Source organism: Dermacentor silvarum, chromosome 8 (assembly GCF_013339745.2).
Source record: "Dermacentor silvarum isolate Dsil-2018 chromosome 8, BIME_Dsil_1.4, whole genome shotgun sequence".
In the NCBI taxonomy this organism is placed as follows: domain Eukaryota; kingdom Metazoa; phylum Arthropoda; class Arachnida; order Ixodida; family Ixodidae; genus Dermacentor; species Dermacentor silvarum.
The window spans coordinates 101,113,222-101,253,220 of record NC_051161.1 but is presented as its reverse complement, the minus strand read 5'-3'; the positions used below and the strand labels follow the sequence as shown (position 1 = coordinate 101,253,220).

General features: G+C 46.7%; 3 protein-coding genes and 1 long non-coding RNA gene across 4 annotated transcripts; 2 read left to right on the top strand and 2 right to left on the bottom strand.

Moving 5' to 3' along the window:
• Positions 1–14,944: 14,944 nt before the first annotated feature.
• Positions 14,945–55,885, top strand: LOC119462322 (sodium/iodide cotransporter). Its single transcript, XM_049672932.1, has 8 exons — positions 14,945–15,289; positions 28,045–28,110; positions 30,323–30,374; positions 42,179–42,246; positions 48,593–48,750; positions 52,020–52,160; positions 54,263–54,392; positions 55,826–55,885. The coding sequence occupies exons 1-8, from the start codon at positions 14,948–14,950 to the stop codon at positions 55,883–55,885; spliced, it is 1,017 nt and encodes a 338-aa protein (XP_049528889.1). The 5' UTR covers positions 14,945–14,947.
• A 10,854-nt stretch (positions 55,886–66,739) lies between these two features.
• LOC119461599 (uncharacterized protein K02A2.6-like) lies at positions 66,740–68,218 on the bottom strand. Its single transcript, XM_037722952.2, has one exon. It carries the CDS (start codon positions 68,216–68,218, stop codon positions 66,902–66,904), a length of 1,317 nt encoding a protein of 438 aa, XP_037578880.2. The 3' UTR covers positions 66,740–66,901.
• Positions 68,219–76,650: 8,432 nt separating this feature from the next.
• On the top strand, positions 76,651–78,218 carry LOC119462780 (uncharacterized). Its single transcript, XR_005194201.2, has 3 exons — positions 76,651–76,754; positions 77,755–77,855; positions 77,930–78,218. It is a non-coding gene; the product is annotated as an uncharacterized LOC119462780 (long non-coding RNA).
• A 13,831-nt stretch (positions 78,219–92,049) lies between these two features.
• LOC119462779 (sodium-coupled monocarboxylate transporter 1-like) lies at positions 92,050–137,039 on the bottom strand. Its single transcript, XM_049672931.1, has 10 exons — positions 136,960–137,039; positions 134,762–134,891; positions 130,180–130,268; positions 128,920–129,029; positions 126,111–126,178; positions 101,744–101,830; positions 94,006–94,178; positions 93,284–93,387; positions 92,214–92,314; positions 92,050–92,142 (listed from the first exon to the last, which is right to left on the bottom strand). Exons 1-10 carry the CDS (start codon positions 137,037–137,039, stop codon positions 92,050–92,052), a joined length of 1,035 nt encoding a protein of 344 aa, XP_049528888.1.
• Between the last annotated feature and the right edge of the window lie 2,960 nt (positions 137,040–139,999).

The following is a 139,999-nucleotide window of genomic DNA, read 5'->3' as shown; positions in this document are numbered from 1 at the left end:
ATTGAACTTTTCGGGGTAGACAAGTACAGATTGTTGACAACTACAAAATTCTTGGAGTCTTTAAGCCTGCTGCTAGAAAGCGCGGGTTATTTCTTTAATTGCTGCTCGGAATGCACGGGATCGGCGTTTTCCTTTATCCTGGTCTCGCCGAATGGAACGGCTGTAAGGAGGGTGTAGAGAAACGGCTGGTGGTACGTTGCTGATGGTCCTTGCTTGACGAGCGATGCGCAATTGGGTAATTGATTGTCAGCGGCGGATGCCTGTCACGGTGACGGCGCCACGATGAGGCAGGTGCGCCGCTCATGACACTGCTCGATTATATCCGGCACGAGGAGGGGCGATTAGAGCCAGCAGTTCGTGACGTGTCTACGAGCCTCGCCGGTTGCAGCACACGGTTCTGAAATTCTTTGGCTGACACGCTTTCAAGTGGTGTCAAACGGGACGAATGCGATTATGGTTAACCAGATGTACGTGCGAGCAGGCTGGCTCTCAGCAAACACGGGGGACGCATGAGGACGTGATTAGAGCCCATTGGTGCACAAAACTTACCTCAAGAAGAGTGAATAGCGGTGCTTCGTCACGTACATATCGTGCGGTCGTCCTGACAACAAAAGCTAAGAGGTGCGTGACTGCCGCTGGCTCCTGATGTTCGTGTTCCGGGCGTGTGACCGGCACAGAACGCGTTAACGCCATGCCCATTATTTACCACGCCCACCTTTCCCATTGTAACTGCATTGGCCACCCGTTTCGGTGACCGTTGTCAATTGACCGTCGTGAAAACCTCTGAGCAAGCATTTACTCAACAGGGATACACAAGCCTCAACGTGACCAGGTGTCACGTTGACAGCCTTAATTGACCTATGGCCCACAGCTACTACGCTATCGGTATTTACAAAAGGTGTACTCAGGCACGAGCGGGGAAGGGGTCGCAGGAAGCCTTAGCTTGCAGGTGCTGCCTGTTTATTAGCATTTTTTGTGCCCATTGTGTAGAGCTCTCTGGCTTTGCGCGGGAGTTCGATTGCTATGCCACGGCCGCTGGATTAAAAAAATTTACTCTATCTCCCGCTAAAGGGAACAATGCGTGGATGCGAAGCAGCGGGGAGATAGTTACTTGAGCGGGAGATGGTGTAATTCTATTGAGAGGACGAAGGAGAATGTATAAGAGAAGAGAGAGAACGTGGTGGTTGCCTGTTTATTTATTTAGAGACCGCATGCAATTCCTAGCGTTGGTGCACGCGGCGCTTTGAAGACGACAGCCTTGTGGTCGGTGAAGTGTAGCGTCAAGGGTTGCTGTTCCAGAGTTTTCATTCTGAAGTTTGCGAAGATCAGGTCTATGCACGTTCCCTTTTCGGCTTCGCGTTGCCGCGCTGCCTCGGGATCCACCGCTCGACGTTGACGTTTCGATTCGGCTTCCCGAGCCCGGCGTTCAGGGTCCTCTTGCCGCCGTTCACGTTTCCTGTCGGCTTCGCGAGCCCGAAGTTCGGGATCGCCACGTCGCCGCTCCCGTTTCGCGGCAGCGGCCCGAGCGCTCATCGCGGCGCTGCACAGGAGAGAGAGTGAGGCGCGCGCGCTCCGTCATTTTCATACCGCGGAACTACTGTGGGGACCCCAGCGGAGTATGCAGCTGTCGCACCACCTGTCGCGCGCGCCGCTCCGTAGAGTAGATGATTCCTATAGGAGAGAAAGGGGGGAGCGTAGGAAAGGAAAGAGAGGGGGAAGGGACGCTCATGCGCTGTGGGGGTGTGGGACGCCGCGGGACGGAAGGAGGGATGGTCAAAGCCCCCGCCATAAGCTGCTTCGCATCTAAAAAAAGGTGCGGCCTGCCGCGTGCATCGAAATCGGTGTGATCCGCCGCGGCGCCACACGCCGGGGGCTGTTGTCTGGCATCGGCATAGCAAATGCGTCACGAACGCGCTGGAACGCCGTCGCGTGTGCAGGCCGACGCGTTCCATCCCCGTCAGCTAGCGCCGTTCACCCCAGCCAAGCGGCCGACAATGCAACTACGGCCGTCACGTTCGCTCCCATAGCAGCGCGCCCGACCCGGCAGGCCGCACGGCAGCCTCACTAGGCCGCGCAAGGCTGAAGACACAGCGAAGCTGGCCGATTGTTTCACTTGGCAGTAGCGGCGACAGCTGTGTGCATGGGCCTAACTTTTCGGCATTCTTATCACAGGGCATTTCAAGCAGCCGCACCAACGCCCAAGCGGTCCACTGCTTTTCGGAAGAAATCTAGCGTGTGGGACCAAGAGACGTCATTGTCGGCTGCGCCTGCGCCCTGTGACGAGGCTCAACGTCACGTTCTGCACGCTAGAAAAGGAGCGCCGTGGCTGTCACAGCTTTCACTTGGCAGTAGCGGCGACAGCTGTGTGCACGGGCTTAACTTTTCGGCATTCTTATCACAGGTTAGTGTTTGCATTATATTGCCCATTTATTTGCCTGTTGCATTTCGAGGTTTCGTCGCTACTGCCAAATAGTGAAATTCAAATTGACTTGTATTTGCCTGTTTGTACTGGAAAATGACAAAATATATAGCTAAGCTCAAGGATGAAATGGAGGTAGAGCTACTCAAGCTGAAAGAAGAGATGAAACAAGAAATGAAAACTTTCCACGATTCACTGGAGAGGGATTTGCGAAATTAAATCCCAGACTTAAAAAACGAGCTGAGAAATATGGCACAAAGTCTTGAGTTTGCCTTGAGTTCAATCGAGGAGCAGAAGAAGAAACTGGACGATGTGGTTGCAAGGAACAAGATTCTTGAAAGTGCGAACGCAGTGCTTCGTGCCGAATGCAATGTCTGGAAAGCAGAAGCCGGGATCTCGACACACCGCTTGTTCTCGCAGAACAGTATTCGAGGAAGGCAAACCTAGAAATACAAGCAGTACTAAAACAAGACGATTAATCTGTTCTCGGTATTGTGTCCAAGATTGGCGGTGCTTTAAGTGAGCCGATAACTGAAAGCGATATTGAGGCCTGTCATCGAGTGCCGACTCGAGATGCCGGCAAAAGTAACATCATTGTCCAGTTTAAGTCACGTGCAAAGCGAGACAGCATTCTAAAGAAGGCAAAGAGAGCTCGTCTCACAAATAAAGACGTCGGACTGACCACAGGAAACGCTATCTATGTGAACGAGAATCTTTGCACAGCCTTAAAGAAACTTCTAGCTCTTACCGTGAAGAAGAAATTTGAATACAAGTGGAAATCTGTCTGGTCGTTTAACGGGAAAATTTATGCGAAGCGAGTTGACGATACGCCTGCCGTGCACATTCTGAATGAGCATCACATTGATACGATATTTTCGAGGCCGGCATCCGCAACCGCGCAGGCGCACGTGACGGCGTGAGCTGTACCTTTCAGCATAATCTCACAATGGATAACGGTTGCGTATACCTAAAGTTAGTGTCACCTTCTGCTATTAAATCTAGTTATCCGTCTTGCCAATCGGTTTCACATATTAACGCCCGCTCTGCAGTAAATAAAGAGGATGATATCTCGCTTTATTTAGACCAATTCTCATTTAAACTGGATGTAATTATGTTATCTGAAACCTGGTATACAACTGGTAGCAGCAAGTTGGAGCTAGATGGATACGATAGTTTCTTTCTCAATAGGCCAGAAAAACGTGGAGGAGGTGTTGCGCTTTTTGTGGCTAAACAGGAGAAATGCGTTTTGCTTCATGAGTACTGTGTGTCAACAGAAGACTATGAGTTTGTAACAATACTAAATAATAGTGAAGTATTTGCTGTCGTCTATTGCCCACCAGGTGGAAACTACAGGCGTTTCATTGAATTTTCCGAATGTTTCTAGGATTTTATCTGCAAGAATAACTTTCACCTGACATGCGGTGGCGATTTCAACATCAATATTTTGGAAGATAGCAATGCCTCTAGGGAATCTGATACATTATTGTCGGCGTCTGGTTTCAAAAATTTTATCACCACACCAACTCGCATTACATGTTCCACATTGTCATGTCTCGATCTTCTTGTAACTAACGTCGAAACTAATACTTACACCACTGGTACTACTGTTTCGAACCTGAGCGAACACTATCCTGTTTATGCACTGTACAAATGTGAAAATGGCCTTAGAAATAATGATATAGACATTTTCACTGTTCCGTGTATTTCGGAGAGCGGGCTGGTATATAGCCTTTAAGAGTGAAATAATGGAGCAAGACTGGTCTTCTGCCTTGGAAAAAACAGACGTCGATGAGGCTTACAATGAATTTATTAAAACATTTTTTAAATTATACAAAAAGCATTTTCCTATTAAATAAATAAGACCGCCGAAAAAAGCAAGAAGGCCGTGGATAACGAAAGAACACTTGAAAATGATCAGACGTGAAAATTCCATGTATCATTCATTTTTACAGTCACGTTCTACATTGCATTTAAAAGAATTTAAATTTTTCGAAACCAATTAAATTAAGAACTTAGGCGTGCTAAACGGGCTTATTATGAGCAGCTTTTCTTAACTGCCACAAGGCAGCACCCTAATAAGACATGGAAAATAATCAATGACGTTCTTGGCCGTCGCACGAAAACGAGCGTTCCAACCAGTGTACTTCATGACGGTACTGAATTGAGGGGTGAGGCCCTTGCAAATCACTTTAATCAACACTTCAATAACGCTGCCATTCCTTCTGCCCATTCACTCCTCGCAGCAACTTCTAGAACAAACAATGCTAGTATTATAATCGATAGCACTTACTTTCAGAAAGCCTACCGACGAAAATGAAGTGTGTACCACATTTAATTCCTTAAATAACAGTAAGGCCTTAGACATCAATAACCTACAATTAGGACCCATTAAGTATTGCATAACTTTCATTTCCCCTGTTCTTGCTCACATATTCAATCTAACGCTTCAATCAGGCGTCTTTGCCAAAGCAATGAAGTACACTAAAGTTTCGGCAATTTCGAAAGGCGGTAGTCCTAATGATCCAAACAACTATAGGCCAATTTCGGTGTTGCCTGTGTTTTCTAAGGGCGTCGAGAAAATCATTCACTGTCGTATGGTCAATTTCTTTGATAAATTTGGTGTCATAACTAATGCGCAACATGGATTTAGGAAACACAGGTCAACAGAAACAGCCCTACTGTCAATAAAGGAAAACATAATAAAAAAAACATAGACATGAATATCTATACGCTTGCTTTATTTATAGACTTTAGTAAGGCATTCGACTGCCTCAGCCATAGCATCTTAATAGAAAAACTGGAGTGTTACGGAATACGTGGAATCGGTTTATCTCTATTTAAATCTTATCTAAGTGACAGATTCCAGACTGTGTGCGCCAACGGTCAAATGTCGTCTTTCCTAATGAACAGATTTGGCATACGACAAGGAAGCGTACTAGGACCGCTTTTATTTAACATCTACATCAATAACATTGTAAATATTGATACTAAACCTCAATTCATTATATATGCTGATGACAGCACATGTTGTCTGGAAAGGATGTGCACAACTTAACAGTAGAATGTAATGTACTGCTAGAAAACCTATCAACCTGGTCTGATCAGTTAAACCAAATTAAAATTAATGCGACTAAAACTAAGATAATTATTTTTCGCTCCAAGAACAAGTTACCATCATCACTTTTGAAGGTCACTTCACTTTTGAAGGTCATCAAATACCATTACTTTTGAAGGTCAAAAAATAGAAATAGTTGACAGTCATAAAATTCTTGGCGTTTATTTCTCTTCACACATCTCTTGGGACATGCGCGTCAATTATCTGTGTAAAAAGCTTTCTTCCGTGACAGGGGTTGTGTCACGATGCCGTAGTATACTTTCTATAAGAGCCAAAGTGCAGATTTACAATACATTATTTAACTCACACTTATATTACTGCGCTTTAATATGGTGTACAACCACCAAAACTAACATACATAAAGTTCTTATGTTGCAGAAGAAAATAATTCGCTACGTTGGAAATATAGATTATTAGTCAAGCACCAGAGAAGCGTTCCCTAAGTATAATGTTATTCGAATTGATAACCTATACACTTATCGTTTATTACATAGTGCACGATATTCGTCAGAATTAGTTTGGAGCTACATAAAACAACTAGCCTCTTTAGAGCAACGCCACATTAATGCGAACACAAGAAATCCTGAGATATGGTCCATTCCATACTTCAGAACACTCTATAAGCATCAGTCGTTAATACATAACCTACCATTCACTTTGAACAAATACAAAAATATCGATAATTTCATTATGAAAGAAACCCGCTCATACTTTGTACGCTTGCAATGTATCTAATGTAATTATTATTTTGCCTGTGTGTATGGCTCTGAGTATATAATGTACAACCTGTTTCATTTTCTTTTTTTTAGTAAATGTTAACCTTGTAAATTCAGTCTCATGCTATGTTGTACAGCTGGTGTTTCATTGTTTTGTATAGCTAGTATTGCTAATGTGGTGTTGTTTAAAATGCATTTTCGTCCATGCGGAATTCCAGCGACAGTTGGAATTATGTGAATTATGTACACGTGCGCACACTGTTTGCTGTGCTATTGCCTTGCCTGGTCTTTTGGGTCACGTCAAGCTACGTATGTAGCTTTTAGCCCAAAATGACCATGCAGAAAGTAAACTAGAGAATAAATTTACTTGATTTGATTTAATTGTGTAATAATAAGCAAATAGATGCCTAACATAACCAAGCTCAATTGAGGCGCAGCCAAGGCCTAACTTAACTACTACCAGTTTCAACCTAGCTAAACGAGTATAGGCCTAGCTACAACCAAGTTTAAACCTCGACATAGTTAAGTTCAACCTAGCTACAACCAAGAGACGCAATCAATCCGCCAGCTTCGTTGTGTCTTGAGCTTTGCGCGGCCTAGTGAAAGCTTTCGCCTTTTTTTCTCTTCTCCCTCAAAACAACACACAATAAAACAACACACCCAGGGGGAGAGGGTGACAAATGCATAGCACGTGTACTCCCGCGCAAAGTCACAGCGCCCAACAGAATGGGCACAATAATGTTTGCAGGCAGCACCTGCAAACAAAAGTGGCCGGGTGATTGACCTATGCGTTGGCACCCCGTCTCCCGCTTGTAACCTCGTACACTCTTTCGAAAAACCCGATAGCGTAGTAGCTGCGGGCCATAGGTCAATCAAAGCTGTTAGCGCGACACCTTAGGCTCGCGTACCCCGGTTAACCAAATGCTTGCTTATAGAAGCTTTTCACGACGGTCAATTGGCAACGGTCTCCGAAAAGGGTTGCCAAAAGGGTTACAATGGGAAAGGCGTGCGCGATAAATAATGGGTACTGCGTTCACGCGTTCACTGCCGAAGACACGCCTGACCCGCGTACATCAGGAGGCCGCGGCAGTGGCGAAGCTCTTAGCTTTTGCTGTCAGGACGATCGCACGAGATGTACGTGACGAAGCACCGATGTTCACTCTTCTTAAGGTCAGCTTTATGCACTATTGGGTGCTAATAGCGTCCTCATGCGCCCCAAAGGTTTGCTCAGTGCCAGCCGGCTCTAATCGTCCATCCGCGAGTCGGGTATAATCGGCGGTGTCATGAGTCACGAACATGGCTCATCTCGGCGCCGTCAACGCGACAGGCATCCGCCGCTGACCATCAGTTACACCATTTTGTTTTGGTCATAATGCAAGGATTGGTGACCACATATCACCAACCGTTTCTTTACCCCCACTTTGCCGCCGTTCCATTCGGCGGAACCAGGATGAAGGAACACGCCGATCCCAAGCCTTCCGAGCAGCTATTAAAGAAATAACTCGTGCTTTTCATCAGCAGGCTTACAGCGTATCATATCACATAGTTGATAACAGGCAGAACAAATCAAGACATTGAAAAAACGTGGAGTGACGTGCTACATAACTTTTTTAGCTGGACAAGCTATTCGTGTATAGTAAACAACGAAAAAAAGCCGTGCTCTTTTTCCCTGAAATCAGATATTATGGCACCTAAGGCAATTTTTTGGCGCATGAGCACTCGAGATAGCAGAGACTATGAAAGTACTCGGGTTTTTTTTTTTTGTCGAATAATTTGGACGGGAACCTTCATGCTGAAGACGCTATGTAACTGAAGCAGACGGCTGTGTTCATCTACGCCATCAAGTTTAACGGTAGAATGAAGAAAGAAGGTTTTGTTTACTTGCCTGATTTGTCCTTTCCGATGCTGCTTGGCCGAGATTTTCTTGAGGACACAGGTGCCATGATGATTTTTTTGGACGAGGCTGTCGCCTTCCAAGGGAGTCCCAAACAACCGTTTCACAAAGCCCACCGTCCTTGCAACCGCAAAACCCGGCGATGTAGCAGATCTGCAGCCCACCTGTTCCGAGCCTGTGATGGTGGCCCTGAACAAATCCCACTGCAGTCATCCGAAGTGGAGTCTACTAGGGAGCTTTCTCTAACCCATTTTTAAGATTTTCTCGGAGATACCTAGCAAGACGGACTTTCTCATCATCATATCATCATCATTAGCCTATATTTAGGGCCACTGCAGGACGAAGGCCTCTCCCTGTGATCTCCAATTACCCCTGTCTTGCGCTAGCTAATTACACTTGCGCATGCAAATTTCTTAACTTGATCAGCCCACCTAATTTTCTGCCAGTCCTCGACTGCGTTTCCCTTCTCTTGGTATCCATTCTGTAACTCTAATGGTCCACCGGTTATCCATCCTACGCATTACATGGCCTTCCCAGCTCCATTTTTAGCTGTTAATGTCAACTAGAATGTCGGCTATCCCCGCTTGCTCTCTCATCCACACCGCTCTCTTCGTGTCTCTTAACGTTAGGCCTAAAATTTTTCGTTCCATCGCTCTTTGTGCGGTCCTTAACTTGTTCTCGAGCTCCTTTGTTAACCTCCTAGTTTCTTCCCCATATGTTAGCACCGGTATATTGCAAATGATTGTACACTTTTCTTTTCAACGACAGTGGTAAGCTCCCCGTCAGGATTTGGCAATGCCTGCCGTATGCACTCCAACCCAATTTTATTCTTCTGTAAATTTCTTCCTCATGATCAGGATCCCCTGTGAGTAATTGACCTAGATAAACGTACTCCTTTACAGGCTCTAGAGACTGACTGGCGATCTTGAATTCTAGTTCCCTTGTGAGGCTATTGAACATTACCTTCTGTTTTCTGCATATAATCTTCAACCCCACACTTACACTTTCTCGGTTAAGGTCCTTAATCATTTGTTGTGATTCACCCCCATTGTTGCTGAATAGAAAAATGGCATCTGCAAACCGAAGGTTGCTGAGATATTCGCCGTCGATCCTCACTCCTACGCCTTCCCAGTCAAGAGCTTGAGTACTTCTATGCATGCAGTGAATCACATTTCAGAGATTGTGTCTCCTTTCCTGACCCCGTTCTTGCTAGGTAACTTTCTACTTTTCTTGTGGACAACCAAGGTTGCTGTGCAATCTTTGTAGATATTTGCCAAGATATTTACGTATGCCTCCTGTACTCCTTGATTATGCAATGCCTCTATGACTGCTGGTATCGCTACTGAATCAAATGCTTTTTCATAATCTATGGAAGCCATATAGAGAAGTTGATTGTAGTCCGTAGATTTCTCGATTACCAGATTGATGACATGGATATGATCCACCGTAGAATATCCCTTCCTGAAGGCAGCCTGTTCTCTTGGTTGGCTGAAGTCAAGTGTTGCCCTGTTTCTACTGGAAATTATCTTGGTGAATATTGGTGAAGCAAGCTAATGGGTCTATAATTATTCGATCCTTTAACGTCTCCCTTCTTATGGGTGAGTATAATGCTGGCGGTCTTCCAGCTTTCTTGTACAGTAGAAGTCGTGAGGCATTGCGTATAAAGGGCCGAAGCTTTTCAAGCATGATATCTCATCCATCTTAATTACATCGACTGTTATTCCATCTTCTCCAGCTGCTTTTCCCCTGGTCATGTCTCTCAAGGCCCTTCTAACTTCATCGCTAGTTATAGAAGAGCTCTGCAACCTCTTCATCACTACTTCGAAGGAAAGTAGCTTGGCTGCTCTAGGGTACTGGGACTTTATCATACTTGACGTCAATACCGGCAATGGGCGTCCTTTGGCGGTGTAACGCGTGGCTGCTCAGCGCTCACAAGAGCACTGTTTGACCAAGCGCTGGGCGAGATGATCGTCACCGGATTGATACCACCGTGTAAACGATAGTGAGACATTGCGGTTGATTTCATAAAAAAGAAGGACGACACGGTATGCCTATGCGTTCACTACCGTAAACTCAAGGACGACACGGTAAGGTATCCTTATACGCTACCCGTGGTTTCAAATAAAACGTATGCACTCGGTAACGCCAATTTTTTTGACAACGCTTTATTGCACCCGAGGCTATCTACAAAAAGCGGCTAGACCCCTGTAATGAGTCGGGCGCTGCCCTTGTTTCTTACTCTGGACTCTTTCTTTCGCATGACCTTCTGTCGCTATAATAGCCTGGCTTCATATGAACAGGGAAGGACATGGTGCCCCGGAATGCAGTTTCATTATGCTCTCTGCAATCTAGGTGACGTAGTTGTGTTTACCCGTACGTTTGAAGGGCATCTTTCTCATTTGAACACCGTGTTGCAGTGCATGCATGATGTAGTCCTAGCGATTCATCATGGGAAAATGCAGATTGCGACTAACAAAATCAATCTTCTTCGTTTTGTTTTGGATAACGGCACGCTGAAGCCAAATCCAGATAAGCTGCGTGCGACCACTAAGTACACGCTTTCACACAACACGAAAGGTTTTCAGCTGTTTCACCGTGTGGCTGCTTTTTACGCACACTTCACTCCGCATTGCGCACATATCTACCGGCAGCTGAATCGGCTGCAGCGAAAAGGTAAAAAAACTGGCTATGGAAAAGACAGCAGCAAGAGACTTTTGATGCGCAGCTGAAGGCAATTAGTGATCACGTCTCCATCCAGCTGCCTGACGTTTCGCAAACCTTGTATTTTGCAGGCCGATGTCACTGATTGGAACCTCCGATATGTACAGCTGTTCTGCGCCCAGTCGAATTTACGAGCCACACACTGGCTGGTTCCGGACGCAATTATTCTGTCACCGAGAAAGAGAGCCTGGGCGCACTTTCTGCAATGAAAATGTTTGAAATGTTTTTATTTGACACGCGCTTTGTTATAGAATTTAATCAGCAGCCTTTATCATTAAATAAAGGTGTAGAAATTTCATCTGATAGATTCGCGATATGGGCTCTGAAATTGCAGCACATGGCTAGACCTATTCACTATAAGAAGGGTTATACAAACACCACCATTGCCCCACTTATCGTGCACCGCATTCTTCGAAAGTCGCTAGTACAACCTTAATGAAATCGTGGTGGTGACAACAGTACATAAGAACATGCACTCACCCTCGGACACTCTAATCACTAAAGAAAAACTCGGAGCACATGTGAGCAATGTTTTTTTTTTCGGCAAGGTGTTCTCAAAGTTGGTAGAACGAGGGCCATCATACACAGCAAAGAACGCCGAGACCCACGATGTAAGGCACCACCTCGTGAGCGCTTCGCGCACTCGGCTCGCTGCCCTTATCGCTGTCGGCGCATGCGTGCTGCTTCCGTGTGCTCATTGAAGTCGGAGGCCCCGTGGACCTCTGGTGGTTATTGGTGGTGTGGGGCCGTCTGTGCGGCTTCTCATAGTGTGTGAGTAAAACGTGTTATGTTGTCCGTGCGGTTGATCGGCCCTGCCGGAGGTGAACTACAACAAACCCACCTACGTATTAGCACTGTATGTCGCCCTAAAAATCGTGCACTTGAGCACGAATTTAAATTTTGTAACATAACAAATAAATTGTGATACCATACCTATTATATGACATCGTCGCATGGGTAACCCTGAAGTGCAGAGCTTTTAATACGTTAGCGCGTCCTATTTACCCGCTTCCTTAATTTTCTTGAATTTGGGCTACCCGTTGCTTGGAACAACTGGATATGAGCCATGGGATTCATTGATCTGCTTTAAAATGCCAGATTTTTTTAACGACATCACGATTGAATGAATCCTGATATCCATCTCATCTGGACACCCGCTCACACACTACCAGAAGGTAGCAATGAGGTGGCGCACCGCATGACTCGAGAGCTTACAGACCGAGCCTCCGTTAGTCCCGCTTCAGCGACTACCGACGAGTGGGAGTGGGAAGATCGAATGACTAGATTTCATGAAATTACACAACACCATAGATTGCAGAGGCGCACATTCCTGCCGCCTCACCCAGAATTAAACAAAAAACAGTCTGTCGAATGGCGGCAGTTACAAACCAGATCCTATCCGAGTCCAGCTATCATGCACATAATACACCCAGATTTATACACGACTGACAAGTGCAGACATTGCGACTCTAGAGACACCCTAGAGCATATCCTATGGGAATGTACGGGTATAATCCACGATAACAGTGATGCAATCTCAAACAGCGACAGCCTCCGCGCGTGCTAGGAGTCTGCGTTGCTCAGCTCGGACCTGCAGCACCAACTCTGGGCCGTCCAGCGAGCCGAGGAAACCGCCAAAGGCCAACAACCCTTGGCGGAAGCCTAGGCGGGGTCCGGGCCCACCCCACCAAATCGCAGGGCACTCAATAAAGTTATTTGAATGAATGAATGACGATTCAATGAAAAACTGTGGTTGCATGAATAGTTCTATTTATCGTCTGATCTGTTCTCCTCGTCTTTTCAGCATTTATCCTATACCATGTGCAGAATAAGCAACCAGATAATTATTCTGTTTAACCTCTCTGCCTTTCAACACTTCTATTTATTCTCATCAAAAACGAAGTACCCGTGAGCACACCTCTATTCTACTTATTCAAAAAATAAATTATATATAAAATTTGTACACATGTTGCTGGCTGATTGGTATAAGTCTACTAACGCAAAAACGCACTATGTAACAGCTTCCTTTAATTTTCAAGTTTTAATATATTTGGTGCACATTATGCTTGGGCCTCTGGGTATGTTTCCTTGAATACGTGCTCATTCTTGGCCATGCCTCAAGAAGGGGCTAAACGCATGCCCTGCATGGCGTTAAAGCTGCGAACTGCCCCGTACATAAACATAAACGTTGCGTAAAATTACATATTTCATAGGTTGAAAATAAACACAACTACACGCTTCGCGTGTAGCTGGATATGTGATATTTTTTATAGCTGCTTCACGAAAGTCTCGTTTCGCGTAGATTTCAACATATGTGTTGGGTTGAGACAATGGTTATTGAAGTATACAAACATATATTATAACATTATAATTCATATCGTGAATAACTGACGAGCCAGATCCACCGCAGATACTGGTATGCGGTGGATATAACTATTTGCCATGACGGCTCCAAGCCAGCTATAGCACTGCCCAATATTCATCAACTATATTTACTCATTAGAGATTGGCGTCAACATTTTTCATGCGCATTCCACACATTCCGTACTCTAATAAATGTGTACAAAAACGTTTATTCAGTCAGAAGTAAACCTATATAGCTGTGTCCTTCATACAAGTGGAGCGATATCATCATTTGGACAGTTTGACAGCAGCATTTTTGTGTCGTTGAATGCATAAAGCGACATGTCAATGTTGTACTGTGCGGGAGAGATTGATGTTGAATTACAAATGTGTCAATCAAAACTATGCTTTAGTACGAATCATCAAAAAATCACACATGTCCCTCTTGATGGCGATTTTTAACCTGGCGCTTATAACCTATATTTCTATTTCCAATTACGGCAGAAACATCAGCCACTGCAAAATCGAATAGCTCTACGGTGTTACCTCTTGTACCAGTGAAAGAGCAAGCGATATTTTTTTCCAGCTGTATGCCGAAAGAGCGCAGTAACAAAAAATTAGTACAGCAGTCACTTAATTTTTTCTTCCTTTGCGACAACATTTAATCTTAAAAAGTAGTCAGACGAGCTGTTATTCCTCACTAAGGCGAGATAAAAGGGACAACCGCACCACGACATGACAACGGGAAGTTAGTTCTAACTCGTACGCGAATGCAGCTGATGTGAAAGTTCCGTATTCCACACAGGTAAAGAAAGTTTGGCCCTGTATCTGCGCACCTAACTATATTGAACAGTGTTGTGACGAGTCCGCCTTTTACTACCGCTTCTCAACAAGACGCCTTACAAAGAAAATAGATTTTGTTCACGCTCAGCTGAACTTGCACCAATCTTTCCCGTTTTCTCTTTTGTGGAATGCAGGGGTAATGTTTATAATGTAGCATTCGTAGCGATGTCCTTTGTTCTTGGCTGTGCGAACGTTCTTTTTTTTTGTTCGTTTTCGTGTACTCTTCGTATGTACAGTAGTGGATACACTAACGAGTGCTGCAACTGTACGTTAGCCTGTTGCCGATAGGCTGCGCCCAGAGTTTGTGTTTAGAATAGAAATGCAGGCAGTCGGTGAATTAGTTGATGCCTTATTCCTTCGTTGTTTGTTCTTCTGCTATTTTTATCTTTAGTTTTTTTTTTCATTTCTTAGTCGCTCGGGTTTACTTTTTGATTATTAGCATAGCCGGCGCTCCGGTGGCCAATTTCACCAGAGTCTGATATTTATTAAGCAAACACAGCTGCCTTTCTATTTCTGGTAAAAACTTGTATGCCTTCCGAAGAATGGACCTTATATAAACATTGCACTATTTCATTACATTTTTCTTTGTTAGGCAATTTCGCCAGGCGTACGCTATGGCTGGTTTACCACCGCTACAATACCGTGTAACTCACAGACTTTTAATAAGTTATTTTATTCGTGCTCTGTACGAGACCATAAAGCAAACATTATGACAGATTGCATAACGCCGTTCCTCTAACAAATACCTACATTATCCGTTACAGCACTACAGTACCCAGCTCTCAAAAGTGTTTGTGCTGTCCAGGTGCTACTTGTACTAAATCTAACGTAGAAATTGCGATTGACTTGACAGCTTTCTGCCCAGATTGCATCGCAAGGAGTGAGCCCAGCAACTAATGGTGCGCGTCGTGGAGTACGTCGTCTTCGGCGCCTTCATGGCGTGCAATCTCTCGCTGGGGTTGTACTTTTCCTTTCGGAAGACCAATGCTGGAGTCGGAACACGTGCAACGACAGCGGAAGTGTTTCTCGGCAATCGACTGCTGAAGACAATTCCTCTGGCGGCCTCAGCGGTGGCGTCGCTTTTTTCTTCGACGGGACTCGTGGGATTCCCCGCGCACTACTACGCCTACGGCTGGCATATGGCTTGGGCCTACGTAATGCCCCTGGTGTTTGTCCCTTTGTCCACCCACGTCTTCGTCCCAGTGCTGTACCGTCTTCGATTAACGTCCATATTCGAGGTAAGGTCTCAAAGCGAGTGCTTGTTGCCCTCGGAGTTCATCGTGTATATTTTGTTTATGTTTTTTTCTTCTGCTAAGTAGAGCCGGAGAACGTGTACTAAGTCACTGTTCAGGGGAGCACGTCAGCAACGTGGGTACCAGGAGCTGCGTGTCTCTGGAAACGTTATGTGTAAGAAGATGGATATAATCTTATGGTGTCAGGCGTCAGGACACTTAGCACACGAAAAATAAAGTTCTCTGTGCTTTCTTACGTGACTCGAAAAAATTACCATGAGTTGAAATAGCACCTGTAAAAACATGGGCTTCGTCTTTTGGAGGCTCACCTTATCACTTATGTTACCTAATTACAGGGAAATTGCGCGAATTTTATATATCTCCTTTGATGTTCTATTACCATGCACACATTCGAAACCCGGGCGCTATAAAGAAGCGCCCGGGTTTGCACCTTTGAAGGAAACGAGTGCGCACCTCCGTGCGCACTCGTTTCCTTCAACGCAGGTCTCCAAGGACTTTCTGCTCCACCGCTTCGCGCTGCGGGCGGCGAGCAATGACTCGATAACGCACCGTTCATGATCGGCGTGGAGACCAGACATCTATTAAGAGCTAGTCGGATGGATTGCCTCATGACCAAGCGCTTGGCTCGACGAGAACAGAATACGAAGATGCTGCAGGTTGCCCGGTTGCTACTCAGAGATCCCACCGTGGACAAGCCGAAGCTTTCAGGCATTTTTTACTGTCAATTTACTATGAAGAACGAGCTCTCTAAGCTTAACGATGCAGTCGAAGATCAAACTGCTGATGATGAGTTCGAAGCAGAATACGTAACTTCAGAGTATAATGCTCATACTTTCCGAGATTCGCTGCAAGATCACCGCTTTGGAACGCGAGGACAGTATAACGGAGTCTGCTCCTCAGAATGCAACCCAGACAGTTCGTGACACTATGCCCAGAATTGGCCCAAGGCTTCCGAATCTTGATATACCAACACTTAAAGGCGACATTCACAAAAGAGCAGCTTTCTGGGAGCAGTTCGAGCAGACTATTAATCTCAACATCGCTATGTCGACAATGAGGAAGTTTTTCTATGTACGGCATTATCTTGCGGGAGAAGCGGCAGCTGCAATCGCCGGTTTACCGAGTTCCGAAGCTTGTTACGCAGATGCCGTAGAACTTCTCAAAGAATGTTTTAGCGATCGTAAAAGGATAGTGCGGCCCCACCTGTCAGCGCTTGGACCAGCTACCTGATGTAAAGTCCGCAAGCGACGCACGAGGCCCCAGGCAGCTGTATGATGCCGTGCAACTAATTGTCCGCTGTGTGACTGCACTGAAAGTACCCACTCTCAGGTTCTCTGCAATGCTGATTGATATCCTACAGAAGGCATTGCCATATGAGGTCGTTCTAGCATATACGCAAGGCTTTAAACCTCAGACTTTAAGACAACATGGGTCTGATACGAACGTCTCGGAGCCAGCACTGGCAGCTACATCGGAAGCGCAGTTACAGGAGCTGCTCATGTTCACACTATTGCGTTAGAAAGCCTTGAAACAGTGCAAACCATCGTCACTGCGATCTGTCGATGACCGTGCTGAGAGAACTCGAGGCAGCAGCGCCACTTCTGTACTGTACAGTGCATCATACAGCTGGAGTGAGTGTTTCTTCCGTCGATCTAAGAAGCACAGCATACGCGCCTGCGACGCCAACCTCTCTCTTGTTTCCAAAAAGAGAAGCTAGCTAAGGATAACCACTGTTATAGATGTACTATCGACCAAAAAAAGTTTACGGACCACGGGATCTCGGAAAACGCTAAATATCCGAGCAGCCTTTAAAGCTAGGCAGTAAAACCGTGCATCACAATGTTGTTCGCATATACCAGTAGAGGCTGAAAATGGGAATACCAGTCTGCGTTTTGAGGCTGCGGAGATATTCAGCTTTTTGTCAAATCCCTTGGTCCGTAAACCCTTTTGGTCGATAGTACATGACGAGGTCACCAGTCACGGTCTTGCCACGTCAAATCTACGTGCTCAGCTTGTCACGGAAGACACACCTCGAGCATTTGTGACTCTAACTACAGAAATACTCTGCTGCGGAAACTTCGCGACCAGTGGAGGCTTCAGGTAGCACAGTAGGGATAGTTTCGTCGCAATCAGTAATGCTATGCGACAGAAATTCCACAAATGCTTGCACAAAGACGGACACCGAAGTGTACCTGCAGATTTTCGTGCCATTGTCGTTAAAATAACACGTACAGATACATCAGAGGGATTCTGAATGGATGCAGTCAGACATCATTCATCACGGAAGATCTCGCTGTAAAACTGCAACTGCAGGTACCGGGAGAAACCAGAATTTCATTCAACACGTTTGGCAGCGCATCCCCAAGTTCTTCTGAAATACGAAAGGTTGTCGAGGTACCACTGCGTGGCCAATACTGTCCCAACATCCATATCATTCAAGCAATTGTGATTACAGTTATCTGTCACGATATTACTTCGTCGACAGCTGATAACAACTTCATTCAGAAGCTTCGATGTGATGGCAAATTTCTTGCTGACGAAAAGAAATTTGTATGAAGTGGAGACAGAGAACGGCCTCTAATTGTTGATAGGAGCTGACTATCTTTGGAAAATTATGACGGGAGAAGTTGTAACGAGCAACGAAATTCAAGGAATGGTCGCAATAAACAAGGCATTTGGGTGGACACTGCAAGGGCCCAGTCACCAAAAAGCCTTTCTTGACTGCGACGATATCCTTATGGTATGCGTTCTACGAGTGGGAACCCTAAGTGCGGTCTGCATTCTTCGAGGGAAAAGCCGATTTAGCGGAGCTGGAGTTTGTGACAACTAGACTAGTTTATGCAGCCAAACGCACGGCGGCTCCATCACTTCGCCAATCCACCACGCGCGAACCGCGCATGCTCAGCTGATACCGGGACAGCACGACAATGACGACAATGTCGACGGCGCGAACGTACTTCGAGTGCCTGTGTAATTGACCTGTGATAAAAGGCGATGTCGCGTCGAGGCTGGGTGGATGAATTGCGAAACTAAAACACCTGAATTCAGTGACCTCTATGACGGCGGACTGTCGCCAACAGCAACGAGGCCATGACGCACTGCTGAGATCACCGTGACCGAAAACGAACTTGGTCACGATGACTGCTCCGGCTCCGGCTGCAGGGCTCGCCGCGCCCGAGAAGGCCAGACGCGTCAAGGCAACGATTCGAAAAGAGGCAGGTGAATCAACCACGTTCTGTTTTCCAACCACACAAGATAAACGTTCTCGTGAGTGCGAGCTAGATCGCTACGGAACGACCAGCTGAAGATGCAATAAGACTACTTGCGGTACGTCCTAAGTTCTTCCTGCACTTTGTAAATCCGTATATATGGGAACCGTGCTTATTGCAAAAGATCTGGTGAACTTGCACGAAATGCAAGGCACCCGGCGCTGACTATACGCTACTGTTATTTCGTCTAGCCATCCATATGATTCAACAGATTGGCATATTGGGCCTCACAGCTTTGCATAATGAAAATATTGGAAAAGAACTGTCCTGCTAAGATACAACGCTTGCTTCGTAAGGTAAGAAATCCAGGTTGAACACCCTAAATGTAATCACTATGTGTTTCTTCGCTTTATGTCAGTGCAACCGCCGTAAACGTAGCGTTTGAGCTACGTAGGGAAATTTTGCCTTAGTTCATAAATGAAAGCTGCTTCCAGTTCTCATTATTACATTTTTGTCGTTTGACAATTGTGGAGACGCGGAAACGATTCGTCATGTTCTTTGTGAGTGCCCACAATACAGTGTGCAGAGACAATCGCTATCCGTCGTGCTGAACCAGTTGGATGACCAGCCGTTTTCGGAAGAAACAATTCTGCAACATCGACGCGACTCAACATCGCATCAGAAGGCCGTGCAAGCGCTCCTGCGGTTCCTGAAGTCCACTGGCCTGTGTGAACGTCTGTGACTGGAACGCCTCCTTTGTTACCAATGCCTGTGTTTTTTTTCTGTTTTTTTTTCGCTCTCTCTCTCTCTTTGCACTCTCTCCAACCCCTTTATCCCTCACCCCAGTGTAGGGTAGCAAACCGGAAACTGACTTCTGGTTAACCTCCCTGCCTTTCCTCTCTCGCTTGCTCTCTCTCTCTCTTGTCGTTTGCCGACCTTATAGTGGCTGGGGCAGTACTCATTCAAATATTTGCGTCACCAATGACAAATGTATTTTGATTGTTCGGAGGTATGACCAACAACTATAACTGCGGAAACAAAGTGGCTGCAACCGTTACGATCACAAAATTGTCCCATCACTGCAAATTGCGAAACGAGTGCTTCATCCATCTAGGGTCGCAGGCTTTTCAACTTTGATCGCTTCTCAATCAAATGAGGTTTTCTGTCGTCGATTCTACAAGAAGATACCGAATCGTTCTCGTCGCTGGCATTAGGAACCGTATTTTTTTATTAACAGAGGCGTCAAACTTAGGCTACGTGCGTGTGAGTGTGCGTGTATGCACAAGATCGAATATATGTGTATGAAGAAAATTCGGTAGCGTGCACTGTGTAGGACAATATGAAGCTTCATGGGAACCTAGGGGTATGCTAACTTTGAATATGGAAGCCACAGCTTTTTGTTCTTTCCACGAAATTGGAAGTAAACGTTCATGCAGCAGCGGTGAAATAATGTTTTTTGTTCGACGCGGGTGGACATAATGGCATTCCAGTTTGCCAATTGCTGAGCAGCATGAGGATGTTAAAGTTATCACCATATTTTGAATGCTAGTTCGGAAACTCCGTGATGTTGGAAGAACACTATGCACCCATTGTTAGGGCATACAAAGTGTACACAACACAGTTACAGACGTACGATGCTTCAACTTAAACTCAAATTAGCTATACGTATGTTGTTGGAAAGACCGCCAGTTTACAACAGAATCCACGCTGAGCAGAAAAATCAAACTCCATTGTGAAAGAATGGCTAGTGTCAATAGGAGTCATCGCTACGACACGAGACTGTGTGCGTTATTTTTTGTGTCGTCTAAATGAAAGCAAATTAAGTAATGCTTTGTCGAGCAACGTCGAACAATGCTTAATTTACTGCGCGGGCAATGATCTCAGAGCTGCACGTCTAGCAGAATATTATGGCCTCAATTTATGGCCTTATTTGGCTACATAAAGCCGCCAGCCTGATTTCCCGACCAGCCTAATTTTATTTCTGCAACCAGTGCGATTTCTGAAACAGCGTTTGTCAAATCTTCGCGCAGGTATTCTAAAACAGACAGGTGTTCAAAGTAGTTATGTCCTGTCGTGTAGTATAAGAAAAAAATGTTTTTAGCACTACATATTGTCACGTAGTAGTGACGCTCAAGTAAACAGTCGTAAAACTGTGTATGACGAAACTGAGTCTTTATTGGGCGAACCTGTGCCCACAAAAGCAAGCTACGCTCGAAGCACAACGAAAGCGGCGGATACACTCGACGATCGTCTAAAATCTGATCAGCGGCGAAACGCGTCAGCTTTTATACCTGAGTCATCGAAGGTTCCAGATTAATTCCTGATGCCCGCGGGTCTTGCAGAAAGTTCTAGACAATTCGCGTCGGTCATACAACCAGATAACATAAGCGTCGGTGAAAACAGGCAACGAAAAGAAGCATCGATAACGTTCTAGAAACTTTCGATACAGGCGCCTCCTGCGCCGAGCGATAACGCTTAACAATTGTTAGCCGGTGGAAAGCGGCCACCGGTGAAATATAAACATGTATACGTGTCAATACCCTCCCCTTAAAAAGCATCATCCCGATGCTACAAACACGAAAGCGAAAACAAAACCACGCGTAGAGAAAGGGAGAAAAATAACAAAGGACCTAAGTTCCTCAGCGGGCGTAGAAAGGCTTAAGATGCACCACGTGGATGACTTCAGGTCGTGCGCGGCGCCGCTGTGATTGCAAAATGCCGTCTGGCACGACCTCATAGTCCAGTGCGCCAATACGTCGGATGATCCTATATGGTCCGAAATAGCGACGTAAGAGTTTCTCGCTAAGTCCCCGTCGGCGTATCGGAGTCCGGACCCAAACACGGTCTCCGGGCGGGTACTCGACGTAGCGTCGTCGAAGATTGTACTGTCGGCTGTCGGTTCTCTGCTGGTTCTTGATGCGCAGGCGGGTGAGCTCTCGACGTTCTTCGGCATGCTGCAAATAGGTGGCAACGTCGAGATTTTCTTCATCAGCGACGTCCGGTAGCATGGCGTCAAGCGTCGTTGCCGGGTTCCTTCCGTAGACCAGGTTGAACGGCGCCATGTGCGTCGTTTCTTGCATGGCCGTGTTGTATGCGAAGGTCACGTACGGAAGGATGGCATCCCACGTCTTGTATTCGACGTCGATGTACATTGCCAGCATGTCGGCGATGGTCTTATTTAGGCGCTCGGTGAGGCCATTCGTCTGCGGGTGGTAGGCGGTGGTCCGGCGATGGCTTGTCTGGCTGTAGCGCAGGATTGCTTTAGTTAGTACAGCCGTGAAGGCCGTACCTCTGTCGGTGATGAGGACTTCTGGGGCACCGTGACGCAGGAGGATGTTCTCAACGAAGAATCGGGCTACCTCGGCGGCACTGCCTTTGGGCAAGGCTTTTGTTTCGGCGTATCGGGTGAGGTAGTCCGAAGCTACGACGATCCATTTATTCCCGGACATCGACGTCGGAAAAGGCCCCAGTAAGTCCATCCCGATCTGATGGAACGGTCGGCGAGGTGGTTCGATCGGCTGTAGAAGTCCGGCTGGCCTTGTCGGCGGTGTTTTGCGTCGCTGACAGTCTCTGCATGTCCTTACGTAATGGGCGACGTCGGCAGAGAGGCGAGGCCAGTAGTATTTTTCTTGTATCCTCGCGACCATGCGGGAAAAACCGAGGTGTCCAGCCGTTGGGTCGTCATGGAGAGCTTGCAGAACGTCTAGACGCAATGCTGAGGGTGCCACGAGGAGGTAGTTGGCTGGTAGAGGCGAGAAGTTCTACTTTAGGAGAATCAAAAAAAGATGGCTGACTAATGGAGTAGCACACGAGGAATAAGGATTATAAACAGGGATAAGGTGCCTCAGAAAGGCTGGCCAACGTTTCGATAGGAGGACGAAGATAGGTCCTCCTATCGAAACGTTGGCCAGCCTTTCTGAGGCACCTTATCCCTGTTTATAATCCTTATACTTTAGGAGAATGTCGTTTTGCAAGAAAAACGACGCCAATCCTCGCCTGAACACCTTGGGCACAATGACGGTCTTGCCTTCCAGGTAGTCTACAAGGCTCCTTAGTTCCGGGTCGGCTCACTGTTGTTCGGCGAATTCGTCGGCACTTATGGGTCCCAAGAAAGTGTCGTCATCCTGGTCGTCCTGTGGCGGTGGTTCGACGGTGGCGCGAGACAAGCAGTCGGCGTCAGAGTGCTTTCGCCCGGACTTGTAAACGACGGTGATGTCGAATGCTTGAAGTCTCAGACTCCATCGTGCGAGGCGACCTGAAGGATCCTTCAAGTTAGCTAGCCAACACAAGGCGTGGTGGTCGCTCACAACATTAAAGGGCCTGCCATAGAGGTAGGGTCGAAACTTTGATGTAGCCCAGATGATAGCGAGACACTCCTTTTCTGTTGTGGAATAATTTGCTTCCGCCTTCGATAGCGACCGGCTAGCGTAACTTACAACCCTTTCTAGTCCATCAGTCCTCTGCACAAGCACGGCGCTGAGTCCTACGCTGCTTGCGTCACTGTGGACTTCGGTATCGGCGTTTTCGCCGAAATTCGCAAGTATTGGCGACGATTGCAGGCGTCGCTTCAGTTCTTCAAATGCTTCGACTTGCGGCGTCTCCCACTTGAACTCGACGTCGGCCTTCGTGAGATACGTCAGTGGCTCAGCGATCCGTGAAAAATTCTTGACGAAGCGCCTGTAATAGGCGCACAGTCCAAGAAATCTACGCACTGCCTTCTTGTCAGCGGGCGGAGGAAAGTTGGAGATGGCCGCAGTTTTCTGAGGGTCGGGGCGCACTCCATACTTGTTGATGACGTGTCCCAAAAACAAGAGCTCCTCATATGCGAAGCGGCACTTTTCTGGCTTTAACGTGAGTCCGGAAGTTTTGATTGCCGGAAGAACTGTTTCAAGGCGCCGCAGGTGTTCTTCGAAGCTTGAGGCAAACACGACGACGTCGTCCAATTAGACGAAGCAAGTCTCCCACTGCAAGCCTGCCAGTACTGTATCCATGACGCGTTGGAAAGTCGCAGGTGCCGAGCAAAGACCAAACGGCATGACCTAGAACTCGAACAGTCCGTCTGGTGTTATAAAGGCAGTCTTCTCCCGGTCCCTCTCGTCGACTTCAATTTGCCAGTAGCCGGTTTTGAGGTCCATCGACGAAAAATACTTTGCGTTGTAGAGTCGATCCAAGGCGTGGTCAATCCGTGGGAGGGGGTATACGTGCTTCTTCGTGAACTTGTTGAGGCGACGATAATCGACGCAGAAACGTAGGGTTCCATCCTTCTTCTTCACTAACACCACGGGGGACGCCCACGGACTCTTGGACGGCTGGATGATGTCGTCGCGTAGCATTTCGTCGACTGGTTGCCTTGTGGCCTCGCGTTCGCGCGCCGAAACTCGGTACGGGCTCTGACGGAGTGAGCGGACATTTTCGTCGGTTATGATGCGGTGGTTTGGGACAGGGGTTTGTCAAACTTTTGACGACGACGAGAAGCAGTCCTTGTATTGCAGGAGCAGAGCTTTTATTTGTTCTTTCTTATGCCTGGAAAGGTTCTGATTGACGTCGAAAGTTGGTTCAGGTACTATAGTCGTCGTTGCAGATGCACTGGAATCCGTGAAGGCGAAAACACTGCTGGCTTGTACTATTTCGTCGATGTAGGCGACCGTGGTGCCTTTGTTAATGTGCATGTATTCGGGGCTGAAGTGCGTGAGCATCACCCTTGCTTTCCCTGCACGTAGCTCAGCTATGCCTCTAGCGACGCAAATTTCACGGTCGAGCAGTAAGTGATGATCGCCCTCGATGACGCCCTCCATGTCTGCAGGCACTTCGGTACCGACGGAAATCATTACGCTGAAGCGAGGCGGAACGGTGACTTGTTCTTCAAGCACATTCAAGGCATGGTAACTTATGCTTGTATCTGGTGGTATCGCGTTGTGCGTTGAAAGCGTTATCGACTTGGACCTTAAGTCGATGACTGCACCGTGTTGATTTAGAAAGTCCATGCCTAGGATGACATCCCTGGAGCAGTGCTGCAGGATTACGAAGCTCGCCGGGTAAGTGTGGTTGTTTACCGTGACTCGCGCTGTGCAGATTCCAGTCGGCGTTATTAGGTGGCCTCCCGCTGTCTGGATATCGGGTCCTTGCCAGGCTGTTTTCACCTTCTTTAACTTGGCGGCGAACGGGCCACTGAAGACGGTATAGTCGGCTCCAGTGTCGACGAGAGCGGTGACGTTATGACCATCGATTAGCACGTCTAAGTCGGTAGACCATCGTCTGGCGTTGCGGTTAAGTCGTGGCGTCGGTTCACGGCTGCATCGGCTTGCTCCGCTGCTGCTACGTCGCGTCGGCAGGTATTCTTTCGGCGGCGAAGTGTTGTCGTCAAGGCTCTTGCCAGGCGGCGTGCTGATATCTCGTCGTGATGATTCGCGAATATTCTTCGATGTCGGTGGAGGATCTTCGGCATTGCGTCGTACAGCAACCGCACCTCCATCGGTTGCTGCTTTTAGTTTCCCGGATAGTGGCTCACGGACTGGCCCCTGGCTGGGCGAGTGTATGGTCGGCGCTGCGGTGACAAGTACCGTCATGGTGACGGCGAGCGTGAGGGTCGTCGGGGTTGCCATTGGGCTCCGCCGAGGTAGTCGGCAATGTCGTGCGGTCGTTCACCCCGCACTGGACGCGGCGCGTTGACGGCGAACCCTCGTAGGCCCATCTCGCGGTATTGGCATGGGCGGTAGACATGACCAGCTTCCCCGCAGTGATAGCAGAGCGGGCGGTGGTCGGCGGCGCGCCAAATGTCCGTCTTTCTCGGGTAGCTGCGCTGGATGACGGACGGGCGTGCTGGCGGTGGCGATGGTGGACGTCGGAACTGCGGCGTTACGGGGCCCTGGCGCGAGCGCGGAGGGGGCCTTGACGACGGGCGACGGCGCAGTAAATCAGCGCTTCCGGCTGGGGTTCCGGCGATTTCGGCTGCACATCTGGAACTCCAAATGAGCGTTGAACTTCCTCTTAGACGATGTCAGCGATAGATGCCACTTCAGGCTGCGACTTGGGGAATAACTTCTGCAGTTCCTCGCGAACGATCGCTCTGATGGTCTCGCGCAGGTCGTCGCTGCCAAGTGCTTGAACGTCGATGTTGTTCGCGGCCAGCGTACGGCGGTATATTGCCTTGTCCGCATGTCGAGCGTCTTCTCAATGGTTGTGACCTCGGAAATAAATTCAGCAACAGTCTTGGGCGGGTTGCGTATCAATCCCGCGAAGAGCTCTTGCTTGACACCCCTCATCAAGAAGCGAAGTTTTTTCTCTACTGGCATGTCGGGGTCGGCGTTCTTGAACAGGTGAGTCATCTCCTCCGTGAAAATCGTGATGTTCTCGTGGGGCAGATGTACCCGGGTTTCTAGGAGAACTTCGGCCCTTTCCTTGCGCACAACACTTGTAAAGGTCTGCAGGAAGCCGTGGCGGAACAGGTCCCATGTTGCCAAGGTCGTCTTCCGATTCTCGAATCACGTCCTGGCAGCATCTTCCAATGAGAAGAAGACGTGGCGCAGCTTGTCGTCGCTGTTCCAGTTGTTAAATACAGCGACCCTTTCATACGTCTCCAGCCAGCTTTCCGGATCCTCAAATGTTGATCCGCGGAACGTCGGTGGCTCCCGGGGGTGCTGTAACACGATCGGTGTAGGCGGCACTGAGGCTGTCATGGTTGATGCGGTCGTGGTGGCCGTGCACTTCCTGGTCTTCTCGGGAAGAAGTCCGTACTTCGGGGGTAGGTTTTGTAGCCTGAGGCTAGCTCGATGCTCCGGGACGACGTTGGTACTCTCTTCGGGGTTCGGGCTTGGATCACGACTTTTCGGGGGCGTCCGCTGCATGGACACAAAAGCACCTCCACCAGATGTCACGTAGTAGTGACGCTGAAGTAAACAGTCGTGAAACTGTGTATGACGAAACTGATTCTTTATTGGGCGAACCTGTGCCCACAAAAGCAAGTTACGCTCGAAGCACAACGAAAGCGGCGGACACAGTCGGCGATCGTCGAAAATCTGATAAGCGGCGAAACGCGTCGGCTTCTATACCTGAGTCATCGAAGGTTCCAGATTAATTCCTGATGCCCGCGGTTATTTCAGAAAGTTTTAGACAATTCGCGTCGGTCATACAATCAGATAACATAAGCGTCGGTGAAAACAGGCAACGGAAAGAAGCATCGAGAACGTTCTAGAAACTTCCGATACAGGCGCGTCCTGCACCGAGCGATAACGTTTAACAATTGTTAGCCGGTGGAAAGCGGCCACCGGTGAAAGATAAACATGTATACGTGTCAATATACACATGTTTTTTGTTGGGGATGTTCAGGATGCGTTTCTTGGAACTTATGTTAGTCTTAGCATTACCAATAGGCTGACAAGACTTGCGCAAACACAGTGTCAAATTCAGCACTTGCAGTATGGGTAATACAGAAAAAAATAAAAGGAAGTATTGAAGTATTATAGCCGCTGTCAATCACCTTAAAGATAACAAGAGTACGTGGCATATTAGGTTTTCTCGTATGCAATAGTTTCATGAAGGGAAAGCAGCATTATAATTTTGCAGAATAGCGTCGCATGACAGGAGAAGGCAACTAGTAATAGAAATACTCGATTTAGGTGCACAACACGAAAAAGTTGACAGTCATTTTAGCATACGCTAAAGAAGATAAAGACGAAAGCCTGCGAGCTCACGAGACATTGATTAGATTACCTGATATTCTCATTCGAATTCGTTGTTACTTCCTATTACTTTTCTCCACCAAAAGTCGCAGATCTGAGTGCCTTAATTAACGCTACCTTAACTATGCATTATTAACTTCACCCTAGTTAACACTAAAGATCGTGGGTCTGAGTGCCTTGAGAATTCTATATTATTTACCGTGCAATAATTAATATCGCCTTAACCTTAAAGGTGGTGGCTTCGACTCCCACCAAAAATTCGAGGGCCTGACTCTCACCAAATGTTGTGGGTTCGAGTACCTTAATTCTATCTTAATTAGCTAGGCCTTAATTACCTTCGCCTTAAGTAACACCAAATTTGGTGGGATTTGATTCCCACCAAAGGTCGTGGGTTCGAGTGCTTTAACTCTATCGTAATTAGGGTAGAGTCAATTAAGGCAATTGAACCCATGGCCTTTTTGGTGACACCATGGCGGCACCACGCGGCATGGAGGCAAGGGCTTGACTCCAACCAAAAGTCGTGCATTCCAGTACCTTAACTATATCTTAATTAACTGTAATTTAAATAATTTCGCCCAATGTAACACGAAAGGTCGTGGGTTGGACAACCAAGCGTCGTAGGTTAAGGTGCCCTAATTAACTCTATTTTAATTAGGGTAGAGTGGATTAAGGCACTCGAATCCACGACCTTTGTTGGGGGTACCAACACATGGTGGCACCATGAATCATGAATTTTCGTGCTATTGAAATATGGTGCCACTAAGCCAGACGTCGGATTTTTTTTCGACCCACGAACCATCTTAGGCTTTCTCGTTAATAACTGCATAACATTTCCCTTCTTTCCAACGCACAGTACATTCGTCTGCGCTTCAACGCCACCATTTCTCTGACGGCATGTGCGATCTACATTTTCCTTACGGTAAGAAAACAGGTATTGAAGTTGCATGTGTTTTTAGAGAAAGCCTGTGAAATCTCGCTTTGCTTCGTAAAAAGGCATGAACACAAAGACGCGTGCAAAAAAAAAGAAGAGACACGTCCCCGTCTGTTTGAATACCGCAACATCACTTTTCATTTACAGAACGAATTATAAACGTCTTGGTGAACTGCGGTAGTCGAAAGAATTATAAAAATTCTGGCAACTTGAAAGCACGGCCACTGGCGCGTTTTAAACGATTACTACAAAAGAGTAATGTCAGATTAGCATAACAGATTGAAAGAATGCAGTGGGTACTTTCCAAATATATATAGTAGCTGGAGTTACGACATGTGGGTTAACCGAGATTGTCAAAAGAAACAATATAATTCTCCCTTTATTTGGGGCACATAGCACAGACCGGAAGCGTGGACGTATGACCACAAACTTCTTTTATATTTACACGTTTACTGCATGTAACTAGAAACAGTAAATATTAGTGAAAGCGTGCAGAATGATTTGAGAAGGCATCGCACGTTAACTAATATTAGTGGGTCCGTTGGAACGCCCTAAGTAGAGATGAACCTAAAATAAACTCTGTAATAATAAATAAACGCGAGGAGCTAGGTTTGGGGGAAAGTAATTGCATTAAGAATGCACTGTTCGTCACATTCGCATGATCCCCTTCTCACGGCAAAGCCCTCTAATACGTTTCATCAATGACACCCTTTGCCTTTTTATACTGAGATTTTATCGGATACTTAGTCGAATACGTGGGTTTATTAGCCAGGTGGCTCCAATTTCACGTGTTGCGTGACGCCATCGGCCAAAAAAAATATGTTCAACATCCCCCCCCCCCCCCCCTCGGGGGGGGGGGGGGGGCTTTGAGTGGCGCTGGCTAACACAAACATGGCTAGATCTAGTACCCACAAGTGCCCAAATCAGTCGATAAATTGATGGCCGTCGCTGTACAATGTGTAGTGCATAACACGCGTAATACTAAGTTTGTGGTTTGGTCCCCACTGGCGACAAGTGATTTTTTCGTACACTTTCATTTCTTTTTTTTTCATTATTTTCAGCACTTCGGCAACCACAGATAATTATCCCTATGCTTTCCTTGGTTTCATTGCCTGCTGACTTTATATGACGGTGATTAACACAAATGAACTACCTCTGTTTATTATTTCCAAGTTATTTCCAAGATATTTCACAGGTGTCCTTCTAACAAATATTATTTTCGAATGATGCAACTGAGCAAATCGATTGTTATCAGGCACAACAATGTAGAGGCTAAACACTGAAACGTATACATTCTAGGCAGAAAATTGTGCTAGCATAAACAGAGCATCGCTTAGGCACGGCCATTAGGCTGCCTGTAAGAAGCTTTTTAATGTTTCGATGATATTTTGGGGCATGAAACAAAGGCTTGCTAGAGGCTTTATTACTGCATGGTGGCCAACGCTGTAACGGTAAATAAGCCATCTACGACGTTCTTACTTTCGTAGCAAAAATAGAAAAGTTGGTGTCATATACTTATGCCACATTTGCGTCATGGCAGTATATGTGATCACGTGATCTATCTCTTCATTGCTCTCTTCTTTATGTTGAGTGTGCACCGCGGAGTGGCAACAGATACAACTTGCTTTCTTTGGTTGCTTTCCTTGCAACTGTGATTCTCACGAAGCACCTTGTTTATCTATTTTGATCCCCTGTGGGCATTAATATATGTGTTTCGCCGTTTCTGCGCACATACTTATGGTGAACGCGTTTTGCAAAAAAGGTGATCTGTGGCAAGTAGAAGATATATATCGAACATCAATTAGGTCGCTTTGGAACTTCGGTACTGTACTTTTCATATCTTTGCACTTGACTACCTGCAATAAAATGTCTTCTAAAATGAGTAAGGACCCCGTCTAACTACACTTTGAGCCAAATTTCGCCTTTGCATTCATTTTTTATCTCACCACGAAGAATGAAAAGTAAACAGAAATTTCGTATTTATACTACTCGGTAATTTATTTCACCGGTCTTTAGTTTCCCATGAGATCCAAAAAAGAGAGCCTCATTGCCATCCGATGTACACTGAGGTATGAAATGAACGTATTCGACTGTTCTTTACATCCTGCTTCAAAAATAGTGCGTTATTTGGAATATAATATGTACTATATAAACAACTGAACAGTTTAACAAAAATAAATGCGCATCTTTTTTTTTCCAGCAAAGTGTTGGGGCAATCTCCATCTTTGCCGCGTCGCTCACGCTAGTAACGGGTAAGTCTGTATTACGTATTTTCCAATTCTTCCAAATATATTCGATCATATATGCTTTAGGGTTAATTGTAGGAGTCATGAGGGAGGATAGACAATATTCTAATTGACATTAAGAGGGAAAAAATGGAGCTGAGCAGGCCATGTAATGCGTAGGATGGATAACAGGTGGACCATTAGAGTTGCAGATTGGATACCAATAGAAGGGAAGCGCAGTCGAGGACGGCAGAAAACTAGGTGGGATGATGAAGTTAGTGAAGTTAGGAAATTTGCAGGCGCAAGTTGGAATCAGCTAGCGCGCGGCAGGGGTAACTGGAGATCGCAGGGAGAGGCCCTCGTCCTGCAGTGGACATAAATATAGGCTGATGATGATGCTTTAGGAACAAAACCCAGCCCCATTGATCAGTGTACTCAAAACAAGATATCCGTTTTAGAAGAACAGTTATGAAAACATGTCCAGTTATTATGTGATCTAACAAATGTTCACACATTGACGTCCATGAAACAGTGAAGAAAAGACTTCACTTCGCAATAGTGACAACTTAGCTGTAGCTTCAACAGTACGCTAATCTAACACTCGTCATTGGAATAAATTAGGCAACCTTTATCTTTTGAATTTCTCAGAAATAATTATGCTTCACATAATATGACCGCGATACGTTACGACCTATATTGTAACTGCAGTCGGCGTGCAAGGCGCACATTAAATGCCTGTTTTATGTCCATAGCTTGACTAAGGCCTGTCCAATTGGCTTCCTGTTACCCGTGTCTAGCTCCAGCTGGCATTGTCTTGCGCCTGCAAATATCCTAATCTCATCACACTACCTAGTCTTTTACGTTTTGATGGCTGCACCAAAGTTATGCCTCTATAATTCCCTACTGCGCTTTTGTTCCCTTGGTACCTATTCTGTAACTCTAATAGTCCACCGCTTATCTACCCTTCCTGCCACATGGCTTGCCCAACTCTATATTTTCGGGCTGATTTCAACTAGATAATCGGCTGCCTCCGTTTGCTCTCTAGTTCAGGCCAGTGTCTTCCAGCGTATATCTGAACGTTAAGCCCATCATTCTTTTGTTCTAGCATTTGTCGTGTGGTCACCAACTTCTATTCAAGCTTCTTTGCAGATACACACAGATCTGAGCGTATATCTTCCAGCGTATATGTTAAGGTTAAGTCCATCATTCTTTTGTTCTAGCATTTGTCGTGTGGTCACCACACGACAAATGCTAGAGAAAAGCTTCTTTGCAGATACACACAAATCTGAGCGTCTATCTTCCAGCGTATATGTTAAGGTGAAGTCCATCATTTTAGGGGCGAAGCTCCTTAAGGCGGCAGCCGTTCGTCCCTCGTCGTAGTAGTAGTGTGTAACCAGTCTGAGAAAAATGAGAAAAAAAAATTCCGAAGTTGTGTCCGTAGCACGGAATCGAACCAGGAACCCCTCGCTTCCGAGCGCGCGGCGTTAGCCCACTACGCCACGAAGCACACATAGACACAAGCACCACGATGGCAATAAATACCCAACATTAACGAAAGGCCGCGTTTCTAGCGCGTTTCTAACGCGTTTGTGCTAGCGCGTTACGGCCCGTGTAAGAAGCTGGTGTAAGACGCTGTGGCCTCTCCGCCTTACCTTCAACGCGTTTCGAACGCGCTGCCCAAGGCGGTGGCAAGTCAAGTTCAAGTCGAGGAGCGTTTATGAATACGGGGGGTATACTCTCTCAGCAGTCATGTGATGGCGTCGGAAAACGCGGTGCACGTTCCGGCATGTGTAAATGGCTGCGTAAGACGCTGTGGCCGCTCTAGAGAGTACTGCACGTCTCTAACGCGTTTGTGCTAGCGTCCCCTTAAGCGGGAGATCCGATTATTCCCTCCGGAGCTTCGCCCACTCATCATCATTCACCCCGTGGATATGCTGTGATTTTTTTTTGTTCATCATTCGTTGCGTGGTCAATAAGCTCTATTGAAGCTTTCCTTTGAGGAAAAGATTTTAGTCTTTCCTCAATAACGTCCCCCTCCCCCTTTTCTCTTCTAGATAGCCTTCAATGCTATGCACACTATGTTATTACCGGTAGAAGGCAATGAATGCTGGCTTTTCTTAATGATGATAACGGTATGTTCGCGGATCGTCACGTGTTGCTTGTCGCATGGACTACAAACCACTTTTTCATTCTTCTGCCGACTTCGTTCTCAGGAACTGGGTCTCCTGTGACCAATTAGTCTAAATACCCATTAAGCGCATGGGTACTTAGACAGAATTGGTAAAATTGTACCAATTCTATAGGCTAACTGCCGATGATTAATTATAATTGTCTTGCTATGGTTTAAATTATTACTGTACTCATCAAGATGTAAAAATTCAAACCAACATTTATTTTTATTACACGTATCCCTGCGTAGAGAAGTGCCGCCCTTGGTCTGTAAACGTTTTTTGAAAGTAGCCATTTGCGTTAGCTACTTTACAAAGATAATGACGTGCATCACCTGACTATTCACCTCTGTCGTTGCCGCTACAAAGTGCCTAATTTTTGGTTCCTTTATGTTACCACCTTTTATCTCAATACTTATTATCTTCTCAAGTACTGCGATATATTAAATTCTATCCTGATTAATTTTATTTCGAATGGAATTCAACAGGAATATTTGCTTAGAGAGTTCATGAAAATTTGTTAAGTTAAATATAAAAAAGAAGCAACGAAACACCAAGTGATATTTTGCTATTTTTGGTAGATAAGTACCAAGTGTATATAAAAAAATTTGAAATGTAAAAAATATGCACCTTCCCTTACAAAAATGAGTTTAGACTATCTTAGCCCTGTCTGTAGACTCCTTGTAGACCACTTTGACTTTCTATAGATTCAGTCTTTTGTCAATACAAAATCTACTGATTGTTGACAAATGGTGATAGGGTTTCTATTTTATTTTTCTACTCCCATTCTATAGTCGGCCAATAGAAAAAAGTTGATGAGATGTTTATTTTTGTCTACTTACGCTCTTTAGATTAGATATAGACAAAAGTGAATACAACCTATGCTTATTCTTGTTGATTCTGTGTCTATAGACTGTCTATAGACGAGAGTCAATAGGGTATTCATTATTTTTGTCTACGCCCGGTATATTGATTGTCTATAGACAAAAGTTGATAAGGTTTCTATTTATTTTTGTCTGCTCTCATTCTATAGCCGGTCTATTGAAAAAAGTCGATAAAATGTTTGTCTCTTTTTTGCCTACTTGCGCTCTATAGACTACATATAGCCAAAAGGCAATACAGCTTTTTATTCTTGTTCATTGTTGTCTGTAGACTACAGATTTGGCTTCATGTGTGTTGTGCTTTGGCTCCATGTGCGTGGTGGTTTCCCGCCCGTTCCGTTCGCCATGCAAGTGGACGATGAGGACGCCGGGCCAATTAAGTTTTATGTACCGTCGAGTTTCCGACGAAGAGGACGCCGGGGCTAGTGCAGTGTAGTGTAGTGTAGTTTACATCGTTTACATCCTGAATTCACCAGCATTCTCTGTATGCAGTGTCGTACTTCAGTTTATTAACACAAAGTTATCACAAGGGCAACACAAGAATAACATGAACAATGCACCAGGGTACACCAACGCCCAGGTGCGAGTGCCACTAGCGGACACTTTAGTCAAGGATTAGGGTCACTGCTCATTTTAAAGTGAAGCTTTATATAGCTAGGCGAAACGAAAAAGCGTCTGTCCGTCGCCTGTGTAGAGAAAACTATCATTATCAGTATTGCCTTCAGCTTCGTCGTCTTCTTCCGCAGCTGGTTGGTTCGCGCGCCGCGGGTTGCACTCGTGCCACTGCTTCTGCGTTGGTCGTTGTCTTCTTCTTCCACAGCTGGCTCATCATTCCCGCTCATCATTCAAGCGTAGAATTTTACTTCTCTTTTGTCGTCGTAATGGGGAGGTCGCTTTTACGGGGCTATGAGCCATTGCTGAAAGGGGGATGAGCCATTCATGCTCTTCGGTAACGGACAGATTTAATTTTGAAGTTATATTTATTTCTTAGAATCGCAAGCGGCAATGGCGGGCGAATGCTGCTAACCACGCCGCCGAGGAAACTCGTGACATCGAACGCAAGCGACAACGGCGGACTGCGGGCATAACGTCAGTGCTGTTGTTCACTCCGTCCCAACCGAACGTGTGTGTAGCCTCATTAAGAAACACAAAGACGCAACCAATAATTGGGAAATACTTTAATGAACCGTTGGGATTAATGCAGTCATAAACACCGCGGCCAACGTTTTAGGTTCGCTGGTTAACCATCTGTACGGAATGCCTGTGTGGTGATTTATTGTCTACTCCAAGTTTATAGATTGTCTACAGGCAAAAGCATTCTTTCTGGGATTTGACGTGCCAAAACCAGTTCTGAATATGAGGCACGCCGTATGAAAAGCTCCGGATTAATTTTTACCACCTGAGGTTCTTTAACGTGCACTACAACGCGAGCCAACGGGAGTTTTTGCATTTCGCCTCCATCTAAATGCGGCCGCCGGGGCCATGATTCGATCCCGCGAAGTTTCATTTTCTTTTTGTCTACTCCCATTTGACATGGAAAAAAAGTTGATAAGATATGTATATATCTTATCAACATAGACAAAAGTTGACACAGTCTCTATTTATTCGTGTTTATTCAAAAGTTGATAACGTGTATATTTCTTTTTGTCTATTTCCCGTTTTATAAATTTCCTCTTGTCAAAAGTTGTTAAATTGTCGTTCTTTTGGTCCATATTCTTGGCTCTTTTGGTCCATATATGTCTGTGCGCGGTCTATATGAAAAGGTATTTAAGTTTGCTATTTCTTTAGCCGATTGCAAGTTTAAAGAATGTCTACAGAGAAAAGCAATGAAGGCCCCCATTTCATCTTCTTCATTGAATTACGTGGTACCTAATTATTATTTTACCAGAAAATTAGGTGTTTAAGAGTCTGCTCGCCGAGTTTCATCCATTGTTGTACTAGTTTCTACATGTAACCTCTGGTGCACTCTAACTAGTCTAGAATGCATCCCCTACGGTGATTTTTATAGCGAACAACACGAAGGCGAAATATATACTTCTATGCGATTGAAATTATTTCTAAAGGTTTCTTATATCACCCTCGATGAAGGCTATAGTGTGGGACGTCACCAAAGGTCATGTTAACGCGAGCGAACATGCCGTATACCGATTCTTGTAAGGCGTGAGATGAACTAAAGGAAAGCCGATACTGCAAAAGTCTTATTCATTCAGGTTAACTCGCCGTCTATACATGGTGTTTCATTTAACTCTGGCCAAACTTTAAAAATATGTAATGCGGCAATCTTGCGTGTAGTCGCGGGCTTCTTTGACGCTCGAAAAAAAAAACTTTTATGTCGCACGTATTGAGCAACAGAAAGCAGTATCGGTAGTTTTTCATGGCGCTCTACAATTTTCTCATTGGCACCTTTAGTATAATTATAATAATTGAGAAGTTGTCAAATAATTAAGACACATTATCTAATTAGGCAGAACGAAAAAAATAATCTCATTATCTCCAAGCTACGGCAAACCACATTACCTTGGTTGTGACCCGCTGCGTACCATCTGCATATTTTTAAGGTTTTGCCCAAGTTAACTGAAACATCCTGTAGATTGACTATAGACAAAAGTCGTTCATCTCGGCCCAACCCCTGTACGCTGCAACCAAGCGGAGGTGCCGTCGGATAATACGGAGCTACGTTAGATATAAGCCACTGGGGCTGTATACTGCTGAGATTGTTTTAAAGCCTTTTTATAGACTTGAATATATGCATGGTGTATACTTCCGCTTTTATTGACCACATTATTTGAACTACGTATTCGCTCTCGGCAATCCCAAGACAGTCTTTACAGTTGTCATACCATGACTTTTTGCGGCAGTAAAATACAGAAAGCAGAACGCCGATCCAATCCTGATAATAGATGTTATGAATGCCAGCTTTAGCGAGAAGCGGATTCCAAACAGGCATCAAGCTTACAGCAAAGAAACTCGTAATGCTTGTAGCTGAGAACGCTGAATTTGCGAGCGTGCAATGAACCAATGTCGCGCATGTGATGTGTACCTTATGTGTCGTCTGATTCCCAGATACTTTTTATGTTGTTATATCTAGGCTGCATCACTAACATGGTGTGGTTTTTCGCGGACTGATAGCCTGCGCTATATACTCATCAAAGGTTCTCGTTCACTTCAAATATGTGCCAAATCCTCTGAGCCCACCCAGTCCTTCGTAGGCGCTATGCCTGTCCAGCCGAGCATATGCTTGCGTCATTACAGTATTGATTGCTTTTACATAACACCGGAACAGACAAATGTGCACTAACGTGTGTGCAGGTATCCCATTTGGCGGTACGCTGGAAGCTATGCTAGAAATGCACTGCATTACTCACCGTCGTTGGCCATAAGGCTAGCCCCTCACGTGCTTTCTAGCGGTTTTTACAAACACTGCGTTCATCCAAGTGTGCGCTCCAGCTCCATACAATAGCCCACAGCGCTTGTAATGCAGCGCGCCGTCGCATTTCCTTCCTCCATGAAAAAAAAAAAAACTGAAAAATGGAAGGTAAAAGCATGGTGTAAGACAGTATATATCTTACACCATGGGTAAAAGCAAGCCGTTTCGCGCGCATGGAACGCAGGGAGAGAGAGAGAGAGAAAAACTGTCAGCCTTCCACTGGGGTGGAGATGGAAGACCAGGGTATGTGTACTATGGTGGGAGTTATGCATTTCCAATTGTGACTATTAACATGTGATGTTATAATTGGTTATTTGAACCATTAAAGAATGAGATATTTATGTTGGCACGTATGAAGAAAGTTGGCACGTTCTTCATACACACGTCACCAATGCCGCGCACGTTCTTTGCGAACGCAGGCAAAACGCCGCCGCCGTCCACAACAGTTCTGCGCGTTGCTGGTGCTGCTACATGTCCAAGTTTATACAGCTTCTCAGAATTTTGAGAATGACAGCCCATAAACAAATATCATGAAACAAAACACTGGCAGTGCATGCCTTTTGTGTTAAATATTATCAGACTGTGATTGAGTCGCAAGTTCCCCTTGCGCACGGTCCCATGATACGCATTTGGTACCGCAGCTAAACGTCGCCTCCCCTTCTTCCCTCCCGTCCCCACGGCCTTTCGCGCGACAGAAGAAATCGCGTTTGCTCTCCGCCGTGCGTTCGTTCCCCGTGAAAGCGCGCGTCCCTCACGCGCATTCACTCGCACATACAGCATACGGCAAATGAGAGTTGTTTTATTGCGATAGCAATAATATGAAGACTTCAAGCGTATTTCTGCCGTCGGCGTCGCCGTCGTCGTCGCCGTGAGGTTCCGTATAAAGTCCATGAGCGAAAAAATTGTCGCCGCGCGCCGTATGCGCGTGTGAAAGTGCGCGTGGGACGCGCGCTATCATGGAAAGCGAACGCTGAGCGAACAGCTTCGCTGTCAAAAGAAAGAAAATGGCAAAGGCGTTTGAACTTCTCGGAGCACGCATGCTGTCGCGCCTGCGCATGCGCAGTGGCAGCAACGGCGGCCCGCCATCTGGCCGCATCGATTTGAATTCTCAACGGCTGCACCAGGCAAGCCAACGCTTGTTGCCGCGGTGTCCGGTGTCTGCCTGAACCTTGGTGTCTGTGTATTCGTCTCTTTATGCCATGACACGTCAACTACACTGAACGGTAAGCTTTAGCAAAGATGTTTTCCGTCAACAGCTCATGACTAGGTGAGCGTATTTCATAGCGCGAACCGGCTGCATGTAATGTAGGCGACTCGAGAATATCGTCGATTTGCCGTTTACATGCTTTGAAAACGCGCTCAGGTTCTTGATTCTATTATATGCATTTTTTAACAGCATGCGATCGCTCACGCTTGTTCATTTTACCGTCATAGCTCATGTCCGTAGAAAAAAAATTTGGGCAGCTTTCACTCGGAGTGCCAGGCTGAAGAAACAGCGTAGCTGGTGGCCGACCAAGGTTTACGAAGTTTTGCCAAGTTTTTGCTATGCCGTCTATGCTATGCCAAGATTTTACCGAATTTTTGCTCTTTATTGTAAGGTTATGCTACGATTTTATGGAGTTTTTAGCGATGTATTGCTATGTTATGTTAAAGTATTAACGTAGTTTTGCTACGTAATGCTATGTTAGGTCAGGATTTTTGCAAACCTTGATCTCTCCTGGGTCGTTTAGGGCGGGAAACGCTTCGCGTAACACTTGCAAAGCGACATTGCGATTCTCAAAGTCTCGAATCGATTTCAGGGAAGACAGGTTGACATCAAACCACAGCCGATCGCAGACGCGGCAGCCATTACCAAACTGGACGTTCAAGAACTCTCGTTGAAATCGGCCGTTCACGCCACCCTTGGACTTGTAGGCTTGACGCTGGAAGTTACGCCTGACACGGTAGCCGGGATCACTTTCTCAGCGCTTGCGATCACTCAAACAGGAGCGTTCCCTGCAAAGGGCAAAGTACTTGCGATCTTCCTGTATTCGCTGTCGCTTTGACGAAGATTCACCAGCACGGTATTCCGGGATCGATCGCAGCCGTTGCATTCGTTCACAAGCAGTGGTGTGATGGGCTTCCCGTCTAGCATCTTCTTTCTCGGGAAGTTACGTACTTTTTGGGCCAACCCATGTTTTTAGGCGGTGCAAACGATGCGCTCGGGGTAGAGACACTAGGCAATGTGCCACCGTCGCGGAGTCACGAAGCTTTATACGAAGGCCGCGAACGAAGCGGCGCGCATTGACGTCATGGCTTTTATTTTTCTCCGCCTACAAAGATGTGGAAGCTTGGCAATGTACCGGATGCGGCGGTGCGGCGTGGCGCTAACGGGCGCAGACATGCCAGGTGGTTGCTAGGCGACGCACAGTGACGTTAGAGCTAGGCGCAGCGCGGCACGGCTAGGAGAAGCGATGCGGAAGTTAGAGCGGTGACGTCACGACACCTGTGCGAAGCTCTGCGAAGCCAGGTGCAGCTGTGCCAAGTGTTTGCTAGGCAACGCAGTGACGTTATAGCTCGGCGGAGTTTCTGCGAACGATTTATAGCTGAACCTCGAGCCTAAACAGCTACGCTGTTAAAAAGGAAATACACCATGTTTAACCTAGATACAGAGCAGCCACTAAGCGCGGGTTGTGTGTGTTAAGCTGCCTACTGTTGGTAGGTCTCGTTTCGTGGCGCTCGATCGCCGGCCATAAACGCTGCGCTGCCTGTGTAATGAAATTCTCGTGACGCGCCGTACGTATATACTTCGAAATAGTGCTAGCGTGACGAATTTTCTAAAAGAGACGTATAGTAGATTAAATGCTAGGGTACTCGGATGAAAGGCCTTGTTTGTGAGGCATGCATCAGCAGTGTGTGCTGCCGTTTTGGCAAAACAAAAATAGCAGTGTTTATGGGGCTCCTGGCAAACAACATCAATAATTCAACCGCAAAAGCCTTCAGAGCCCGAAACTCGCGATAAGCTAACTATCTCGCAGCTTCGCAACTAAACCGAGAGAATTTGAGAACAATAAATAAGTCTCACGGGCAAGCCTTTACACGTTTCAAGCTGAAGCCAATAGTTCAAACGATAGTTTTAAGATTTATTTTTCCGGGTCTCTTTTATGAACAGTTTAGCAGCAGGAGTGAGCTTCCGGGCTATTTGAAAAGCGTAAAGGGCCTTTCGATACTTCAGCGTTATGGAGATTCCATGCTTTTATTCATTGTTTATCAGCTGGTTGTATAGGCAGCTGCTGACGCAGATTCGCATTTTGATAATCATGCTTATTGGTATGAAGTCCTCGTCAGGCGTAATAAGTGTTCCGTTTTTCATTACTGCTTTATTTAGTGCTGTCATCTCGGACAAACTGTACACTACGTGCGCTGTAAAAAAAGAAAGGAAAGGCCAAATTATCCATTTTGTGGCCTTTGCTTAATGTATCAGTCACATATTATCTAAATAGCTTAGTGGACATTAAACTTGTCCTAAGGTTATCAACGCACCTGAGAGATCGTAAAATGTTTTAGCTGATAAGTCACCTTATCAACACGCCCCATTCATGTGCATTCCGCTGAAAGTGTGGCAAATAATGTATTCATCTCGGAGTGTGAGAAAGTCATTGCAGACTGTTGTAAGCGGAAATAAATTGTAATTTTTCACGTGATAGTTCAAAACTACAGTCCCTATTTTGAGAATGTTCGTTCTGCACGGGCATATTGCATTAACACCGAAAATGTGCACATATCCAGCCGGGTATCTTTGCTTCAGCAATTATTTTGATTAGTCGACTATGTGTCATATGAAGCTGCCATGAAACGAAACCTTCCGTTGCTAGCTGGCACCAGCAACCATTATGGTTGTCTAACTGGTCATCATACTGTAAAATGAAGAAGAAATAAAATGGTACAGATTCGTATTGACATGTAGACTTTAGTCAGAGGTAAACCAAATTAACTAGAAACATAAGTGATGACAGCAAATTATATATAAACTACTATTGAACCATCAAAAAATACCCATTGAATGGTTTTCCTTCACATAATTGCATCTGCTTTAGGTGTGTGTCTTTCTATGTCATTGTCTTTCGTGCTGTGCTCGTTGCAGCAGTCGAGTTAGTCGGATCGCTCCCAAGCGGCCCGGTGATGATTCCATGGCAAGCGGTTCGGAGAAGCGTTCCCAGAATGTGGATTCCCCCGATACGAAACGCCAGAAGAAGAATGAGCGTATGGGCATGCAGCGGTAGTCAGTCGAATGGGCACAGGCTTTCGCCGAACACACTTTGGAATTTACAAAGTGCCCATCAATTTTGTTTTTCTGCTCGATCAGCTTTTCTGGGAGAAGCTGGTCTGGTCATCCACCTAGAAATGTTGCGGGAGCGAAGGCATGCATTGTACCGTACATTTAACGCACTGTACAGTAATGTACAGTGTTGCAGAATATCGCACAGTAATGGATAAGGACATTTGCAGAGGCAGTGTTCCGCTGACTGCTAGTAAAGCTTCCGCGGCAGGTCGGTCTGCAATCAACCGCATCTTTTTGTGTGAGTGAAAACGTAAAAAAGTACTACATACGCTGATAAAAGCAGCCCATGGGGGCTATTACAAAAGTGCACTTGATATTTGTCTAACACAGCCATCATATCTTCAAGCAGTCCCGAGCATGGACCAAGTATCAAACATCGTTAAAGCAGAGCAGACTGCGGATCAGATAATTATGCAACCCGACAGAAGCTTCAAAGTCTTCACTGCTGCTGTCATCGAAACATTGTGTTGCTTAGCTAACCAAACAACAAATGATGCGTTCTTTGATTGCGGAAGAGCTAGAAGCACTAGAGGCTAGTTTCGACGATTCCTTCTGTTGAATTTCTTTTTTTTCCCGACTGCCCAATGTCCCACAAATTGGTAAATATGGTAGATACTTAAATGCAATCACGATTTCGTACGCTGCTCGGCGTTACTCGCGAGAGAATTCCAACGGCAGCGTTTTACAGTGTCTCAAAGAAGTGTCGATCTAACTGGGCGATTTGTTTTGCGGCCCAATCGGGAAGACTCAAGAGAAAGCAGTGAGATCGTTTTACAATATGCAGAGACGGATAAAAATGCGCTCATAGTGCTCTAGTGGGCGTCGTAGAGGAAAAAATAATTGATGGAGAAATGTTGTAATATATAGGCGGATAAACTACAAGGAAGACATATTGCGCAATATTTAATAAAATTTCAACCTTATATAACAGTAATAAATCTGAGATCATATCAAGAAAATAGTACATGCTTTTGCGCAAGGTGGTAAAAGCGCCCATCATCCCATTGTTGGTGTCTGTGATTCCAATTTTACAGTTTTCAAGGTACCGCTTTTTTGGTGCAACATATTTATCGGGCTATCGGGGACGTTTTACACAGTCCTGGTGAGTAGGCCTTTCTTTGTTAGATAACATAAAATGCTCTTGGTTATTTATTTCAAATTAAGTATTTCGCATAATGGTGCAAATAAATAGCAAATTTGCACAGTTTGGAGCATGCGTGAGACGAAAGACACCACAAAAAAAGAAACGGATAATACACATAGTGAGCAGTTCTTTTTTCTAGTTCTGAACTTCGGTACCCTGCCGAACAGCAAATCCTTTTGTAAATAATACATACTGAAACTCATGAGAATAAATTATTTCTCCCATTTAAGTTCCCAACAACTGTCGCACAACCTGGATTCGCCGAATGTACAATAACATGGTGACTATTTCAAATTCCACATATGTTCTCTTGAAAGTCTGAGGCAATGTAATTTCTGTGGAGCTTGAAGAATGGAGTTTGCTTCAAGTATAGAGCCGCAATCATAGGACTTCCTCTGCTTTCCTCTGCTTACTATAGCGCTTATGTAAGCTAAAGTAAAATGTGCTATGCCTTACGGTAATGCGCTATTCATGAGATCATGTTCGCGATTGTGTAAGTTTTCAGAAATACCTGCTCATTGATATAGGTTTAGTCTGAGTATCACTCGAAGTGGGCAAGAAAGTACCTAAGATTGGCAAATGGGCATGTTGGTTACAGTGATTGTGAAAAGCAGCGCAATATAACACGGATGGATTGCAGAAACACAAGGCGAGTGCTAACTCGCAACTGACGCTTTCTGGAAACACGTTAACTAATACACACATGTTCTATTAAATAGGATTACAAACACACGTGTTCTGTACGTGGGTTGACAGCGGTTATTCGTAGGAGTGTTGCCTGGACGTAGCGTCGTCCTCCCTCGTAAGCGAGCGAATGAGCGCAGCGAAGGATAAAAAAGCCAACGCGGAGCGCACTGGGCGATGAAAGACGTCAATAGCAAAAACAGTGCGAGGAGGAAAGTGGAGGAGGAGGGTGCAGCAGAACCATGAGGCGTGAAGGGGAGGAGGAGGGTATGGCGAAAGCAAGAGAAGAAAAGCGTAGTGCTGAGCAAGACAGGCTCTGCGGCGACGATGGCATCGAGATGGAGCCAAAGTAGCACACGTCGCCTGTTCACCGATTATGCCACCGATACCACAAATGAAACCAAGCGCTGCATGAACGGAGGTCTGTCTGCGGCGGCTGCTGTGAATCGCGCCCACGCGTCACCCACGGGCTGGCTCTCGCAATCTCACGATTAGCAAGGCAGTCGTGCCACACTTCGCTCTGTTTGCAACGTGCCTCACGAGACAGATTGTCCTCACCAGTCAATATATCGCGAAATGAGAACACGTATAGGACTACATAAGCTCAAATTTCACATTAGGGAGTATTAGGTGAACTTTTAGGTGAACATTAGGTGAACTTTTACAAGCAAAGCTTGTGTACGCTAGCCTGCGCCGGAAAATGTAACGCTTAAACAAAAAAGCAGCTGCTGTCAGAGCTGCACAGTTGGTCGGAACGTGCTCGTGCCACTGCTCTCGTGTTCGTCGTCGCCGTCTGCTTCCACAGCTGGCTGGGCGGCCGCTCATCATTCTAGCGTAGAACTTAATTTCTCTTCTGTCGTCTAACGGGGAGGCCGCGTTTACGGTGGTATGAGCCATTGCTTAAGGGGGTATGAGCCATTCATTGTCTTACGTAGCGGACCGATTTAATTTTGAAGAAATTTCATGGAAATCCATCCAGAATGAACACGCTTGGGAAAGTGCTCGTCGTGGACCTGCCGATTCAGGCGTGAGGGCTTCCAAGGCCCAGACGAAGCATCAGCCGTGGACCCGGAGTTGCGTAAGCGCGATGTTGAAGCCAAACGTCAGCCGCTGTCCTGCCCTCCAGGAACCCTTCAATAGTGGTGCCCTCCTCGGCTAACGCAAATTCCCCGGTGCTACGGCCAAGTTTAAACGCGAGTTTCTCAACCGGGAACTTCGGAGCCAGCTGTAGTGCGTGTGACCGCTTGAGGTTCGAGCACAATGTGGTACTCGTCAGTGCAATTCGTTCGGAGGAACACCAACGAAACACACAAGCTTCGCTTACCCACATATTATCGACAGGGCAGGGGCTACTGATTTTTTTTTCGTCTGTCCTTTCTCATAACATATTTATACAAGTTCACGTCTTCTCAATGAAGGGTGATTTTCAAGTCAGCGCTCGTCGTTGTGCTTCTGTCTGTCCGTGTTAAACTTGCGCTGATTTTCACAGAAAAGCATCCGCATCTGCATTTAAAAATTTTTGCATAGTTCGCCAATCCACGATAAGTGATCCGGAGTTTCCTGGACAGTCACGGCTCTGTCTAAAAAAATGATTACATGTTCGCATATTTTCGATACGGTATTTACGACATGATTTTAACAAAATTTACATCATGAAATAGCGACGATTACATCTTCAGTAAAGTTATGTCAACACATCGAAAGTATTTCCTTGAGACATTTTTAGGTAAGGCAGCCGTCTCATTATTTGCAAGACTGTTTTTAAAAGCAAGTAATTTGTTTTCACCGCTTCTAGAAGTTTATTCTGCAAGAGTAAATGTTAGGAATATTTCCAGCATGAGACTGTTTGGTTAAAATCTGAACGTTTGCGAATTGTTTTCTTGCGTAATATTAAACCTATGAAGCCAGAATAAACGAAATGAGTGGTTTTCGTTTAAGTCAAATATAAGTACGAATAATTTCACCTCTATATGGCCACCAGCGTTAGAGACAAAATCATTCAAAGCGGAACTTTTGCAAACAATCCGAGTTTTGAAGACGAAAATAAGTTTCTGTATAGTAGCCATGTTAAAATACAGTAAAAATATGTCATTATTTCACAGAAGTGCAAGGGACGATACCACACAGAAAAGAGTAACATTTTTAACGGTGCCATTATTTTTTGAATACGCGTTTCAACAGCAACATCTTTGCTGTACTGGGGTAAACTTAGTGACGTGAGGTGTTAAGAGGAAGCTTTAGCTCCGGCCTAACTCCGATGCCGTCTATTCAAACACATGTAAAATGCACAAACGCTTTTTTGGATGGGGGGGGGGGGGGGGTAACGATTCGGGCAATTTTAAATATATTTTTGCATTAGAGAGTGAAAGCTAAATTCTAGTGACTGTTGGAAGCGAATTTTGATTGGCGGCTTCAATCTCACTACAGGAAGTTTTCAAAAATTGGTAAGTTTGAAAAACATGGAAGCACGAAGTTTTCACATTCGTAGCTCTGCACCACGAAGAGATATCGCAGTTCTGTTGCCTGCATTCAAAGCGTCCAAAGCGGAAACCTTTGGTGTGTCATTATATCTTATTTGAAATTGTTACATTGTTTACATGGATTTCGCAAACGTTTTACTCGCATATTATAGGTTTATTTTGAGGGACTTTCTGGCGGCCGTGTTGGTTCATAGCTTTTAGACGTTTGTATAACTGTGCGAAAAAACGAGGACATACGAAATAAACAGTTGGCAGTCTGCGCTCGTCGTGTCGTGTGTGTTTCTTTCGTGTGTCCTCGTTTTATTGCGCCGTTATAAAAACATCTAAAAATATAGGTTTATTTTGAAGCCATGTATAATACATAAACTTTGTCCGCTTTAGATGTATTATTAGGTCCAGTTTACAGAGTTTCACAGGTGGCACTAATATCACTCTTCAGCACAAAAGCAAAAACAATCAATGATAGTATAATATATGAAACACTTAAATACCTCACCATGGCAACCCAAGAAAAGCATCAAATAAGATTCTAGTGGATACCTGGACATTGTAACATTCCTGGCAACACAGCAGCCGATGAAGCAGCATGACAAGCACACCTCAGAGATGATGCGATTTCGCTCCCAATATCAAAAATGAATTACGTAGCATCATAAGGGCCACATCTTTTAAAATGTGTTGAAATACGTGTTTTGACCAGAATTCGAAGAGCTCTGATTTATACCATATTGATCCGCTTATTGAATTCAAATTTCCGTTGTCATTACACAGAAATATGGAAACCCTTATTCATCGATTACTGACTAGGCACTGCCTACACAAAACATTTCTTACATAGAATTGGCCATGCGGAAACACCCGAATGTGATTGTGCATTTGACGATGAAGATGTATATCACCTCCTTTTAGATTGTCCACATCACGACACACCAAGACGCCGACTTAAATCAACTTTATTGGCATTAGACCACAGACGTTTCAGTTTAAGGAAACTTTTGGGCCCTTGGTCAACAACACCCTTCCAAAAGAGCGCTCTAAAGGCATTAACAACGTTTCTAGAAGACAGTGGCATTGTTGGCCATTATTAACGCTTCTAAAGTTTCTTTTATTTCAATGTAGCTGTATATGTGTTTGTGTATTATGTTATGTTTAGATTCTGTTCTGACTATATGTGATAATGCATGTACACGATGTGTGCACCACCCACTGATTAGAGACTGTATATAAGGTGCCATTATTGTTTATATTCTTGAGACTTTCTTCTGCAGTGCAGTGGAGTGTTTGAACTTCTTCATTGTATGTACCACGTTTTTTTTTTCACTTTGTCGTGTTGCTGTGCAAACGTTGCTTATATGAGAAGGTGATTTTAAACCCTGTATGTTGTAGGTTAGACCCATTCAAGAGCTAAGGAGTAGCCGGCGCCTTATTTGTGCGTCAACATCTCCTCATATCATATCAATAATAAAAAAACTATATTTGAACGCTTTCCTTTAAATGCAACAAACCTCATTAAAATTGTTCCAGTGGTTGGCGAGACAAATGATTTCTTCTTTCCCATATATTTAGATAGGAACCCCAGAGCTAAAGCTGACTCTTAAGGCTGAGGGGAACTAATATGCTTGTAGGACTTACTTGTGCTCTTACTTTAAAATCAGGCGGCAACGTTGTGCAGCTGGGTGTGGAGTGGATTGAAGGGCTACTGTAGATACACAAAATCTATACGAACTACCACACTGGACGACGGAAGTGCGAACTTCTAACATCGTTTCAAAAGGAAGTATCGCACTTTAGTCGCGTAAAGTTCTCTGTGCTCTTTAAGTAACGTTTACTAGACTTAACAATAAAACCCAGACAAGAGCCGTGAAAATACGTGAATGTAGATATGTTTTACTGTATTAAGCTGCACGAATAAATTATTCAATACGTCGCAGTGCGCTACTGCATTCTTTTCTGAAGAGAACTTCAATGAGGAGCATATGTCTAGGCGTTTATGAGGCTGCGAAAGAAATTCACCGACTATTAGGATGCTCCCTAATGCGAAATTTGAGCGCAGCTCTTTACGTGGTTTCATTTCGCATGTCAATATTTTGTATTATGATTATATAGGTACACGGTTTATATTAGTGAGAGAAGGCTGTGAGTATCGCGCTTTGTTTCCATATAGGCGACGCACGCTACTCTAGCGCCATGTCATAGCCGTCATCGCCGTACAACCTGTCTTTCGCGGCACTACGTTTTTCTTATGACGATTTCGTCCCATCAACGACGAGAGCGGCCCTTCGTAACGGGTAAATTGTGCCACAATTGTCAGCGGCGAAAATACCCAAGGAAGCGTCACATCGATCATTACTCGTAGCCGGTCGCCATCGCCCCTTGCAGGACCAGTGATCCCCGTCACACACGCTGGTACCGCTGACTGACGCCAGCAGCTGACGCCGCAGACGAGCGTAGCCCTCCTCACCTCACGCCGCTCTGCCCCCTCCCCTCGGAAGCGCAGATGAGATCACCCATGCGGCTGCAGATGTCGCACCACCGGCAACTCGACGCATGTGCAGGCCGTTTCCCCTCCCCTCCTCCTCCACTTTCCTCCTCGCGCGCTCTTTCATCTCCCGCTGCGCTCGGCGTTCGCTTTCATCTTTCGCAGCGCTCGTTTGCTCGGTTACAGGCACGCCGAGACACGCCGACGCTCACGGCGGGAACGAGCGCCTAAGAGCTGCGCTCTAAAAAGGTGCCTGGAATAAAGTACTCATTGCTGTATGGTAGAATCTAGAATAACAACGGACGAAGCTTACTTTGTCCCGACGAGGAACACATCGACATATATTAGTTACAAATTCAGCCGAAAAACATTGCGCTTCAGGGAAGAAAAACATGACGTCTTTGTCACATTGCTGCAGCTATACTATGCTACGAGACTATTTGACTGTTATTAGGTCAGCTCTCATCATGCAGCGCCAAAACATTTCGGTTTTTATACACCACCTAGAAAGCACGCTACCGCAAGTGATTTGCAAAGTAGTTATGGTGGTTGTACAATGAAATGTGGCGAGGCTCTCTTTTATAGTCTCGAGCGGCGTCCACAAGCGATAACCTCCACCGTACCTACACCAACAAAAGCTGCATGTTTTCTTTTTCCTTAGGGAGGACTTCGAGGCGTGGTGTGGACTGACTGCATGCAATTCATGATTGCACTGCTTGCCCCAGTGGCAATTGTATCGAAGATCTTTATGGATGCTTCTGCCCCTAATTCCACAATTCAACCGCTCACCGGGACAGACGTCGCAAGATATATAAGCAAGTAAGGAAAGCGCCCGCCATAAGGCATTTTATGGTTAAGCCCTATCAAACATGGTGCGTTATAGGGTAGCTGTTCTTAATAGCGCGAAATATTGGACACGTTTGCTCGAAACCGTCTCTAATTATCGGCATCTGCACAGGGCGGATGCCACAACTATATCGCCCCAGGAGTAAAAAAAAACTCGGCGAAGTGCGGTAGAAGCAAAACACTGAAAATTCTTATAGGAGACCTTGACTAGTCTACAGCGACCTTTTGATGCAATGAGAGTGCCATGTATGAATAACTGACTAGCACTGAAGTAACTGGTGCAAACCGCGACTTCTCTACCGACCGTTGTATGGGGCCATGACAAGCACTCCCCCGACACACTTCTAACGCGTTAAACATTGTGTGCTGCTTCTTTCGGCTACAATATAAATCCCAGAATGTGACAAATTGATCACGTGACGTTGCGTCATCACGCAGCAATGGAAACGCTCTCGAACTTGCTAAGTCCAAAAAATAATGCCGATCTCAAGGGCCCGCCCGGAGTGGTTCCCCGAGATCCGTGCCAGATTTCTTCATCGGCTTCGATACGAAACTCATCGCATCGCAGATTTGACGCACAAGGCAACCCAGCTGTAGAAAATTAGCCTGCAGTCCGGAACTAGAGCGTGGCCCTGGCAAGTAAAATCCCAGAACTTAATTTTTAGATCGTATGCACTGGTGTGTAGTCTTTTGAGCCGGTTGCAGCATCACCGTGCGCCTAACTCCAAACCACAAGAAAAGCGACATGACAACGGGGCTGGCTATGCAAATCAGGCGATTCCTTTCATACTGAATTCGTTTGATAGCGCTGCCATGGTGCTACGTGGAAACTCGTAGGTCAACTGTTCCGGAATATTGTCTGCGATGGAATACTGATAAACAAACATTTAGGGGAATATCAAAACCTATTTTTGCAATAAGTTATCTCACCGCCTCACAAAGACCACTGCAGGTTTTGGTCAGATTGACTCGTAAACATGTTCACTAGATAATTAGAGTTAAGCACCTCGTAATATCACAAGATTCCGACCAAGACAGGGGAGAATCCCTGCAAATGTTCAATAAGCTTTTCAATAAACCGTAAAAAGAATAAATCAATTAAGAACCATGCTTTACACTGAAGATTTAGAACCACAGTTCATTTCCGGCGTGAAACAAGCCACATTGATGGGCAAAACAAAAGAGATGAACGAAGTGTATTCGGTCCAGTCAACAATCGTGAAGGCACAGGAGAGACGAAAATAAACGTTTATGAACTTGCGGACGTGCAATACGCGACTGCATTTACCTCGCGCACTGTGAAATCTATGAGCAATCATTTTCTAATATTCTTGTGTGTTTTATCATAAGCAATGACGCGTTTGGAAGATGCTGCAGCATGTATACCTGGCCTCTTAGAAAGGGTAGCACGTAATTGTGCACTCAGATAAAATATGCTTCTTCTAATTAGATGTTTGTGTCTTACCTTACTAATATTTTTCTTGAGATACGAATAAAAGTATAACTTCTTTTGGGCATTGGGCTTCTATTTGCATTTTGGGCAAAGTATAACTTCTTTTGGGCGTAGGTTCAGAGATTATTGCAAAAATGCGGAATTTCTTCACAAATGTTCAAGATAAGTCAGAAGTTTTGTTGAAATATTACTGAGCTAATATAAAGATGATAAATTGTAGCTTTATTATTGAGGCTGTAATGAAGGGTAGCATTAGGGCAAATATAAATAAAGTCAAATAACTTATGCTTCCAGCAATATTAAGCAACATCAGAAATTGGTCCTGACCTTTCACGATTATTTGAGCAGGGATCCAACTTTAACAATATATTTCCATGTAGGAATAAGGGTGCCTGTTGAAATATACAAAAGGTACTGTATTAAAGGCGCAGATTACCTTTCAGCTGAAACCATAATTGCTCAATCCATAATACATTTTGTGCTGTCGTTAACATCCAATATTTAATTACAAATATGTTGTCAAATTCAATTCAAACGGTTGTTTTGTTTCTTTTCAACTGGCATTAATGGTAGTATTGCTTTGATATTATCCTGCGTAACGAGTAATGATGCTTTTTTCCGAATTAACATGTAAGAACAACCTACTTTTTTATTGTTCTTGTGCTTTTTCACTGCACCACACTACACCTAAATTTCTTGTTCTTATAGCTTGATTTCTACTGAAAAACGCAGAACACGTCCAAGAACATGCATTCGTGAGCGCCGGGCTCATTTCTCTATACCTAGAATTCGAGGCACCTCAAAAAAAAGTTTAATCCAATCCGAAGCAGACATATTCTCTTTGGCTGTGATTCACAAATACATTTATTCAAACATACTAAGATATACGGCACAATAGATGTATGATATATAGGAATATGAAGAGCTCATTAAGTGACACACGCGACTGGTTTCAAACGTTGTAAATGCATATAAACATAAAATACAATAGATTCCATTCTTGACCTGTGCTGACAGTGAGCTAGTGAAACACTGACCACCATGAAACGATAGGAAGGCATTCTGATATATATATATATATATATATATATATATATATAGCAAAGAATAATTCAGCGATGGAGGTACCAGCTTGTCAGGTGCGCTATCGGTTGATCGAGAACACCCAAATACAAATCAAGGTTGCTGCGTCCTAAATTCAGTTTGGTGCCAGTTAGACCAAATGGTTACAGAAAATGATCAGAGGCACATATGTGTGCAATGAGACATACTCCGCCACCCAAGTTGGTCGAAGCAGCCCGCGATGCGCTACCCAAATTGACCATTTGCTACCAAATAACTCAGGTAGGCGGGAGAACGGTTGGATACATACAAATATACATACATAAATACATAAATATAGACTGATGATGATGATAACCTATATCATCTTCCACCCATCTTTTCAACCAACCGTGAATGAGAGCCAGAGCACCCCCTCCGAAAAGAATCGTTTCGGCGAAAGCATCTCGAACATTGTTGAATAAAATCGTTATAACTTTACCAAGGACTGATCCTCAAACCTCTGTTCACTTATCTCCTACCTTTCTCTGCTAAACGCCGAATGCCTAATGTTGGATACTTATTTTCTGTATTCTCCAATTTAAATGCCTTAAATACGCTGCATTGTAAACCACATCGCTCTCTGATGTAAGGCTCTTTATTATCAGAGTAATAATAAATAAGTAAATGTTATGTCGTGTGCATCTTGACCGGCTACACTAATTTCAAGCCTTTTTCCCGGCAACAGTTACAGCTTTGACCTAACGAGTGACGAAACAATTTGGGCCTGTTCCTTGGGAACCTCGGCTATGGCGATCTACCGGGTATGTCTGGATCAAGTTGTTGCGCAAAGGCTCCTGGCATCTCGGACACTCAAGGACGCTCAAAGGTGCGATGAAGCAACTGTACTTTGCAGAGCTTGCGGTGCTTGCGACAGCCGACAGTTTTAATGAGGTTAAAGAATGTACAACTAGGGTATCGTACTCCTCCAATAGAAAACCTTTAACCTAATTCACAGAAGTCTTGAGATTGATGCTGACGAATATATGATTTAAGTGCATCCCATTTGAGAAGCGACAATATTCCAAATCGAAAATTGCTCAACCTTTGCTGCAGAGATGATCATTGTAGAGCTTAGATGCACGGGCAAAAATGCTGTATCGCTCTGAAATCTGACGAGTGCGAACGGCATCACTCAGAGAGAGAGGCCTAAAGAGACCAACTTTATTGAACAGAATTCTCTTTGTCTGACCGTCGTTACTGCACGTCATGTAGCACTCGAGGTTTGGCAAATGCCCTTGATTCTTGATGGGATCTCTCTCCCCCTATGAGGCATTCGCCTTGCAGCACAGTGGCTGAGCAATAATAATTCGCACAAGTCACCAAGCATGGAAAAACTGTCATCGATAACTAGCGCTCTTTGAGGAAGGCAGACATTACTACATTTGATGAAAAACTAGTGGGAGGGTGTGTGGAATTCAACCCCATGAGACGTGCCTCGACGTTTGGCGAGTCCACCTGCCTAAATTATTCGGTGGTTATATGGGTATCGGGAAGTTGCTACCAGGCTCGAGCTCCGAAGCCTCAGAATGGCGTATGTGGGGATTAGACAGTACGGTTTTGGATGCACAACGTTAGCCATAGAGGAAGCAGGGTCAAGCTAAAAAAAACTCATTTTTAAAAGATGGTGTTGCAGTTTTAGTACATTTAGCTATAAAACAGCGCACCGATGAAGTGATCGTAACACATATTTTCTGTTTCAACGTATTGAAATGATGTAATCTTAATTCATTTATTGCCGCGGGGCTGTGTTTGCACTGAACATCGTTTGATGTAGAAGATAGTTCAGCACAGAAGGATGACGTATCGTTTCAGCGACCTCATATAGAGTTTTGAGACCAGGCCTGGAATGGCAGAGCCATTGTATGACGAGCTAAGTACAGGTACTATCTGTGTAAAAGTAGGCGAAAGCGATGAACGCAGGGAAAATATAATTTTACCTGTTAATCAAGCTGCACTTATGTCCTAATCACAGCGAAGCTAGGCTCACTTCGCAATTAGGACCTTATATTATCCAGTTCTGTCTGGCTTGCAAGGAACAGTGATAACGCAGAGAAACGACAAATTCGAGCAATTCACCTTATATCGTACACCGTACCAATTAAAGGGAAACTACCTAGCGGATTTCCGCTGAACTATTACATCAAACACCGTACCAATTCTCTTTCGATCTGTTTATTATTCGTTATAATACTATGCGCTGGTACTAGTATGCAGGACTCTTCTACAAGGGACAAACAATTGCGAGACGCCTATCCGGTTTCTTTTCGATGCAGTTACACTTCGCACATTTGGCCACTCCCCCCGTTGCGCGCGCGAGCTAGTAGACGCGGCAGCACCAAGACGCCAATCTTCTGGGCTCAACTTTGCACGCTTTCCCTCGCAACTACAGCACACGGCGAGCTGCCGTGATCTTATCGCACATGGACTCTATAAGGAACCTGACGGCGACGAGGACAGCGAAAATTTGCCTGGAGTGTCCATATAATTGAAATTCCAAATAAAATATTCATGGTATGGACTTTCACCAATTGCGAGGTGCAGTCAACCACAAAAGCTGTCGACCACAAAAGGTGCCAAGATGCCCGTCAAGCTGCTGTCACATCTCCGTGTCCTCCTGTTCTATGGTGAAACAAATAAAAGTGAGATGTGTGACAGATTTCGTAAGGCGTGCAGTGATCCAGAGTGGCTGCACAAAGAATGTCGCTTCAGCCAATTTTTCGACAAGGACTTTGTCGAAGTCTTGGATCCAGTGACATTTTTGCTCCACAACTGATGATCCCTTAAGGCTTCCTCCTTCCTGCTGACATCTATCTTATTTGAATATAGCATGGTAGCTGTTCCTAAGCATGTATTACATTCATTTTCATTGGAGCAGCATTAGCCGGAGATAATTGTACGTGTATTAATTTTTACGTCATCCTGTTGCAGGACCGCCCAGACAAGTGCACTGCTTCTGGTGCTGATATATTTCACAGGTCTCTTCCTTGGTGTAGCCCTGACGGTTTGGTTTCGGGGTTGTGATCCTACGCTGCTGGGAGAAATATCCAGTGTAGACCAAGTAAGCAAGGCATTTGGGCGGCTAACTTATCTAATAGGGTAACCAACGGTGGCTTTTGATGTACGTCACACGAAGTGCACCGAAACTAAACCGAGTCGATGCAATAAAAAAGACGAATGTTTAAAAACAAACAAGGTTATTTGTTTTTCAAGCGGATTTGTACGCCACAATATTAAGTCAAGTAGCTCCGCCACGCATAACTGCAGCTATTTGATAGTTCAAGAACATTTAACATTGGAACTACAGCTTTATTTAAAGGTTTATTTTAAAGTAAAGGGGCTTAGGTGGAGCTTTTCCCCGTCCGTGTGGTATAGAGTTCAGTCGTCTCCGTAAGCTTTGTATTCAAGAATGATGTGCTCCAGCGACTCATGGTGCAGCATTATCTCAATAAGAACTTGCATTGGGGCCCTTCCGGATTGGCACAGAAACTGCAAATAAAGAAGTCTTAACAATTTGTACCAGAATGCATAAAGAGCGGAAATTAGACAATGACAGTGCTCTTTCACCGGGGGACAACAATACGCGAATGTTTCAGTGCACCGAAGAAGTTTTTCAATAGTATGTTTCGACATGGTGACAGGTGCTGCGACGCTGCTGCAGCATATATTCAGATAAATTACCTGGATAGACAGAGGACGACAAAAAATGACTCCACAACACCAGTCGCTGGCAGATTTGCCATTGTGCCTCCTCCTAGTTTTGCTTTTCGTCTTAAGTTGCTAGAGAACCATCAGTGTAATGGCCTGAAGTACTGGATATAGGTGCATAGCTCATTTCGTTAGTCAGTGGCACCAGCGATTTCATTTTACTATTGCACAGAAACATTTCATTATGAAGAGTTTCGCAGTGGATTTTGTGTAGTGGTGAAGGCCGGCGTGCGACGGTGTGCTTGGTATCAAATGCAAATGTCATGAACGTGTGTCGGAGCGCGGTGTTTTTTTTTTCAAAAGTAATTACGAATAGCTTTAAAATAGATGTTAATTTTCGAATATCTCATTCATTTCAAAACAACTGATGTGTGGTTTTTGAAACTAGGAATGCTTAATTATTGTTTGGCACGTACAGTTAGACCGGCGCATGGTTGGATGTCAGCTGAAGGTTGTACGGCTGCCGCGGTCGAAGCTGATGCGATGTTGCCCAACGCATCATGCGTGAGATCCGTCTTTAAGAACAGCTAGTCACGACCGCACGTGTGCATCAAAGACAACGAAGACACATAAACGAGTGCTGGCACTCTTCGGAAATGCAGGGGTATGTTCACTGTCTCCTTCCTTAAGCACAGGGATCTGTTTGCTGGATCGCGACCTCGCACGAACGTAGCAGCAGTCAGAGCGCTAGCGCCGAAACAAAAGAACAATTGGATGACTAGACAAACAAGGACGAGCGCTAATCCTTGTTTGTCTGGTCGTTCACTTACATAACTGAACACCCAGTACAACCCAACGGCCCTGCTGCTGTTTCTCGATTTGGACCACCCGCGCCAGAACGAATGAGTTGACGTAGTCAGCATACGACTTCCCTCCATGGTGGTCTCTTTGAACCAACCAGAGGTGACGAGACATAATACGTAAACATAAGAGAGGGCACCATTACGATTTTTCATTTTCATCATTTTATCGCATACAAAAGTTCGGTTCACGCTACGAATGACCAATTTGTTATTGCAAAAGCCTAACCTTAATATCTAGCTTGACCTAATATTTTTATAGCGAAGCTGTAGAAATATTAGGTTCTGGCGGATCGCGTCCACGGACAAAACACCGCGTGGAACAACAAAGTGGGCAGATCCTGATGATAAGCAGAATGGGTCCAAACTCAATGCACATAGCCCTGTGGGCTCGGGCACCTGTAACGTGCACTTGAACTACCCTTTTCACATGTGGGACCCAAAGAGACAAAAACAATGCGCAGGAGCGATGAACGCTGTTCCCCACAGGCTAGTCTATGACGATGCGAGTCGAAACGTCAGTGATAAAACGTAAGAGTTTACCAACCAGTAGCTGTGTCTCATTCTCTCTTGACATAGCCACTTCCGTAGCGACGTCACCAGTTGCCCCTTCGACTCGGTATGTGTAAGACCCATGCCGCTCACTCCGAAGAGGAAGAGCGAGCCTTCGAGGAGCACCGGCGCGCTGAAGGGGGCGAATTGATGCGAAAGAACAAGTCCTTGAACACATTTCACCACACAACACCGGAGTGATCTTAGCACTAGACCTTAAAGGCACTTTCGACAATGTGGCTCACAGTACCATACTTACAAACCTAAGTATTACCAACTGTGGTCGTAATACTTACAACTACGTACGCGCATTTCTAACCAACCGCACGGCCACAGTAGGCATTGGCTCACTCAGAACCCCGACGTTACCTACTCACAACAAAGGAACCCCACAAGGTGCCGTTCTATCACCCACCCTTTTCAACATTGCTATGATGAAGCTACCTGATAAACTCAATGCAATACCAGGAATCAGGCACGCAATATACGCCGATGATATCACTATCTAGACCACCACTGGTTCTGAAGGAGAAAAACAAAACGAACTCCAACAAGCGACTGACGCCGTCCAGCATTATGCAAGAAGCAGCGGTCTCCGATGCTCCCCCGAGAAGTCAGAACTATTAGTCATTCGACAGAATTCCCGTAGAAAACTCATTGAAATACCCCACATTACACTCACACTCGACGGCAAAGAAATACCCACAGTAAATAGCGTCCGCATCCTCGGCCTCCACATACAACAGGACGGCGGAGGCGCCTACACCATACAACGTCTCAAGCATACCACTTTCCAAGTCATGCGAATGATCAGCCGCATCACCACCAAACAACACGGCCTGAAAGAAGACGACGTGACCCAGCTCGTCCAGGCCCTGATAATCAGCCGCATCGCCTACGCTGCCCCGTACCTTCCCCTCACTCCCAAGGAGAAAGATCAAATAGACATACTTCTGCGGAAAGCATACAAGCAAGCGCTCGGCCTACCACCGGGAACAGCTACACTCAAGCTCGAAGCCCTAGGAGTCCATAACACAGTAAGAGAAATCATAGACGCCCACCTCACAAGCCAACGAGAACGCCTAGCCCTCACACCAACAGAGAAGAAGCTCCTAGCGCGCCTAGGCTACCCAACACAGGGCCGAGGCCACGAAAAATCAATCTATCTGGCCCCCAACATCCGGGAGCATATCAAGGTAGCCGCCATCCCCAGAAGCATGCACCCGGAACATCATGCCGGTCGTCGCAAAGCTCGCGCAAAGACTCTTCAAACAAGATACGGTAACCTCCCCAACATACTATACACAGATGCCGCGCAGTACCATCTAAAAGCAGCCATGGCAGTCAGTGTTGTCGACCATAACCTTCAAGAGGTGGTCTCGATGACGGTCCGCACTGCCAACACCCTCGAAGCGGAGGAGACAGCCATCGCCTTAGCCATCGGCTCTAGTCAAACCAAAGAACACGCTACAATTATTACCGACTCTCAAGCAGCTTGTCGTAGCTATGCCAGAGGCAGAATATGTTCCATCGCCGCCCGACTCCTCAAACAAGCCTCTCAATTACCCGACGTTGAAATAGTATGGACTCCAGGACACGAGTCCCTCCGTGGAAATCAGCATGCGCACGCTGTAGCCCGAGCTCATGCCACCCGGGCGCCACAAGAGAGGGATACATCCGCATCTATGGAGCCTGTACCTTTACAATACCACGCCATATTAGAACACCACAGATTGAACAGACGACAATACCCACGCCCGCACAAGACCCTCTCACGCGAAGACGCAGTAGCATCGCGACAATTACAAACCAACACATACCCCCAATTAAGCAGATTACACGCAATACACCCTGCACTGTACTCGTACAAATGCCCCCTTTGTAACGACTACGCTTCCCTATATCACACCACATGGGCATGCCCCAATATACAGGTAGCCCCGGATATACCCAACCCCACACCCGAGCAGTGGGAGGCCGTGCTGACTGGCTCGGACCCTCGTGACCAGCAACAACTGGTGCGGCGGGCCCGGGAGACAGCAAGAGCCGCAGGAGCCCTGGACTGAGGGCACCTCCCAACAAAAGCAGGAAGAAGACTGCTTGTTTTTTTTTCTCTTAATAAAAGTTTTCCTCCTCCTCCTCCTGATGCGAAAGTGATGCGAAGCCGAACGCGCAGTGGCCCAATCTGCTGCGGCTGATGGTGCAAGGTGGTTTGACTCTATTCTCCTACACTCGCTTTTACTCGCACATACAGCATACGGCGCGCAGCGACGCAACGAAGTTATGTGTTGTTTTTTATCAAGCATTTAACATAACTACCAAATTAAAAAATTAAATATAAGTAAACAAAATCAACAGCTTCGCTGGTGTTCTATCTTCACATAGTGCAAAGGCTCTAACCTTTTCTTTAGTGCCTCTTGAATAGAGAAGAAAGCGTGGAACTATACTGCGCAAATTAGCGCCAGATAAACTATATCTGTTGTGAAAATTTTGCTCGGGCTGATTTAGCTACTTATTATTCCATTGATGTTAACTTGCAGATTGTGCCATATTACATAAACACATACCTGATGGATTTTCCTGGATTGTCTGGATTGTTTCTTGCTGGCATCGTGTGCGCTGCAACAAGGTAATGAAACACACGTGTCATGTGTATAATTATATGTAGATTTTGTTTTAGCCACGAATTAGCTTTCATTCTGCCTTTACATGTGGGAAAATTCCAGTATATATGCTATCCTTCTTTTTTGCAGCTGAGAACATCATGCGAGCTTGCATTTCTCGCTTCTTGCAATAACGGCCTTATTATCAATATAACGGCTTATTAATATTGATTCCATTGTTCGCGCTAGTAAAACAATTTTCTTTCTTTGAGCGCAACTTCTTTTCAAAAAAGTACAGAAATCTGAAGGTGCTATAATTCGCACCTACAATACTTCATGAAATCACAGTAGTTTTACAAGAATTTATAGCATTAGCAGTGAGAACAAAATCAGGCATTATATTTTTGGTAATTAAACTCTATGCCAGTCAATGTGTTTCGGAAAATTGAAATAATTGTACTTAAACATTACATCGCTCAGCACTTGCCTCACTGAGACGCATCTTTCGGAATATTCTGAACATATCCCATAGAAAAATGCACATCTACTCACCCCCATAGGCATCTACATACACTTTCTTGTATGTAGTTATACTAATTAGTAGTCTTACAAAGAGTGTTTAGACATGTTCGATGCGTTATTACAATACTTGTTGTTCGATGTCGGTGGCTCAGCTTTTCGAAGCACACGGAACTTGATGGTTTGGGTCTTCACCAATCTCGCAAGTACCACCCATTTTCTGATGGTATATAAATTTCTCAACATTGGCGTGCGTGGTCCAACACTCCCCAAAAATTCAACTGGAACATTTTCATAATCTTTTGCGAACAATAAAGAAACTACTGAGACGAATGTGCCTGCGAATGCGCCTGCAATACTTTTGACAAATATTGCTTAACCTCTTTCGACACCTTCTATTTCGTCACTGATACTTTACGAAACCCATCGGTAATTCATATTTTCAAATGATTCTCCGAGCTTGACTAATGAGCTTTTGGATTATCACGTTCAGATATCACTCAACCACACATTTTCACGTCAGTTACGTCTCTCAAAAACGGGGGCTACAGAGGAAGGGGGGAAATGTTAATTCTGGACATAAAGACAATAAAATCTGTGAACATAATTTCAATACGCCTGGGTTGTTTATCTTTTTCTTCTCATTTCCTAAAGTACAGTGTCCTCGACAGTGAATTCCCAAGCTGCTATTCTGTATGTTGACATCATTGCACGTCGATACGAAAACGCTGAGAACCACGTGCTGTGGATTACACGTGGCACAGGTAAGTGTAACAGTCCTGTTCCCTTCCAATATTTCCACATTAGCATCCTCATCGCCTTGAGTCAATCTGCTATCAAATTCGCCTCATCGCAGCATATTTGACTGACCACCGGCACTTGTTGTAATAAGTGTGGAGCTTTAGAAACCATGGAACCCCTTTTTTGTGGATGAACATACTTGTCTCGGTAGGATAAACTCTGCATACTAATAACCGCTTGAGCTTTGGGACAACAAGTTATCAGAATTGGCTACTTCGTGATCTACAAGGCATCCTGCAAGGCATACAGTCTCCCTCAAAGCAACTTTACGCTTTAAATGTTGCTCTGTCATGCCCTCAGACATTCTCTTTATTTAGAAGCTGCAGCATATTTACCTCTTCACCAATGCTTTTGTTAATGCTGTACATAACATTATCATGCAAAAAGTTTTTGGCACTTTTCCCATTTCCCACCCTCCTCCTCCTATCTTCTTAACAGGAGAATAGGGGTACTCAAAACGCACATTTATTTGGCAACACTGGTCGCGTCCGCCACGTTTTTCACTTTTTTTTTACCGGAACATTCACCGAGACATTTTCGCGACGATGTGTGCTTCCAATTCCTGCTAAGCAACTTATAAAAGATTGCTCATACATTCTCGAATTTTCGACTGAAGCCTGCAAAACAACCGTGTATTGCATTCCAATCACACAGATATGTTACGTTCCCAGGAAAACGCATATTGCGAACCTAAGTATTTACAGGCACTCCCGCTTCAAGTGCGGCGCAGTAACATGAGCAACCCTGCAAATTCGTGGTTAGATGCACTATATCGTCGGCCACAGTTTCCCGGACGTACTTTAGTTTAATCGCTGATTTTTTGTCTATCGGTGAAGAAAACAAACCTACGTTGTTACCGGCGTTGCCACGAACCACTTCCTTCGCATATGGAAGCAATTCAGTAGAACGACATCGCAGAACTTGGGTGAAAGTAGCAGTCATACGTGTAGGTATGTTGTTGACTGAGTAGTTTCATTTTGCGTGCCCTTAACAAGATCAAGTTGACGGTCTGCTGGCAGCCGATAGATGGCATTTGACGTTTTGAATGTCCCTATTGTTTACTCAAGAACGACTACATCTTGGGCAGCTTTACTCGAAATCTTGTTTTACACAAAATTAAACAAGAAAAAGAGCTCTTGTATGCAAAAAAATTGGTTATTTAACCTTGTGCTTAGCTCATTTTAACTTCGGCAGCTCGTATTAATTTTGTGTCAAAACCTTGACGCACTGTGCGTACATCACATTCCATCCGAGGACTTCCTTGAAAAACACACCGACTGCTTGGGGCTCCACTGTCGTGCAATACTTCGGAAACCCCGCTTCTTGTGACGGACTCTTCCATGTCATCCTCATCTTTTGCCTTGACTTTCTCTGTCACATTCACTGTCGAGCTCCAAAACGAATTAATTGTGGGAGTCGTCACTCTGTTCCAACAACACAGAAATTCTGCTGTCTGCCAAGGTCTTCACATCTTCACAGCACCAAGACAAAGAGTGGCCACGCCCAGAAAACCCCGAGTCAAAAAAACGCACTCCCCACAGCGTATTCCCCACTTTCGTGTCTACAAAATCCGAGTGGCGTGATCTGGAAAACAAACATATCAGCCACCTCAGTTTTTTTTTTCCGAGACATGGCAGAAGCTTTTTTGATTGAAGAGAAATGCGTTATCTTTTTATGCTACGGGGTGAGGGACTTGTGCGTTTACAGTAAACTAAATCTAAGTGGCGCCACCTAGAAAAGAAGCAAGTCACCATCGTTCATTATTTTGTCAGAGATATGTTACCACATATTCAGTTTGAATTAATATATCTTTCCTTTGATTTGCCCTCTCGAACACGGCTAGAAATGGGTAAGAGTAGACTGTTAACGCATTCCCAATGGCCGGGTCAACTAAGCTGTGCCGACTACAGACACGCTCCCCAGTTAAGAGGTGGGAGCTTTTCGGTTCCCGATACTTTTCCCCGTACATAGTAGCCTGTGGTCAGCTAAATACGCACTGGAAGAATTTTCCGTGTTTCAGTTAAAGAGGTTTCACTCTCGCTCTGACTTCCCCGCCAATTATTCGAACAAAGGGACATACGTTTCCCGGCAAAAAAACTACTGCAAGAATGCATGACATTGACAAGGCTAGATTGTATATTTTTAAAAAATTACCTCCCTAGTGAACTTTCTGTGTGCGCAATTGAAGTGTGAGAGTAGTTGATTTTTCAAGACTACTTCGAATCTTTTCATTGCCGGCCATATTACGCACGCAACGCTTTTCTTCACTTCCTATTCGTTCGTTCACACGAAGCCCACCCCCGCTTTCTCCGAGATTTGGTGACTCAGCTCATCCGATAATGAAAAAGGTTTAAAACTAGACGAGGGGATAGATCCTTGCGTAATAGAAGTTCCGGCTGATCAACGGTAATTAGTTAAAACCTTTATATAGAAACTATGTAGAAACTATAAAGCTGCGATCATAACAATTTTCCCAATATTATAAAGGAATGCCATGACCACAGCCATGAAAGAGACGTAATTTGTCTGAAGTAAACGTGTTCTCATTATGAAAAGCTTGCTAAATCTTCAGTCAATATGCACACTGTAGCCATACTCATTTCCATCAGATAGCTACATCACAGTCAAGTGCAAATTATTCAATTAAATTTGGGGGTCGTGTTTTCACCTCAGACTGCCTAACTAGCCAAACGTCTAACTTTATTTCAGCTTTAGGTTTGGGAATTGTAATGACCGTCTACAGCATGCTCTGCGGACGTATGGGCTCTGTGACGCGGGTAAGTGCTTCTGCTTGAATTTCTTATAGACTGCGGGATTTGTTTATAAGCATGAAATGCTTTTAGCTCCCGTTGTCGGCGACCTTCAAGAGACCTTGACAGAAAATCCAGAGCACTTATCCGAGCACTCAAGACGAGAATTGGCGCGAGATTGAAACCAGAACCTGAGAGAACATCCAGGCATCGTTGCGAAAGCAAAACGAGATCATCCGTGCAACCAGCCAAACTTAAGGAAATTCGGTTTCTGGCCCCAACCTCTTGTACAGGACAGCATTACATACGCTAGTGACTGCCAAATGAGTTTTTAGCGCTTCTTTTGGTGCTGAAACAGGGCTACCTGTGCCCTTTTCAACGCTAGCTGTCAGTGAGTTCCGCGGCGCGGCTTTTGCGCCGCCTCCTTCGAAAGATGGCGCCACGCTTCGTGACCAGACTGCCGGCGCACCGCGGATGGTTGTTTGGCCAAGACGAGACTTGCAACGAGGTTCAGTTCCAAACAGGTTCATTTCGGCTCAGTAAGCTTTCAGGCCGGCGTCGCGGCACCAATCTCCTTTGCCGGTAGCCATTTCATGATTACAACTACTATAAATGCCCTGCTTATCCAAGAAAGACACGTAGTGAGTGGACGCCATGGAATTTCACCAGCAGGTATATATGTTGAACGGACTCTTCTTTCGTGCTCTTGGTGAGAGCCATCAAACATTCTTCCTAAGAATACAACGTTCGTTCGGAAAAACTCACTTTTCTTTGTGTTTAACTTTGCCTGGCTCAGACGATGGTGAATAAACATTTATTGGGCCCAAAATATATTGGTGGTGCCCGTAGGCACCAGACGGGGTGGTTCCCTAGTTACGGGACCCATATGTTCCCAGCAGCTCCTGGCCCCTGTCCGTCAGTACAGCTGAATCGGTAGGGCGGGGCTGGATAACAAAGTCTCCCATCGCTCAAGGGATTGGGGATTGGGGGTGTTGGCGGGAATGGGAGGAGGGGGGCTCTTGAGTTCTGTGCACTCGACCAAGATGTGCGGCATGGTGCCATTTTCCCTTTTGCAAAAAGGGCAGAGCATATGTTCCGCGGGGTACATGCGGTTCACCAGTACGGGATGCGCAAGCGATCCCGCCTGCGCTCGACGCAGGCTGGTCTGTTGTTGCCTGGTGAGTTTGGGTTGCGGTTCTCGCAGTTTGCACCTTTCCTCTCTGTACATCCGAGTAATGTGCCGAAAGCTGGTAACCGGGTGCGGTAGCTCTTCCGGCTCATGCTCTGCCCGGATTGACATTTCTCGGGAATGGTAGTCGGCGATGGTGTTGCCTGCTACGGCGAGTGAGCCGGGACCCACACTTGCTCTATGGCTCTTCCCGGAGGCTTGCACTTGGATAGAATCGCTCGGGCCGCGGAGGAGATTACCCCCCGGCGGAAGCTTCCGTAGGCTGTCTTTGAGTCGGTGACCACGGTGTCCACGCTCGGCTGTGCAAGTGCGAGGGCCATGGCCGCTTCTTCGGCGACTGCGGGGTCTGTTGTCTTCAGGGACGCACTGACGATCAGCCTGTCTTTTGACGTAACCACCACCGCTGCTCGGTCACTGTGTTTTCAGAGCGAGGCTCAGAGCCGTGAGTACTTCCGTGAGGTTCTTGTCATTAACTTCTTGTGTTCGTGAATAGATTAGTATTTCTTCTATAGACACACTACAAGATCGGCCCAGGAATTTCTCTAACCCTTTACTCATAATTTTCTGCTACGAGCCTCCAGTTTATTTTCGCGGTTTCAGTTTCCGGTTTCTTTTTTCGGTTTCAGTTTTTCCAACCGAAAAGGAGTCTCTTATATTCGATGACTCCCAAGGGCATCACGAAAGCGATGAACTGCTTCGTTTCTTCTGTGAGAGGTACCTGCCAATAACCGTTGCATAGTTCAATTCTTGAAATCTTTGTACATTCACCGGTTTCATTAATGATTTCGTCGACACGGGGCATGGGAAATGAGAAAAGTTCCGTTTGTCGATTTACCAAACAATAGGCAGTAGAAAGACGAAATGTTCCTTTTTCTTTTTGAACTATTGTTATGGGTGACGCGAAACCTGATGTCCATGCTCTGATTATCTGGGCTTACAACTTTTTCTGTAGTTATTCTTTTAGCCATGTCTTCTACTCACGTGTCATGCTGTATCGTTTTCTTCTAACCAGCGTCTGATCTTGAAGAAAAAATTGCACTTTGATGGCAATGGTTGCAGACGGGTATGCCTCAAAGCAAAGAAGTTCGGGATCTAAAGATGGTATATCACTTGATTCCGTAACTGTCTTGAGCGACTGAGGCACAGCGTCCTCAAGCTCAGTTGTCACTTCGTCTTTGGAGGAAATGTTCCAGGAAACCCATCATGTCTGGTCGGAATACCATAAAATAATTCCACTCCTTCCATGGCCAAATCATCAATTTCAATGCTTCTCGCCCGAAACATCACTTTACGCGAGTCCATATCTGCATCATTTTAACAGTTCGACCATGAGTATGAATTTGCACCATAGTACCGACACGAACATATTCGCTCTTACCAAACACCTGTTACCAATGGTAACAGAAGCTCCGGTATCTATCAAAGCTTTGCTTGCTTGCTTGAAAGCCTTTATTGAAAAAAAGAGAGGTGGAGCCCTTAGGGGGCTTCGTTATGGGTGGAGTCCCTATTCTGGGACCCCGTTGGTACCAGCCGCCAGCTTTGATGCTCTGTCCGGTGATTATCAGCTTTGCGTTGAGTATATTCTATGTTATCAAATGTACAGCCACATTTGGTATTGAAAATTATTGTTATTTCCCTTGGCTTACTTCACACTTAGTGATATCCGTTGAAAGGGAGCCAAGGATTGTGTCAGCTGAGGTGTGGCCGACATGTGTTGTGTGTTCACCACTGAACGACGGTTGGCTTGTTCTTGAGTCCTGGTATAGCCATTTCAGCGCATTTCTCCACATAAGAATACTTTATCCAATGCAATATGTCTTCAATCGAATCCGGCGCTCTCACTTGAACTTGCACAACCGATGGTTCGGGAAGATCGGGATATGCACTTTGTAATATTTTCCTCTTTTCAGAGTACGCTAGCAAACTGCGAGGTCGGTGTTTGTAGAAGAATGTCATGTCTCAATGCTCTACTGGGTTAGTGTCAAATGACTTCGTGAAACTTAGACGCAAAGGACCACATAGGGAACCATATAGGGGCCAAGGACATTATAGGACCATATAGGGGAAATTACTTGTACGTCCTAATTGAATTAAAGAAATGATAAATTAATTAAAATGGAAATGGTTGAAAAAACTACTGGCCGCAGGTAGGGAACGAACCCACGTCTTCGCATTACGCGTGCGATGCTCTCACCATTGAGCTACCGCGGCGCCGTTTTCCCATCCACTTCCAGGGGTATTTATGTCTCACAACTAGAACTGACCCTGGGAGTGTTAGCGAGCGCCACCCCTCACAAACCTAGGTGGCGGATGTGGAACATCCTTTCTGCCGCAGGCGCCACGAGTGATAAGTTGATTCATCCATTTTCATTTCAATAATGGAACATTTCTGTAATTCAATTAGGAAGTACAAGTAATTTCCCCTATATTGTCCTTGGTGTCATTGTTTTATGACTTCTTATGATATATATGTATATATATGTAAGCGGGCCGGCAGTCGGGTGACGAACAACGTTTATTGCGGTTGGAACGAAGTACATATAGGAAAGAATTGTGACGTAACAGGTCACGTGATTTTAACAAAATGGCTGTTGACGTCAGAGTGACTCAGCCATGCTACATCTTCCCTTTCTTAGGGAAGCAAATAATTACAATGGTCTTTCTGGTTGGGGGTAGCGGCAAGGCTCCCGGCGTGGCCTTGTGCTTCTACGTAGCTCTTGGGCGGGCTGGGCGTCGTCTAGTCGTTCGGACCCAGCACAAGGATTCTCTTCGGGATGTGAAGGCGCGTCTCGCAGATGTTCACGAGTGCGCCTAATTTCGTGGCCCTCTTCAGTCTTCAGCACCACGGAGCGCGGCGTCTCAGCTGGCCTCAGAAAGACCGCAGGTGCCCAGGTCTTCTCATGGGTATCGTATGCAGTCACTCTCTGGCCAGGAGACAGGGGTGGCAGGTTCCTGGAGTGGCGGTTGTAGTAGATCCTCTGGCGTTGGCGGATTTCCTGGAGACGGTTATGGACGGCTCGGTTGGGCACAATCTCCGGCACCAGGTGGCTTGCGGGTACAGGCAGCAGGGTCCTCGTCTGCCTTCCCATCAGTCTCTGCACAGGGGACTTCAAAACAGCATCGCGTGGAGTATTACGCCATTCAAGCAGAGCCATGTGGAAATCTGGCGTTCTAAGAGAACACTTCTTTAGTAGTTTTTTGGCTTCTTGCACGGCCCTCTCCGTCATACCATTGGACCGTGGATGATATGGGCTTGACGTTACGTGGTTAATGCCGAGCCCATATAAAAAGTCTTTGAATTCTGTGCTGTTGAATGGCGGCCCGTTATCGCTGCACAGCTTAAGCGGTAATCCATGAACCGAAAAAAGTTCGGCGCACCAAGACTTCAGCTGGTTAGCAGTGGTGTGGCGAAATTCCTTTATTTCAAAAAAGAAGGAATAGAAGTCGACAATAATGGCAAACTGTCGGCCCCCGTAAAAGAATAGGTCCATTCCTACAGCTTCCCAGGGCAAGTTTGGAACTTCATGGCTCAAAAGCGGCATCTTTGCGTTTCGTGGCTGATGCTTCTGGCACACTTTGCAGTTTCGGCAAAATTGCTCTATGTCGCTTGCCATGCAGGGCCAGAACATGACGCTTCGTGCCCGTGCCTTCATCTTATCGGCACCGGGGTGTGCGACGTGCAAAAGAGCCAATATTTCTGCTTTTATCGAACTTGGTATGATCACCTTGTTGCTGCGAAATAGAAGACCATCCTGTGCGTGTATCTCCTCCTGATAAGGCCAGTAGGGGCGGATTACTTCTGGAACCTCGTGCTTGTTGTCAGGCCAACTGGTCAGCGCATATTCCCGCAGCTGGGAGAGAACGGTATCGTTGTTTGTTGCTGCGAGAATACTTTTTAGACGCGCTTCTGAGGCTGAAACAAATTCCAGCACATTGACTTGAAACTGATCAGTTTCCTTGCACATGCTCACTTTGCTCGGAAAACGCGATAAAGCATCCGCAAGAAAAAGTTCTTTGCCTGGCTTATACACCAGTTTGATCGGATAGCGCTGCAAGGTCAGCCTCATGCGTTGCAACCGGAGGGGGCACTGATGCAGCGGCTTGCTAAGTATCGGTACCAAAGGCCTGTGGTCGGTCTCTACAATCACTTCTGCCCGACCAAAAACGTAGTCGTGAAACTTCGTGCAACCATGCACTATCGCCAGCATTTCCTTCTCGATTTGTGCATAGTTTTGCTGCGCCTCTGTGAGGGACCGGGATGAAAAAGCGATGGGGCGGCCGTCTTGCATTAGAACTGCGCCGACTCCTAATTGGCTTGCGTCGACCGAGAGAACGAAAGGCTTTTTAGGGTTGAAGAAAGCCAAAACGGGTGCTTTAGTCAAGGATTGGCGCAAGGTGTCAAAACTCTTTTGTTGCGCCTCCGTCCAAACCCATGCAATATCTTTACGCAACAGTGTTCGAAGCGGCGCGGTTACTACCGACATGTTGGGAATGAATCGCTGCACGAAATTCATCGTACCAAGAAATACTTGCAGTTCTTTCTTGTTCGACGGTTCAGGCATTCCAAGTATGTCTTGTACCCTCTCCGGATCCAAGCGTAGGCCTTCTGTAGTGAGGATGTGTCCCAGGTACCGGACCTCCGGCTGCAGAAACGCACTCTTCTTTGGGTTAAGTCGAAGGTTGTGCTGTTGACAACGGGACAACACAAGTTTTAAGCTGTAGTCGTGTTCGTCTTTAGTTCTGCCCCATACTAATACGTCATCCATCACAACCGCCACACAGGACAAGCCTTCTAAAACACGGTGCATTGCTGCTTGGAAAACTTCTGGGGCCGAAGCTATTCCAAACGGCATGCGAAGAAACCGATAGCGACCATACGGAGTGCTCATGGTGCAAAGTTTGGAGCTCGACTCACTAAGTCGAATTTGCCAAAACCCTGAAGCTGCATCAAGCGTGGAAAAGAATTTTGCTCCGGCAAGCCTAGGAGCGACATCCTCTAACGTTGGCATGGGATAGTTTTCACGGAGTATGGCTTGATTGAGCGCCGTTGGATCCAGGCAAATTCGAACTTTGTCTCCTTTAACAACGGTAACCATGTGGCTGGACCATTCTGTAGGCTCAGTTACCTTTGTTATGACGCCTTGATCTTCCATACGCTGAAGTTCCGCTCTAGTCTTGCTTTCCAGGGCCACGGGGATTCTCCGAGCCGGTACGATGACACCCACGGCGCCAGGCTTGAGTTTTATTTCGTACTCGTAGCCCTTGAGCTCACCTAGTCCCGAGAATACTTCTGCAAAAGGTTGTGCGGGCGGGTAAAGTTCATCGACCTCGATGTGCTGTACCCGGCAGATAAATCCAAGGCGTTGGGCCACTGAACCGCTCAGAGTCACTGGTACATTTTGCTCTATGATGTAAAATGTTTCGGGGACCACCCTCTCATTGGCTGAAAGCCGCAGGCGCACTTTTGCTTGGGCGGTTGACTTGTGGCCGAAAAATGCTGTTAGCGCAACCCGGCAAGCTTGCTCTGGTAGATCCGGTAGCTTTGCGACGTCCCTCCTTGAAATGACGCAGCAGTTTGCCCCGTGTCTAATTTGCATGTCATTGGTTGGCCTTCAATTTCTACCGTCGCGCTCCAGTGGTCTGTGTTAACCGCGCTCACCGTTAATGTTTGCAGAAAAAAATCGTCGTCTGCGCATAGTTCCCGTAGTTCTTTCTTCTTATGGGGAAAGCTTCGCGAAGGCGGTGCCGATTTGCATGCTCGGGCGAAGTGGTTAAACCCTCCGCACTTATTGCATCTTCTACCGGTGGCGGGGCATTTTTCGCCGCGGTGTGCGCGATAGCCGCAGCTACCGCAGGCATCGCCTTTCTTTGCGACTACGTTAACTGCATTGTCCTGCTCTGTCTCCGCGGCTTCACTGATTTCACGAAACTGCTGTTTCCCTTGCTCTTGTGTCCGACAAATATCGATAGTCTTCTTGTAGGAAGGGTTTTCCGCAATCAGTTTCTGTTGCAGGCTCTTGTCTCGAATACCCAGAATAATACGGCTGCGCAGCATCCGGTCTTCCATTAGCCCAAATTCGCAGTTTGTGGCTAACATTCGTAGCTCCGTCAGCCACTCATTGAAAGGTTCGCCTTCCCTTTGGTTTCTGGACCCAAATAGAAATTCATGATAGGTCAAGTTCGTTTCCGGCTTGTAGAACTCTTCAAACTTAGCAATTAAGACGTCTACGTTATTTTTGTCCTCTTCTGCCTCAAACGTGAAGGTGCTGTATACCTTCCTTGCCTCTTCGCCAATAATCACTAGCAACGTGGCTGCTTGCACTTCTTTTGCTTGTTTTGTCAACTGGGTAGCAGTGGAAAATAGCGTGAACTCACTCTTCCAAGTTTTCCATCCAAGCCAGGCGTTGCCCGATGTGTCCAGGGGCTTCGGCGGCGGCAAAATCGTTGACGGCAAAAGGGCTGGCGGCGTGGCCATTTCGGCTAGGCACCGCTGCCACCATGTAAGCGGGCCGGCAGTCGGGTGACGAACAACGTTTATTGCGGTTGGAACGAAGTACATATAGGAAAGAATTGTGACGTAACAGGTCACGTGATTTTAACAAAATGGCTGTTGACGTCAGAGTGACTCAGCCATGCTACAATATATATATATATATTCCATGTATCCCGGCTAACGTTAGCCGAAGCGTTAAAAGAAAGAATGATTTAAAAACGCTGTGCCAGACACAGTTATAAAACTTACGATTTTCAGTTGTCAGAGGTCTGACGAGCGAGCACCGTAGATGTTGAATATTTACCGTACACAATGTTCTTTCTTTTACTTTTTTTTTCTTTGGGCGGCTTGGCTAACATAAGTGCGGACGCTATATAGGCACGAAAATGTTACTTATGATGGGGCTTGGCAATGTTTAGCGCGTGTACAACCTTGTTAAATGTAAAGGTGAAAATTGAGAAGGAACCTTGATGTTCACCATTGTCAACATTGTCGAATTCCGTCTGTTCATTTAATTTTTTGCAGGCTTTCTTGATGGTTTACAATGGCATCACAGCGCCATTTGTAGGATTATGTCTGCTGGCTGTTTTGTTCCCATTTGTTCATTCAAAGGTACGTGCTACAGTGGTGACGGTTTCAGTTTTCGATGTGTTTAGCTACTCAAGGAGCCTTCAATAGGGTAATTATAGGCAGGGCAGCGAACAAGCACAGAAAAAAAGAAGGGAGGCGTAAAGTAGGCGGGCGCACACTTCCATAAACAGGGTGTCCCAACTATCATGCACCCAAATTTAAAGAGGGAGAAAAGTTTAGTGATACGAAATGGTGAGAACCAAAAATATGCAAATTCCATGTATCTGGCAGAACTTAGGTGACATTGGTTGCCGTTGCTTGGAGACACTAAGATAATTTGTTGCGTTGCACCTAATTGTATAATCAGTCCTAATTAATTAATCAACTCCTCCGTTATCATAATTAGATGAAAAGTGTCAATGATGAAATTGTAGAGCAACATGAAAAACTCATCATGCAGCTTTCTGTTCAGCACGTGCTACGTAAATGTGTTTTTCCGAGCGTGAAAGAAGCCCGCTAATACACGCAAAGTGCCTCGAGCAGCCAGTCGCGCGGCAATTTTGCGTGTATTCGCAGGCTTCTGTCACGCTCGTATAAACACTATTTGGTTCTTCTGGGAACTTTGAAGCTTTACTTCACTTGGTTCGTCAAGTAACCAGGCGTACTGGCTCGTCACCCATAACAGCCCGCCACGGCTTTCACTACAACTACATTGCACGCCAAGTCACCAACACATAGTATATAATTCAACTGCATTAACAGGTAGTCATGATAAGTCATTATTTATTTGTGTGCCAGCACAGCTAACTCTAACAGCATTGGCATTTGGAAACAAAGACTATTTCGTAATTTCTTGGCATGCATATAGCGTCATATACCAACCACGTGTTGAAACCAGGCTTTTAAAAGAGCGTCAATTATATTCGTTAGAAAACGTACAAATGTGTACCTGCACCAGCGCTCAAAAGAATGGCCTGGCAGCGAAACAGCACCGCTCGCTCTCTGCGTAGCGGACGACACCTCTCTGTCAACAGAGTTGCTACTGCCGCGCCACTAGTTCGTGCAACCACCGCTTATGAGAGGTTTTGCGGCGAAGCTGTGGAACTGAGCTGGTAAACTGAGCTGGTTCTTTAGTAACGTTGGCATCAACAGGCTGTCGTTACAGACGCGTATGTCATTTTTTTTTTCTGTGACAGTCGGCGCTGATACGGCGGCGATAGGAAATGTTCGCTGCATGGAGTGGCAGCAAAGTGCTCGCGTGCGTGACTGTGTGTGAAGGATAGCTAATCTTGAGAGAAGATAAAATTATCTCACTCGCGGATGGTGCAGGCTGTTCTAGACTCCGCTCTGTATTATATGCATAGAATAGTTGTCTTCGTGTGCTGTGCAATCGTGATGTTTTATCTGCAGTTTGACTAGATTTGCTGATGAAAGGCAACTCGTATATTTGGCGTTTAGCTTCAGGCATACATGCAGCCAGTAAGTGCGAAGTCAGGATCTTTTCGTCTGCTGATGCAGAAGACGACGGGCAGCCTGCTCTTATTGGCTATAGTACAGTCAGTTCCGTGCAGCACATGATGTCACAGCCTTTGCCCGGGACTACACTCGTCTACACGAGCCTGCAAGACGTGTAGGTGAAAATTGCCCTTACATGTGTTTTGGAGCAACTTTATATTTTGTGTTAAGGAATTTATGCGGCCCTTCCGCCGAGCCCTGAGTTACCTCCACTGCCTTCCGCCCATGCTTCCGCCTGCTTCTTTTCAATCACCTACTGTCATTGCTGCTGTTGTTGGTACCAAATGTGGTTCTGCCACGTGAGAGTACAGCCAGCACACTAACTTCTCCAAGTCTACCGGAACGTTGACAATCTGGCGGACAATTTCAAGCTGGCCACCGTGCATGAGATGTTTCAGTAGCATGAACACTATTCAGGGCCACACCAGGCACTCGGTGGTCTCGTTGAGGAGCGGCAGCTACGAGGGCCTCTCGGGGAACGAGTCCATTGCTTCAAGAGAGGCACGGGAGCGTGCCCCTGTTAAGGGAACCTTGCACGTGGCGCACAGCTCGGACGAGCTGACGTCCTCCCAAGGGAACGCTCGCTCACGGATCGCCAGAAGCGCAGGCAGCGGCACCCCGACGACGTGCGATTGGAACCAGAGGGGACCGAAGACGCTACAGGCCACACCAAATTTTCGTTCGATAGACTGCTTTTGAAAGTACGCGCATGCGCCACGCAAGTGTCGGTCATCCAATCGGCGCCTCTTGGTCACAGTGGCCTGATCGGCAGCCCTCCGCTTGGCGTGTCGCTGTTCTTAGGCCTCTATCGCTGCCCATTTTGTTGCTCCTCGACCGCGCCAATCTTGTCGGCCCGTCGCTTCACCTCCTGACTCTCCGCCCTCACCGCTTCGGTACACAAGTATGCCAAACCACTTAGTCAAGAGTTCGACGAAAGCTCATCTGGTCAGGTAGCATGTTGGGTTAATGGAAATTACGGTCACTGACCAAGTAAAAAAAAGTTGTTTTGACGTTTCGGAGCCTGTACAGGTTCCTTGTTCACAATGTAGTGGGCGTAGCGTCGTTGTCCAGTTAAATATGCAGTATATGACGTAATTACCGGGCATAAACTTGAGGCATGTTTCCATCTGTCCTGTTAACGGTATCTGGCGTCATCTGTATCAGCAGATTCCAGCAGCAGTCTCGTTGTGGGATTTTTCTCTTTAGCCATGACTGTAGCATTTTCCCAAGCGATAGAGTGCTGACTCTTGTGCACATGCTCCGCCCGTGCGTTGTTCACGTGGCGGTGATTTCGAACATCGCGCTTGTGCTCTATCAGTCGTCGAATGAAGTTTCCGGTTTCCCCAATATAACAGAAGTTGCAGTCTTTGCACGGGATCTTATAGATTACCCCCGGCAACTTTTCGTCTTGTAAGCGGCCCATTCCGTTGACAACTTTGCTGCGGAGCTTGTTAGATGGTACATGCGCAACGCGTAATATTTTGAAAATATCCTTGAAAGCGTTTCGCTGATACCAGGTATGCAGGGAATGCTGGCCCGTTTTTGATAAGCTTGATTCTCGGATGGCTGAGGATTCAGCACCCGTTTCTTGATTCTGCGAACAAAAGCAGCCGAATAGCCATTATTGAACAGTTCTTGGCGTACAGTAAGAAGTTCTCTTTGGAGGTCGTCTTGGCTGGCGCATAAGTGGGTGGCCCGATGAATCAAAGACGACACAACAGAAGTCTTTTGCCCAGTTGGGTGACAGGACGCAAAGTGGAGGTAGCGACCGGCATGGGTCATTTTCCGAGGATCGGATCGCGGAAGGACCACTGTGATTCACTGTGATCCAAACCACTGTGATCTCTGCGGAGCCCTTGATCCCTTACGCTCCTCTTCCGATTGATACTTTCGAAGGCCCATACTTTCGAAGGCCGAAGTGGAGGCCTACGCGCCACATAGCACACCAAGCGCAACCGAACCATGTCTATTTGTAAAGCACGTGCCCACGCCGGCAAGTCAAGCAAGGAGGCACCGAGCCAGTAGCCGCGAGCGAGCGGGCGCATGGGGGCGCGTGCTCATAGGTGGCAAACTCTGCAATCCTTGAGTGGCCTCGGATTTGAATTAGGCTCTTACTAGGCGAAAAAATTATTCGCATTTAAAAGTGGTTGGCGGTCGGGATAAGCAACATACGGTTAGAGCATTGGTGAGAAAAATGGCGTTTATACAACCGGTAGTCGTTACAGTGATAACTAAACTTGCAAACACACTTCTAAACGTGAACATGAAATTCAGTGCTCGTGGTGTCAGTTTTACGTTTCTTTTGTCCAAGATCTTCCTACACTGTTGCCTTAGTTAAGATAAGAGAGTGCGTTGCGAACTAAAGTCCCTATACCTTTGGAAAAGTACCACCATCTTTTTGATCAACGCCGCTTCTCTCTCACCTGTATCTCCGATTGGACGATGATAGCCGCGCGCTTCCACTTCTTTATATTTTTGTCCGCCTCAGATATATGTTGAAATTCACCCTGCGCAGCAGCAGTCGCCGGTGGCGGCGCGCACCCAGCCTGAAAGCTTCAATATGGGCTTCCTAGGGGCGCCACCGTCGACTTGCACTCGCAAGCAAAAAATGCATAAAAAACAAGCGCTTTACGAGAGGAGACGGCGGAGGAAAGAGCAGATGGCGGTACATTTACTATATAGAGAATTTATTGCGAACAGGCGCATGCCGCATCACATCGTCACTTCAAGAATTTGACGATCATTATCAGAGCGCTTTGTACTGAGAAACTTCGCGGGATGATGTTGAACTAGAGTGTAGCCAATAAACGTTATTATACAAGGCATACATCCTTCATAGGAAGGAGGTCAAAATAAGACACATACTTTGAAGTGATCAGCAGCGGGTGTACAAAGTGTGCATCCACCATTGTTACAAGAAGTGTAATGTACGGCTAACAATTCCTTTGACGAAACACTGGCAGTGTGCTGAGGATTTTCTTGGTCTATGTGCCTTTCTGCTAGCTTTCTACGCCAAAACATTGTTTATGCAGGGGGCTGGCGTGGCGACGCTTTTACTGGTCGTCTACCAACTTTGTCACACAGCTACAATCATTCAGAGCGGACGAAGACCTCGCAGAATGGGAGCCTCGCTCGATAGCTGCCCTGGAAATCAAAGTAACATTGCTTCAGCTATGAATGCTACATTCGTCGACACTTACACAATGTAAGTTGGCGGCTCTCACTAACCGTAGTGGTGCTGTGTTTCTCACAAAGACTGTGTTTTTCGAAACGCGTAATAATTCTCTTGGCATTGCACCGGGTGTTCCTTCTTCCGTGCTTAGCCTAATGTATCACTGTGCAGCCACTTGTGGCAAGAGCACATCCCAAGACACAAAAGAGCACATCCCAAGTACACAATGTGTGCAATAAGGATCCTCGCATAACACATACATATGCAAGTAATAATATTGTCTTCTTAATAGCTGGGAATGTTGCATTACAGCGCATTCGCTCGTCGAAAGTTATTGACAATGTCCACTACGTTTCAGATAAGAGTAATACATTTGCGGGATATCTAGTTACCAATACACTGTGCCAGTCAGAGCAAGAAAGAAAAAAGAACGAAAACATCACGAATATGCATCGTTATTGTATTTTGCATATTATTTTGATTTTAACCTTAATCCTGTGTTGGGATAGATAGGCTAAAGCGTTTTGAGATCCAGCTTACAACAATAAAAGTGTTTTCATTGCGTGTAGATGCGTATTCCAGATCAATTTTTTTGCGTACTGACAGGTACCTTGGCTTCAGCATCATTTCATTTTATTTTTTTGCAGCCTAGAAGAGCCATTTGTCCTCTTCAGAATGTCATACCTGTGGACCAGCTTTTTTGCTATATTTGCAACTGTTTTAATTGGTGTTGCAGTGAGTGCTGCCACAGGTAAATAAAGTATCTTAATTGAAAAATTAAATTTCTTTTCACACCTATTGACCACAGTTATCTGCGAATTCATATTACTTGAGGAAACAAACATCGTGTACGTAATAAAAATACTAAAATTTGGTAAATAGTACAGCTTGATGCTGCAGCACTTGCTTACAGAAAAGCTAGTTCCAGCACCGCGAAAAAAAACATGAAATTTAAAAGGGAATCTGCAATTATGGTTTAGTTTATGGTTGACCATTTCATTGTGATTTTAACGAAGTTACCAACCCTAGCTGAAATTGTGCATGAACTTTCAAAGGCGGAAGCATTATTAAACATTGAAGGGCGAAAGATCAGCTCTGCTCATAAAGGAAGTTGTTTATTAAAAAAAAGAGCGACAATACAAGATGGCCCAGCGCTATGCTTTTTTCTTTCCTGCAGATTGCTTTTCTCTCTTGTGTTGCCCCTCCATTTCAGCTCCATTGTTGATCCATGCTTATTTCAGATTACGCGCTTTTATTTTGTGTTAGTAGTAAATAACATCAGATGGCGCAAGCAGCTGTTGAAGAGTGAAGTTACAGGCATTGAAGCCCACTTTACTTAAATTGTAAAATTTATTCTAGTAAATTTAACTATTTCGAGAGACATTTTCGCATGTTCTTGCTTTACATGATTACAAGAATAGCAAGCAAGCAAAATAACTCCGTCCATTTGTGAAGCTTATTTATTTTTACCGTCCTTAAATAGCTACGTATTCCTGTCTAAAGTCGAGTCTCTCCGTAGACAATACAACATTAATAAACCTTGCACAAGTTATCGATGTAATGCATACTTTTACTTCTGTGAGACCTGCTTACAGGTTGCGTATTATTGTGGTACGATTGCATTGTTTGTTAGGAAGCTTGTTTTAGACTTTTGTTACTCCACTGCTCGTTAAAACATTTTGTTACCTTTTACAAAGTTGTTCGAGACGTTGAGCTGGGAACTAATATGTTCAAATTGATTGATAATTTAGGCGAAATGAAGAACACAAAATGGAAAGATCATCTTTGTTGTGACTGGGCTGTCGCACTTTGGAGAAAACTGATCCCTTTTTATCGTGAAGAGAAAGTTCCGGTGCGTATCTTTCCAAGAATTTGCACTATTTATTAAGAAACCTTAATATGACACTTTTTGTTTACATTTTACAGGGCGCGACCGCACCGAATACCAATGGAGAGCAGCACAGCCACAAACTTGAAATTGATACGCTCCTCACATACACAAAAGAGACAAATATTTAGATGCGGCCATACAGCACGATATGTCTGCTGCTAGGTGTTTAGTATTGTAACCGTCTTAAAGAGTCTCAAGTATTTCGTTAATGATACTTATTTCGGTTAGCTTGTCTTCGCCGGACCCTCTGGCTACCTACCACTACTGTGCAACGTCCTCAATATCAAGGGGACAGTCGAACTCTTCACCTTTAAAGAACCGGAGAGCGCCACCACGACAAGCGATTACTCGTACATGAAATCCCATTAAATTAAAGCTTTATTTTTTGTCTGAAAATGTCTCTAATCATTCAAGCTACGTGCATAAATATCCCAAGCGATGGAATATCCAAAATAGAACGTTTTATAGATATTTGTAGATTGCCTTCTGGGACGCATCATTTCACATCAGAGAAAAAAAACTAATCTTTAAGGACTCTGGATCACAGTCTGCGAAGGAGGAGGTGAGCCTCGTTTTGAAACCTCTTCAGATACAGCAGGAACGGATTGTGCAGCAAGAACAACTGGTGACATCGCTAATTAGCTCGCTAAACGCTGAGAAGCCGGTGACTAAATTTGTAGATCCCGATGCATTCGACGGCATGTCTTCAAGCCCAGAAAGCTGGCTTGAATTCTATGAATATGCCGCTAAGAAGAACATGTGGTACTCTGATGAGGACAAGATTACTAACATGCGTTGTTACTTGAGAGGTGTTGCACACAAATGGTACGAGCTGCGCTTTATTGAAGATGACAACTCTCGGAGCCAATCAAAGGAAACATTCTTGACGACTTTCCGAAGCAACCCGGTACAGAGATGGCACTCTGCGCTTAATTTAAAATTCAAGTAGGGCTCCCTCGTCGAGTATTTCCTTGAGAAAGGCTGTCTTTTAAAGCTGGCTGAGCCCGTGCTTCCGTCTGCTGCCTTAATAGCCCGAATAATGCATGGACTGCATGCTGAAGTGCTGAAGCAAATGCAAGTACGCGCACCAAAAACTATAGACGAGCTCCTGGAGAGAGAGAGAGAGAAAGGTAAAGGAAAGACAGGGAGGTTAACCAGAGGTTATCTCCGGTTGGCTACCCTGTACCGGGGGAGGGGTGAAGGGATGCGAAAGGAGAGGGAGAGAAAACTAAGTAAAAATAAAGAATAAAAAAAGGAAGGAAAGACAAGAAAATTTCACACGCACACAAAACAGAACTGTTTCTGCGGGCACTGTCACGCAGTCTGCGAAGAAGTTCTCGTGTTGCTTAGTGTGAACGTTCCATCCTACGTAACCCAGTGCAGAGTCACAATTTGCACCGAGCTCCTGGAGTTCCTTCAGCACATACCATCTACGTCAGAAGAAAAAATAACTGCTAACCCAAGCACTCGCTTCAGACCGACTAACGCGCAAGAACAGAGTTACCTTGCAAGCAGCATAGAGAACTTGGGTTGGCACGCTCCCACAGGTCGAGTTAACAATGTCGACAACGACGCTCAAGAGTTTCCGCCGACAAACAAACTCATAAACAAGGGTGATCAGTCCTACCCAATGACCACGACTGAGACTGTTTATTTAATTTCCTCTAGTCTACTTCACCTTCACGTCAAAGTGGGAAACGGACATATGATGGTATTGGTGGACAGCGGCGCTTCTGTGTCTATAATAAATGCCAAGCTGGTGGATGCAAGTCACCTGCGTAGTGGAAGAGTGCTACGAGTACAAGGTTACGATGGAAAAGTTAAACTGCATAATCAATGGGCCTCTGTAAACATTGAGTTCCAAGGCCGTAAAGTAGAGAGCCATCGCATATCTGCTTTGGATAGCAGAAATTTCTGCTATCTAGACCAGATATCAAGAAACTGAAAACCAACGTATATTGGGATTATGCGGTTTTAGTCGAAGGACTACGAAGGGACGAGACACAGCAGGGTAGACAAGATAACCTACGAGTGGTCAAGTGCGCGGAGGATATTCCAACTACCGACCCTGAACGTGTATGCATAGGAAGCTATCCACAAACGATGAGGTCACACAAGTACCCTTTCGAACTAACTGACAGGACCGTCCTCCGCAAATCACCTTATAACATGTCAAGAGAGCGAAAGATGTGGTTGAAGAAAGAATTGCAGGACGTGCTAGACGCCGAGATAATCCGACCTTCAGTGTCTCCCTTCGCCTCTCCCATAACTATTGCGCCGAAACAAGATGGGACTTTTAGACTGTGCACAGACTACAGGGCTCTCAATCGTCAGACCATACTTATACCATTTCCCATGCCGAAGATTGACACGATTATAGATGAGACAGGTGGTTCCCGACATTTTTGACGTATTGACTTGTGCAAAGGTTTCTGGCAGATCCCGCTAACCGAAGAAACAAAAATGTACACTGCTTTCATCACGCCCTTCCATCTGTACGAGTATAACCGGCTTCGATTCGGCTAGAGGAACTCGCCAGCATGGTTCCAGAAGATCATGAACGAAGTCCTGAGGCCTTTCCTAGGTATATTTTGTAACGTGTACATAGACGACATTATCGTCTTCTCCAAAACAGAGGCTGAGCATCAGGAACACCTGTCTCAGGTATTAAATGCCTTGAGCTTGACACACCTCAAGGTTGATTTTAAGAAAAGTGCATTCTTTCAGAGAAAAGTTGTCTTTCTTGGAAGAGTATTTGATGGGACTACCAAAAGCACGAAACAAGAGTCCGTCGAGAGGATCTCCCAACTGGTAAAGCCATATGGAGCCCACTCATTGCGTGTGTTTTGTGATTAGCAGGACATTTCAGACCTTCCATATAAGACTTGCCATCAAAACTAGATGTCTTACGTGCCTAACACAGAAATAAGTTCCATTTGAGTGGAATTACGAATGTGAGAGAGTCTACCGTGAGCTGGTGCACAAAATATCTGGTGACCCTATTCTACGCATACCAGATTTTACTTTACCCCTTGAACTGAATACCAACGCCTCACACTATGGGACAGGTGCAGTCTTGTATCAGAAATGTCCAGAAGCATCCGGCCGAGAAAGGAGACTCGTAGAAGGTTACTACAGCTACACCCTCAAGCAGTCTGAAGTTAACTACACCCCTAATGAAAAGGAAGCACTTGCAGTACTTAAAGCAATTCAGTACTTCCGTACGTACCTAGAAGGTGCAATGTTCACTTTGTTCAGCGATCACCAGGTCCTCACTCATCTCTTGAACATGACCCAACCTATCGCTAGATGAGCGAACTACTTGCAGCAATTTGAATTCACCATCTCCCACCGACCTGGACCTCTTTCGACTGATGCAAATGCTCTGTCCAGACTGATGATACAGTCCAACAAATATCAATTCGAGGAGATCAATGAAGTGAAATTGTGGGAAGGCACTGAACACTTGATTTTTATTGAAGGTCGGTATAAGTCCCACCAACGCTGGTTCCCAGGGCGCTTTATTTGTACCATGATAGCCCAGAATCTGGAGAACACCACGGATTTTGGCGCACCTACAAAAAGCTAGTTAAGGGATTTACGTGGCCTCACATGAAGGAAGAAGTGAATCAGTACGCTCGTTCATGCCATATTTCTCAAGTCAACAAAGTGAAATATAAGCAGCCTACGGACGCCATGATAATACCTTGTCACTCGAACGTGCCTTTTGAAGTAATACACCTGGATTTTGCCGAACTGAATGCGAAACGAGAGGGAGTCAGAAAAACGAAAGCTTTTCTCCTGGCTATAGATGAATGCACCAGGATGGTCGTGCCCCGGGCAGGAAAAGAAGATGCAAAAAGCCTCATTGCTCTTCTCGAAAGGGATATGTTTAATACTACCATGACTATCGTATGTGACAATGGTCCAGCGTTCAATAGTGAAAAACTAGCAAGATGTGCCCGAGAACACAATATACCGATCAGGTTCTGTGCGCCATACCATCCAGCGGCGAATGGGCTTGCAGAGCATGCTGTACGAAATGTGAAGCAGTGCATCAGGATGTACGGTAGTTTCTCTGGTGGATGGAAATGCTCTTTAGAAGCAGCTGTAAACATCACAATCGCTCCTGCACCAGTGGCTTGGGATGCAGTCCACAGTTCGCTTCTTCAGGACAAACCCCTTTTCTGCAGCCGGACCGTGAGCTAGCACTCCTAGAAAATCTCAAGCTCGTCGAGGAGAGGAAACAAAAATCTCAGAAGGAGAGGTACCGTAAACAAATGAAAACCAATTTTGACAAAAGACATCGCTCAGACATCCCAGACATTCTAGTGAGGAAAGGAAAAATAGATTCCAGTGCCAAATTTTATGGTCCTTACTCTGTGACAAGAACAGCCAATCAGAAAGGAATATTGAACACGGTTTGGTACATCGGTGAACGTGTCTTGGTTGAATGTGCTTCCATTGGAAAGGTTTTCAAGTATTACCCCCGGAGGGGTTAGCAAAAGAAACCTGGAAGAGTGAAGCGGTGTGAGCCTTCGGATAGGAAGCGCAGAAACCTGCGGATTGAAGAAACGGAGGATGAAGTTAAAATAAAATGGAGCTAAGATGGACGCCAGTTCCATAGTAAAGTCTATTGTGTCCTTTTCACCAGGAACGCTACAACTATTAGAGAATTTCAAATCTATCGTGCACCAGCCACGAATCCGCATTCTGAAATATTTGATCACTGTGTGCGCTTGTCTTAGGTGCACGACAGTGTAGGAAGTAGCTGCACCAACGCGCAAAGCCACACTGTTGAAGACGAAGCCGCGGCGTTTTTAGGATAACACTTAGTCCCCAGAAATGTTCTTTATATATTTCGGATCCCTCCGACCACGAGGGTAAACGTTGCAGATTATGCGTCAGAAAATTCACACGGTGCATTCGAATGAAGGCATCATGCGGTCGTGCTATTGAATCGGCTTCGGTCATTTATAGTGCAGGCTCCTGAAGTCTTCTTCGAATGTAGTGCTATTTGCCGAATGCTACTTCTTCTTCAACGATACAGCGGTTGTAGTTGTCGTCGGCGGAAATGAGTGACCCCGTCAGTTCGAATCCAAGAAGCAACCGCGCTCGGATACTCTATTTTTGATGCTGTCTCTGCAAAATTATAGTTAACGTTTTTTTAATGCACTGTTATTTAAACAAAACATTGGCTACCTAAGCGCAGGAAATAGATGTAGTTCCTAGGTTTGCATGGTGCTTTAGTAACAGCGATAATGCAGGAAATAGGACGTAGTTGCACGCGATCAGGAGAAGCAGTCAATCCTTGTCCTCGTCGTGCGTTACTTTTCCTGTGTGCTGAATTTGTGTTGTTACGCAAGCTAACAGTAAATTTCTTGAAATTCAATCATCAGCAGTGCAGTAAGTGCAACATCATGCTTCTTCTTCGTGCGCACGTTAAAGGTATCACCTTTGCAGAAAAATTTACTTGATAGTGTTTTAGTGCCTCTTACAGCATAAATTGGTTACTTATTCCTTGACGTCCTGATATTACCCGCTAGAAATTTACTGTAGTGCACCATCAGATGCGAAATGACATACGTGTGGTTGTTTCGATGCAGCACGACATTTACAGATAGAGTTGGATCTTGTGCATACTAGTACACCCTGTCAGCCTTCCCTTTGATGATACCTTGAGCTGGAAGCAATATTTTTTTACATGCTATTGTACCTAACTAGACATTTGGTTGCCTGTGAAAATATTTTTCGGCGCGGTTGCGCTGACAACACTTGCCTCGCAAAGTGCCTACCTTTAGGCACAGGTTTGCATAGATAATAAAGGCTAAATGCTGAATATGGTAAAGCACTCCTGCGGAAGTCATCAAGACGGAAGGAAACTGAGATAGGAAAAAAATTCACCGGAGATTACGAGACTCCCCAATGAGAAATTTCAGCAAAGCTGTATACGTGCTTTTCATTATATTTGGCTAGCGCGGACAATCGGTATCGTGCTGCACATTGCAAACTGAGCAGACTGTGGCGCGACTGACTCGCAATCTGGAAATTACGAGAGCGACCACTTGGGGCCACCGCGTGGGAGACTGGCGGGTGTGATTCACAGCAGCCGCCACCGACCGACTTCCCAGAATGCGCGCGGTACTCTGGCGCCATCTCGGGGCCATCTTCCCCGCCCTACGCTTTTCTTCTCACGCGTTCGCCGTGCCCTCCTTCACTTTGCTCCTCGCGCCTTTTCGCTCCCGCCGCTTTTTACATTCGGCGCTGCCCTCCACGTTCGCAATCATCTTTCGCTGTTGTGACGAGTGACGACGCCAACGCCGTCGCTCGCCACTGGAACGGGCGCCTACAAGCTGCGCTCTAAAATTGTGTCACATGTAAGAGGTCGCCCGTGGCGAGAAAAGAGGACGAAGAAGTTCGCGGAGCGTTCCGAACGGCGCGAGCGCTCGAGGCACGCGATCCGAGGCGTAATCCGCGAGGCAGAAGCATCGAAGCATTATTATCGACGTGGCTCTTGAGCTGGAAGGTCGCCTCGTCAGCCATGCTCTGACGACGGGAGAGCGGAGGACCCGGCCACGAAGTTGTGAGGCTGGCAAGGCCCAGGTTTAGCTGTAGTCCTCGGAGACGTGCGGACGAAGCTCCTGGGACCGGCCACTGCTGCTCACGGTGGTTCCGGTCTTCTTCTCGAGAATCCCTCTTCCTCGGCCAAGCCCGTTCAACCGATAATCACCGGGGCACCGCGCCGCCACGCAGATCGTCGGAGGGCGAAGAACACTTCATTAAGCAAGTGACACGTCAGCGGCGGCTACCGGAGCTCCAGCCACGCACTCGGCCAGGTCAACGGAACCGCGAGTCGTCGGCGCGTACGGCATCAGCGACGCCCCGAAAGAACCAGTCGTGAGGCCTAACCCGTCGAACTTCTCAGCCAAGTCAGCGCCAGCGTACGGGCTTCTACCAAGCTGGACTTCAAGTTGATGGACCGATCACAAGGCAGCTGCGATTAAGCGAGGGCCGGCGAGAGCAACGACAGAGAGAAACGCTCATCGAGATTGCCGCCGGGAAAGTAAGAGCAACAGCGACGAACTGAGTGAGAGATATTTATTCTTGTCGGGCGATAGCAGTTGGCCAGAGTTGCCAGACTCTCGTGCGAGAAACGCCCAGAACTAACGTAGAGGAAATTAAGGGCATATTTATGGATTCACTATTTATAGGTTGTCCTTTGGTGAACATTTATTTGTTTATTGTGTTTTAATGTAGTGTGTGTTAGTTTGTGAGCCTTATTTTTAGTTTAAGTTTTGAATCTGAGTGTGATTAAAAATATGCTTCCTGTGTTGCCATGCGTCTTCCAATCCCATCTCTATTAACACCCGCACGCGCCCGAGATCAGTGACAAAACACATAACAAATTGACATCCACCGGACTGTACAAAAAAGCTACAAAGCAAACGCATTCGAGTTTATGGGAGAGAAAGCGTCAATTTGAAGAAAAATTTCTCACGTGTGAAGGTTCGTTGGCCCAACAGCAGAATACCGCGATGGGAGTGTGGACTTGGGCTTGGAAATTATATTTATAGACAACGATACTTTTGCTGGCACATCGGACTGATAAACACATAATCACTGCAATTTACAGGTAGCAGAAACTCTAGGTATACCATCCGACGCTACACGCTTGCAGTTCGCTACCACGAGCGTTTCTTTTCACTCGATAGCCCTAGGCGAAGTCCTTCGGTGATTGTCCAATAAATTACTCATGGTACTGTGACGTGGTGGCGACGGCAACGGGCAATGTCTCGCTGTGACGCCGGCACCTCGAATGCCCGCTTGTATTCGGACGGGCGTTTGCGACGCCAAACCGCCCGCTCTTGTCAGCAGACTCGGGCTGAGGGTTTGGCCTGACGATTCAACGGACCACAGAGTCTCACGAATTATCCGCAACTTAAATCTGCGCTCCAGGAACGGGAATTTGGACAGATCATGTAGCCTCAATCTGTGGCTGTACAAACAGGTGGAAGCCGATGGTCGCCCACTCCCACCAGCAGATCCGGCCTGAAGCTCCAGGACACGTGCGCCCCAGCGGACCGATGCCCCCATCCCCCCTTCCCTTCTACGATCGCCCACGTGACCACGTTGCTGCGACGCTCCTCGTCGAGTGCCTCTGGTCGAAATCGAACGGCGACCCTCGCGCTAACTTCATGTGCCGCGACGCAACACAACATACGCAATGTGTCTTCTTTGCTGTCCGTCGCGTCGTGGTAACGTAACCACGGCGTAGGTGTCCCTACTCGTCACACCTGCTCCACCATCCAAAAACGGGACCAACGCCGTCTGAGCTCACTAGGAGGCTCGCATTTGCCATTCTCAGAGTACCAGTGCTTCGAGTTGTCGAATAAATTGTACTGGCTCTGCGATCTGCTAGCCTCCTGGTTAGCTCAGATTGCAGTGTGGTTGTGTTTTCTGGTTGGAATCTAGTACCAGAATGAATATTCCTTCCGACCGCGAAGCTTTATTTCAGAATAATCTGTCTGTGTTTTTTCGTGCTTCTGTCAAAGGGTGGCAATTTTTCTGTTTCATTCTAAATACTTTATACCACAGATCACAAATTTCCCAATGAACACTATTTGTCTGAAGTGTTCTGCTTTTTAACAGCGAAGCTGTTGACGCCAGCCATTATTTGTGGTGCGTGCTAAGAAACTGCCGCGCCGTAGCCATGGCAACCCGAAGGAGGAGGAGGAGACCGCGTGCATCCTCCTTGCCAGCTCCCGGCCTTCCCGACCCCCGCCTGTCTTCTCCCTGCGGCGCGCTGAGCCAGGAGGGAAAAAAAACGCTTAGGCTAACCTTGCACTCGGCCGCGCAGCGCTTGAAACAGCTAAGCTAGGTGATCGTAGCCGAGTATTTTGCGGACGTGCGCGCGAACTTTTCATTTTATTATTGCGATAGCAATTATATGGACACTCAAAAGCAGATTTCTGCCGTCGGCGTCGCCGTCGCTGTCGCCGTCGCCGTGAGGTTCCGTATGACGTCAATGGAGATGAAATCGTCGCCGCGCGCCGCCGAACGCTGTATGTGCGAGTGAAAGGGCGCGAGGGACGCGCGCTTTCACGGGGAGTGAACGCACGGCGGAGAACAAACGCGCGTTCTGCTCTGTGCTCCCTTAATGGCTGCAGAAGCAGGCGTCTCTTTCCTCCTCTACAATCACCATATATGTAGAGCAAACGTGCCTTCTTCCGACGCACGAAAGGCCGTGGGGGGGGAGGGGGAGGGAAGGGAGGCGACGTTTAGCTGCGGCACCAAGTGCCTATTTATATCAGAGGCTCCGGCAACAGTCACCAACGCCGCATGCATTTTGAGCGCACGCGGGCAAAACGCCGACGGCGTCGACAAGAGTTCTGCGTGTTGCCGGTGCTGCTGCATGTCCAAGTTTATACAGCTGATAAAGCTGCTATCATTACTCCGTATAGCTCTCTTCAAATTTGCTATCGCAATTGATGCTTCACCTTTCAGGTGAAACTGCGAAAACTTTTTACTCATGATGATAATAATTTCTTTTCGCACGTCTTGGACTTACGGCCGTCACTGCGCGTTGCCTAGCGCAGCTTGCAACACCGACACCGCGTTCCAGGAGAACCACTCCGTGAATGCATCTCTTCTCTCTCGCTCTCATCGTGCACAAAACCGCTTGACCTCGCAGATGTCTTCCCCTTCTTAACCACAATCTCTCTCTCTCAGCGCACGAGCGTACGAAGGCGCCAGCTGTGGACGAAGACGACGACGCTCGAACGCAATTATATGGTTCGCATAAATGCATGTTCTGCAAGCGTGGCTGTACAGCCTAGTGCTCCCGACGCTCGCTTTGGGATCATGGGTACGCGTCTTCGAATCCCTCCTGGGCAAGAAAGTTTATTTTCTTTATTTCTTGGTAGTGTATTGATACGCACCACAAGTTACGGCTGGTTTAAACAGCTTCGTTGTTAACAAAAAAGGCGAAAGCTTCACTAGGCCGCACAAAGCTCAAGACGCAGCGAAGCTGGCTGATTGATATCGAGCGGCTAGCCTCCAACGCGTTCCCCGTCGGCCAGTAGCAGCGTTCTTGGCACTGTGCCAACCTTAGTTAGCCTGCCTGCGTTTGTGGCAAGCCAGGAACGCTGTCGCTCGTAGGCGCCGGCGCGTCCATGGCTAGTCACGCGAAATGTCGCCAACGCGTTCGGCGTCGGCAAGCGACAGCGTTCTTGGCATGCCACAAACGCAGGCAGGCTAACCAAGGTTGGCACAGCGCCAAGAACGCTGCTGCTTGCCGACGCCGAACGCGTTGGAGGCTAGCCGCTCGATATCAATCGGCCAGCTTCGCTGTGTCTTGAGCTTTGGGCGTCCTAGTGCAAGCTTTCGCCTATTCCCCCCCTTCCATTTATGTCGATAACATGTTTTCTAAATACGAGGGTTGTTCAATGCAGACTGAGAATCATTCTATAAAATTTCCGACTATTATTCATATGAACGCATCCGACCGTTTTTACCAAAACCTGATGACATGTGTAAGCTAGCTGTTCTTTAGTTGCTGATCGGAAAAGTTGCTATCGGCGTTTCCCTTCCTCGCTGAATGAAACGGCTACAAAGAGGGGATAAAAGAACGGTTGGTGGAATGTTGGCTATAGTCCTTGACGAGCGAATGACGAAGGGATAATTGGTTCTCAGCGGCGGGCGACGATCGCTGCGTACATGCACGCCCACTGCCTAGCTGTACTGCAGCTGCGTTAGCGACAACGCGGCGGATGTTATCGGCAAGCAAGCGTTGTGTGAGGGTCATCATCCAACTACCTAGTGGAGCGATTTTGTTTTGCACTTCAGACGATTATGCCTTTTCATAATGTTTGCTATTGCAAAAGCGTTGCTGCAATTCACGTTTTTAGGAGCCTTAATATCAGCCAGCTTAGAAATTTTCATATGCCACATTGAATTGGTAATTATTGAGCGCCTCCAGAATTTTATTGTTTTGAACTTGAACTTTATTTCGTATCTATACAACGTACAGATGACAGGGGCACAGACAAAAAGCCATAAAATCGGCTTGACTAGGTCTGCGTCCCTTATTGGTTTCTTCGGCAACACGGAGCAATGCGTGCATAAGTACAAGACATGAACACATGTATTGGAAAAACAAATATAAATATAAACAGCCTGTGGATGAATGGGACTATTTCTACAAAGTTACTTTTGCACAGCGGCGAAAAATTTACATGAATGTAGAAATTTTAATTGTCATACAAGTTACAAAAAACCGGGAAAGGAGAACAACAAAATGCAGACAACATAAATCACTTTTCATTTAAGGGTAACATTCACAGAAATACAAAACTAAATATTTAAGTAACTGTGCAATCACAGCTTAGATTTCATGTTCATCAGAACAAAGCACAAAGAAAAGCACTAAGCATACACGTGAATAACAGTATGGCTAGCAAGTTTGGGCACCTAATAGAAATGATAATAAGTACGGCGATTAATGAAGAGAGTTAAGTAGAGATGGCAGTGCACGGGCGCAGTATTTGATTTCCGTAGTTAGCTCTTGAGTGCGGAATATGCCAAGTTTCTCTGTGACGTGTACTGAAACTGCTTGAATTTAATGTTAGCCTTGACAAGTGCTCGAGAAAATTAGTGCTACCTTTTCTTTCTGTTAAAAAGCGTTTTAGCAAAATTGTATTGTAGGCCGATTTTATCGGCGTTCTAATTGACAAAAAAAGAGGATTAGTATGTGCATCGAATGAAGAGTTTTAAATTGCACGGATGGCTTTCTTTTGCAATAAATATACAACGTTGACGTTATTGCTAGTCGTATTTCCCCATACGAGGTGACAATAGTTAACACGAGATAAAAAAAAGAGAATTATAAAGTAGGAGCTTCACTCTTAATGGTAAAAGGAAGCGTAATCTTATTAGTATTCCAACAACTCGTGCAACTTTGTCAGCAATAATGTTAACATGATCATTGCACAGCATATTCTCTTGGAAAATGACACGTAAGCTTTTAATCGATATTACTATAAAGAAGTACCTATTCTTAGATGTCCGTTGATGCTCTGCTTTTTGTTTTTTGGCTGAAAAAGCACGCCTTTTGTTTTGGTAGTATTATTAGTTGATGAGTTGAATAAGCTGCCCTTGTTTATTTGGGCTACTGTATCATTAGCAACACGTAGCAATTCTTTCACGTCTTTAGAAGTTATAAATAAACTAGTGTCGTCGGCATAGATAACAAATTGTGCGGCGGTATTGATATTAGTTATGTCATTTATATACAGGTTAAACAATAGTGGTCCTAGTGTGTTTCCTTGAGGAACTTCAGCGAATATAGGCAAATTTTTTTAACAGTGCTTACCTACGACAACGGTAACCTCGACACTCCAAATAAAACGGGAAACAGAGATTAGTCCTTTTATCCACAATCATTCATTCATTTGGGGAGTAACATCGAGTCAATGAACTTTGACTTCCCATGCGGTGTTGTGATCCGGTTCCGGGGTTCGTTGTTCGGAGTCGGGCGTCACTGAGGGGCCGCCTGCCTACAACGCCGGGGCACCTAAAACATGGTCGCTGGCTTGCACTACACTGGGGCGTCGCACTAAGCTGCTTTAGCGGACCCACGCCGTCGTCTGCCTCGCTCACCAAGAGTTTCTTTTCGGTGAGATGAGGTGGAAAGGCTTGAAGGAAACCAATAGGCTTATTTTACATATTTACAACCCACATGAACTCCATGGATACGGGAGCACAGTGATTGCGAAAACACTTTAGAGATCTTATCTCAATATCTGTCTGAGCACACACGTCAGTATACACACCACGGCACCAAATATGTCCGCTTTTAAAGCAGTCTTTTCTTATAGGTAACAAGACGAGGAAATTTGATGGCACTGTCTCGGCCAATCATAACGGTCGAACTGTTCGCAAGATCCCACCATACCGCCGGACTCTGCCTCTGATGGCCAGCCTTCGCACCTGCCTTCGATGGAATGACGAGGCAATCGGGAAAGAGTGGTCCACGCTGTTCCTACAGAAGTCGCCGATGTTGGCCCCTTGGATCAATTAGTCGGCTCTTCGTGACGGTTAGCTTGTAGCGAATTGAGAAGCCAGGCCATGGCGCTGGTTAGCACTTCCACAGAAGGCGGCTGTCAGTCTTACCTCAAAGGGAACTTCTGTGTTTAACCGTCAAAAGCCGGCGCCAAGCTCGGTCATCGTCTATAGGCGGGTGCTGATCAAGTGGTGACTTTATGGAAGGGCCCAAAGTATGTCCACTGCCATTCCGAGACCTAATAGACTCCTCAGCCTCTGGGAGATCCGATCAGGTTTCAGGTTGCCCGCAGAGCGACTGTTCATTCAGGCCCTCGGCGTTCTTTCTATAAGTAATAGCCGATAATACACTGTATCTTGAGGTCCCAGCATTCACATCGTTGTGGCGTTCGCCCTGGACACACACAGGTGCAACGACAGGTCACTGGAAAGCGCCGTGCTCGCACCGAGAGTGATCGCGTCTAGCGAACAGATCTACGCACCTGCGCTATACGTATAAGAAGCACAAAAGCTGCCATCAAACCACTAAACCTTCCCGCAACATCCAACAACTATATTTTTTTACAAATTCGAGGACAGCTGTGAGAGTGGTTTTCCAATACATTGTGCCTAGTACTCGAATACTTCCGTGTAGAGCAGTGCATGTAGACAGTTGCACCCGGTTTTTCCGAATGCCACAACTTTTATACACTTTTCCGTGAAATCGTAAAAGATCACTTTTTTTTCTCTGATGTGAGATCATGCGTCCCAGAAGGCAAATATCTACAAAACGTTTTATTTTGGAGATTCCGCCGCTTGAGATATTTATGCACGTAGCTTGAATGATAAGAGACATTTTCAGACAAAAAAAATGAAGATTTTATTTAATGGGACTTCTAGTGCGAATAATCGCTTGTCGTGGTGTCGCTCTCCGGTTCTTTAAAGGTGAAGGGTGCGACAGTCCTCTGGATATTGAGGACGTTGCACACTAGTGGTAGCGAGAGGGTCAAGGGAAGACAAACCGAGCTAATTATCATTAACGAAATAATTGAGACTCTTTAAGACGGTTAAAACACTCAACACTTAGCAACAGACATGTCGTGGTGTGTGGCCGCGTCTAAACGATTGTCTCTTTTGTGTAGGCGAGGAGGGTATCAATTTCAAGCTTGTGGCTGTGCTGCTCTCCATTGGTATTCGGTGCGGTCGCGACCTGTAAAATATAAAAAATGTCATCGTAAGATTTCTTAATAAACTGTGCAAAGGTCCTGGAAAGATACGCACCTGAACTTTATCTTCACGACAAAAAGCAATCAGTTTTCTCCAAAGCACGACAGCGCGGTCACAACAAAGATGATCCTGCCATTTTGTGTTCTTCATTTCGCCTAAATTATCAAGCAATTTGAACATATTAGTCATCGGCTCAACGTCTTTAACAAACTTGTAAAAGGCAACAAAACGTTTTAACGAGCAGTGGAGTAACATAAGTCTAAAACGAGCTTGCCAACAAACCATGCAATCGTACTACACTAATACGCAACCTGTAAGCAGGTCTCAGACAAGTTATGCAATGTTAACTAATGTTGTCTTATCTACAGGGGGACTCGACTTTAAAATAAATAATCTTCACAAATGAACGGAGTTATTTCGCGTGCTTACTAGTCTTCTGATCATGTATATCAAGAACGTGCGAAAAATGTCCCTGCAAAGGGTTAAGTTTACTAGAATAAATTTTACAATGTGAGTAAAGTGGGCTTCAATGAGAACAACTTCACTCTTCAACAGCTGCTTGCGCCATCTGATGTTATTTACTGCAAACAAAAAATAAAAGCGCGTCATCTGGAATAAGCATGGAAGAACAAAGGAGCTGAAATGGAGGAGCAACAAAGGAGCTGAAATGGCGTGGCAACAAAGGAGCGACAAGCAATCTGCAGAAAAAAAAAAAGAATAGCGCTGGGCCATCTTGTATTGTCGGTCTTTTTTTTTAATAAACAACTTCCTATATAAGCGGAGCTCATCTTTCGCCTTTAAATGTTTAGTAATGCTTCCACCTTAGAACGTTCATGCACAATTTCAACTAGTGTTGGTAACTTCGTTAAAATCAAAATGAAATGGGCAACCATAAACGAAACCATAATTGCAGATTCCCTTTTAAATTTCTTTTTTTTTTCGCGGTGCTGGAACTAGCTTTTCTGTAAGCAAGTGCTGCAGCATCAAGCTGTACTATTTACCAAATTTTAGTATTTTTATTACGTACAAGATGTTTGTTTCCTCAAGTAATATGAATTCGCAGATGACTGTGGTCAATAGGTGTGAAAAGAAATTTAATTTTTCAATTAAGATACTTTATTTACCTGTGGCAGCACTCACTGCAACACCAATTAAAACAGTTGCAAATATAGCAAAAAAGCTGGTCCACAGGTATGACATTCTGAAGAGGACAAATGGCTCTTCTAGGCTGCAAAAAAATAAAATGTAATGATGCCGAAGCCAAGGTACCTGTCAGTACGCAAAAAAATTGATCTGGAATACGCATCTACACGCAATGAAAACACTTTTATTGTTGTAAGCTGGATCTCAAAACGCTGTAGCCTATCTATCCCAACACAGGATTAAGCTTAAAGTCAAAACAATATGCAAAATACAATAACGACGCATATTCTTGAAGTTTTCTTTCTTTTTTCTTTCTTGCTCTGACTGGCACAGTGTATTGGTAACAAGATATCCCGAAAGTGTGTTACTGTCATTTGAAACGTACTGGACCATGTCAATAACTTTTGACGAGCGAATGCGCTGTAATGCAACATTTCCAGCTATAGAATACAATATTATTACTTGCATATGTATGTGTTAGGCGAGGATCATTAATGCACACATTGCGCGCTTGGGATGTGCTGTTTTGCCGAAGACACATTTCTGCCTTTTACTGGACAAATGGCTGCACAATAACACATTAAGCTAGGCAGAGAAGAAGGAACACCCGATGCAATGCCAAGAGAAGTATTATGCATTTCGAAAAACACCATGTTTGTGAGAAACACAACACCACTACGGTTTGTGATAGCCGCCTACTTACAGTGTGTACGTGTCGGCGAATGTAGCATTTATAGCTGAACTAATGTTACTGCGATTTCCAGGGCAGCTGTCGAGCGAGACTTCCATTCTGGGAGGTCTTCGTCCGCTCTGAATAATTGTAGTTATGTGACAAAGTTGGTACACGACCAGTGAAAGCGTCGCCACGCCAGCGCCCTGCACGAGAAATGTGTTGGCGTACAAAGCTGCAGCAAGGCACATAGAACGAGAAAAACCTCAACACACAGTCAGTGTTTTGTCAAAAGAATTCTTAGCCGTACATAATACTTCTTGTAACTATGGTGGATGCACACTTTGTTCACCCGCTGTTGATCAATTCAAACTCTGTGTCTTATGTTGACCCCCTTCGTCTTCACTGGACAGATGAAGGATGTATGCCTTGTATAATAATGGTAACTGGCTACACTCATGTTCAACATCGTCCCGCGAAGTTTCTCAGAACAAGGCGCTCTGATACTGATCTTCAAATTCTTGAAGTGACTGTGTGATGCGGCGTGCACCTGTTTGAAATAAAGTCCCTATATAGTAAAAGTACCGCCATCTACTCTTTCCTCCGCCGTCTCCTCTCGTAAAGCGCTTGTTTTTTTTTATGTACTATTTGCTTGCGAATGCAAGTCGACGGTGGCGCACCTAGAAAGCCCACGTTGAAGATTTCAGGCCGGGCGCACGCCACCGCCGGCAACTGCGGCTGCGCAGAGTGATGTTCAACATATCTCTGAGGAGAAAAAAATATAAAGAAGTGAAAGCGTGCGGCTATCATCGTCCAATCGGAGATACTGGAGAGAGAAGCGGCGTTGATAAAAGGATGATGGTACTTTTCCAAAGGTATAGGGACTTTATTTAGCAACCCGCTGTCTTAACTAAGGCAACAGAGCCGCTATTCTGGACATTCCGCCATTTTCTTCGAGGCGTGACTTAGGCGCGACGCTTACAAAATGGAGCCTATAGCCCCATTTTGCTTTCGTAACGTGGCGCAAATTTGACGTTTCGCCTAAGAAACTGGAATATAGGCATTGAACCTAGCATTCTTGATAAAGCAAAACAGTTTTCCTTTCCAATAAAAATAAAGCAGCTGGCTCAAGGCGTACGATTATTCCATCAAAATCGTTTCTCGCTTCCGTCGCCAGCATGCGCACAAGCTGTCGTCTGCTTGATTAGCTAGGATGCGTGTCGTCGGTAAACGAAATGAGTCATCGAATATTGGCGCCCAGGCGCTTGCTTTCTTCCTTGAGACAACATACACGACCGACCAGTGATGATGAGCGCACGCTCTAGGCCGCGTTATCGCTACCTCGTGAAACGCAAGTGACTCAGCCCGACCCGTCTGGCCGAGATGCGGTTGAATATCATCGATAGCGTTGCGCGCGCCACAGCCATCCGCTTGCGCGACGCAAGCGCCGGCACTGCCATCTCTTGTGCACTCCGCTGCTTACTCGCACCGCGAGAGAAAACTTCAAGGAGCCGCCTTGCTACATTTATTTTTATAAATTAGGAATTCGCCGTTGTCAAAGCCTTTGATGAGGCGAAAAGTAATTAATATTGATTACGATACAAACGCAGTAGCGAAAAGTGCAAAAAGTAGCAGAAAGTTTGTTAGTTTCAACCAATATCATTTCAAATAACCGTGTTATTAACACGAAAGTGTTTTATGCCGGGGTCCACCAAGACTTCACTGACGTATTTCCGTCACGGAAATACGTCATACGGAAATACGGAATGACGTTCTTACAATGTACACGAACATAATACAAAGAAAGAAACCAGAAGAAAAAGTTCCACAAACATGCAAAATTTGGAAATCGAACCCACGACCTCTCGGTCCGCGACGATAGATCGCCGAGCGTTTAACCCATTGCGCCACAAACGCATTTGCAGAGAGCTACACAGACGCGCCTTATATATCTAACACTCCTCCGTGTACCCGCGCTCTTGCTCGGGGCGGTGCCGCCGCCTACGAGCAGAAAAGAGAAGTACTGCATTATGACACTAACGCGCACCGACAGTGAACGCTTCGGTGGTCTCAGCACTACGACGCCTCGATGCCAGCATTCGAAGGGACGCTGGCATCAAGAAGCACTACCAACGCCACCTAGGTGGTGGCGTTCACCGTACTCAGCACAGCGGAGCGTGGCCTCCGCAATTAGCTCTGAAAATGTTTCTGAAGTTGATCGCGGAGGCTGAAATTACGACGCGCTGTACGCACTGATTTGACTCGGTGACGATTGAGTTACGTGCTTTGTCTTGCGCGTTGTATTAGTGTGTCAGTTACGTGCTTCGTCTTTCGCGTTGTGCTAGCGTGTGCAGCGTAGTGCAGCTTCCATATGCACGACGGTTGCTCATGGTCATCGACGTTGGTAGTCGTGATGGAGGAGACGTGCCACCAGGCGTCAGCGTGGGTGCATCAACGCCTAAGGGCGCTTTAGCCACAAAACACCAATAGACATTATACATCAATGTGCAATAAACATTACACTACTTCTGTGAAGACACGTTCCACTTTCGTGTTCTATACCGATTCCTATATAAGAGGGATCAACCACATTTTTTTTATAAAAATGATGGTTCAGAACACAAATGCCAACACCACCCGAGACCGATGCAAATGCTAAGAGCACGCGTTGTGAATAAAAGATTTTCATGGCCCCAAATCACAAGAAAAATGTGGCGATACGCATGCCTCTCAACTGCTATCGCATATGGCCGCTCATTCCCATAATTCATACGGCTCGTCGCACCACAAATTATGGCGGAAAATCTCTGCAATGGTGGCCCAGCGCAACGTCATGCAACGTCAAATTGACGTTTACGAAACGGCTCTTCCTGTGACGCTCCTCAGGGGATATTCCTTCAGCCAATGAACAAGCTGTCATGCCGGCTATCTTGGAACGCCAACACATATTCGCGAAATTGCAGATGCATTGCACGGGCTTCTGCACGCTACCGTCCAGTTTCTTTTTAAAGCGCGAAAGTCGCAATATAGGTGCCAAGGACCACAAAAAAGTATTTGGCGATAAAATTGGCAGCCTCACGTCACGTTTCGTCATTCTGACGAAAACGCACAATTGCGATTTGCAAAATTTCCGTTTCCCGGCACAAATTTCAAAACATGTGTCCTCTGGACAGCCAATGAGACAGCCAAGATGGCGGATAATGGCGGCCGTGCAGCCGCCATGTGTGTCCAGAATAGAGCCTCAGTGTAGGAAGATCTTGGACAAAGGAAACGTAAAACTGTCGCCACGAGCGCCGACTTTCATGTTTACGTTTAGAAGTGCGTTTACAAGTTTAGCTATGACGGTAACGACTACGGTTGTATAAACACCTTATTTTTTTTTCACCGATACTTTACCATATGTTGCTTATCTCGACTGCCAACCACTTTTAAAGGTGAAGAATTTGTTTGCCTAGTCAGAGTCAAAGTCAAATGCGAGGCCGCTCAAGATTGCAGAGTTTCCCTCGTATGCGCGCGCGCCCCCATGCGCCCGCTCGCTCGCAGCTACTGGCTCGTCACCTCTTTGCTTGACTCGCCGGCGCGGGCGCGTGCTTCACTAATAGACATGGCACGGTTGCGCTTGGTGTGCTATGTGGCGCGTAGACCTCCACTTCAAGATACAACTATGGACCCTCGAAAGTATCAGTCAGAAGAGGAGCGTAAGAGTGCAAGGGCTCCGCAGAGATCACAGTGATTTGCGTTGCCTTGTGTACCGAAACGGGGAATGTGGAGAGCCAGGAGGTGAAGCGACGGGCTGATCAGACTGGCGCGGCCGAGGAGCAACAAAATGGGCAGCAACTAGAGGCCGAAGAACAGTGACCCGCCAAGTGGAGGGCTGCCGAAAAGGCTGCTGTGACCAAGAGGCGCCGATTGGACGACCGACACTTGCGGGGCGCAGACGCGTACGTTCAAAAGCATTCTCTGGAACCAAAATTTGGTGTGGCCTGTAGCGTCTTCGGTCACCTCTGGTTCCAATCGGACGTCGTCTGGGTCCTGCTGCCTGCGCATGGGGCGATTCTCGAGCGAACGTTTCCTTGGAAGTACGTGAACTAGACCGAGCTGTGCGCTACGTGCACGCGCTTTCGAAGCGACAGACTATGATACGCCGAGAGGCCCTCGTAATTGCCGCCCCTCAACGAGGTCATCGAGCCCCTGGTGTGGCCCCGGATACAGTTCACGCTACTGAAACAGCTCATGTACGGTGGCCAGTTTGAAATTATTGGCCAGATTGTCAACGTTCCCGTAGACTGGGAGGGGGGTAGTGTGCTGACTGTCCTGGCACGTGGCAGCATCTCATAAGGTACCAACAGCAACAGCAGCAATGACAGTAGGTGATTGAAAAGAAGGGGGAAGCATGGGCAGAAGGCAGTGAAGGTAATTCAGGGCTCGGGGGAAGGGCCGCATAAATTCCTTAGCACAAAATATAAAGTTGCTCCAAAACACATGTAAGGGCAATTTTCACCTACACGTCTTGCAGGCTCGTGACGACGAGTGTAGTCCCGGGCAAAGGCTGTGACATGGGCTGCACTGAACTTACTGCACTATAGCCAATCAGAGCAGGCTGCCCGTCGTCTTCCGCATCAGCAGACGAAAATCTCCTGACTTCGCGCTTACTGGCTGCATATATGCCTGAAGTTAAACGCCAAATATACGAGTTGCCTTTCAGCAACCAATCTAGTCAAACGGCAGATAAAGCATCACGATTGCGCAGCACACGAAGACAACTTCTCTATGCATATAATACAGAGCGGACTCCAGAACAGCCTACACCATCCGTGAGTCTGATAATTTTATCATATTGCAAGATTAGTTCCCCTTCACACACGCTCACGCACGCGAGCACTAGGCTGCCGCCCCTGCAGCGAACATTCCCTATCGCCGCCGTATCAGCGCTTAGCGTTACAGAAGAAAATCGCATACTAAAGCCCCTCTATATAAAAAGTAGCGCCAACCACTTCCCTCCTCCTCCGTTCCACTGGCGTTCTACGGCGCGACCAGCGCCATCGAGGCGCGATCTCGACAGTGACGTCGCCTACGTCGGACCTGCCGTCGCAGACGACAGCTAACGCGCTACCAGAGGAAATCCGCGTAAAACTTCGATCGCGCCCTGCGGAGCAGTAATTGAGGCGCGATTTTGCTTCGTCAGTCAGTAACTGGTCTTAATAATGCCGTTTTGGAAGAAGCAACGCGACGATGCGAGACGGCGCAATTACCAAGTGTGCAGCAAGCGTTTGCGCTCGCCGGATGGTAAACAAAAAAATCACAGCATATCCACGGGGTGAATGATGATGAGTGGGCGAAGCTCCGGAGGGAATCATCGGATCTCCCGCTTAAGGGGACGCTAGCACAAACGCGTTAGAAACGTGCAGTACTCTCTAGTAAGGGGGAGCGGCCACAGCGTCTTACGCAGCCATTTATACATGCCGGAACGTGCACCGCGTTTGCCGACGCCATCACATGACTGCTGAGAGAGTATACCCCCGTATTCATAAACGCTCCTCGACTTGAACTTGACTTGCCACCGCCTTGGGCAGCGCGTTCGAAACGCGTTGAAGGTAAGGCGGAGAGGCCACAGCGTCTTACACCAGCTTCTTACACGTGCCGTAACGCGCTAGCACAAACGCGTTAGAAACGCGCTAGAAACGCGGCCTTTCGTTAATGCTGGGTATTTATTGCCATCGTGGTGCGTGTGTCTATGTGCGCTTCGTGGCGTAGTGGTTAGCGCCGCGCGTTCGGAAGCGAGGGGTCCCTGGTTCGATTCCGCGCTACGGACACAACTTTCGGAATTTTTTTTTCATAAAACGCCGGAAGCCGGAACGGAACCGGAAACGGAACCGGAAGCGGAAGTGGAAACGGAAGCGGAACCAGAAGTGGAACCGGAAGCGGAAGTCGGCTTCCGGTTATACTATACGTATACATATATATGTATATATGGGTATACATACATATACGGACACACAACGCCATCTATTGAGCAATTCATAAAACTAGACGTGGCTACCTACTACGACGGGGACGAACGGGTGCCGCTATAAGGATCTTCGCCCCTAAAAACGCCTTTTGCCCTCGCCTTGTCGGCTGCGGCAACTTAAGGCGCAGCAGCATGCCATCACAACGAAGTTCTTGTCCCTAACGCGTTTTATCCGTTTGTGCGTACAGCACTTTCATCGCGCAGGTCTGAGAATGGCGGTCGGAGCGAGCTGGAAAGAATATATATATATATATATATATATATATATATATATATATATATATACAGCAGCGCAACGCGTGCTTCCTCGAATAAATTTGAGGCCCTTTTACAGCCACATCGCACCACATGTATATTTTACACTTTTCAGCGAATGTTTTTAGGCCCCTATACAGCCGTTTTTCATATACTCCCCGCATTTAACTCATATATCATGAGAAGCACGGATCATCGACTTGGCGCTCTTTGGCCACATCTGGCCCTTGCGCCAATAAACCCTACAAATCAATCAACGCGTGCTTCCACGTGACACGGATTGGCCAACGGGGTGCGGAGAAGGCTGCGGCGTCAGGAGGTGGCGAGGAGGAAACGCCAGGGTGAGCGCGGTGGTGGCAAGATCTAATAATGGCGCTAATTTTTATATAGAGGGAATTTATGGCATAAGCGTTTGCAACGCCAGCCTGTGGATGCCAACGTTATTAAAGAACCAGCTCAGTTTCAAAGCTTCGCCAGAAAACCTCTCATAGGCGGTGGTTGCAGGAACTAGTGGCCCTGCTGTAGCAAATTTCTTCGCAGAGAGGTGTCGTCAGCTACGCAGAGAGTGTTGTTTCGCTGCCGGGCCGTTCCTTAGAGCTCTGGTGCAGGTACACATTTTACGTTTCGTATTGAATACAATGGACGCCCTTTTAGAAGCCAGGTTTCAACACGTGGATGGTCTATGACGCTATATGTGTGCCGGGAAATTACGAAATGGTCTTTGCTTCCAAATTCCAATGCTGTTAGAGTTAGCTGTGCTTGCACACACATAAAGTAATCATTTATCATAACTCATTGTTAATGCAGTTGAATTACATGCTATGTGCTGGTGATTTGGCGAGCAATTTAGTTGTAGTGAAAGCAGTGGCGGGCTGTTACGGGTGACGAGCCAGTACCCCTAGGTACGTGACGAACCAAATGAAGTGCCTAGAAGAACCCAAAAATGTATTTTTTGTAGCGTGAAAGAAGCCCGCGAATACGCGCAAAATTGCCGCGCGACTAGCTGCTCGAGGCACTTTGCATGTATTAGCGGGCTTCTTGCACGCTCGGCAAAACACATTTACGTAGCACGTGCTGAACAGAAAGCTGCATCAGGATTTTTTATGTTGCTCTAGAATTTCATCATTGACACTTTTCATCTAATTTTAATAATTGAGGAGTTGAATGATTAATTAAGACTGATTATTCAATTAGCTGCAACGCAACAAATTATCTTAGTGTGTTCAAGCGACGGCAACCAACATTACCTAGCTGGTAATGCCAGCTACGTGGCATTTGAATATTTTTGATTCTCACCATTTCGTATCACTAAACCTTTCTCTCTCTTTAAATCTTGGTGCATGTTAGTTGGGACACCCTGTTTATGGAAGTGTTCGCCCGTATTGTTTACGCCTCCCTTCTTTTTTTCTGTTCTCGCTCGCTGCCCTGTCTATAATTAGCCTATCGAAGGCTCCATGCGTAGCTAAACACACCGAAAACTGAAACCGTCACCACAGTAGCACGTACCTTTGAATGAACAAATGGAAACAAAACAGCCAGCAGACATAATCCTACAAATGGTGCTGTGATTCCATTGCCAACCATCAAGAAAGCCTGCAAAAAAATGAAATTAACAGACGGAATTGGACAATAAGATGTTGACAATGGTGAACATCCAGGTTCCTTCTCAAGTTTGACCTTTACATTTAACAAGCTTGCACGTGCGCTAAACATTGCCAAACCCATCATAAGGAACATGTTTGGGTCTATATAGTGTCCACGCTAATTTTAGCCAAGCCGTTCAAAGAAAAAAAAGTTTTAAAAAACTTTGTGTACAGTAAATCTTTAAGATGTACGGTGCGCGCTCGTCAGACCTCTAACAGCTGAACATCGTAAGTGGTATATATATATATATATATATATATATATATATATATTGTTACGGTTAATGTTGAACCGGCTTTATTTAAAGAACGAGGTTGATGCTGAAGTAAAGATGGCGTCCTGAGGCTGCGCCAGCTAACGTCTTCCTCCTCTCCTCCTTGCCCGGCTCATGCCGTAGCAATCCCCGGTTGCCAGACGAAGCCCGCTGGGCAAGTCCAAATCACTCGGAAAGCGTGGGGTGAAACCGCTTAAGACGAGCAACATGTACTAACTGGGTCCGGCTAGACCGACGACCAGCTGACGTCAAGCGTGCCACCACGTACGTCAAGTCACTCAAGCGATCTACAACGACGAATGGGCCCGTGTACTGGGGTAAAAACTTTTCGCATAAGCCACGCTTACGTAGCGGGGTCCACAACCACACAAAGTCTCCTTTAGCGTACGAGACAGACTGGTGTCGGCTGTCATAGCGCTCTTTCGATCGGTGTTGCGATGCCACAGTACGAAGACGAGCAATACGCCGGGCTTCTTCGGCAAGACAAAGCGTCTTGGCAACAGAGTACTCGCTGTGAAAGTCAAACGGTAGTATAGTGTCAATGCAGCTTAGCGGTGGACGTGCGTAAAGGAGATAAAAAGGACTGTAATCGGTCGTCTCATGCTTTGCAGTATTATAAGCATAGGTGATGAAGGGGAGTACGTCATCCCAGTCTCTGTGATCGGAAGATACGTACATGGCCAGCATGTTAGTTAGAGTTCTGTTCGTACGTTCTACAAGCCCATTTGTCTGAGGGTGATAAGGCGTTGAATGGCGGAACTGCGAATTGCAGAGACGAAGCAGTTCTTCTACGGCGTCCGCAACGAATTGACGACCGCGATCGCTAATGATTACACGGGGGGCACCATGCCGAAGAATAACGAAGCGAAGCAAAAAGGTTGCAACGGACGCAGCTGTTGAAGATGGTACGGCCGCCGTTTCCGCGTAACGGGTCAGATGGTCGACACATACGATCACCCATCGGTTGTCGTTAGATGATCGGGGAAATGGGCCCAGAAGATCAATACCCACTTGTTCAAATGGCAGGCGAGGCGGCGGCAGAGGTTGGAGAAGACCTGGCGGAGCGGTCGTAGGGCGCTTGTAGCGTTGACATTGTTCGCAACTGGCGACATAGTGCTTGACTGTGTCCCGCATTCTGGGCCAGTAAAAACGTTCCTGTGTCCGGTTCAAAGTTCTGATGAATCCTAGATGGCCAGAAGTCGCATCGTCGTGCATGGCTCTCAGTATGTCCGCTCGCAGACTCTGCGGCACCACCAGAAGGAAGCGTGCGCCTTTAGCCGAATAATTGGTCTTGTAAAGCAGGCCGTCACGGACACAAAATCGACCGGTGGCTCCAGGACGCGATGCGGCTACAAATAGAGGTTCCAAACTAATATCATTTTCCTGCTCTGCTGTGAAAGTCATCGAGTCCGGGAATGTACAAGAAATGAGAGCAAAACAGTCATCAACATTGTCTTCGTCACAGTCGGTCGTCGTCGTCAGAGGAAGACGGGAGAGACAGTCCGCATCTGTGTGGCGACGCCCAGACTTGTAGGAAATAACGAAGTCGTACTCCTGCATTCGAAGAGCCCAACGTGCCAGTCGTCCACTCGGGTCACGGAGATTCACCAACCAGCATAACGCGTGGTGGTCGGTAACGATAGTGAACGGGCGTCCGTAGATATAGGGCCGAAATTTGTGGACAGCGAAAACAGCTGCCAAGCATTCTTGCTCGGTGACAGTGTAATTGCGTTCCGCCTTATTCAAAGAGCGACTAGCATAAGCCACAACGTGTTCAGCTTCTTGATGACGTTGCACGAGTACGGCACCGATGCCGATGCCACTGGCATCAGCGTGCACTTCCGTAGGTGCGGACGCATCGAAGTGACGCAATATGGGCCCTGACGTTAGTAGAAATTTTAGCTGGCGGAATGCGTCGTCGCAAGCCGATGTCCAGTTGAAAGGGACGGCTTTTTGGAGAAGACATGTTAGGGGGTACACCACGTCGGCGAATCTTGGGACGAAGCGACGAAAATATGAACACAGGCCCAAGAAACTCCTCAACTCCCGCACTGACTTCGGTGCTTCGAAGGAGCTGACAGCCTCAATTTTCCGTGGATCTGGCCTCACGCCGTTCTTGTCGACCAGATGCCCAAGTACTAACGTCTCAGTTTCCCCGAAACGACATTTCTTGGAATTCAGGATCAAGCCAGCTTTTTCGACACAATCCAGAACAAGTCTGAGACGGCTGTTATGCTCACTCAAAGTGCTGCCAAAAATCACCACATCATCGAGGTAGCACAAACAAATTTCCCATTTAAGTCCTCGGAGGATAGTGTCCATAAATCGTTCGAATGTTGCTGGCGCGTTGCAAAGGCCGAACGGCATAACGTTAAATTCATAGAGACCGTCTGGTGTCACGAAGGCCGTTTTCTCCTTATCGTCTGGGTGCATGGGTATCTGCCAATACCCTGATCGTAAATCCAGTGATGAAAAGTAGGCAGCGGAATGTAAACAATCAATGACATCATCAATTCTAGGAAGCGGATACACGTCCTTTTTGGTGACCGCGTTCAGTTTCCTGTAATCAACGCAGAACCGCCACGATCCATCCTTCTTCTTTACTAAGATTACTGGTGCTGCCCACGGACTAGAGGACTCTTGAACAACACTTTTCTGTAGCATGTCTTTCACCTGTTCAGCGATAACTGTCCTCTCTGCGGGAGAAACGCGGTAAGGCTTTTGCCGAATGGGGTGCGCAGATCCGGTGTCAATTCTGTGGCGGGCACGAGAACGCGGGAGTGAAGACTGCTTGTCGCCTTGTGTGAAATCGAACACAGAAAGATGTGCCCACAAAACTTGTGCGAGAGCGTGGCGCTCATGTGAGGGAAGCGCCTTGTTGATCATCCGTAGGATCTGTTCTTCAGAAGTGCTTCGGAGATCGCTTGTATGAGACTGCTCCTCCTCGCTTAGAACTGTAATGGAGCTGTACGTAATCTCGTCAAATTCAGCGAGCTTCATATCACGCGGGAGAACAGCAGGGACGCAAGAACAATTGAAAGCCCACAAATTTGAGGCGCCATTCACTACTCTCACGACAGAGCGTGGCACAAGTACATCTTTCTTTACGCAGCTCGACGTAAGTGGCTGAACTTGCGCGTCAAACGATGAAAGGTCGGCAGCAGCGACATTGACAGGGACACGTGACAGCGACCAAGGGGGTAGCAGCAAATCGTTCGAAACAACACAATAGTTTTTCTCGGGTAAAGATGTGTCGGCAAGGGTGGCGAGAAGCGCGCTATTCAAGGTAATTTCGCCTGTGCCACAGTTAACGGAAGCACCACAATCCTGAAGAAAGTCAATCCCGAGAATAACATCATGAGTGCACCGCGGTAGCACGAGAAATTCGGTTTTAAGATCTTCTCCTCCGAATAAAACACTTGCAACACAAATACCAAGGGGAATAAGGCACTCTCCACTGACACCACGAAACGTCACACCATCACTCCACGGGAACATAACTTTCCGACCCAGCCTCTCTTTGAAAGTCACACTCATGACGGAAACGGTAGCACCAGTATCCACTAATGCTGTTGCAGGTATACTATCAATTAACACACGCACTTTGTTCTTCACCATCATAATAGGCAGAGGAGGATTTCGCAGAGACGCAGACTGTCCGGCGACCTTACCTCCATCGGCCGCGCCGGCTAGTTTCCCGACGGCGGTGGTGACGTAGCACGTCGACGTGGTGACGGTGAACGGCGTTGGCGACTGGTTGGGGGCGTCAGGCTGCGGTCTGAAGCTGGCGAGCCACTACGTCTATTATATTGACGGAAGGTATTCCGGGGTGGCGCGCCTGTGGTGTTTGCAGTATCAGGGTCTGTCAGCCAGCGGTCGTCATAACTGACTTGTTCAAAATTAGGCCAAGCTGGTGGTGGGCCATAGGTTGTGGTCTGTCGGCGCCGGCGACAAAAACGAGCAATGTGTCCTGAGGCGCCACAGCTGTAACACACAGGCGATGCTCGACCGACGTTGTAAGCCTCGGGGTCAACCCTGGGACGTTGCGAATAATAAACGCGATCTGCCGAATGCCGATTCGTGGTGGTAGCTCGACGAGTGCGCTGATCGTGTGTCATGTCGTCGGGAGAGGAACGTCGATGCTGTCGCAGCTGATCGACTCTACAGTCTGCAACGCCTGGCATGGCAGACAATGCCGACACAGCAGATGCATGCTCTTGAGGTTGGTTGCAAGCGCAACGAAGCTGTTCGACATTCGCCCCTGTGGGGTGTCGTTCAAGTTCTTCGCGGACAATTTGCCTTATAGTTGCCACAAGGTCAAATTGAAAATTGCACTTGTCGTTATCGTCAACGCTTGCCACCGTTGTGACATTCGCTAACCTGCCGAACTTTGGCGTGATACGGCGCAGCTTCAAGGCCTCAAATGTGCGGCAATGCTTGATGAGGTCGGCGACCGAGGCGAGACTCTCCTTTCCGATTAAATAATTATAAACGTCCTCGGCTATGCCTTTGAGAAGATGTCCAACTTTGTCCTCTTCGGACATTCGAGGATTGACCGTTTTGCAAAGCTTCAGGATCGCCTCTATGTACGTCGTACAGGTCTCACCTGGGACTTGAGCGCGCTGAAGCAATGTCTGCTCCGCCCGCTTCCTTTTCGTCGTGGAATCTCCGAAGCATTCTGTGAGGTCAATCACGAAGCTGTCCCACGTTGTGAAGGAATCTTCATGGTTCTCGAACCACACTAGCGCTGTGTCTGTGAGGAACAGACCGACATTGTCGAGCTGAGCCGTGGAGTTCCAGCCGTTGTACTTGCTCACACGCTTGTAGTGGGTGAGCCATTCCTCCACGTCCTCTCCGAGTTTTCCTGAGAAAGGGCGGGGTTCCATCTGATGCATCCAGGTGCCGGTTGTTCGCACTGGAGCCGCCAGAGAAGGCTGTGGGTCGCCGCTGTGGGACATCGGGATCTCAAGCGGTGTCGGAGGCAGTCGAGCGAGGCGTCGGCTTCGGCGTGGCACTTGCTGCAGCAGCTCCGTCGTCTTGGTCGAAATACCCAGCACCTCCACCACAAAACTGTTACGGTTAATGTTGAACCGGCTTTATTTAAAGAACGAGGTTGATGCTGAAGTAAAGATGGCGTCCTGAGGCTGCGCCAGCTAACGTCTTCCTCCTCTCCTCCTTGCCCGGCTCATGCCGTAGCAATATATATAAGAACACGCTGGCCCCGGTAGTATAATGAAGAAAAGAGAGGACGACGTACGTTGTATGCGCGCAGTATATTTTGCAACGTTTCGGCTGGTGGACCGGCCTTCGTCAAAGCCACCTGGTCCACCAGCCGAAACGTTAGCAAAGTATACTGTGCGAGTACAACGTACGTCGTCCTCTCTTTTCTTCGTTATGTATTAAGTTTCGCTTCTTCGTTATGTACTAAGTTTCTGCTTTGCGTACCCACGGGTATCCGAGCAGTAAAAGTGCACTCATGGACGCGCGTCGTGCAGAGCGACCGAACGATAAAGCCTCTGAGACAGCGCGACATATATATATATATATATATATATATATATATATATATATATATATATATATATATTGGAACAACTATACTGCCGCGGGTATGTGCCAGTGGGGACAAGGTTGAAGCAGCGCGGGCTTTTAGGTTAAGCGTGGAGACGAAGAAGACGTTGTTGGTTTTTCTTTGCGACTGATAAAGTGTCTTTGTTGGGGCTGCTCCGCGTCCTCGTCGATCCCACGTCGTTACACTGGTGGAGGTGCGGGGTATTCTCCATCCTTCATGCTTGGCACTCCTTCGCGGAGCCAACGATCGAGGCCGGAATCGCCATTGCGCATCGAAACACCGGCCCACCGGTTCAGTCGCCGCCTACTAGGCCTAGCGCCCGAGTCCGGTCCCCTGCAAGAAACCTCAAGAAATCGTTCGCCCCCTGGAACTACCATGGCCACCGCGGCTCCAACGCAAGTAACCCTGCAGAACCCTATGGTTCCGGAGAGTTTTCATGGTGATGCCTTTGAAGACGTCCAAGATTGGCTTGATCAGTTCGAGCGCGTCGCCAAGTACAACCATGTGACCAGCTCGGCGGACAAACTTTCGAGCGTCTATTTCTATCTGAAGGACAATGCTCGTACGTGGTACGTCAACCGGGAGATAAGCTTTGCCACCTGGGACGACTTCTGCACACAGCTGCTGGATACTTTTACGAGCATCGACAGGAGGGAAAATGCGCAGCGTCTCCTCGAAATCCGAATTCAAAAACCCAATGCGAGCGTTGCTATGTTCTCGGAAGATATGGCCCGTCTTTTCCGTAGAGCAGACCCTGACACGCCAGAGGAGCGAAAGCTGCGGTATCTCTTGGGGGGAGTGAAAGAACAACTATTTGCCGGTCTTGTGAGAAATTCACCGACTACAGTGGCGGAGTTCACAAAAGAGGCCACAGCCATTGAACGGGCCCTGCAGCAACGATACCGCCAGCATGACATGAGTAACTCGGCGGCGAACACTTCCGTTCTGGCTCCAAGTAACGACAAGCCTCTGCGTGAAATTATCCGAGAGGTTGTGCGAGAAGAGCTTCGGCAGCTCGGATTTGTGACTACGGGTGCGGAACCGGCGCCAACGGTATCTTTGGTAGCTGATGTGGTCCGGGAAGAAGTCCGGCAAGCTTTTTCATCGCCAGACTGTGGTAACGCGCCGCGGCGCCTTACTTATGCGGAGGCTGTTCGCCGTCCAGTCAACGCAACTTCGACGCCGTTGACACCCGCAACTACACCGTCACCTATGCTACAAACAGAGTCGATATTGTCACCCCCGTCGACTCTACCGACCTCGCCGATCACGCCACCACAAACAATGTCGTATCTTCGACACACGCACGCCAATCCTTGGCTCCATGGAGAGTTGCCACCAAACTATCAGCGTCGGAAAACCGATTTGTGGCGCACCGTCGATCGCCGACCAGTGTGTTACCATTGTGGCGAAGCTGGACACGTCTATCGTGTTTGCCACAAATGGAACAACTATCGCGCCGCCCGATACCCAAGCTTTTTTGCCAACTACTATTCTCCGTATGATGGTCGATGCGCCTACGACGCTCCCGTGAACGACCTGCCGCAAAATACGACGACTCCCCGGTCACGTTCTCCTTCGCCATCACCTGCGCGCTACCATTCACCGACTCGTCGCAGTTTTGCCGACGTCACTAGGGGCAGGTCTCCTAGCCCACGACAGGAAAACTAGACGCAGCGACCTCCGGGGGTGAGGTTGCCAGTACTCGAAGTTCGCCATATCCCCCATTATCGACGTACGACGATGTAAAGACTCCGACAAATGCAATGACGAATACGGCGAAGACGGCGAATGCAACGACGAATACGACGGACTCAACTACGAAAGACGTAACTGACGTCGTCAGCGCCGACCTCATCATTCGCATTGACGGCCACCAAGTAGCCGCTCTTGTTGACACTGGCTCCCATTTTTCAATTATAAGCGCACAGCTCGCCGACAAACTAAGGAAGGTGAAGACGCCATGGCACGGACCCAACATACGAACCGCCGGGGGTCAGTTGATGACACCTGTCGGGAAATGTACAGCCCGACTCTTAATCGCCGGTTCAACCTTCGTCGCCACCCTCGTCCTTCTTTCTGAGTGTTGCAAGGAACTTATATTGGGGATGGATTTCCTGCGTGAGTATGGTGCCGTGATTAACATCCGCGACAGAAGCGTCACCTTTGCAACGAACTCGGATAACGTCACGCATGAGGAGCATCCACAACGTCGCTTACGTATAGCTGCAGACGACGTGATACTTTTGCCGCGGAGTTGCTCTCTCGTACCCGTGCACTGTGACAGCCTGCAGAATGGGACTGGAGTCGCTGAACACATCAAAGCGCTAGCACTGAATTGCGGCATATCCATTGCCAGAGCACTTATTAATGTAATCGACGGAAGCGCCGAACTCTTGCTGACGAATTTTAGTAAGGAGCGTCGACACATCGTAAGAGGCACTGCTGTCGCTTATTTCGAAGAAGTAATACCGACAGAAGATTGCCACTTAGCGCAGGAGACGACATCTACGATCCCCACAGCTGCGCCTATTGTAGATCTTAGTTCGACGTTAACGGCCGTTGAGCGAGACCGTCTTCTTGAGCTCATCAACCAGTACCAGGGCTGTTTCTCATCTGCGTCCAGAGTTGGTCAAACGCCACTTACCAAACATCGCATCATTACTGATGTCGACGCCCGACCTATTCGACAAAACCCTTGTCGCGTGGCCCCAAAGGAACGCGAAGCAATCCAAAGACAAGTGAAGACGATGCTGGAAGATGGCGTTATTCGACCATCTAATAGTCTTTGGGCGTCACCTGTAGTTTTAGTGAAAAAGAAGGACGGTAGCCTGCGCTTCTGCGTAGACTATCGGAAGCTCAATCAGGTCACAAAGAAGGACGTTTATCCACTGCCACGTATTGATGATTCCTTGGACAGGTTGCGAAACGCGTGGTACTTTTCCTCAAAGGACTTGAAAAGCGGTTATTGGCAGATCGAAGTGGATGAGAGATACCGTGAGAAAACCGCCTTTGTGACGCCTGACGGACTTTACGAATTTCAGGTACTCCCCTTCGGTTTGTGTTCAGCGCCAGCAACATTTCAGCGTCTAATAGACACTGTGCTCTCTGGACTCAAATGGCAAACATGCCTGGTGTACCTGGATGACGTGATTGTCTTTTCCGCAACGTTCGACGAACACCTACGAAGGCTGAAAACTGTTTTTGAAGCAATACGATCTGCCGGTCTCACGTTAAAGCCTGAAAAGTGCCATTTTGGTTTTCAAGAGCTCCAGTTCCTCGGTCACGTCGTCAGTAACCAAGGAGTCCGACCTGATCTGGATAAAATTGCTGCCGTCGCTAATTTCCCGACCCCATCAGACAAAAAGGCCGTGCGACGTTTTCTGGGACTATGTGCATATTACCGGCGATTTATTGCGAATTTCTCACGCATCGCTGGCCGTTAACACAGCTCACCAGAGAAGATATACCTTTTACTTGGGGCGAAGACCAGCAGCGGGCATTTCACGAGCTCCGCCAACGTATGCAGGCGCCTCCCGTGCTTGCACACTTTGATGAAGACGCCCCGACGATATTTCACACACAGACACTAGTAATGTCGGTCTAGGGGCGGTGCTCGTACAATGGCAGGACGACAGCGAAAAGGTGATTGCTTACGCCAGCAGGACACTGTCCCGCGCGGAGGCTAACTACTCCACCACTGAAAAAGAATGCCTCGCAATGGTATGGGCAGTTCTGAAATTTCGTCCGTATTTGTACGGTCGGTCTTTCACCGTTATTAGCGATCACCATTCGCTCTGCTGGCTCATTAATTTGAAAGATCCTTCCGGCCGGCTCGCACGTTGGAGTCTTCGACTCCAAGAGTTCGACTTTACTGTCGCATACAAGTCAGGAAAACGGCACGCAGACGCCGACTGCCTTTCTCGGTTTCCTGTTGAGACGGCAGCACAAGACGATGACGACACAATCTTTCTGGGACTCGTGGACACTGCCGATCTTTCACGCCAGCAACGGGATGACATTGAATTGCTGCCGCTAATTTATTACCTGGAAGGACGAACCAACAGCGTGCCGAGGCTATTTACAAGAGGGCTGGCGTCATACTGCTTGCGCCGCAGCGTACTCTACAAGAAGAACTTCTCTCCTAGCGGCAGCAACTACTTAGTCGTTGTTCCCTCATCGCTTCGACGTGAAATCTTACACGCCTGCCACAACGAGCCGACCGCTGTGCACTTGGGCTACACTCGCACATTGGCACGGATTCGGCAGAATTACTACTGGCCGAGACTTGCTGCAGTCGTTAAGCATTATGTTCAGACATGTCTGGATTGCCAGCGCCGCAAACCGCCTTCCGTCAAGCCAGCCGGCCTTCTGCACCCTGTTCAAGTACCTGACACACCATTTGCACAAGTAGGCATGGATTTTCTGGGCCCCTTCCCAACGTCTACTACCGGTAACAGGTGGATAATCGTCGCCACGGATTATCTCACTAGAATAGCCGAGACAAGTGCTCTGCGACGGGGAACAGCAAATGAAGTGGCGCAATTTTTTCTTGAATCCATCGTTTTAAGACATGGCGCTCCGGCAGTAGCCATCACGGACAGAGGTACTGCGTTCATGGCCAAGTTTTTGGACATCGTTCTACGTTTAAGTGGTACCGCCCACCGGAAGACCACGGCCTATCACCCTCAAACAAACGGGCTGACGGAACGACTCAACAGGACACTGGCTGACATGATAAGCATGTACGTCGATGTAGAGCACAAGAACTGGGACGAGGTTTTACCCTATGTCACCTTCGCGTACAAGACGGCTCGTCAAGAGACCACTCACCAGACACCCTTCAGCCTCGTGTACGGCCGTGAGGATACGACAACATTAGACGCAATGCTCCCTCATGAATGTGATGACAACGAGACGGGTGCTGAAGAGATCACACAGCGAGCAGAAGCAGCTAGGCAGCTTGCGCGTTGGCGAATCCACGAACAACAGGAATGTGACGCCAGACGCTACAATCTTCGGCACAGACCCGTAACATACAACATCGGCGACAAAGTGTGGGTCTGGACACCTATTCGTCGGCATGGGCTCTCTGAAAAGCTCCTGCGCAGATACTTCGGGCCCTACATAGTTCTTCGACGCATCAGTGACGTCACCTACGAAGTCGTTCCGGATGGCTCTCACTGTTCAAAGCGCCGACGGCATTTACCCGAAGTCGTTCACGTGCTTCGTATGAAGCCGTACTATGAAGACTGACAAGTCTGCACAGTTCTTTTTCTTTATCGCAGTTTGCCAAGCCTCTGTCATCGGGACGATGATTTTTTTTTCTATGGGGGGAGCCAATGGAACAACTATACTGCCGCGGGTATGTTCCAGTGGGGACAAGGTTGAAGCAGCGCGGGCTTTTAGGTTAAGCGTGGAGACGAAGAAGACGTTGTTGGTTTTTCTTTGCGACTGATAAAGTGTCTTTCTTGGTGCTGCTCCGCGCCCTCGTCGATCCCACGTCGTTACAATATATATATATATATATATATATATATATATATATATATATGTCGCGATGTCTACCAAGTGATATACCGTGTTAGTGTCCTGAACTTCGTTGCTTTGACGCTTACCCGTCTGCAACCATTGCCATAAAAGTGCGATTTTTCCTTCCAGATCAGACCGCGGTTAGAAGAAAACCATACAACATGACACTTGAGTAGAAGGCACGGCTAAAAGAATAACTACAGAAAAAGTTGGAAGCCCTAATAATCAGAGCATAGGCATCAGGTCTCGCGTCGCCCATAAAATAGTTCCAAAAGAAGAAGGAACATGTCTTTCTACAGCCTATTGTTTGGTAAATCGTCAAATGGAACATTTCTCAATTCTCATGCCCCGTGTTGACGAAATCATTGATGAAACTGGTGGATGTACATAGTTTTCAAGAATTGACCTACGCAACTTGTATTGGCAGGAATAGGCGAAACAGAAGTAGGCGAATAGGCGAAACAGCAGGAAAGAATAGACGAAACATTTGACTGCTTTTGTGACGCCCTCCGGAGTCAACGATTATAATAGGCTCCCTTTTGGTTGGAAAAACTCCGGAGACTGGTTTCAAGAAATTATGAATGAAGGGTTAGAGAAATTCCTGGGCGTATTTTGCGGGGTGTACCTAGAAGAAATACTAATCTAATCACGAACAAAAGAAGACCATGACAAGAAACTTACAGAAGTACTCACGGCTCTGAGCCAGGTAAAGTTAAACACAAAGAAAGGGGAGTTTTTCCGAGCAAACCTTGTATTTTTAGGAAGAATGTTTGACGGCCGCACCAAGAGCACGAAAGTAGAGTCCGTTCAACGTATATATATATATATATATATATATATATATATATATATATATATATATATATTGTAATGAAGCAGAGGTGCCCCTGGGTATGTGCCGACTGTAGAGGAAGACGAAGGACCGTGCCGTGATCGCGAGAGAACCCCGTGCTAAAAACAGCCCTTGCAGTGCCTACCTGTACCTAGCGTTCTTACAACGTTATCGAGGACAATAAACCTCGTCGCATTTGGTGGAGGTTGCTGAGATCCTTCGCCTCGTCCTGGAGCTCCGCACTCGAACCCTGCCAACACCAAGACGATCGTCCTGCACTATGCCTGATCCAGCCACTTCGTCGCCTGCACCACCGGCTGCCACTGTCGTCTGCGCCGGCGTCCCTCTTCATCGCGATCCACCCATATTCAGTGGGACCGCCGAACACGACGTGGAAGCCTGGCTCATCGTACGAACGTGTAAGTGCCCATAACAAATGGTACGACCAGGCTAAGCTGTCCTATGTGTCCTTCTACCTCGCCGACGTAGCCAAACTGTGGTTCTTCAACCACGAATCAGACTTTTCAAGCTGGTAAGCATTTAAGACCCTTTTTGCCAAAGTGTTTGATCGCCCCGCTGTGCGTAAGCTACGCGCTGAACAGCGTCTGCGCCAGCGCGCACAGCAGCCTGGAGAGACATTCACCAGCTACATCGAGGATGTTCTCGATTTGTGCAAGCGCGTAAATCCCACCATGTCAGAGGATGACAAGATTAAACATATCCTCAAGGGCATAGAGGACGGCGCATTCCAGATGCTGCTGGCAAAAAGCCCAACGAGCGTATCCGTCCTTACTAACCTATGTCAGAGCTTTGACGAGCTGCGCCGCCAACGTTCCATCGCTCGCCAAAACATTCAGCTCGCCGATTCCGTCTCGAGCATTGTGGTTTCTGCCGACCTTCTGCCCTACTCGACCCTATCGCAACATATAAAAGATTTTATTCGTGAAGAGGTGGCCAGGCAGCTATCGCTGCTGCCTCACAGCGACTCACCTTCGGCAGCTTTGACTCCAACGCTACAGCAAGCCATCCGGAATCAGATATCGGAAGCGCGTCCTGCAGCTCCTACAACCTCCCCACCCAGTTCTATGAGTCTGCCGCTGCCCTATCCCGACTTTCTCAATCACCCTACGTCGCTGCCGCTCAGTTACGTGGCCGTGGTTGCACAGCCTCCTCCGCCGCCAGCTTCCTCTTCATCGCCCATGCATCCGGCTTCATTTCCAGTTGCCCGACCGTCACAGCAGTTTTTTCGTCCAACCTCGACGTGGCGCACTGAAGACAACCGGCCTACCTGCTTCGCCTGCGGCATTGCTGGCCATGTGGCGCGCTTCTGTCACCGCCGCGCCCCAACAACGCCTACCACCTTTGAAACGCCCACCTACGCACCACAATACGCCGCCGCGTCTCCATTTTCACCGAGACGTCTTGAAACTGATCGCCGATCAGAAACTCATCGTTCCCCTTCCCCTCGTCGGCGTTCGATTTCGCCCCTGTGTCGTCGAGCTCCCACTGAAGCGGGAAACTGACTGGTGCAGTTCCTGAGGCAAGAACTGCTAATACGTCGACGTTCTCAAGACCTCCATCTTCGCCGCAAAATGTTATTACCGTTTTTGTACAGGGAGTACCCGCAGTTGCGCTAGTCGATACCGGAGCCGCCGTTTCCGTCATTCACGAGAACCTTCGTCGCAAACTCCGAAAAGTGACTACAGCTCCCTCTGGCCTGGTGCTCGCCACTGCCAGCGCGCAGCGAATTCACCCTTCAGCTGTATGCACGGCCCGTGTTGTCATCAACGAAGTTCTGTACATAATCGAGTGTTTCGTGATACCATCGTGCTCTCACGACCTCATCCTTGGTTGGGATTTTCTGTCACGTCATCATGCTGTCATTGACTGTTCGCGTGCAGAAGTTTCGCTTTTACCACTATGTGAATCACTGCTGACCGACTCTCCTCGCGTTGCCGATAAACTCATTGTTGATGCCGACACAACCATACCCCCCGAGTCGTCGATGGCTGTTGTCCTGTCGTCTACTGCCGACTCTGACGCCACTGTAGTGTTCACGCCGTCCGATGTGTTTGCTCAGCGCAAGGGAATCGTTCTTCCGTTTGCCGTGCTCACTATAACATCTGGGTCAACTGTTATGCTGGTCACCAACTACTACCAGTACCCGATCAGCCTACTGCGTGGAGAGACCCTAGGATACTTGCAGGCGGTCGACTACGTTGACGATCTTGATGTTCCTACCGACTCCCACCGTTGTTACGTTGACGCCATCACTTCTGTCTCAGACTCATCGTCTTCAGTGTGTTTTGACAACGCCACCGACCCTGCTCTTTCCCCATCTCATCGCCGCCAACTTCTCGCTCTCCTTCACAAGTTTCTTTCTTCTTTCGACTGCCATCAGACGTCATTGGGCCGTGCCACCGGTGTTTCTCACACCATCGACACCGGTTCCCACTCCCCCTTGCGACAGCGCCCCTATCGTGTATCGGCCAAAGAGCGACGAGTCATCACAGAGCAAGTGGACGACATGCTCAAACGTGAAGTCATCCGTCCTTCTCAAAGTCCTTGGTCTTCACCTGTCGTGTTGGTAAGAAAAAAAGATGGCTCCATTCGTTTTTGTGTCGACTACAGACGCCTAAACAAGATAACAAGAAAAGACGTTTATCCACTGCCTCGCATCGATGACGCTCTGGACTGCTTGCAAGGCGCAGAATATTTCACTTCCTTGGATCTGCGCTCCGGGTACTGGCAAGTTCCAATGGCCTAACCTTACCGTCCGAAAACCGCATTCGTTACACCCGATGGCCTCTACGAGTTTAGCGTCATGCCCTTCGGGTTGTGCAACGCGCCTGCTACTTTTGAGCGTATGATCGATACCATCCTTCGCGGCCACAAATGGAAGTCATGTCTATGTTACCTCGACGACATCGTCGTCTTCTCAACCGATTTTCCGACACACCTCGCTCGCCTGCATGACATTCTGACCTGTCTCGCCTCTGCCGGCCTACAGCTCAACCTCAAAAAGTGCCGTTTTGCTGCAAGCAATTTAACCATCTTGGGTCACGTAGTCTCAAAGGACGGCGTCCTCGCGGACCCAGACAAGCTCCGCGCCGTTGCGGACTTCCCTACGCCTACGTCTATCAAACCCTCAGAAGTTTTATTGGCTTATGTTCGTATTTCCGTCGCTTCGTATGCAACTTCGCCTCCATCATGGAGCCCTTGACAAGTTTACTTTCCGACGGTAACGGCATAGCAGCGTGGTCACCTGAATGTGATGCGGCATTTCAGCAGTTGCGCCACTTGTTGACCTCACCACCGATTCTTCGCCATTACGACCCTGCTGCTCCTACGGAAGTTCACACTGACGCCAGCGGAGTTGGCCTTGGTGCGGTCTTAGCGCAACGGAAAGCTGGCTATGATGAATACGTCGTCGCTTATGCTAGCCGTACTCTAAAGAAAGCAGAATTGAATTACTCAGTGACAGAAAAGGAGTGCCCCGCGATCATCAGGGCACTAAGCAAGTTTCGTCCATACCTTTAGAGCCGTTCTTTCGCCGTAGTTACAGACCACCATGCCCTTTGTTGGCTTTCTTCCTTGAAAGACCCGTCGGGACGCTTAGGACGTTGGGCGCTTCGCTTGCAAGAGTACGACATTCGCGTCATGTACCGCTCCGGTCGCAAGCACTCCGACGCTGATGCGCTCTCCCGCTCTCCACTGACGCCTGACTTGGCGTCTTTGTCAGACTCCGCGTCCACCCTGTCACCATTGACCATCACCGACATGCACACAGAGCAGCGCAAGGACCCAACACTTGCAATGTTACTTGACTACCTTGCCGCTCCGTCTGATGTCCCTTCGACACGAGCACTGCGTCGCCAAGCAACCCACTTTTCCGTGCGAGACAACATTCTATATCGCCGCAACTATATGCCGGACGGTCGGAAATGGCTCCTTGCTATACCTCGTCATATGCGCTCTGACATCTGCGCATCTTTTCACGCTGATCCCCTAAGCGCTCATGCCGGCGTCCTCAAAACTTACACAAGGGTGCGTCAGCACTATTATTGGCGAGGCATGTACAACTTTGTGCAAAAATACATTCAGGCTTGTATTACTTGCCAACAGGGCAAGACACCTACACACCGTTTCACAGGACCGTTGCAGCCGCTACCATGCCCGGCTCGTCCGTTCGACCGCGTCGGCATCGACCTCTACGGCCCGCTTCCATGCAGCGGGTGTGGAAATCGGTGGATTATTGTCGGCGTCGATCATCTTGCTCGCTACGCTGAGACTGCAGCTCTGCCGGCAGTGACCGCCCGTGAAGTTGGGTTTTTCATCCTTCGCAATTTTGTTCTTCGCCACGGTGCTCCCCGAGAACTACTGAGTGATAGGGGCCGTGTCTTCTTGTCGGAGGGTGTCGAAGCCCTCCTCACGGAGTGCAGGATCATTCACCGAAAATCGACCGCATACCATCCCCAAACCAACGGCCTGACCGAACGGTTCAATCGCACACTTGGCGACATGTTGCGGATGTATATTTCATCCGACCACTCAACTGGGACACCGTACTCCCCTTCGTCACGTTCGCATACAACACCGCGACGCAAGCGACTACCGGCTTTTCTCCGTTTTTCCTTGTGTATGGCCGAGAACCTTCCTGCCCTTTGGACACCATACTGCCGTACCAACCTGATGCCGCAGAGTACACTCCACTTTCCGAAGTCGCCAAGTATGCTGAAGATTGCCGTCAGCTGGCACGTTCCCTCACTAGCGAGACTCAAGAACGTCAAAAGACACGACATGACCATACTCATCAACCACCACCCAGCTTTGCTCCCGGTTCGCTTGTTTGGCTTTGGATACCAGCCCACATTCCTGGCCTCTCTTCCAAACTCCTGGCGCGTTATCACGGTCCGTACCGTATCATCAAATCCACCTCACCGGTCAACTAAATCGTTGAGCCGCTCACGGTGTCACCAGACCTGCGCCGTCGTGGGCGAGAGACAGTACATGTCAACCGCCTGAAACCGTATCCTTCGCAAACCGTATCCCACTCATCTTCTCTGCGCCCTGAGTCGCCAGGGTGGCTATGCTTCGCTCCCGGGGCATTGTAATGAAGCAGAGGCGCCCCTGGGTATGTGCCGACTGAAGAGGAAGACGAAGGACCGTGCCGTGATCGCGAGAGAACCCCGCGCTAAAAACAGCCCTTGCAGTGCCTACCTGTACCTAGCGTTCTTACAACGTTATCGAGGACAATAAACCTCGTCGCAATATATATGTATATATATATATGTGAGATGTCGACCGATGCGATGCCTTTATTTCCAAGCAGTCGCCCGCGTCAGCGACGAAGCTCCGCACGAGACAAAAGATGATTATGAGTCGTATGTACAGATGACGAAGACAATATGCACAAATAGCGCTTACACAAGATGATGAGTCGTTTGTACAGATGACGACGACGATATGCGCAAAATGCGCTCACACTAACTTCCCCCCTTCAGGAAAGCGGTCAGCAAGACCGAAAGCTAGAAAGGATAGGTACGGCGCACGTAGGGTTTCAGGCGAGATACGTGAACGATTTCCGCAGTGCGGTGGCGGCGGTCAGAAGCTGAGCTGACAGGAGTGACGCGGTAGTTAACGGCCGAAGTTCGTTGCAAAACAGTGTAGGGGCCGCGATAGCTGTGGAGAAATGTTTCACAGAGCCCCGGTGCGCGAACAGGAGTCCACAAAAGAACTTCGTCGCCTGGGCGGAACGAAGCAACGCGACGCGTCGCATCATAGCGAATTTTCCTTTAGTCCTGAATGGTAGCGGTGTTGGTGCGGGCACTTTCGCGGCAGCGGGAGATGCGAGCGGCAAATTCTTCAGGAAGAGACGCGGATGGAGCAGCAGGTGCTGAAAGGAGTGTAGTGTCCAAGACGAAAGACGGCGCACGACCGTACACAAGGAAAAAGGGACTGTAATTGGTTGTATGTTGGATGGCAGTATTATACGCAAACGTCACGAAAGGTAGGATGGTGTTCCAGTTGGTGTGATCGGGTCGAACATACATTGACATCATGTCAGACAAAGTTCGATAAAAACGCTCCGTGGGACCATTTATTTGCGGATGGTACGATGATGTGGTCTTGTGGGTGGTGTCAAAGGCCTGGAGGATTTCACGTAGGACATGCGATAGGAACGTCTTGCCACGGCCACTCAGGAGGACACGAGGTGCGCCGTGGCGCAAAACGATACTGTGCACGAAAAACTCGGCGACTTCGGAGGCAGTACCAGAGCGAAGAGCAGCTGTCTCAGCGTACCGCGTTAGATGATCCACTGCGGTAACCATCCAGCGGTGACCAGCGGGCGTGAGTGGGAGGGGTCCGTACAAGTCTATGCCCACAATTTCGAAGGGGGTGGACGGGCATGGTAGAGGCTGCAGAGGACCGGCTCGAAGAGATGTCGAGCGTTTTCTGTGTGGGCATGACGCGCAGGATCCAACGTATTTGGCGACAGAGGTGGAAAGGCCCGGCCAGAAATAACGCGTTTTGATGCGGCCGTAGCCTCGTAGGTCTTATGAAAGCCTAAGTGGCCAGCCGACGCGTCGTCGTGAAATGTTTCTAATACTTAGAGTCGAAGTGAGCGAGGTAAGACTGGTACCCATCGGTTACCGGAAGGATGGTAGATTGATCAAAATAACGCTCCACCTTGAAGCTTAAAACGCGAAAGTTGTCATCTAAAACGACTGTTGGGGGGTCGTGCCAAGCCGGTCGATCAGCGTACGGCAGTATGGGTCAGTACGTTGGAGTGAGACGAGGTCAGTAGACGGAAGAAAGTCAACTGAGACAACTGACTGTCCCGGGCTACTGGGCGTGTGCTGAGACGTGTCGCTATATGGTGACGTGCAGACCGAAGGTGAAGCATGGGCGTTTGGGGACAGCCGGCAGCGCGACAAAACGTCGGAATCTTGATGTTGCTTGCCGGACCTATACGTGACAGTGAAGTCATATTCCTGTAAGCGCTGTACCCAACGGCCGAGGTGTCTAGACAAGTTTTTCAGGGACGACAACCAACAGAGAGCATGATGGTCGGTCACAACTGTGAAATGGCGGCCGTAGAGATAGGGTCGAAATTTTTGTATTGAGCACACGATGGCGAGACATTCCTGTTCTGTAATTGTGTAGTTGCGCTCAGCAGAAGAAAGAGCACAACTTGCATAAGCCACGACTTGCTCTTCGGACTTCTGTATCCGCTGCAGCAGGAAAGCGCCAATTCCATGCCCACTGGCATCCGTGTGTAGACTAGTAGGGGCCGTTGCATCCAAATGACGGAGCACGGGCCCTGACGTGAGAACCCGTTTGAGGGTCTGGAAGGCGGCTTCACAGTCGTCCGACCACACAAAGGACGCGCTCGAAGTCAGAAGTTTGTGTAGAGGAGCGGCGATGGTGGCGAAGTCACGGACAAAGCGGCGGAAGTAGGACGCCAGTCCTAGAAAGCTGCGGAGTTCTTTAAGTGCCGATGGTGGCGGAAATTGCAGTACTGCAGCAGTTTTATCGGGATCAAACTGGATGCCATGCTTACTGACGACGTGGCCCAATACTTTAATGCTTCGGCTTGCAAAGCGACACTTCTTAGTATTGAGTTGGAGACCAGCTTTTGCTAGACACGCGAGAACTTGGTCTAGACATTGTAGGTGCTGGGAGAAATTCGACGAAAAGATGAAAATGTCGTCCAAGTAACAAAGGCAGGTCTTCTATTTTAAGCCACGGCGTACTGTATCTATCATACGTTCAAACGTAGCTGGTGCATTGCACAGTCCAAAAGGCATCACGTTAAATTCGAAAAAGCCATCAGGTGTAGCAAACGCAGTCTTTTCTTTATCTGCCTCATGCATGGGAATCTGCCAATATCCGGAGCGCAAGTCGAGGCTCGAGAAATACTCGGCACCTTGTAAGGTATCCAAAGCATCGTCAATACGAGGCATTGGATAAACATCCTTACGAGTAATTTTGTTTAGCGCCCTATAATCGATGCGAAAGCGCACAGAACCATCCTTTTTTTAACAAGCACAACAGGAGAAGACCAAGGGCTTGCTGAAGGCCTTAAAATGTTGCGTGTCAGCATGTCGTTCACTTGTTCTATAACTTTTCGCTCCGAAGGTAACACACGGTACGGGCGACGGCGAATGATGCCAGAGCCGTCTGTTTCAATTCGATGAGTAGTTACAGTCGTCTGACCCAGGCCTCGCGAAGAAACGTCAAAACAAGCTTCATGCTTCATTAAAATGGTGAGGAGTGCATTGGTCTGGGCCGGATTGAGATCTGCACTCAAGGTGGCCTTAATAGCACTAGTGTGGCCTTCTGCGGGCGTACAATGCACGGAAGATGTGGCAAGCGTCGGCGAGCTTGGTGACAGTAGACCCTTTCCGCAGTAGTAGTGGCTCAGGAGTCGTATTCACGGCTGGCATAGCCACTCGAGAACCGGACCAAGCAAGAAGCGATCGTGAGTCCTCGAGAAATGCAACGCTGAGAAGATACTACCAATGCGTCTCCGTCGACAATGTCTGTTGACCCAACGGTAAGAATACGTTCTTCGTCTGGTCGGATAATAAAATTCGATGCTGCAATAAGGTTGGGACACGGGAAATCGAAAACTGGATAAGTCTCGGTGTCGCTGATGTAAATCCTTGGGTCGCCGCACGAAATTAGTGCAGAAGCAGCGGACAGGAAGTCCCATCCTAATATAATCTGATGAGCGCACGTCAAAAGCACCGCAAGTTGCACATGATGACGAATACCGTCTATCAGAACGCGAGCTGTGCACTGTCCGGTAGGAAAGATGGGAACGTCATTGGCACCACATAGGAGCGGACCAACATACGGCGTTTGCACTTTTCGCAGACGAAAGCACAGTTCACGATGTATACCAGAAATAACAGCTCCAGTATCTACAAGGGCGTCGACAGAAACACCTTCAACACAAACCGAGAGCAAATTGGCGGGGCGAGGAGGAGGAATTGGTACAGTCCGACACGATGCAGTTTCTCCTCCAAAAACTGTAGCCTCTAGTTTTCCGAACGGGTGTCCACAACATGGGAAGCAGCGCGCAAGGGCGATGAGGAACGGCGGTAAGGTGAAGGAGAGCGACGCCGGGGCGAGCGGGATGCTCGAGCCATGTCCTGGGAAGGTGAAGGAGAGCGACCAGAGGAGGTTTTGTACGGTCCGGGAACGTAGGAATCTGGCCCTGGTGTCCTGTCTCGCTAAACGTTGGCGTAGCCTCGCCTTTCACCTGGGTGACGCCCGGGAACGTAGGAGTCAAACCTAGGTGCGCTGTCTCGCTCAAAGGTAGCATAGCCCCGCCTCTTATCCTGCTGACACCGACGGCAGTAGCGAGAAATGTGGCCGCGAATACCGCAGTAGAAACAAACAGGGCGCGACGACCGCCACGGAAGTCGTACGGCTGTGCAGGAGTATTCGCTGCCAGCGAAGCTAGGGGGTCGCGGTAAGCTTCGGCAGGTGGAGACTGAACGGTCGAGGGAGTACGGGAGGCAATTTCGGCATAACTTGGCGGACGAAATGGTACAGTATAGTTTTACATTTGGGCGTTTGTCATCGATGCCAGTTCGTCCTTGATGATGTCACGCAGTCCAGTAGGAGCGGGGCGAGCGGTCGCAAGCGTCGCAGGTCCAGAAAGGTGTCCGTGAAGTTCCTCCCTGATGAGAGTGCGTATCAGGGCTCGCAACTCCGCATCACCGTTGAGACGAGGGTCGCAAGAGGCGCGTGGCAGGCGAATAGACTGGAGCGTGTCTAGACGTTGGCATGCTGTGATAATATCACCAACGCAGTTTGGGCTCTGCATGACGAGAGCATTAAAGGCGACTGTGTTGATGCCCTTCAATATGTGGCGAACGCGGTCAGCTTCCGCCAAGTCACTCTGTGCGCGGCGGCAGAGAGCGAGGACGTCCTCAATGTAGGATGTATAGGACTCGTCCTGTTCTTGTACGCGCGTTGCCAGCCTCTGTTTCGCGATTTCGGAGCGTCCAGACGACATGCCGAATATCTGGCGAAATTGCTGGGTGAATGATCGCCAGTCCGAAAAGTCACTTTCGTGGTTAAAAAACCACGTCTTCGCAACTTCGGTTAGGTAAAAGGAGACATACCGCAATTTATGCGTGTCATCCCAATGGTTGACGTCGCTGGCTCTGTTGTAGTGATCGAGGCAATCTTCCACGTCATCGCCGCGGAGGCCGGCCAAGACGGGAGGATCGCGGTGTTTGGTGTTCACCGTCCAGGTAGGTCCAGCTGGCTGAGCAGAGGTGGTAGCAGCACTGGTGGATGGGTTGGTTTCTGCCATCACCATGGCAGGCGAGAGCAAACAACTACCACACCGGAGCTCCAGGGGAATCGGGAAAGTAAGAGGACGTGAGAATCGAAGCACGCTCCACCACTTGTGTGATGTCGACCGATGCGATGCCTTTATTTCCGAGCAGTCGCCCGAGGCAGAGACGAAGCACCGCACGAGACAAAAGATGATGATGAGTCGTATGTGCAGATGACGACGACGATTAGCGCAAAATGCGCTCACTATATATATATATATATATATATATATATATACACCTGGTAACACCTCACGTAGTCAACTTACAGCGTGTTCTTCTTGGATTAGCAGTGCATTTCAAAACTTTCATTCCCGGGTATGCCACAAATGTTAAGTGCCTGAGAGTCCTACTGAAGACGAAAGAGCCTTTCTATGGCCGATGGAATGCGACGAGACCTATCATAACTTGGTACAAACCATTTCATTGGATTATGCTCTCGTTCTCCCTGATTTCAACTTTCGTTCCAACTCTGCACGGATGCTTGATATTGTGGAACCAGTGCGGTGTTGTACCAGAGAGACTTCACGCAGCTATCTCATCGTTAGCTGAAAGTTAATAGATATTAGTCTTATACACTTCATCATCCCATAAACTCATTCATCATTGTTATAACTTCATCATCCCAGATGGGATGATGAAGTTAGGAAATTTGCAAGCGCAAGCTGGAATACGCTAGCGCAAGACAGGGCTAATTTGAGATCGCAGGGAGAGGCCTTCTTCCTGCAGTGGAGATAAAATATAGGCTGATGATGATGATGATGATGATGATGATGATGATTATACATTTTAGAAAGCTCTTCGTTGTTTCCACTCCAACTTGGAAGGGTGCATTAAAATTTATTCACTAATAATCAAGCACAGAGCCACCTCTTCAATTTAGCCTAACCGAAAGGAGAACTTCTGATATGGATAGCCGTAATACCACAATTAGCAATCGATATCGCTAACCGGCATGAGGAGAAAAATTGCTGGCTCTCCCGTAATCAAGAGTAGGTGTAAGCATGAAATGCTTACCGGCAAAGCCGTTTGGTGCCGCGACGCAGGCCTGAAAGCTTACTGAGCCGAAATGTACCTGTTTTGAACTGAACCAAGTTGCAAGTCTCGTCTCAGCCGAACACCCATCCCCGGCGCGCCAGTGTTGCCGGCCTGGTCACGAAGCAGGCGGCGCAAAACCCGCGCCGCGGAACTCATGGACTGCTGGCGTTAAAAAGAGCACAGGCAGCCCAGACTCAGCGCCAAAAGATGGCAATAAATTGCATGGTACACAGTATCTGCAGTTTGAATGTCGCCATTGGAAATGGTAAATTAAAGTTAAACGTACAAGAAGTTATAGCTTGAGTGACATTGTAAATGAACATTAGGAAGAAATGGGAAGAAAAAAAATCTCGTGCTGTACAAGGGGTTGGGGCCAGAAACCGCATTTCCTTAAGTTTAGCTCGTTGCACGGATGATCTAGTTTTGCTTTCGCAACGATGTCCGGATGTTTTCTCAGGTTCTCGTTTCGATCTCGCGCCGATTCTGGTCATGAGTGCCCAGATCAGGGTTCTGGATTTTCTCTCAATGTCTCTTGAAGGTCGCCGACAATGGGAGATAAAAATATTTGATGCTTGAAAACCACTCCCGTGGTCTATTAGAATTTAAATAGAAGCACTTACCTGCGTCACAGAGCCCATACGTCCGCAGAGCATGCTGTAGATAGTCATTAAAATACCGAAACCTAAAGCTGAAATAAAGTGAGTGTTGCTAGTTAGCCATTGTGAGTGACTCAATTTGACTGAATAATTTGCATTTGACCATGATGTAGCTACCCTGTTGAAATGAGTATGATAACAGTGCGCATTCTGACAGAATATTTAGCAAGATTTCTCACAAAGAGAAATGTTCACTTCCGATAAATTATATTTATCGTGGCTGTGGTATTCATTCCTTTATAATACTGGGAAAATTGTTTGGTTGCAACTTTATAGTTTCTGTTCAAGTTCAAACTTGTTTACCTAATTACCATTGATCAGCCGGGGCCTCAATTACGCAAGGATTTTACCCTCGTCTAGTTTTAATCCTTTTTCATCATCCGATCAGCTGAATGGCCTAATCTCGGAGAAAGCTGGGGTGGGCTTCATGTGACCAACGAATAAGAAGTGAAGAAAAGCGTTACGTGCGTAATACGGCCGGTAAAGAAACGATTCCAAGTAGTCTGAAAAAATCAACTACCCTCACACTTCAATTGCACACATAGAAATTTCACTAGGGAAGTATTTTTAATATATAATGTAGCCTTGTCAACGTCATACATTCATGCTACATATATATATATTGCCGTGAAACGTATGTCCCTTTGTTCGAATTATTGGCGGGGAAGTTAGAGCGAGAGCGAAACCTCTTTAGCTGAAGCGCTGAAAATTCTTCCAGTGCGTATTTAGCCGACCACAGGCTACTATGTACGGGGAAAAGGATCGCGAACAGAAAAGATCCCACCTCTTAACTGGGCAGCATGTCTGTAGTCGGCGCCGCTTAGTTGACCCGGCCATTGGGAGTGCGTTAACAGTCTACACTTACCCCTTTCTAGCCGTGTTCGAGAGCGCAAATCAAAGGAAACATGTATTAATTCAAGCCGAATATGTCGTAACATATCTCTGACAAAATAATGAACGATGGTGACATGCTTGTTTTCTAGGCGGCGTAACTTAGATTTAGTTTACTGTAAACGCACAAGTCCCTCACCCCGTAGTATAAAAAGATAACGCATTTCTCTTCAATCAAAAAAGCTTCTGCCATGTCTCGGAAAAAAAAAACTGTGAGGTGGCTGATATGTTTGTTTTCCAGATCACGCCACTCGGATTTTGTAGACACGAAAGTGGGGAATACGCTGTGGGGAGTGCGGTTTTTGACTCGGGGATTTCTGGGCGTGGGATCTCTTTGTCTTGGTGCAAATTGTGGCAAAATTTCAAAATTTCCGGGAAGATGTGAAGACCTTGGCAGACAGCAGAATTTCTGTGTTGTTGGAACAGAGTGACGACTCCCAGAATTAATTCGTTTTGGAGCTCGACAGTGACTGTGACAGAGAAAGTCAAGGCAAAAGATGAGGATGACATGGAAGAGTCCGTCACAAGAAGCGGGGATTCCGAAGTATTGCACGACAGTGGAGCCCCAAGCAGTCGGTGTGTTTTTCAAGGAAGTCCTAGGATGGAATGTGATGTTCGCACAGTGCGTAAAGGTTTTGACACAAATACGAGCTGCCGAAGTTAAAACGAGCTAAGCACAAACTTAAATAACCAATTTTTTTGCATACAAGAGCTCTTTTTCTTTTTTAATTTTGTGTAAAACAAGATTTCGAGTAAGGCTGCCCAAGATGTAGTCGTTCTTCAGTAAACAATAGGGGACACTCAAAACGTCAAATGCCATCTATCGGCTGGCAGCAAACCGTCAACTTGATCATGTTAAGGGCACGCAAAATGAAACTACTCAGTCAACAACATACCTACACGTATGACTGCTACTTTCACCCAAGTTCTGCGATGTCCTTCTACTGATTTGCTTCCATATGCGAAGGAAGTTGTTCGTGGCAACGCCGGTAACAAGGTAGGTTTGTTTTCTTCACCGATAGACAAAAATTAGCGATTAAACTAAAGTACGTCCGGGAAACTGTGGCCGACTATATAGTGCACCTAACCACGAATTTGCAGGGTTGCTCATGTTACTGTGCTGCACTTGAAGCGGGAGTGCGTGTAAATACTTAGGTTCGCAATATGCGTTTTCGTGGGAACGTAACATAGCTGTGTGATTGGAATGCAATTCACGGTTATTTTGGAGGCGTAAGTCGAAAATTCGAGAATGTATGAGCAATCTTTTATAAGTTGCTTAGCTGGGATTGGAAGCGCACATCGTCGCGAAAATGTCTCGGTGAATGTTCCGGTTAAAAAAAAGTGAAAAACGTGGCGGACGCGACCAGTGTTGGCAAATAAATGTGCGTTTTGAGTACCCCTATTCTCCTGTTAAGAAGATAGGAAGAGGAGGGTGGGAAATGGGAAAAGTGCCAAAAACTTTTTGTATGATAATGTTATGTACAGTATTAACAAAAGCATTGATGAAGAGGTAAATATGCTGCAGCTTCTAAATAAAGAGAATGTCTGAGGGCATGACAGAGCAACATTTAAAGCGTAAAGTTGCTTTGAGGGAGACTGTATGCCTTGCAGGATGCCTTGTAGATTACGAAGTAGCCCATTCTGATAACTTGTTGTCCCAAAGCTCAAGCGGTTATTAGTATGCAGAGTTTATACTACCGAGACAAGTATGTTCATCCACAAAAAAAGGGGTTCCACGGTTTCTAAAGCTCCACACTTATTACAACAAGTGCCGGTGGTCAGTCAAATATGCTGCGATGAGGCGAATTTGATAGCAGATTGACTCAAGGCGATGAGGATGCTAATGTGGAAATATTGGAAGGGAACAGACTGTTACACTTACCTGTGCCACGTGTAATCCAGAGCACGTGGTTCTCAGCGTTTTTGTATCGACGTGCAATGACGTCAACATACAGAATAGCAGCTTGGGAGTTCACTGTCGAGGACACTGTACTTTAGGAAATGAGAAGAAAAAGATAAACAACCCAGACGTATTGAAATTATGGTCACTGATTTTATTGTCTTTATGTCCAGAATTAACACTTCCCCCTTCCTCTGTAGCACCCGTTTGTGAGAGTCGTAACTCACGTGAAAACGTGTGGTTGGGTGATATCTGAACGTAAGAACCCAAAAGCTCATAAGTGAAGCTCGGAGAATCATTTGAAATTATGAATTACCGATGGGTTTCGTAAAAGCACCAGTTACGAAATAGAAGGTATCGAAAGAGGTTAAGCAATTTTTGTCAAAAGTATTGGAGGCACATTCACAGGCACATTCGTCTCAGTAGTTTCTTTATTGTTCGCAAACGATTATGAAAATGTTCCAGCTGAATTTTGGGGGGAGTATTGGACCACGCATGCTATGTTGATAAATTTTTATACCGTCAAAAAATGGGTGGTCTTTATGAGATTGGTGGAAGCCCAAACCATTAAGTTCCGTATGCTTCGAAAAGCTGAGCCACCGACATCGAACAACAAGTATTGTAATAACGCCTCGAACATGTCTAAACACTCTTTGTAAGAATACTATTTAGTATAACTACATACAATAAAGTGTATGTAGAAACCTATCGGGGTGGGTAGATCTGCATTTTTTCATGGGATATGTTAAGAATATTCCGAAAGATGAATCTCAGTGAGGCAAGTGCTGAGCGAAGTAGTGTTTTAGTAAGAAATATTTCAATTTTTCAAGGCACATTGACTGGCATACAGTTTAATTACCAAAGAATATAATGCTTAATTTTGTTCTCGCTGATAATGCTATAAATTCTTGTAAATCTACTGTGATTTCATGAAGTATTCTAGGTGCGAATTATAGCACCTTCAGTTTTCTGTACATTTTTGAAAAGAATTTGCGCTCAAAGAAAAAAAAATTGATTTACTAGCGCGAACAATGGAATCAATATTAATAAGCAGTTATATTGATAATAAGGCCGTTATTGCAAGAAGCGAGAAATGCAAGCTCGCATGATGTTCTCAGCTGCAAAAAAGAAGGATAGCGTATATACTGGAATTTTCCCACATGGAAAGGCAGAATGAAAGCTAATTCGTGGCTAAAACAAAATCTACATATAGTTCTACACATGACACGTTTGTTTCATTACCTTGTTGCAGCGCACACGATGCCAGCAAGAAACAATCCAGACAATCCAGGAAAATCCATCAGGTATGTGTTTATGTAATATGGCACAATCTGCGAGTTAACATCAATGGAATAAGAAGTAGCTAAATCAGCCCGAGCAGAATTTTCAGAACAGATATAGTTTTTCTGGCACTAATTTGCGCAATATAGTTCCACGCTTTCTTCTCTATTCAAGAGGCACTAAAGAAAAGGTTAGAGCCTTTGCACTATGTGAAGCTAGAAGACCAGCGAAGCTGTTAATTTTGTTTACTTATATTTAATTTTTTAATTTGGTAGTTATGTTAAATGCTTGAAAAAACACAGCACATAACTTCGTTGCGTCGCTGCGCGCCGTATGCTGTATCTGCGAGTAAAAGCGAGTTTAGGTGAATAGAGTCAGACCACCTTGCACCATCAGCCGCAGCACATTGGACCACTGCGCGTTCGGCTTCGCGTCACTTTCGCATCAATTGGCCCCGTTGAGCGCGCCGGTGCTCCTTGAAGGCGCGCTCTTCCTCTTCGGAGTGAGCGACACGGGTCTTACCGATACCGAGTCGAAGGGGCAACTGATGACGTCGCTAGGGAAGTGGCTATGTCAAGAAGAATGAGACACAGCTATTAGCTTGGTAGACTTACGTTTTATCACTGACGTTTCGACACGCATCGTCAAAAACTAGCGTGTGGGGAACAGTGTTCATCGCTCCGGCGCATTGTTTTTGTCTGTTTGGGTCCAACGTGTGAAAAGGGTAGTTCAAGTGCACGTTACAGGTGCCCGAGCCCACAGGGCTATATGCATTTAGTTTGGACCCATTCTGGATTATCATCAGGATCTACCCACTTTGTTGTTCCACGCGGTGTTTTGTCCATGGAGGCGATCCGGCAGAACCTAATACTTCTACAGCTTCGCTATAAAAATATTAGGTCAAGCTAGATATTAAGGTTAGGCTTTTGCAATAACAAATTGGTCATTCGTAGCGTGAACCGAACCTTTGTATGCGATAAAATGATGAAAATGAAAAATCGTATTGGTGCCCTCTGTTGTGTGTGCGTATTATGTCTCGTCACGACTGGTTGGTTCAAAGAGAGCACCGTGGAGGGAAGTCGTATGCTGACTACGTCAACTCGTTCGTTCTGGCACGGGTGGTCCAAATCGAGAAACAGCAGCAGAGCCGTTGGGTTGTACTGCCTGTTCAGTTATGTAACTGAACGACTAGACAAACAAGGACGAGAGCTCGTCTCTGTTTGTCTCTTCATACAATTGTTTTTATGTTTCGGCGCTAGCGCTCTGACTGCTGCTACGTTCGTGCGAGGTCGCGATCTAGCAAACAGATCCCTGTGCTTAAGAAAGGAGCCAGTGAACATACCCCTGCATTTCTGAAGGGTGTCAGCACTCGTTGATGCGTCTTCGTTGTCTTTGATGCACACGTGCGGTCGTGACTAGCTGTTCTTAAAGACGGATCTCACGCATGATACGTTGGGCAACATGGCATCACCTTCGACCACGGCAGCCGTACAACCTTCAGCTGACATCCAACCATGCGCCGGTGTAACGCTACGTGCCAAACAATAATTAAGCATTCCTCGTTGCAAAAACCACACTTCAGTTGTTTTGAAATGAATGAGATGTACGAAAATTAACATTTATTTTAAAGCTATTCGTAATTACTTTTAAAAGGAAATGCCCCGCTCCGACACACGTTACATGGTATTTGTATTTAATACCAACCGCCCCGTCGCACGCCGGCCTTCACCACCACAAAAAAGCCAATGCGAAACTCTCCATAAATGTTTCTGTGCAATAGTAAAAGGAAATCACTGGTGACACTGACTAACGAAATGCGCTATGCACCTACATCCAATACTTCAGGCCCTTATACTGATGGTTCTATAGAAATTTAAAACGAAAAGCAAAAATAAAAGGAGGCACAATGGCAAAACTGCTAGAATCTGATGGTGCTGTGGAGTCGTTCTTTGTCGTGCTTTACTATCCAGATAATTTATCTGAAGATATGCTGCAGCAGGTTCGCAGCTCTACATTATTATTGACACATTATTGAAAAGCATCTTGGGTGCACCGAAACATTCGCCATATTGTTTTCCCATGGGTGAAATGGCACTGGATAATTTCGTTTATTTATGCGTTTTAGTATAAATGGTTAAGACGTCTTCATTTGCACAGTGCACTTATTGTACCAACCGGAAGGGCCCAAGTGCCAGTTCTTATTGAGATAATTGCTGCACCATGAGTCGTTTTTGCCCGTCATGCTTAAGTACAAAGCTTACAGGGACGACTGAACTCTATACCACACGGACGGGAAAAAGCTACACCTAAGCTCCTTTACTTTAAATTAAATCTTGTAGCTGGCTATGCACATTCTAACGGCGCTAAACACTGAACTTTTTTTTTCCGACCACAAATTGGATAGCTTGCTCTTCATGCTTGGTCCCCTTGTTCACTCATCTAGAATGCTTGTTTAATGCGTTAGCATTCTTAGGGGCACTTAGCGCACTTTCTGTGGGCTGTTTCTGTATCTATGTTTGTATCTATGAATGTCTGTATCTAAGCGGTCTACCGCCTAGCTGGGTCATACTGAAGTGAGTGACCGAAAGGGTAGCGCATCGGGCTGCTGTGCGGAGATACCAGGATTCGAAACCAACCATCCGACCAACTTGAGTCACTGAGTATGTGGCAATGTGTACATACTGGCAGCTCTTCGACGAACCTCTTTGACGATGGCTAGGATCACTGTAGACGTGGGACTGATATGGTGTCGTTGTTGCAAGAAACTCTGCCGCCAACGTGGAGCACGGGATATGTGTCACTTTGTCTGTGCTGGTCTCTAATGAAACACTTTGATGTCATCCTGGGTAACCAAGTGTGTGCCACTAGGTGTGTGCCGCTTTTCAACGATGAAAAAGGTCCCTTAAAATTCTCCGATGCTGAGCGGAGTGGCACTCACGTCACAAATGTTCCTCAAGCACAGCAACCTGACTTTCTAGCAGGGTGTGTCAAAATAAACCGCGCATGTGCTCATTTTTAATGAGCACTGTTTCACGCTGACGCTTTAGCGAGCTGCGCCATGAATACATTGGGCACGTTCTGCTCTTCAATGAACATCTTGATAACTTGGGTCAGTGAGTATGCGCCAGTGACTGTGCGGCAAGTGAGGGAATAGTTCTGTGCGTTCGCGTGCACCGGCACCTCACGCTTCTAGTCTTGGAGGCCACGCGCGGACTTCTCGGCAGTGTCATTAGATGGCGCGGTGTCAAGAAATAAGCGCGAGAGATCAGCCCGGTTGCCGCATGACACGTTTCTCAGTGTTTGCGCGCACCGACGCGCCGTGTACTTCGAAGGCCACGTGCCGACTTCGCAGCGGCGGTGTGAGACGGCGCCGAACATTCTTAAGGAAACGGAAAAGAGGCGTCTCGGTGCAGTACATGCCTCAAACATAACTCGTTTCGACGGTGACGGTACGTTGTGTTGCTATATTAATTCAAAGCTAACGCATCACCGTCGACAGACTTCGGGGAGGTGTTCTGCCGCACTTTTTAATTTTCTTTTGCAGATTGGCTGTGAAGACTGTTATTGATCAAAAGACCTGGTTTGCATCACATAGAAAATGTATTCTTTGTGCACAAGCTGGCAACAACGGTACACACATCTTATTTCTTTTCTTTCTCCCATTTTATTTTAGGGCCTTTCGTTCCTTTCATCGCATCTCCTACAGGCTAGCAGGCAGGCAAACATACGCCGGCTATTCACTCTGAGCTTCGGCGAAGACATTTTGCTCTCCTATGCCCCTACAGGTTCTCGGCGCTGAAACTTCGCGTACTAGCAGCAGTGCCGTAGCGCACAGCATAGTGGGCGGATAAAAAGGTGTTTAGTTACGAATGCTTCACTTTCGTGTCAGCAAATTTACCGGTCATTTTAAGACACACGTTTCCTGCGTCTGGCGAGTGGTAACAGCCGTACTAATACTCAGGAGCGCATGCGCTCCTCAGAAAATACATTATAATGGACAGTGGTTTACCGGATGCCGTGGGCTTTATTAAGCGTTGATACTATATTAACTGTATTTTCATGAAGCCGCGCTTGTATAATCGCTTAACGCTTGTACCGTTTTCGTTGCGTCCGAATCAGAAAGCGTCAGCATATTTTATTAGACTCAAACTGCTGTAGCACCAACTGCCCAGCACTGGTTCATTGTACGTGGTTTGGATTGAAATTGCATTATACAGTGTCTTTCGTTTCTGCTGGTAGTCTCAAGTACAAGTAATGTCGGGCGGTGTCATTCCTCTCAAAGTGTTTGCTATTACAAGCTGTAGTTCCCATGTTCAATGTTCTTCAACTATCAAATAGCTGCAGTTATGCGTGGCGGAGCTACATGACTTATTACTGTGGCTTACAAATCCGCTTGAAAATCAAATAACCTTGTGTGTTTTTATACATTCGTCTGTTTTATTGTATCGACTCGGATGAGTGTCGGTGCACTTCTTGTGATGTACATCAAAGCGACCGTTGGTTACAGTACTGGATAAGTTAGCCGGCCAAATGCCTTGCTTACTTGGTCTATGTTGGTTATTTCTCCCAGTTGCGTTGGGTCACAGCCCCGAAACCAAGCCGTCAGGGCTACTCCAAGGAACAGACCGGTGAAATATATCAGCACCAGAAGCAGTGCACTTGTCTGGGCGGTCCTGCAACAGGATGACGTAAAAATTTATACACGTACAATTATCTCAGGCTAATGCTGCTCCAATGAAAATGAATGCAATATATGCTTCGGAACAGCTACCATGCTATATTCAAATAAGATGCATGTCACCAGGAAGGAGGAAGCTTTAAGTGATCATCAGTTGTGGCGCAAAAATGTCACTGCGTCCAACATTTCGACAAGGTCCTTACGAAAAATTGGCTTAAGCGACATTCTTTTGTGCAGCCACTCTGGATCACTGCACGCCTTACGAAATCTGTCACACATCTCTCACTTTTATTTCTTTCACCATAGAGCAGGAAGACACGGAGATGTGGCAACAAGTTGACGGGCATCTCGGCACCTTTAGCAGTCACAAGCATACCATACTGACTGCGCATCGCAATTGGTAAAAGTACACAACATGAATGTTTTATTTGAAATTTCAATTATATGGACACTCCAGGCGAATTTTCGCTGTCGACGTCACCGTCAGGTTCCTTATAAAGTCCTTGTGCGATAAGATCATGGCCGCTCACCGTGTGCTGTAGGTGAGAGGGAAAGCACCATAGAAGCCGAGAAGAATGTTGTCTTGGTGCTGGCGCATCTACTCGAGCGCGAAGGGGGGATGCGGGCAGATGTACTAAGTGTAACTGCATCGAAAAGAAGCCAGATAGGCGCTTGGCAATTGTTGGTCCCTTGTCGAAGATTCCTGCATACTTGCACCAGCAGTGCAAACTGCTGGTGCAGCAGTGAGTCTGCGTATTATAACAAATAATGAAAATATCGAAAAAGAATCGGTACGGTGTAGTATATATGGTAAATTGTTCGAATTGTTTTGCTTCTCTGCGCTATCCCTGTTCCCAGCACGGTAGAAAATACAGGATAAAATGAGGTCCTAATTGCGAAGTAAGCCTAGCTTCGCTCTGATTAGGACATAAGTGCGCCTTGATTAACAGGTAAAATGTTTGATTATATTTTCCCTGCGTTCATCGTTTTCGCGTACTCGTACACAGATTGTAACTATACGTTTCTGGTCATACAATGGCTCTGCCATTCCAGGTCTCGTCTCAAAACTCTATATAAGGTAGTTGAAACGATACGTCATCTTTCTATGCTGAACTATCTTCTACATCAAACGATGTACAGTGCAAACACAGCCCTGTGGCAATAAAGGTATTCAGATTACATCAATTCAATACAATGAAAACAATTATGTGTTACAATCACTTCATCAGTGCGCTGTTTTATAGCTTTGTAGTGTAACTAAAAGACCCTCCTTTGAAGATGCATTTATGTAGCATGACCCTGCTTCCTTCATGGCTAACATTGTGCATGTAAAACCGTACTGTCTAATCCCCGCATACTCAATTCTGAAGCTTCGGAGCTCGAGCCTGTTAGCAACTTCCGGATGCCCATTTAACAACCCAATAATTTAGGCAAGTGGACTCGCCAAACGGCGAGGCACGTCTGATGGGGTTGAATTCTAGACACCCTCCCACTAGTTTTTCATCAAATCTAGTAAAGTCTGCCTTCCTGAAAGAGCGCTAGTTAACAATTGCGGTTCTTCCAAGCTTGGTGACTTGAGCGAATGATTATTTCTAAGCAACTGTGCTGCAAGACGAATGCCTCAGAGGGGGAGCGAGATCCCATCAAGAATCAAGGGCATTTGCCAAACCTCGAGTGCTACATGACGTGCAGTAACGACGGTCAGACAAAGAGAATTCTGTTCAATAAAGTTGGTCTCTTTAGGCCTCTCTCTCTGAGTGATGCCGTTCGCACTCGTCAGATTTCAGAGCGATACAGCATTTTTGCCCGTGCATCTAAGCTCTACAATGATCATCTCTGCAGCAAAGGTTGAGCAATTTTCGATTTGGAATATTGTCACTTCTCAAATGGAATGCACTTAAATCATATATTTGTCAGCATCAATCTCAAGACTTCAATGAATTAGGTTAAAGGTTTTCTATTGGAGAAGTACGATACCTTAGTTGTACATTCGTTAACCTCATTAAAACTGTCGGCTGTCGCAAGCACCGCAAGCTCTGCAAAATACAGTTGCTTTATCGCACCTTTGAGCGTCCTTGAGTGTCCGAGATGCCAGGAGCCTTTGCGCAACAACTTGATCCAGACAAGCCCGGTAGATCGCCATAGCCGAGTTTCCCAAGGAACAAGCCCAAATTGTTTCGTCACTCGTTAGATCAAAGCTGTAACTGTTGCCGGGAAAAAGGCTTGAAATTAGTGAAGCCGGTCAAGATGCACACAACATAACATTTACTTATTTATTATTACTCTGATAATAAAGATCCTTAAATCAGAGAGCGAAGTGGTTTATAATGCAGCGTATTTAAAACATTTGAACTGGAGAATACAGAAATAAATATCAAACATTAGGCATTCGGCGTTTAGCAGAGAAAAGTAGGAGATAAGTGTGCAGAGGTTTTACGGAGCAATCCTTTGTCAAGTTGTAACTTTTTATTCAAATATATCTTTACGCTTTAGTCGAAGCTATTTTTTTTTCGGAGAGGATGCTCTGGCTCTCATTTACGGTTAGCTCAAAGGATGGAAGATGGTATAGGTTATTATCGTGAGGCTATATTTATGTAAATATATTGTATGTATCCAACTGTTTTTCGCCTACCAGTGTTATTGGGTAGCAAATGGTCAAATAGGTTAGCTTTAGGTTATTTGCTCCAAGATCTCTGAGTGGCGCCCTCTCGCGAGTGTCCTCAGCAGGGGGACTTCACTGCCACGCCTCACGTGTGCTCGCTACGCAACGAAACATAAAGCAACATTATGTGGTCGGCCGGCCTGCCCTGCTCAAATTTTTGAAAGGCGAGTCTGCGTGTTCGCATAACAGCATCTGCAGAATGTTCCAGAACAAGTTCTCTGTAAAATATAACGAAATCGCTGTCTTTACCACTCTTCGTTTGGACTTCTCTGGGTGCTGTCTGCTAGCATTAGTGCTAGCCATTAGAATCCAACGCCGGACACGCGGCGTTCGATTCTCGTCATTGTTCTGCTGTCGTGGCGCACTCATAACGACTTGTCAGCCCTTTTAATGCGTTGGCATTCTTAAGGTACTTAACGAGCTTTCCGGGGTTTTGCATGTTTTATGGATTTATGTATATGCTTATTTGTATGTGGCCTACCGTTTTTCTGCCTATCTGGTTTATTGGGTAGCAAATCGTCAAATGGGTAGCGCATCGTCGGCTGCTTTGACCAACTTGGGTGGCTGAGTATGTGTCAGTGTACACATATGTGCCGCTCATTATTTTGTGTAACCATTGGGTATCCAACGGGCACCAAGCTGAACTTAGAACGCAGCAGCCTTTATTTGCATTTAAGTTTTCTCTATCTGCTGATATGGCACCTGAGAAGCTTGTACCTTCACCGCTTAATTATTGTGTGTCATATATATAGACGTGTGTGTGTGCGTGTGTGTCGAATCGGAATGTCCTTTCCTGTTTCATGGTGGTCAGTTTCTCTAGCTCCCTATCAGAACATGTCAAGACTGGCATCTCCTGTACTTGCTCTTTATATGCATTTACAATACATTTCGTTACATTTATTTACAATACATATTTACATTTTCAATAGCCTGGCTAGGGACCAAGAATTCTGGATCGCCAGTCAGTCTCTAGAGTCAGTAAAGGAGTACATTTATCTAGGTAAATTACTCACAGGGGACCCTGATCATGAGAAAGAAATTTAGAGAAGAATAAATTGGGGTTGGAGTGCATACAGCAGGCATTGCCAAATCCTGACTTGGAGCTTACCACTGTCGTTGAAAAGAAAAGTGTACAATCATTGCATTCTACCGGTGCTTACATATGGGGCAGAAACTTGGAGGTTAGCAAAGAAGCTTAAGAACAAGTTAAGAACCGCACAAAGAGCGATGGAACGAAAAATCTTAGGACTACCGTTAAGAGACAGGAAGAGAGCGGTGTAGATCAGAGAACAAACGGGGATAGCTGGTATTATAGTTGACATTAAGCGGAATAAATGGAGCTGGGCAGGCCATGTAATGGATAACCGGCGGACCATTAGGGTTACAGAATGAATACCAAGAGAAGGGAAGCGCAGTCGAGGTCGGCAGAAAACCAGATGGGATGATGAAGTTAAGAAATGTGCAGGCGCAAGTTCGAATACGCTAGCGCAAGACAGGGGTAATTGGAGATCGCAGGGAGAGGCCTTCGTCCTGCAGTGGACATAAAATATACGCTTATGATAATGATGCATTTACAACGTTTCAAACCAGTCGCGGGTGTAACTTAATGAGCTCTTCATATTCTTAAATATCATGCATCTATTGTCTCATATTTCTTAGGATGTTCGAACAAATGTGTGCGTGAATCATAGCCAGAGAGAATATGCAAAGTCGATCCAAATCGTCGCGAAGCTTCGGGCGAAAAGCTGTTCAGAACCAATTGTCACCGACATCAGCAAGGGTGGTTATGGGAACAGCGATTCTGAAAGAAAAAAGCGTTTTTAATTAAAGCGATACACAGTTAAATTCATTCGACAAAAATAAATTTCCTGATCAATTTTATATACGCAAGGTGAGAAAAGAACAACTCTATTTTACTTGATCATTATCAATAAATACCTTTTTTCAGCACCCACCGTAAGAGCGCCCACCGATAGCGGCGGGCGTTGACGCCGCTATCACTTGCAATGCAATGCAGCTCTTGAAGTGGGCAGGAAGGGGCACTCGTACGGTTCACCTGTTACAATATGCCCCCCTCAAATGCTGTGTTGCTTTGCTTGTCGACGTTTGTCGTGAATTTGGTGAAGCGTGTAGTTTCATTGTTTCTTAACATGTTCAGTCAAAAGTAGTGAGTTGGGACCGCCAGATAATTGTTCACTTTAGTTGTTTTCCTGGGACAGCGATGGCCAGCGGGCTTGGCGTCCGACGAAAGGACGAGCACTCTACGTCCATAGCCTTCGTTGGCCTCCAGACAAAGTATGTTCTGCGCAAGGGTGCGGTTTCCACACCATTACGGCTGAACGTTTCCTGCATCGGGTTCCGCGCTGAAAGCGCGAAACGCCCATCACGTTGAATGGCGGGGCATCTGAATATACAGCTCTAATGGCAGGCCCCCGAAACAA

What these genes read in the sequence shown, in the direction of transcription:
- LOC119461599 (XM_037722952.2), bottom strand. Translation starts at nt 68,218, where the DNA reads ATGTGCAAGGAAACTGATCAGTTTCAAGTCAATGTGCTGGAATTTGTT.
- LOC119462322 (XM_049672932.1), top strand. Translation starts at nt 14,948, where the DNA reads ATGGTGCGCGTCGTGGAGTACGTCGTCTTCGGCGCCTTCATGGCGTGC. An exon ending in GTCGCTCACGCTAGTAACGG is followed by an intron (nt 30,375 to 42,178) that starts GTAAGTCTGTAT and finishes CCAATTTTACAG; the next exon opens with TTTTCAAGGTACCGCTTTTT. An exon ending in ACACTCAAGGACGCTCAAAG is followed by an intron (nt 52,161 to 54,262) that starts GTGCGATGAAGC and finishes ATCCTGTTGCAG; the next exon opens with GACCGCCCAGACAAGTGCAC.
- LOC119462779 (XM_049672931.1), bottom strand. Translation starts at nt 137,039, where the DNA reads ATGGCGATCTACCGGGCTTGTCTGGATCAAGTTGTTGCGCAAAGGCTC. An exon ending in AAATAACCAACATAGACCAA is followed by an intron (nt 130,269 to 134,761) that starts GTAAGCAAGGCA and finishes GTTAACTCGCAG; the next exon opens with ATTGTGCCATATTACATAAA. An exon ending in TGCAGTGAGTGCTGCCACAG is followed by an intron (nt 92,315 to 93,283) that starts GTAAATAAAGTA and finishes TTGATAATTTAG; the next exon opens with GCGAAATGAAGAACACAAAA.